The following is a 144,179-nucleotide window of genomic DNA, read 5'->3' as shown; positions in this document are numbered from 1 at the left end:
GTGTCCCTTTGTGTTTATTAGTGTGTTCACACGTCTACTTTAACTTCACTCTGTAATGAAAGGATTCAAATCACTGATAAATACATACATGCTGACTCTGAGTCTCAGTGAAGGAGGAAAGGATGGATGAAGGCAGCCTAGTGTGGGTCATGTGTGTCCAGCAGTCATCCAGGGCCTGGATCCATCTGTAACAGGAAGACAAAGTCCAGCCTGTAATCATCCTATCAGGCACAGCGTTTCCATCCAGCATCCTGACTACGCTAACAACCCGTCAAACGTCTCCTCTGGTCCACAGAAGTCACACTTCCTGTGTCATGTTTACCTTTTTAAGTGTGCTATTCAAGCCTGTGTGACCAACTCTGACTCTCCAGATTCCATCCTGGTCTCTGCTGCAGCTTCTTCTACACGACTGTTTTCTGTATAATTATATCTGCCTTTCCCGTCTCTGTCCCAGTGTGCCTGCCACTCGTCCTTCATCTTTACCTTCATTATACTCTTCACCTCACTTTCACTGTATTTTATAGTCAAACCTGCACGACTTCTTCTTGCTGCACCTTTTTAAACTTATCGTCCTGTTCATTGCATCAACACCGATATTCACAGGGAGCCATAAGAAATCCACTTCTATCCCTCTGTGTTTGATTCTATACAGTAAATGAAGTATATCAAAAACAATATGTTGCCTAGAGTCTGAAGACATATCACCTGTGCTCACTAGCACGCTGCTAGAGTCCCAGCAAACCACATACCTGCATATTAGTGCGTCCTCCACCCAGTTCAAGCCAGTAACATCACTACCAGCTCCCAGTATAAACTGCCACATCATCTGTAATTCTTTTACTCATCACCAAACTTATTTGTGGGAGAACAAATGCAGCAGCCGTTCTTTTATCTGACAGTGTTGACGCATCAGTAAATATCCTCACATGACCTGAGGACTTTCCCACTATATGAACCTGCTTTTAGTCGCCCCTCCTCCCTCGCCACAAGCTTCCTTTACAACATAACTTATAAAAAACAACTTTATTGACAATCAGCAATAACAATTACAGACAGTCTAGAAGAAGAATCACATGATCAAGGAGCAGAAGTTTATGGTTTTAATAGCTTTTACATTTTGGGAAAGTTTTAAAAACATTGTTTGGTTTTCTTTCTAAAGCGTTGAAAGGACGGCTTTGCATCAGAACAGTAAGATCAGCAAATGAATCCATTAAAGTTCTTTTGCCTTGTTTGCAAAAGAAGCCAAACAACATTTGTGTCACAAAGAGAGACTTCAGAACAGATCAAAGATCACAAACATCAGGCACTGATGGAAACAGCCAAACACAGAAACAGAGGCACCAGCAGGTGAAGGAGGCCTGTTGTAGAAATGACTCTGAGTGCTCAGGTAGAAACGCATGAAGAACCAGTGCGTCTAATATTTGGAAACCAATCTGTGTTTGAGCGTCCTGGATGAAACACAGATCATGTTGCAGAGCGAGGACGTCGTCTTTCCTCCCGAGTGTGTAACTACAGGACGTGTGCAGCAGGTTTAATCGTCCTCCTGACAGTTACTGATGAACGAGTCCTTCAGGGAGGCTCCAGGATCACTGTGGCTTTTACCAGCTGCTGCTAAACTGAGAGGTGTTGCTGCTTCATGTGTGAAGATGTCTGCATGGCTTTAACAGTGCAGACGTTCCTCATGTGCACCCATTTCATATGTTTTATTGTGATGTTTAGTAACATCTGCTTTCCTCCTTCAGGCAGACGATAAAGTGAGCTCAGCCTTAAACATGTGGAGAGAACGTTTGACCGACAGTCCTGGGACGACTGCAGAACAATGGTTTGTTTTTAATGATAAAGTTTCATAATGGAAATAAATGCTGAGCCTGTTTCATGATGTTGGCCCTGCAGCATCAGGCAGGATTAATACTGTAACAAACGTGTGTCACAGTTATAATGACTTTAAATGAAGACTTGGGTTGGATGGAGATGTCAGCTGGATTTGTGCTGACTGTCACTTTAAATGTTTTCAGTTCAGCTTCTAAATCTACTTTTGTATAATGTTTGCTGAGTTTTGCACTTCATGACGCTTTTAAGAAGAGCCAATAAATCCTGACTTTACACAAAAATAAAGGTTTAATGTGTTTAGTGTGACAGTGGAGGAGAGCGCACATAATAAGAGTCATTAACAGAATGGTGACAATTATAATCTGTCTCATTTTAGGAGCAGCTCACAGGCACAACAGACTACAGAGCAATCAAAGCACCAGTTAAACGTCCATGTGACCGGCTTACAGCCAATGAACAATCAGTCCCCACTGTCCCCACCAACATCACTGTACTGGAAAGACTGTGCTGCCATGGTCAGAGATGAACTGGTTCTAAAATGTAAGGCAGCTGATGTGTGTGGCCTTAGCAGCACAAATGCATCACGGCTGCAACGCTGCAGTGTGTTTAAACATTTGAACATTTCTGTGGCTTCAAACCAGCAGCTCCTCTGTACTCAGTCGTGTTTGTGTGTCTGTCAAAGTGATTGTTGTCTTTAAAAAGCCTTTTGTGTTTGAGTTTTGTGAGCAGTGCCGAGCTTCTCTGTAGTCTAAGCTGAGTCGATATATTTGATTCCATGTTTGGTGTGATTTTCAAAGTCAGCAGCAGCAAACGCTGAACAAGCAAAGTTTGGGCCCATCAGAGACAGCAGTGGACCTGCTGACCTGTAGGTGTTGGAGGTGTTTGTGTGCAGCTGTGGGTCAGTCAGCTTTATTTCACTTATCCATGACAGAGCGCTGTTAGCTGTGAGTTAGCATCCACTGAGCTGTTTCATCTACTCTGTCACTGCCAGCAAGCAGAGCCCAGGGTTGGCTTCATCAGCTGGACGTGGCCTTGCTCAAGGGCACTTTAGCAGCACGTTCCCAGCAGTAACAGAGGGATTCAAACTGGTGACCCTGGAGTAGGAATCACCCAGAAAAGTCACCTTATGCCAGAAGTTTTAGTGAGACGGGAACAACATTACAGCTCTGATGTCATTGACCTGTGCAGTGAGGACATATTGAACTGTGAGGACACAGCTTATAGGTTCAACACTGACCCTGGGTCAGCATGTGCAGGTGACATGGTGTTGGTGTCACCACTACAGACAGCTCAGGTTCAACTGGTTCTTCTTTGATTTGCTTCTATAGCACAAAGGTTGACACCAGTCTGGTCCAGTTAGCATCTGAATCCATAAACGTGTGAGCTCGTCCCACCAGAGGACGTCAGCATCATGGGGATAATGTCTGCAGCAGGAAAACACAGGGACAGTTGGGTTTGCTGCACATCTGGAACACACAGTTAGCTCAGATATGTTCATGTCGCTAACACCAATACAGTGACTGAGTGCTCTATAGCAGCTAATGCTAACAACTGTAACACTGCTGTTTGTCATGGTTTTCAGACCAAATGATAACAAAACGTTGGGAAAAGTGAAATATTGGAACATGAAATCATAAATTATTACATTTAAACAACAATAATACAGCTAAATTTCCCCTGTTGGCTCATAAGCTGCTCACCTGGATGCTACATCAGTGCAGTCCTCTCTGAACATTAGATAATCAACACACACACACTTATTGTTGAGAGGCTGACTTCACTAAACTCACAGAAACTCTTAAGAAGCTCCTCAAATGATGACTTTGGAGTTTTGTGTTACTGTCAGTGTATAAAAGCTAGAAAAGGAAGAAAAGCAGGAGAAATGATCAAAGTGCTGCTGTGTGCAGGAAGAACTACAACATGTTAGTGAGAAACACAAACAGGGTGTGAAACACACTCCAGAGGAAACGCTGTGTGCAGGCTGTCTGTGACTTCCTGTATCTCTGCCACAGACTGGGACAGACACCAGTGAAACCAGTCACTGTGGTCATGTGCTTGTAGCCAGCAGCCTGTGATGTGAGGCTGCTTGAGTCAGTCGTCTGCTTCCACCATGTAAACCTTGGTGTCTCCTACATGCACAGATGTTTCCTGCAGACTGTGCTGCTCCAGCTGTCACACAGATGTTGAATCAGCAACATCTGCTATCACGTGCTCCCTGGTCCCACAGATAACAGGCTGCATACAATAGGCTCACCTCTGCTACCTGCTGCTCCACTCCCCATCGCTGTTTTGGCCACGCCTCCCGTTGGTCAGCAGGTAAAGGTGAAGCCTGGGACATGGAAGCCTTCACAGCAGAGCTTCATGGGCCTGTCCAGCAGCAGGCTGAGGAGAGAAAGGTGACAGAGTTCGCTGTTACAAACAGTTTCTCAGCTTTGATCTAAAAGAGCTTCTTTCCTGTTAAAGCAGCTGAGAGTGAGCACATGTTCTCCCCCTGAGGTTCTCATGACAGAGGAAGAACTCACAGCTGAGGAGGACCAGGATCTCCATCCACTCACAGTCCCTGCAAACAAAACCACCATTTGAACTTTAACATCTGTTGTAAGTTCTTGTGTCACTCAGCACATCTCAGCTGTTCCTGAGTTTCTTCTGAAAGTCTTCCTGTGATTGGCTGTTCACAGACACATGACTACATGAATCAGCTCCACATGTTCTCAGCAGCAACATCTGGGCAGCTGTGACAGGTTAAAGACAACATGTTTCTAAGTGCAATTAGAAGAAGAAGCCAGTAAAGACGCGTCTGTGATGCAAAGCAACAGAAGAGCAACGTGAGCCACAGTAAGTGATGGAGGATGAACTGGTCCTGTCTCTGTTGGTGGGCTCGTATACTGGCAGGAAGGAAGCTTCTCTGGGATTTCTCCCTCAGCACCAGTGAAGCCTCTGTTTCTGTCACTATTGTCTCTTTGAACTGTGATTATTTTGTGCTTTCACAGCATTTTCCTGTTTCATGGTGTTTTAGAAGCAGCAGTGTGTGTGAGCTCTCAGGGCCACCGTCCATCCTGTGTACTTGTTGTTTGTAGTGTCACCAGTGCAGTGATGACCACAGGGTGGCGCTGTGCTGCATCACAGGCAGCCTGAGCTGGGCCTGTTCCATATAACATATATATCAGATGATGATATGAAACATCGTTTGTTTCATGGTGTAAAATATGTTACATGGTTGTGATGCTCACTGTAGTGTCTGTATTAAAGTTCTCTCTTTCTCTTATATTTAATATAACCACACTACGGACGCTCGTTAGCAACAACGCCGGTAAAACCATCGCGTGGCTCCGCCGTCCGCTTCTTTATTTTCCACATAAACCTTTCACAATAAAGCTCAAGATCCTATTGAGACTTTTCAAAATAAAACGAATCACATGAAAGAGCATGCAGAGAGTTTAGGGATGAAAAGCCAAAAAGAGCCGTCAGGGGCTAAAACATGAATGTTACAACAGGCTTTTCCCCGCAGCACGCCGTGTGATAAATACTCACAAAGACTCACAAACGTGTCGTTTCATGCGTCGGTCAAACACTCGACGCCCAGCTGGAAACACTTCAGGGAAGTTCATCTGCCCGAGATTCAGAAAATCGCCATAAACGTTCCATATTCACCTTTACATGGAATATAAAGGGAAAAGAAGAAACACAGTGCTGTGTCAGCGTTGGACATATAGATATATCCTTGCTTTTAATACATTTGAAGGTGGGTGGGAGAGGTGCTTCTCCGCGTAGTCTACGGTCTCTTTGGGATCGCTAAAGCTTTTCCTCACATCACCATGGGTCACTAACAGCTTTGCAGGGTATAGCAGTCTGTACCTGACGCCGGTCATCCCACGTAGTCTTCCTCTCATATTTGCAAATGCGGCTCTGCGTTTCCAACAGAGGGAGGGAAATCTGGGAGGATGTTTATTTTAAAAACCCTTATACATCAGGTTCTTGTTCTCTGCAGCTTTCAGCAGAATTTCCTCACCAATGTGGTAGTAGTGCAATCTCAAGATGATGGGCCGAGGAAGATGACTTTGTTTGGGACGCTGGCGATTCACTCTATGTGCTCGATCGATGAGTGGCTTCTCCTCGAGAGATAGCGCCTCCGCCAACAGGTGTGAACCAACTCAGTCATCTTGGGTCCCTCTGTGCCTTCTGGTATTCCTGCAGTTCTTAAATGATTCCTCCTGGAGTGCCTCAAGAGCTCCACATCTCTCATCTAACTTCTTTACCTCTGCAGACAAACGCTCCACAGTGGCCTGGAGAGTGGCGATGGTGTCAGAGTGGTTCGAGGCACAGTCCTGCAGTTCAGTCAAAGTGTTATCATGCCTGGCCACGTCGCTTTTTATGTCCGAAATTGAGGGCTGGATGCTCTGGTTCAAGGATGATATCTCGCCTCCTATGGTGGTAGAAATCTCTAATATGCAAGTGTCCAGTGCTAGTTAGTTAGTTCTAGTTCTAGTGGTTAGTGGGGCTTTATTTGATGATTCTAGTGTGTGTTACATTGTTGTCATATTGTTGAGTCGCAGAGCTGCACAGTGTTACAGTTTCTGTAGAGTCTGGTATAAGGAACTCAGATCCCTCTGTGAATAATGTTCACTGAAACTGATCTGTAGTTAATGAACTAGTCAGGATTTACACTAGAGAATGTTTCTGCCATTACATGGCCTGTATTTGTAGAGCGCTTTACTCGTCCCTGAGGACCCCAAAGTGCTTTTTTGCCCAAGGACACAACGACCGAGACTGTCCAAGCCGGGGCTCGAACCGGCAACCTTCCGATTACAAGACGAGCTGCCGACTCTTGAGCCACGATCGGCCCACATATTGTTGTCTTTTGTTGCAGACACCAAGTGTTGAGATCCTGTCTCAACCTCCTACATTCTTCCAGCAGGTTACACATTATTTTTTGTATTTGGAATCAAATATATGTGTCAGTTGGGCCTAGTGCAGGGGTCAGCAACCTTTAACACCCAAAGAGCCTTTTGGACCCGGTTTCCACGCAAAGGGTCAGGGTTCGGGAAAACACTGGGAGCCGCAAATACTTTGTGACATCTAAAATGAAGATAACACTGTGTATATTGTTTTTACCTTTATGCTTTGTGTGAACAACTACAGTGTGTTGCTTATGAAATCCATGAAGTGCTACAGAGAAAATTACATTTGATTTATGTAATGAACACATTTTGAGCTCTTAAAGAAATATAACAAAGGAAAGCTGAACTACAATGATCCATGTAGCAAACACAAACTGTTATATCGCCTTTGGGCTTTTGGAGCCTTGACCTGACTTTTAAAAAAAGCGCGTTCATGCAAACATCGTCGGGTCTGCCGTGATATGTTTACAACGGGACTTCTGCTCCTGAACCTCTGCGCACAGCGTCTGCAGGTCGGGGCTGTACGAAGTCACTTTATCTCTACAGGACTGTAAGCTGTCGTCTGTGAGGCGTGAGCGTGTTTGTTTGAACACAGTTCACGGTGGAGAACAGCTGCTGACATAATGTGGATCCCAAGATCCATAACTGGCCTACCTGGGGCTGAAAGTCTCCATAAATGCAGGCGTTTCGGCGGCTACACCGGCTTCCACGAGTGTGACGCTTATTTTGAGAAAATAATAGAATATAAATGTATTTTTATATTCCAATATCACAATAATCTTCCAATGTAGAACTACAAGTTAAAAAAGAAGTAACATAAATCAAATCCACTTCAGCTAAATACTTCTCATTTATTTCCATCTTACATGTTGTGACTGCAGCCATTCCCACATCTCTGTGAATGGGACTCATGGACATGGATCAGTGGTTGTTGATCAATGGTCCTGAGAATCTGCATAATTAAGATGAAGGAACGGAGCTCCCAGCCCATCGTTCCTGCAGCTGCTTTCAGTCTTTATGCAAATGTCCTGTTTGTAAGACTGAAACCTGCAGCTGAGACTGAAGACGTCACCTGATGATGACGACACGTTTCTCCCACAAAACGCTGCGTCCAGATGAACAGAAGCAACAGACTCACTTTCCTGGATGATTGAGATGCATCAAGACTTCATTGTGTGTTACTTCTCATTCAGCACAGACACATTATTCCTGTTAGGTCATGTCAGCTGTCACTCAGTACAAGCACAACTGTGAACAACACAAACTTCTCTTCAATGTGTCACAGAAACACTAAGTGTGAGAGCCTGTATGACACACAGGACAGACTGTAAGCTCTGCTGGCTGCACAGCACTTTGTAGCAGTTTTCCAACATGTCCTCCACCCGTGATGTCAGTGGTGGGACCCCAGTCACAGCACTCAGCACCACCTCCTTTAAATGGATTTTATAGCAGTTCCTCCCGTTACTCGGTGCAACGCTTCTTAAATGTGTTTTTGCAGGATAAAACACAGCAGGTGGTGTAGAGAGGACGTCAGCTGACGGAGCAGAGGGAGGCAGACTGTGGATAAATGACAGAGTGAGAGGAGAGCAACCATGACAGAAGCACAGGTGTGGCAGATAGAAGTGGCTTTATAGACACTTATTGTCAGTCCTCGTGCATGCTGTGGAAATAAGTGTCTGTGTCATGAGGTGACATGTGAGCTTATCTTTGGTCAATAAAGCTGAACGACCAGTTTTCACTTTGCTTGTTACGCTTGTTTAGTGACGTCTGGGTTTCTGTGGAGCCCGAATTTTGATGAGTTCTGGTGAAATCATCTGAGATCATCTGAGCATCGGTGAAGAGTCAGCAGAGAAAGTGTGGGACAGAAGTTTGCTTTGGACACATGGACTGAAATCAAAAAGTAACAAACAGGATTTCCAATGGACAGTATGGAGAAGTGAAAGTACACAAAGGCTGTGCTGGAACACGTGTGTTACACTTTTTGACAGCTGAGAACAAAACACAATATTTTGCATCATCTCTGCAGTGTCTCTTCTTTCCTCTGCTGTTGTGCTTTTAGCTCCAAACTGTTTCAAATGGTTTGTCAGCAAGCTGACCTCTGACCTCTGCAGTACTAACTCCTGACCCGTACAAAGAGCGGGCCTTTCTGACCTTTGACCTGCAGCTGTATGTCTCTCAGTCTCAGTTCTTCTCTCCGTCACTGATGGAGCAGGTGTAGTTGCTGCTGACAGTCAGTCGTTTGTTTTCTCAGAGTGAGGCTGAAGTCTGAACTGTTCAGAGCATCAGGTCTCATCAACGTGCGCTGCTGTAACGCCGCTTTGTCCTCTGAGATCACCAGGTATGAAACCTGAGTGCTGACAGAGCAGCATGTTCCCCCTCATTCACCTCCACCACCACAGCCAAGGCATGCTGGGAAACTGAGGACACACAGACGGAGAACTGAAGTGTCTGCTGTGTGTTCATCTCAGAGTCCTCACAGGTGACACATTAGCTCCAGAACACCAAGCCAGGTGTTTGAAGCCTGACAGGGATTCTTCCCATCCAGAGGGAGGATTTAGCTGCACAACAATGAACATTAGTGTGTAGTTTAGAAACACAGACTGTGCCTGCACTGCATCTAGTGAAGAAAAGTGTTACTGCCAGAGAACCAGGCTCCTTTAAAGCAGCTGATATTAAGGTTGAAAAATCAACAATAAGCTGATGTAATCAACGTTTCACAAAATGGTCAGCAGCTAAAATCTGGAGCCGTTCTTTGGTGGTAATTAACAGTTTGTTCTTGTTAGCTAATTATGTCATTAAAGGTAGCAGCAGAAGCCTTGTGTTGAAAGCCCATTCACTCACACATTCACACAGTATGTGTGTGTCTGTGTTACACTGTGGACATCCCTTCTGTTGGAGCGCCATCTTGTGGCAGGTTTAAGAAATGTTCTTCTTGTAAATCCAAACTGATGCACCTCCATAGCAGACTGTGGAGGCTTTCAGTGACATGAAGACTTGATTTATACTGTCATATTCTCCTGTTACACAAAGCACAGCACGCTGAACATGGATGAACTGAAACTCCCAGCATCTGACTGAGGAAAAGCACAAATCATTCTCACACTGACTCCTGCTTGATTTTAGATTTGCTTTCAAATCCTCACACTTTCATATGAAGCACTAAATGGGCTCCAGACTGTTTATCTCAGCTTCCTGTCAAACACACTGCTGCTCACACCGAGGCTCAGTTTACTCCTCCAGCCTGGCTTAACCTGCTGTCTGTTAAAAACAGTCCCACACTCCTCTGTTTAATCCTTCTGATCAGACTCTTTGATTTTGTATTGTTTTTACCTGAAGTTGTGTTTTTGACATGGTTCTGTCTGTGAAATAAAGCTCACACACACACTGCTACAGTCCTTCATACACTTAGAAACGAAGCTGCTCCTTTCCTCAGTGCTGACACATAAAGAAGAGTTGCTTTTATATCCAACACGTCTCTGTTCCAGAAAACAGCTTCAGCAGCCTCTGAGTCTGAACTTGGAGTTGGTTATAAGCCACAGGCCTGTGTGCACAGCAATGAGGAAATATAATGCAGTAAGTGAAACATGGATGTGTGGAACAGATTATCCCAAAGGTTGATTCTGTTCATCTGGACGTTCTCAGTGAAACATTTGGTCTCTCGGTCAGGTGACTCCTTTAGTCTCAGCTGACTGCAGGTTTCCAAACCTTTGTCACTGGATCACTCACTTCATCTCCAACGTGTCCCTGACACAGACAGCTGGAGCCGTTACAGCAAAATCATTGATCATCGTTTTTAGAACATTAGCTGGTGTTGGTGGGCAGGCTAGCAGTGCTAATTGTTAGCACTAGTTCTGCTGCTCTCCCTTTGTCTCTGTTATTGTTGGTCTTTAGTGAACAATAGAAAGTGTCTTCATGAGACTGTTGCCTAATGTTCAAATGTAGATAACACCACCTGCACCAACCTGTTACACAGCACAACCCTCTGGTGTAGCTTTGCCCATACGGTAAAAAAATATATTTTAAAATACATTTTGAAATATATTTATATATTTAAAATGTATTTTAGCACATATATTTTTTGGCCATTTTTTGTATATTTTGAAATATATTAATAAAATATATTTCAAAATACAATTTAAATGTATTTAAAATCATTCAAAAAAATATAAATTTAACCCTTCATATATTTCTAAGAAAACACATTCACATGTAACATCTGAAAGAAATCTTTATTTGATGTTTAAAACATACATATAGCATATCAATCAAGCAAGGAATATTCATTTTATAAGTTTATTCTCATTACATACTTAAACATTCTAAAAGAAACACACACACATATACATATATGTGTGTATATATATATATATATATATATATATATATATATATATATATATATATATATATATATATATATATATATATATATATATATATATATACACACACAGTCTCAGTTCCCCCAGCTTTCACTGCAATCCTCAAAGCCCTTCTGGACACGCTGGGAAACCCCTTCCTTACCCCCACTGTAACAAACAAAAGTCCCAGTTCTATTACTTTTATCAGAGTTAAAATAAAAATGTGATTTATGTTAGCTGGCTTCATTTAGCAAACAGATATTTCTGTTTATATAGATACAGATATTAATACAGATATATTTTACGCATAATTTTACCTCTTTTTTTTCCTAGATGGGAAGTCTATCCAGTTCACATTACAGTAATGCTAACACCCCTTTTGGTCGTCTCTCCTTACCTTCCAGCATTCATAAATCTGTTGACCTTCTTTGTCTGAGACCAACCACTACAATGCATCATCACCTATTTGTATTGGTAACTTACTTTACAACCTATTTTAATGGTTGCAAAGTAAGTTACTTGTGGTGTATGCAATTTTAGATACACAGAAAGTCTTCACATACTATATATGGCTGTCATAGTGTCCTTATCAAGGGCAGTTCTTCACTCTGCGCCGATGTCCGTTTTGCTCTGTCCTCCTATAAAAAGCATGAACATTTGAGTGTTTGACTAGTTTTAGATTTCCAAAAATTTGATATTTGTACAACTAAACATTTGAACTACAATATATGCTATTGAGCGATACTTTTATGGGTAATTTTTGGTAAAGAAACTGGTGACAGAGTTGTAGGCTTTTTAAAGTACTATTAGCTAACCATTTGAACTGACTTTCAAAGCTGATTACCTTTTAAATTGCTGTGGATCAAAACCTCCAGTGGGAAGGCGGCCATTAGAAGAACACGCACCATTGAACCTGAAAATAACAAAAACAAACAAAAAACAGAACAATATATAAGAGTCCGGTAGGGTAATAAATCTCTTCTGAAGCAATATAGTTATTTTGGGTGAAAAACAAAACATTCCTCTAAAATATATATACTGACATCAGCAATCAACATCATGATTGTAATTATTTCCTTTTTAGTACATCTACTGCTGTTTGCATGTGTCAAGCACTACGACTGTATCTATGCATATAAATTCACCATATATATCCAGCAAAAATGTTTTGTTATAGGAAAACAAACAAAGGCATTCAATCAGAGGTGAGAAATTAATTGGGAATATGAATTATAGGTGAACTATTCTTTACCTACTAGCAATCAAGCTTCCTTAACCAAGAAGCTTGAAATATTTGAATGTAAAATAAAATAAATAAATAAATAATAATAAAAATAACATGATGTAATTAAAATGCACAACTTACATTAAGGAAATCTGCATTTGTATCCACAGGCTAAAAGTAAAACAGTAAATGTGTTAGTGATAGTACAGGTATTTGTAAAAAAAAAAAAAAAGAGGCAGTAACTGTGACGCTTCTAGTGGGATGCTAAATGCAGAGATTTATATTTACAGTATAATACTGCATGTACGGGTAACTGTGTTGTGAACTGTAACTGAATATTAGAGAATCTCAGAGAAATTAAATGTATTTATTTTTTTAATTTATCAATCATAAAACCGTCTGTTTTGAAGGCCTGTTACGATAACGACTTTTTGTTGGTCGGTATATTGCCCCATAAACAATTGCGACAAGTTATGTCATTGTCATTTTAAGACCATTTTATGTCTTTGAATGTATAATCATAATATAACACCATAATAATGCAAGATCTACACACTTTCAATTGACAAACCAACATCTAATTCTTAAAGTATTTAGATCATTGAAATTAGGAATCAAAATATTAGATACCTTAAAAACTTGAATAAATAGTAAGTTTTCTAACAAATAGAAAACAATGATATTTAATGTTATTGTTTTGTTATCATTATATTTTATTTTTGTAAATATAATGGCACATAAATTACATCATCAACAATTATTGAGGTCATGTACATGTACTGTGTGTTAAGTCGATATATCGATTATTGTGATAGGCCTACTGTTTTGGTATCATAACGAGCTTGTCAAACATGCATGACCACTAAACAATGTCTAAGCAGTAGTACTGGTCTGAATGACAACAAACATAACTAGTGTTTTGGAAAATCTGTTAGAAAACAGTTATTTCAATAATTATGATTAGCATGTGACACAGACACCGCATAAAAAACCACAACAACAAATACTTACTTTAGGAGGATGGGGGAGGGCAGCATGAGGTTGAGACTTTGACATCTGTAAGAAACAAATTCATGTATTACAAACAAGTCACTTAAAAATACATTAATGTGGCAGACTGTTCCCTGTTCAGATGCAGTGTATAAGTACAATCAGGGCTGTCACAACAATGGGGTGGGGCCAAGTGGCTGCAACCCTAGGTACAATGTGCAGGTATATATAATTACATATAATATATGTGAATAAAGCAAGAATCTGTTTAGGTTAGTCACTGTGCTGACTGATGTTTGCTAGGTTTATATGATTGCAAACTGCACAAAAACAACAACAGCAACAACATTAATGACAATGACAAACAAAATTACTTACATTTATGTAAATCTCACATTAGGAAGATCTGCATTCGATTTCATGGGCTGAAATAAATAGGCAGAAACATTACTGCTAAAAAAATTAAAAACAAAAACTCTAAAAAGCCTAAAAATGACTTAAAAAGCAAGGAAATGTGGAACATTGTAATTAGCGAACATTAATAAAGCATAACTGTTCTTTGTTTCTAACCTTGGTAAGTACTCTGTAGCCAGAAGGAGAGGTAGGATTTCTGTGAAAGCCAAATTAAATGTGAATAGGCTTTGATAGTTATTGAGAAGGCAGAATAATAAGAAAAGGCAAAAGTACGTCACAATATAATTAATTAAGTTACATATTTTGATTACCAAATTATGGAAGCGTGGAGCTGCCACCCAGGCAAAAGAAAAATAGAGCTGTATCACGTTATGACGTGAAATGTTTATTGTTCTAACATTATGCTTTTCATGTTTGTATAATACAGTGGTTCTTAACCTTGTTGGAGGTACCGAACCCCACCAGTTTCATATGCGCATTCATTGAACCCCTCTTTAGTGAAAAATAAAGTGTTTTTTTTTTTTCAAATTAGACGTAGATATGTTTTTTACTGGTGCACAAAATGAGCCGTGCACGTCACAGCGGAGGCTCTGCCGAACCCCTGAGACCAACTCACCGAACCCCTAGGGTTCGATCGAACCCAGGTTAAGAACCACTGGTATAATATAATATCACGTTATTATAATATACATAATTGTCACGTTCGCACAATATTGTACGGACGTGATAATTATGTACATTTTTCGTACAATGTTGTTCAAACATGATAGTATATTGTTAGAACGATAAACTTTTCACGTTATAACGTGATATACTTATATTTCTCTTTTGCCTGGGTGGCAGCTCTACGCTTCCGTTCCAAATACACGAGAATAAAGTAATATTATATGGGAAAAGGCACCTGCTAGCTTGATGATGGAGGCGTCTTAGACTGGCCACCCGCCTTGGCTTCTTGTCGCCACTCCACGAAATAAAGGTCCGTTTCCTCCATGCCGGCTAATTATTCATCCTCATTAAAATCTCGTATATGTTCAGTTGGCAGAATTGAGAATTTTACATCTTCCAACCACTTAATTAACGCGAACATAATCGGCTTGTTTCTTCCCGTCTCCTGTATCCGGCCGTTCCTCTCGCTGTCAGATTTCGCGCCTCAGAGACGTCGTTATTTTTCAAAAAAAAAAAAAAAGAAGAAAGAAAGAAACAGTAACAACTACTAAAGAGAGTTTTTGCACGTTCATTGCACATTTGTGGGAATGTTTAAATATTTTATTTTTATTAATTACTTTTCATTATATCTTTATTTTTTAAACCACTGTGGCAATGCGCATGCGCGTACACTCCTGCACGCAAAGGGCTTTGGAGTTGACGTAATGTCGCAATGCATTGTGGGAGCGCAGCACCATCTTGGCAGGTCACGAATCAAAACAAGATTGCTACGAACCATTCTGAAACGTAGCTCAAAAGAAAATGACGGTATAGAGACAGATTCTGTCCAGATGCAAAGAGACGGTACTTGATTGTTGAAATGTGGACCCGTATGAAATATAGCCGTGGAGTAGAAACCCTGAAGACCAAACCGCTATTGACTTAGCATGATCTACTCTCATACCTTGTCTGTGGAGTCAGAGCATACACGGCGCACCAATTTCGCAATTATAAATCTCTGGAGGCGCACATCCAATTCACCAAGGACTGGGTACAAGATTTGGCTATTTTTAAGCCTCCACGTTGTGAGTACGCCGTCATTCAAGCAAAGGTAAGTCAGCTTGAGTACTGCGAGTAAAATGCGTTTGATTCCCCCCAACATTCAAATTAGTGCTAGCAAAAATTCATTCGTGAGGGGGAAATTACAGTGAGAACATGTAGAGGCTCTGTTAGAGGGATAACATAGTGAGTTCAGTGCATTGATGTGACATTGTCCTGAAGGATTTAGTTATTCTTTATGGTTAAAGAAATTGCCCTAATTAATTCATATTTATTATAAATAATCCTAATTACACATCTTGCTTCCTTGTTTGTGTCCTGTGTCACTAAAAATACATTCTGTTTTAGTTTTATACATTGATTAATGACCTGCAGAATCTGCTTGTCATATTAGGTGTCCATAATTGTCACTTAAAGTTGAACTTTATGTTTTCTCCCTCTTGAAAGTGATTACATCCTTGCATTACATACTTTAGGTTCATTTTTTGCTGATAGGTTTCTAAAAAGAAACATGCAGATTTAGAATATAACATGCAGCGTTCTATAGATGGATACATAAAAACACTTTATTTGTTACATTTATGATAAATGGATTTGAAAGTAAATAAAACACATTTGTGTCGGCCTTGGCTCATAGTTCTTGTCTTTAAATGAACTTTGTCTGTGTGTGCTTCAGGTCCTGCACTCTTAAAGACTGAATTGCAGCATTGCAGCCACAGGTCATTGTGAGCATCACAGGGAAGGTTGAAGCCGCCCACTGCAGCTGTATGGCTAGAGTCGTGGAGACTTGCAGCCATGTCACTGCTCTTCTGTTTAATGTAGAAGCAACAGTGAGGATCTGTGGCACAAGGACTGTTACAGATGAACCTGCATACTGGGTTTTGCTGGGTAATATGACCAAGATACAGCCAGAGGTTGGCCATAAGATAGACTTCTCCTCTTCAGCTGCCCAAAAAAAAGGTTCTTGATCAAAACATAAACAGACCATTCGTTGTGACAGGTAAAAGAAGCCATCCTCAAAAAAGAAAAGTTCCACCTGCTACTGTGGAGGAGTTGGATCAACTGATGGGACAATATTTTTCCAAGCATAGTTCTGTTCTGAATAACCCATAATGTTTTAATTTAAGGGGCCATGTAAATACTTTGCATTTACTGAATATGTACTTACTAAATACCACTGTTCAAAAGTTGAATAAAGAAACAAAGAAATGTTTGCCTATTTTTAATTAAAAGCACTTTGTCGAACATCACATCAGTTACAATGTAGAAAAAATGTTATGTATAGTTTACAAATGACAAAATGTTCACATAAAATCATGACAGCATTTGTATAATATCACCCACTACTAGCATTCTGTAATTTACTGTCTCTTTTGAAAACTTATCACTACATAAACAGCACAAGACTTAAGAGTATTTAACAAGAGCATTTTCCCCTGGTTTTACTACCACACTGGGGCACATGTTCACCAAAACGCAGCAAACCTTTGCCATCTTATCCAGGAAGGTCACCTTTTTACCCACACATGGAAGAAGTAATCTGATTGGCATGGTGGTATGTAGCATGTAGTTTGAAGCAGGGATTTCGTAGTGCCCCATGTGTAGTGTTGGAACCCAGTCAGGATTTGTTTCATTCATTTCATAGGCTGGTTTGTTGCAATAATGCCAAATAATTAGCAACTCTATAAATAGAAGGTAGTTCTGCATGTTTGTTCTAAGTTTGTGCTATTGAAAATAAAATTAACAGGCTATAAATAATAATATGAACTTATTTAGAACTTACCTGAATGAAAATACTGGAGCACACCAACAGATATCTGTGGCTGGTAGAGAACTGAATATCAGCTCGTCTCGCAGCTGCTATCCAGGCTAGACGCCTTCTTTTGGTAACATCCAACACATAAGCTCCCTCATGATGTTTCCAGGTGAGGAAACAATGAAAAGAGAGCCTGTTTTCAAGCTTATTCCTTTGTCGGTAGTGCAATCTAACATTACAACCGACCACACAGCAAGCATTTGTTTGGCCTGCTAATATGGCGCCTTGACCAAAAATCCTGGCTACGCCCCATCCCGTAAGATCACGCTCCAGAGCCCTATTAACGTACGGATCTAGAAAGAAGACGCTGCATTTTTAACTCTGAGGGAGGTGGAGAATGAGCCTATTTCCAAAACAGTGGAGTGTGTTCATTTAAGTACTAAATTGTATATATTGTCAAAAACTAAAGTGTACATAGCAGTTGTTGTATCTTGTTTACTGTATCACTGACAGATAATTTCAAAGTCAATGAACGCTACATTATAGTGAGATATTGTGTAATGTGAAATACTGTAAGCAAATGAATAAACAACCTAATTCGTGATAGACCTTTGACTCTGTTTTGTTTGAATCCAACTGTTTTTTGCAGATGTGCATAAAACATGTTACTTTTAGTATTGTTATCATTATCATCATTATTGCACTAAATATATTTTAAATAAAGGATACTTTGATATACATTCTACTGTAAGGTTGGAAATGTATTTTCTTCACCCTAAAATATGTTTTGAAATGTATTTTGGTTTGAAAGAAATATATTTTCAATTTCAAAAATATATTTTTTTGGAGCATCACAAATACAAAATATATTTACCATATATTTGAAATATATTTTGGCCAGAAAAATGTATTTTTTTACCGTATGGGCCCTCTTTCCCCCACTTAGCCGTCTTTGGATTACGGACATATTTCCCCATTTGTATGAAGCTGGACTCTAAGGAGGAATACCTTAAAAGTGAACTTTAAAAAGAAGAGGACCAAAAAGGACTTTTGCACAGAAAGATCACAGCATTGATTTATTATTTAATTGTGGGCATTTATGTTGTGTGTTGTGTTAATTATTTTGTTCCATTTCCCCTTTCCTCCATTTATTCAATATATTTTTGGTACAAGATATTGCAGTCTTTGGTCTCATCATTCACACCATCTAGGCTCCATAAAGAACTATTTCTTCTGCGCGTCAGTCAGTAAACTCATCCATTGAAATAAACTAGTCCTTAAATAACTTTGAGTTACACAGTGGCAAATGTAATAGAGAAAGACACAGGGCCACCTGAAATCTGTCGTCCTATCTGATTCAAAACCAACATGTAGGAGAATCTGGAATCTTTGATTTTGAGTTAAAAATAAAATATGGGTAAAATGCAGAAATGTTTTTACTAACATGTACTAACAGAGACTTGGAGGAGAGAGACCTAATGTTTAATAATCCACATTTCACTGTTTTACTCTTTGGTTCAGATGTGGATACTGTATTGTTCTTTCTTTGTGACTGTTTATGTTTAAGTTGTTTGTTGCTGGTTTTTAGTTTGTTTTTTTCTGTTTGGGAGCTGACACAGTCTCTATGGAGATGGGTTTTTGGGGGGTAGCAGGAGGAGAGAAGCTGCAGAGAGGCGTGTAAGACTGCAACTCTGCTTCCTGGTCCCAACTCTGGATAGTCATATTTTGGGGGGTTTAATAAACTACTACTGCATGATGTAAAGCTGAAGTATGACACAGCTTTATGAACCTCCTGTTATCCTGGTAGACGAGTACAGCAATAAATCTTTTACTTGAACATCTTCTGGCTCCAATAAGCTTTGAAATGTGACCATGAAGTTAGAGACACACTGACTGAAACCCACAGCTGTGACTGTGGATCACATCCACACACAGTGTAGCTGCTGTCTCTGTGTGAGGTCTGTGTATATATGTATATATTTATGCTTATATTCATATTCTCTTATTCCCCTTTATTTGATATCCTAATTCTGTGCTGTGTAAAAGTTTGTCGGTGTTCTGCTGCTACAAACTGGATTTCCTGGAGGATAAACATGAGGGATTCATAAAGTTCTATCTCTCTGTTAAAATCCCCCAAAATAAATGAAATGTGAATTTCAGGCAGACGTGTTTTTAAAAGAGTCTCTTTAATGGAAAAATGTGTTTTTAAAACCAGCCAATAGGAGCGTCTGTGGATATCAGCTGAGGCTGAACTCAGGAACACCATCACATATAAATACACAGAATTAAATCACTAGATAAAAGACATCATTAAATAAGGATCAAATCAACATGTCAGAGGTCAAAGGTCAGTCAGAAGAGGTGTGGTTAAACACTGGCAGTGCAGCGACCTAATGCAGTTTGGTTACCGCCACGGGAAAAGCCCCGCCCCCTCTGAGCCTCCGCTGTGTCCTCAGCACATCCAGGAGCAGCAGGTCAGAGGGGGCGGGGCCATGTCAGGACTTATTTTAAGTAAAATTTAAAGTGGAGCGACGGCAAGAGTCACACAGCAGTAACCAGCTCTGTCTGCCAGGGTCAAAGGTCAAACAAGTCCTGCAGCTGACCCACACACAGACTTACACTGATCCACAGAGAGTGATGAATCCACACATCACTCGGCTGGAGGAAGCTGGGTTTCCACACCGTCCAATCAGAAACCAGTGTTGATGCTGAGACCCGTCTCTGTAACAGGAAGTCCATGAACAGGCAGACCCTCTGCAGCAGGCTGACCTGTGACCTCTGAGATAGAGGGAGGAGTTTGTGTCAGCAGGGGGCGCTGCAGCATCGCCTGAGAGCTTTAAGAACAACAGCAATAAACAGGAAGTGAAAGTCACACTTCTGTTGTTGTGCGTTATCAGCAGACCTTCACCCTCTGCAGGAAGCTGAGATAAGAAGCAGCCAATCACAGAGCAGAGAGCATGTGACTTCCTGTTCCTGCTGTTACTGTGACAACAGCTCCTGGCACAGAGAGCAGCTTTCTAAAGAGGAAAGATGCTGCTGTCACCCCCGGGTGTCATGTGACCCGCCTGATGTACCGATTTAAGACTGTAAGAACTGTTAAGGTTCAAAAATATTGGGGATGGACACCAGAGGAAAAACCCACAATAACAACACTGGTCCGGTCGGGTTGAGTCAAACGATGATTTAATGATCACACACGTGGGAGATGGACACTGATGCAGACAGCCTCAGATCTCATCTCAAAAAACACATCACCATAGTTTTATGAAATCAGGGTATTAGAACGCCCCCTCATGCGTAGTGACAGGTGTAATACAATCAATGTTGACAATTTTATTTAACACAAAGAATAACATTGACTCCTTCCCGAGGGCAGACGCTGACTGCCCCCGTCTCCTGGAACTGTCTGCTAAGACACAACATGGCAGCTACAAGGACTCTTTCATTTGTTAAGACCATCAGTGTGTATTGCTCTAAATCAAGTCTATAATATTAAATGAATATTGCTGGATCAGCTACTTCTACTTAAAACATATTAAAACATGACTAAGCACAAAATCACCAAGAATAACATCTTATAAGTGCTGTGTAAGCGCGTGCGGCCTTCCAAGCTCAAAGCCTTTGCCCTCCATAGATCAGCCAGACTCGCGCTGGCTGTAGCTTTTAACCTTTAATTACCTTGAGCACAACTCTAGAATAAGCAACAAACTGCAATGTGTATGGAATGATCATGGTTACATCTGCAATGGAAAATCATGTTATTATTCTGGTACCTGTAAGAAAAGATCAAACTAAAGTTATCACCATCACTGTAATGCAAAGAATAATGTAAGATCAAAAACTTCAATTCATGCTTAATGCAAAGCTGGTTATATACTTCTAATGAACTAATAATGGCATATTAAAATATTAAATGATAATGAGAAAAACATCCCCTCCTTATTCTACAGAACAATAATAACAACATGTTTTAGTCAGGTGATCCATGCAGAGCAGATCCATGTGACCAAACACAGCTGGATCACATGTTTCCTCTCCTGGAAACAGAAAGCCTTCATGTATAAAGGCTCATGTACCCACTGAGCCCTGCTCTCAGATCTGTGAGGCTTTAACAAACAACAGTTTAAAGTCATGTTTAGCATCTTCTGTCAGTGTGGAAGGTCACACACTTTCCTGAGTGTTGAACCCTGAACTACTAGCTGTTCATGTCAGCCTGGACATAAATACAGACCTGCCCGCTGTCATAGACCCCAGCACTCACATGTTACTTATAAGTGACTCATATGTATGCATGTATATATTGTGTATATTGTGCTATTTCTTACTTAGTGTGTTGTGTCTTTGTTGCTGTTTGTGCTGCAGCACTGTAACCTAAATAATTTCCCCTGGGGATCAAAAAAGTATTCTGATTGTGATTAAATGAAAGCAGTCAGAGCAGAGGACGGTGATGTAAGGAATGGGATTTTAATCAGCCAGTCTCCTTTAACTCTCAGCATCACAAAGTAATGTGGTAACATCTGGACTGATGTGTTTACTGTCAGCTAGTTTAAATGCTGTAGGCTGCAGCCGCTGCTCTAACACTATAACTGTAACAGGGCTCAGTGCTGCTTCTAACAGTCTGAGCTGCTTCAGGCTTTATTTGTGAGGAGCACAGCAGCTTACAAACACGTGGCTGGGCCTGGACCCAAAGGAGTGTTTGTTAAAGCCTGCAGTGAATCCAGCAGCAGAATGATGGAAATGCAACACAGCAATGATGAAGAGGAGCAGCATTAAAGCCAAAGTCCAGTTCATACAGTTAGGTCCATAAATCAAATAAGGGAAAATAAAATGTTGTTGGATGCACCTGTCTGCAGCCTTAATGCTCTCTGGTCGCTATGGTAACGCGTAAACATTTCTTTCAAAATAAGACACACGACTACAACACGGGAAAAGACCCAGGGAAACGAAGTTAACGATAAAAACCCTGAAAACCATTGTTGGATTTATATTTTATCATTGTCATTGTTATTGGGGAATATCTAACCATATATGCTTAGAGGTGTAGAACCAATTGTGTAATGATAGTAGTCTTTAAAGACTTTGTGTGACTCCAGAGTGCTCTGGCATTCACACCCACGTCCTGGGATCATGGGAGAGGTGCTACCTTCTTATTGTTCTGTGGTAGGATGTCTGTTTTAGTCTAAGTGCCTTTTGTTTAGATGAACTGCTGGACTTCCAGACCAGCAGGTTTAGGGAAGTCGTTTATGGGGTCACACACACACACACACACACACACACACACACACACACACCTACATAACATACAGACTGGTACCTTTGTTCACGTGTATGTTAATGAACCTATGTATATTCATGTAACCTCAATAAAAGAACAGTGTTACGAGGGAATGGACGAGAGCGACTGTGGTCAAGCGAAGGAACGGCATTGGTCCAGGTCTCTCCCGTGCACGAGAAACATAAAGAACTACTCGTGTCTTGCTTTGCTGTGTAGCTGGATTGAACGATCCAGCGAACAGGTTTATGCTACAAACCTATCAACCATCAATTTCACACCGAGCCTCAACTCTCACGGCCAAACGACTCACGGACCGGTCCGTGACCCGGGGGTTGGAACCGCTGAGTTAACGCATGAGTAGTTCAGGGCTGCACGTCATTTTCATTGTTAATATCTTTGTGAAAAGCACATTGATGTGAAAATCTTCATGAGAGTCAGAGGCCCTACAACACGATTAAAGATTCATTCAAAAGAAAATCACAAGTTATTATCATCTTCAGAACATTTCATTAAACATTAGAGACAGACTGCTGAGTACATCTCATCTCTATCCAAACAACCTACAGTCCACAAACACATCATGAACCAGTGCTCTGGGCTGTGGTCTGTCCCCAGTTACATGGATCAGCTGGTTCCCTGGAGGTGACTGCTGCTGTGGTTTGGAGCGGATGAATAAACCTGAACTGAATCAGGTGTCCAGTTACTTTTGGTCCCTTTAAACCAGCATGTGAAACTCCTCCTCCTCCGTGAAAACGGGTGTGGGTCTCAATCAGCCAAGGTTTTGGGTGAACCCATTGTGAGATCTAGCCCCACGCTATCATGTGATTTCCTGTGATCAAATGTCCCAGGATGTGAGTGGGCGTTAAGACGTCCATGTCCCTCTTCAAGCAACTTAAAGAAGTCCAGACGCTTTTCTTTCCAAGCTCCTTCAACAACATCATTCATAGAACAGCTTCCAACTTCTTTTGCTCGGCTACAGTTTGGATGGATTTGCATTTAAAGATGCAACAAGACTAAAATGGTTAGGGTCAGGAGGTCAAAGGTCAGGGCTCCTGTGGGTCTGAGGGCGGCCTCACGCTGGAGAAGGATGAAGGAGTCTGACCTGAGCCAGTGTTTGACATGAACACATCAGCACTGCTGTCAGTGAGCCTAACGACAGCCGTTAGCATCATTTCAGTGTTTCAGTCATAAAAACACTTCCTGTCACTGTGGTGGTTACAGTGACATCATGCAGTTTGTGCTTTGACCTCCAGAGGGCGACAAATCAGCACAGACAGAGAGCTCCATTCAAACTTTGCTGCCATCAGGAATAATTCTTCAAATATAATCATCAGTGTTTGAGCAGTTATGATATCAGGGACAATCTAGACATGTGTGACAATACTGAACATGTCACATGACACACCTCAAACATCATGTGATCCACTCTCAGTCTGCACTTTCATTCATGACTTCAACAGGTTGAAATGAGCTTTGAAGAAACATCAGTTCAGTGCTGAAATATTTAAACGCTGCAGGAAGAAGAACAACAACAAAGTGATGACGGATGTTTGTGCTTCAAACAGGAAAACCAGCAGAAATAAATCACAGCCTGCCAGAGGTTTGGAGTTTCTGAGGTGCAATTGAACGCAGCACAGTGTTCCAATGCTCCTTATTGTCCTCAAACGTCTCTTTGGGTGTTTCCTTCCTGCTCAAAGTTTACTTTCACTTCCTGAACTTCGTGGAGTGGAGCTTGTTGTTGGTGTGTGAAGAAACTGTAAGTTTGCTTTGTTTCCTCCTTTAACAGTTTGTCTTTAGGAACTTTACTGTTTGTTCGGCTCGTGTTTGATTTCTTCACACAACAAACTGTGTGTGTTTGTATTTCCGGTCTCTCCATTAAAGTCAGTGTGTAATGTTTCCTGGCTAACATCAGCTGTGTGCAGCTTAGTTCAGCACAAATCTGCCGCTCCATAGTTCACGGTAACGGACTCACAGCTGGACCAACGAGGCCGAGTGTGTCCGCCACTCTGAGCTACGTTCGTGTTTGTGTACTTGTAGTTTGTACTGTGAGTTCACTCAGAGCCCACAGAGGACGCAGCGTACGTGATGACGTCACAGCCCTTTACCTCCTTTACTGTCACTGTGATTAATATTTACACACGAGACACCTGCAGAGCTCTGACGCTGAGCTAGCACACAGCATGCTAACGCTAAGCTAACACTAAGCTAGCCAAGAACCCAGAGTGAGTTAAAGCTGAGTAAACACTGACCCCAGACCAGCACCGTGATAAAGTGAGCTGCTGCTGCTGAACTTGAACAGGTAACAAAGTGATGAGCAGTCAGGCTGCAGGTTTCTACCTGTTCATGTTTCTACAGTAGAATCACTTTGAAGTGTCTTTGTGCTGTTTCATCTTTGATTTGTGTTCATAAACACTCAGAGAAACATCACGTGACCTCATCAGGATCTGTGTTGGTGTGTGGGGCTGTACCTCAGCTTTATGTTGTTACATGCTCATTTGTTCATTTTAACATCAAAGTAATGTTATGAGGAGTAATGAAGTAACGTACTCCATTACTTTTAATTAAAGTGTTCTGTGTAATATGTGTAATAATGACTGTTTTGAGTAATGACCAACACTGATCACAACAAAGAGGAAATGCCTCCAACATGCACAAACATTTGAGCCACAACATGCAGTTAATGTGCACAAATGTCTTTGATATGCTGCTCAGTGATGGTGGTGACTGTCAGAGCAGAGCTACTGAGAATCAATAAGTAATATCAATGATGGGATCAGAATCACTAAATTCTTCTCATCCCTGTCAGTATCATACATGTGCTGTATAATGTGATAAATGTAGAGGTGCTGGCTGTTCTCTCACTCTGCTGTTTAGCTGTAAAGGACGCCTCCCTGCCTTTGTCTCATTCATGACCTTTAATAGTCTCTTCTAACATGCAGAGATCTGTATGATCTGTTTCATAGAGTCTAACCAGCCTGTACAGGTAACAACAACAGTCACTGCATCACTGACACACAAACGTCATCTCTGTCAATAACAACATTCATACATGGAATAAAAACACATCAGTGGATCATTGCTGGAGCTGATGTTTGTGCTCCTGGTGCAAAGGCTCTCAGTTTCCTCCTTGAAATAACATCAGTGGTGGGTCAGCGACATGCTTTCTTTCCCTCTCAGGTTTAAATATCTGGGACTCTCCACCGTTTGGTTTTACAGCTGAAGAAGCTTCTCGGATGAAACGTCTTCCAGAAACTTAAAGACGTCTCTTTTCTCTCCAAGCTCCTTAGATCACATGACCTGGATGACTGAACCTACAGACACATTGACCTGGTTTCATGGTCACATGACGGGTCAGAGGTCAGCGACTGTAACTCAGTTCCTCCTGTTAATGTGAACTCACTGAGTGTTTGTGGTTTACCTCTCAGACTGACTGAAGATGATGATGGAGGAAGAGGAGGACAGAGCAGAGTCTGCAGGGTCCAGCTGTCCGTCTGTGAGGAGTGACCGGTCCAAAGATAGCAATCCAAACTTCAGTGGTGACCCTGGAGCAACGAGGTCAGAGAGCTGTGATGACTCCTTTACATGTTTGTGTTTCCTGGATAAATATGACCTGAAACATCCTCAGATTGTTACAAAGATTCATTAAAAAGAAAACAATGAAAGAGAAAAGATCCAAATGTTCGACTTGGTCATTTGCTGTTTGAGGACAGTGATGCTCATATCTGTGGGGAAAGTGTGACCTGAGTGGGTTCATGTTTGTCTTTAAAGAACAGAGCTGCTCTGATTCTCTTTGTGTCTGATCTGTTAAACAGTCTGAGAGGTCACACAGAGACCCAGCAGCTAAAGCCTGGATCATACTGGCTGCTGTTACTCCATCAGGACAACACTGAACCACAGTGGTGTGGATGTAGTGGATAAATCCCACCATACTGATGCTCAGAGTTAACCACAGGGAACAAAACCAGATGTTACCTTCAGATTGTGACCTTTGGAGTGGACGATGCAGATTTCAATAGAGAATAAATGTTGTTGTTTTTCAGCTATGAAGAAAGAATCTAATTTTCTGAACTTAAGAATTTATGATGCTGGAAACAACATGGAGACTATAACACAACATTTCCACTGTGTTCATAGAATGAATGTAAAACTGTCAGACATTCATTAAATATGCAAAATGTCTACAGAAGCATCAGAGGGTCAGACGTGAAGCACTCAGTGATTTTGATCAAATGACTCATCAGTTATTGATCTGTACTACACTGATCTACCACGTTAGTAAAGCTGGTGTTCTGGTGGTGGAGGGAGACTCGGATCATGTTCTGGTTTTGGAGCAGTGATCTGCTGATGGTTCAGTTTGATGAGCTTCTTCAAAATCATCCCTGACATCACCACTGAAAGGACGTCCATGAAAACAGACTGAAAATTACTGATATGTTCACAATCTGAGAGTTTAAAACTTGACAGACTTGATTCAGATGAAGTTATTTGAGCAGAAACTCCTGGATCTTTATCCTGTGTTGATCTAATCCTTCATGGTTCCTCCACAGAGTGGACCAGCAGAGCTCAGAGGGTCCCAGTGGTCAGTCTGCCCAGCAGCATCAAACACAGCTGGACTCCATATTTATGGTCTGTACATGTACAACAACTACTGTTACATCTGTTCTGTTCACAGTCATCTCCATGCTGCTCTTTGTAGACCAGTGGATCGTCAGTGTGTCCAACATGGATCTGATGTTTGGCTCCATGATTTCAGTCTGATTGGCTCATTCATAAATATTCTGTTCCAGCTGCTGGAGGACAACATCATCACTTTTGTGAAGAACGAGCTGAAGAAGATCCAGAAGGCTCTGAATCCAAATAAGCCCCAGTGCTTGGAGTTTCAGAGGGAGGATGATGAGCAGAGGAGAAACAGCAGAGAGGCATTTGTGAAGATCACAGTGGACTTCCTGAGGAGAATGAAGCAGGAGGAGCTGGCTGACCGTCTGCAGAGCAGTAAGAGGATTTATCTAAAGGTTTAAGCTGCTGGATAAATGAGAGACTTGTGACACCAGTGTGTTCGGTCATTTCTCAGTGGGTCAGAAATTGTCATCAGCATTTTGTAAAATATGATTGTTAAAGTTGTATTTTTATTATTATTATTCAGAACTTCAAGCTGCAGTTTGTCATCGTAACCTTAAGTCTAAGCTGAAGAAGAAGTTCCAGTGTGTGTTTGAGGGCATCGCTAAAGCAGGAAACCCAACCCTCCTGAATCAGATCTACACAGAGCTCTACATCACAGAGGGAGGGACTGCAGAGGTCAATGATGAACATGAGGTCAGACAGATTGAAACAGCATCCAGGAAACCAGACAGACCAGAAACAACCATCAGACAAGAAGACATCTTTAAAGCCTCACCTGGAAGAGATGAACCAATCAGAACAGTGCTGACAAAGGGAGTGGCTGGCATTGGGAAAACAGTCTTAACACAGAAATACAGCCTGGACTGGGCTGAAGACAAAGCCAACCAGGACATCCAGTTCATATTTCCATTCACTTTCAGAGAGCTGAATGTGCTGAAAGAGGAAAAGTTCAGCTTGGTGGGACTTGTTCATCACTTCTTTACTGAAACCAAAGAAGCAGGAATCTGCAGCTTTGAAGACTTCCAGGTTGTGTTCATCTTTGATGGTCTGGATGAGTGTCGACTTCCTCTGGACTTCCACAAAACTACAATCCTAACTGACCCTAGAAAGTCCACCTCAGTGGATGTGCTGCTGATAAACCTCATCAGGGGGAAACTGCTTCCCTCTGCTCTCCTCTGGATAACCACACGACCTGCAGCAGCCAATCAGATCCCTCCTGACTGTGTTGGCATGGTGACAGAGGTCAGAGGGTTCACTGACCCACAGAAGGAGGAGTACTTCAGGAAGAGATTCAGAGATGAGGAGCAGGCCAGCAGGATCATCTCCCACATCAAGACATCACGAAGCCTCCACATCATGTGCCACATCCCAGTCTTCTGCTGGATCACTGCTACAGTTCTGGAGGATGTGCTGGAAACCAGAGAGGGAGGACAGCTGCCCAACACCCTGACTGAGATGTACATCCACTTCCTGGTGGTTCAGGCCAAAGTGAAGAAGGTCAAGTATGATGGAGGAGCTGAGACAGATCCACACTGGAGTCCAGAGAGCAGGAAGATGATGGAGTCTCTGGGAAAACTGGCTTTTGATCAGCTGCAGAAAGGAAACCTGATCTTCTATGAATCAGACCTGACAGAGTGTGGCATCGATATCAGAGCAGCCTCAGTGTACTCAGGAGTGTTCACACAGATCTTTAAAGAGGAGAGAGGACTGTACCAGGACAAGGTGTTCTGCTTCATCCATCTGAGTGTTCAGGAGTTTCTGGCTGCTCTTCATGTCCATCTGACCTTCATCAACTCTGGACTCAATCTGCTGGAACAACAACAAACAACATCCAAGCGGTCTAGTTTTTTTAGAAAAAAACAGTCTCTCCACCAGAGTGCTGTGAACAAGGCCTTACAGAGTCCAAATGGACACCTGGACTTGTTCCTCCGCTTCCTCCTGGGTCTTTCACTGCAGACCAATCAGAGTCTCCTACGAGGTCTGCTGACACAGACAGGAAGCAGCTCACTGACCAATAAGAAAACAGTCCAGAACATCAAGAAGAAGCTCAGTGAGAATCTGTCTGCAGAGAAAAGCATCAATCTGATCCACTGTCTGAATGAACTGAATGATCGTTCTCTAGTGGAGGAGATCCAACAGTCCCTGAGATCAGGACGTCTCTCCACAGGTGAACTGTCTCCTGCTCAGTGGTCAGCTCTGGTCTTCATCTTACTGTCATCAGAAGAAGATCTGGATGTGTTTGACCTGAAGAAATATTCTGCTTCAGAGGAGGCTCTTCTGAGGCTGCTGCCAGTGGTCAAAGCCTCCAACAAAGCTCTGTAAGTACATATGTGATCATAGCTTTAGCTTTTAAATGTTTATTCTAGTTAACACAGATCAGGTGGAACAACTCAAATAAAATATCAAAAATATTAAGTGGTCATCGGTACTCAGTTTGTTCAATACTGAATACAATGGAGCACAAATTGTCCACGTTTCTGAAATATTTCTGGGTGTAACTGTCACCAAAGTGCAATTTAGACCTGGCCTGTGGTTGTTATCTAAGTGATAATCATCAATTCTACTAAAACAAATACAAAATAAAGAAGTTTGACACATTCTGTTGATATCAAAAGCACACTGAACAATTCAGTGTTGTTTTACTGCTGTTCTCTCTTCACTTCTTCTCCTCTGATTCTCTCCACATGTTGCTCTGCATCAGTGCTCAGTTTCCTGACAAAACAAGATGAAATATTGCTAAATATAATAGTATCTCATTACGCTTCAACATAAGTGTTTTATTTTTGTAATTGTTTATCTGTTATTTTTCAGACTGAGTCACTGTGACCTGTCAGAGAGAAGCTGTGAAGCTCTGGCCTCAGGTCTCAGCTCTCAGACCTCTAATCTGAGACAGCTGGACCTGAGTAACATCAACCTGAAGGATTCAGGCGTGAAGCTTCTGTCTGAAGGACTGAAGAGTCCACGCTGTACACTGGAAACTCTCAGGTGAGATCAAGCATTTTTCTTTCATCAACTGACAGAATTAGCAGATTAATAATAAGGCAGTCCTCTAATAAGAGGAGAAGTGGAGGTGTTTTGAAGGGCAACGTACTCTTATGTTAACAAGACAGGAAGTAGTTCCTGGGAACTGCTTCCTTTGTTATTGTCTAAGTAGAAACATGATGGTGAAACAGTGATGAGTTTGCAGAGGTGAATCCACAGCACACAACACAACAATGCTGTTGCGAGCTGAAAGCAGACTTCTCACAGATTCTGAGGCTGCAGGTTTCATCACTGTCCAACCAAAATTCACTGAACCAGCAGTAAATGAACGTCCAAAACGACGCTTCATGTTTAAAAAACAGATCATCAGGGGGATTTGTGTTTACATCTTTTTTGTGTGATCTGTTCACCTGCTGTTTTAGCTGTTTGGTGGTTGTTGAGATGGTTTTGTGAACTTTTAGCTGAGATTCTGACGTTTCTGTAGATACCACACATGTCTAATTACTTTGTACAGCATGAATGGCCATAACGAGGTTTTTAACAGTAAGAAAAGTTGTAAAACTTCAGAAAATATAGTTAAAAGTCCAAAACCTTCTACGTCTGGTGGCTTGTGGTAAGGAGCAGATCAAACGAGTAAAGAATTACGTTATAATTATAAATGGCTTCAACAGCACATTCAGGTCTGTGAGACTCATTCAGACACTGAGCCGTGGCTCTGTGCTACATGCACATATTTCTGCATCTCTGCCATTCAGACACACTTTATATATAGTTTATTTTATGTAGTATTCAATACTGAACTGTACATTTAGTCTTTTTAAAGGCAGCAAGTTGTATTCAGTGTTTTCATAAAAGCCTTATTTCTTTTTTTTTTTTTTTTTTTTTTTTTTTAAATGACATCAGAAACAGCAGTATGCGACATTACGTGATGGCAGAGCTTCAGTTCATCCTTTGTCTTTTTTTTTTTTTTTTTTTTTATAAATAGGACAGGGGGAATGAATGAGAGAAAGAAAGAAAACCAAAGGGGAGAAGAGACGGTGAGAGGGGGGGGGGGAAGAGAGAAAAAAAAAAGAACTCCTGGGTCACCTGTATGGAGAAAAAAAAACAAAAAAACAAAAAAAACAAACAGAGGAGACAGCAAACAACAAAGAGCAACATAATAATAGAGAAAACAAAGCACCATCACAATAAACTAGCTAGTCATAGATATCAATATTTACTAAATAATAAACGATATTGTGCAGCACGCAAGATAGACAGCGCACAGTGTGCTTTGAGGCACCAAGCCTTATTTCTATCCATTTACTGCTATTAGGAAGAACACGTGAGGCTTAAGACCTGGACCAGTTTGAAACCTTTTGTCCTCCACAGTGGAAAATGGGTGGAAATAAAAATGGGTCTCACTTTAGCCAGCTCCTAATTTTATCAGTTCTACTCTCAGCGTCTCCTGTATATCTCCTGTATAAATGTTGCACTCAGCTTTGTGGTCTCCAATATCACTGAAATGCAGCCAGATGCTGCTCATTTTGCCTTTTCACTCTTTCCTGACACGCTTGCATTTCAGTACAGCTCCCATTTCTCTGTGTACTGGTCTCTACCACTACCCTTGCTGTCTATGGGACATGTCCTCTTTCACATAATGGTATGATCCCAGTCTGTCTCTTAAAGTGATTGGCCACATGGTTTGCTCATCAGAATAAAATCTCAGCCGTGCTCACATTGATTATCAGCAAGCCTGAAAATTCATCAATATTTGACATATGAAATTATCTCATGGGCTGGATTTGGCCCACGGGCCATATGTTTGACACCCCTGGTTTACACAGTTTGGTATTCAATGTACAAGTGAGCTAGCTCTCAGCTAACTAGCAGACAAGCTAACTGCTGGGACTGCGTCTTTCTAACAAGAGCGTCAGACACTCAGACTGGTTTCCTTTGTGGATGATGATGTGTTCTCACACTGGTCCTTCATGCTGATGCTGCCATCCACCCACTGCTCCTGGATTCCTCATCATCATCTCCATCAGCCCTCACAATACTCCACCTTCTTCAGCTTCATGTTCAGCAGCCTGGATGGACAGTAATTCTTTCCATGGGTTATGGTGGGACATTGAGAGCTGAAGTCAAACAGCAGTGAGAATGAAAGACTGATTCATTTCTATTTAGTCTTGTGATGTGCAGCTTTGTTCAGAGCATTAAGGCCCAGCAAAGATTACTGAGGTCATAGAGTCCTGATGAAACCTGTGTGCTTATAGAAACTGAGACCAGATGAACCAGAATAGAAGGACATTAAAATGAAGTGTCAGCTACACAAAGGCAAAGCTATTCAGTTGTTGCTGTGAGTTATTTAAATGGAGGATGGAGTCAGACTTTAAGCTGCTGGACTCAGTCACTATATCCTGTTGTCCTCATAGAACCTGGACACACAGACTCACCTGTGACACAGTGACACACAGTGTGGGCTACACACACATTAGAAAGTGGATCAGTCACACTTGTGCAATCATTTGTTGTGCTGGGAAACCATGAACACTTTGAATCACATTAATGGCTTTGTTACAGCAACATTCAATCATGAGTTCAAAAGTAGTGCATTGTGTACTTATTGTAATAGTACTGCAGTATGAGAAGTGCAACATTCAGTGTGCAGAAACAGATCAGGTGCTTTCTAACAGCAGTGTTCCCTTTAACACAGCAGCAGTTCAAATATTTCTGTCAGTCTGAGCTGAAACATGAATCTAATCAAATATCAAATCAAAGTTCTTTGCCTCTGCCAGGACGTTAACATTTGATCTAGTTTTTTACAAAGTTCCCTCAGCGTCCAGAGCCACCAACATACCTTTGATCAACAGCAAGTGAACATTTATAAATGTGTGTTTGCAGAACAGGAAGCAGCAGAACTATTGTTCTGTTATCAGGCAGCAGCACAAACGCTCATCAGCTCATTTACTGTGCAGGACTTTGAGTGTGTGAAGTGTGTGTTTGTGCTGGATTTCCTTTGGAGAATCTCAGTCAGAAACCAGACAAAGAAAAACTCTTTCAACAGTCCAGGTTGAGTTGACAACATGAACTGCATTTATCTTCCTCTGACTGACATGTTCTTCCTCCTCTGCACCGAGCCAGCTGCTAAGACTCACAAGCTCATTGACATTTTCTGATGATAAAGAAACTCTCTTCTTCTGCACAATATGAGCAGCAACAGAGAAGAAGCTTTCACAGGTACAGATGTTGCAGCTGTGGCCAAGTACATGTGCTGCATGTTTGGAGCAGCACTCTAATGGACAGGCCTCTGTACTGATGGTGGGCTCTGCTCTGTATCCACCACACTGTTCTCAGCTGAGTCTTCCTCCTGTTCACACTCTGATGAAGCACCAACAGGGCCAACTTCTTCTCTGGTGGCTCGGATGTTGTTGCTTCCACAGGTTTCCCTCCAACAACCCTCTGTTCCTGCAGTAAGTTCAGTAAGATCTGGGTAAACACTTGAGCTCCTTGAATCTGGCTCCAGCAGCAGTTTTCACATATACAATGTTGGCATTTTGCTTGCGTGTCTCCAGGTCTGTTCTGAATGTAGACTTGAATTTGACCACGTAGGCGGGGTCATCATCTGAGCTCTCCATCACCTGAGAGAGATGACAAAACACAGAATCACAGAGCATGAAACCAACGTTTCTCCTCCCAGAAGTTCAGTCACAGACCTGCAACAGAAACAAGAAGATTCAAATGACGCAGAGCTTTCATTTACTTATATCCACAAACATGTCCTCTACATATTCATGCTGTATTTACACACACATACAGAGGCTGTTTGTCTCTCACACACAGACAGGACACTGAGAAATACATCATGTTAAATATACCTGCAGGCTTCCAGCTGTGCGCTTTGTCCCTGTCAGCTGTGATCGCCATGGCAACCTTGGTGTTGTGCGCGATGCAGCGACGTGTTCAAAGGCAGACGTCTGGCAGCAGCATCATATTTGATGCACTATCTGTACTGAGTGTGCTGACTTTATTTCAAATGTCCCACTGCTGTGCAACATGAATCACATGTTCTGCACGTTTCTGTAACTCCCAGGTAACCATGGTTACCCAGCCACGCCCAGTAGTCTCCAGAGAGACCAACAGCTGGTTCACGTTGTAACGCCGTGGCTTTCGTAGTCTCTCCTTTTTCTACAGCTCATGTGTTCTTCTTGTGATGCTGCGTCTTGAGGCTCATACATGCCGTCATTTGTTGATCCTAAGAACGTTCCTCAGACCGACGTCTTCAACAACAGATAACTTTAGTTGTATCAACACTGCCTCCTGGAACAGTTTAAAATGAACATGTCAAAGATCTGTACCTGTCTCCATGTTTCTGTCCCCGCCCCTTTCTTTCTGTCCTGGGTCATGTGAGCGCTGCAGTAGTATTAGGCCCACCCTCAATGCTCCCATTGGCTGAGATGCATAATGACGCCCATTTCAAGCCAGCACTGATCAACATCCCTCCTGTGACCCATGGCTGTTATATTCAGAGCCAGTGAGCACTTTCACAATAATCATGATTTTAAAAACTGTGATTAAAATAATTGCTGACGTTAATCAGTTAATGAGTTAACGAGATAATAACAGGTTAAGTTGCCCTAATAATTAGACTTTGATGACAAACTGATGTGATCTCCATGTTTCCTTTGTTGGACTGTGGGCGAGTGTCAGAACTGAATGTACTGAGTAACATGTAGAGTTTAAATATGTGTCAGTTCCAGTTTTAGAGCTCTAAAGTGCAGCTATCATGTTAGGATTATGTTAGGAATAGACAGGAACACTGAGCACACTGAGGTCAAATCTTTATTTTACCACTCGCTGCATTCTTGATGTTCATGAATTCAGCAGGTTCATGATTGTCTGCAGCATTAATCTCATATTTCCATTAAAGTGTTGAATTTGACTGTTTGATGTTCTTTATGATCTCTGGCACCAGTTCATCTGTAGGCTGAGCTCAGTCCATCCATTTAGTGAAATGATGTTTAAAGGTCTCCTTGTTCTGTGAGCGTGCACAGATCCTGAAGCAGAAAGCCTGGGTTACAGAGAAATGATCATCACTGTGATGATGCTCATCATCTCTGACTGGGATTTGAGGTTTTGTCAAAGCAGCAAAGAAAGCCTGGCTATGTTGGACTGGGTGTGGAAGCAGCTCCCAGTTTGAGTTCAGGAGACAGACACCCTCTCTACTTTGAAGATCAGCTTCAAACTTTCCTTTTTGATAAAGCTTATAGTTCGAGCTGGATCAGGTGACCCTGAAGCATCCCTTAGTTATGCTGCTATAGGCTCAGGCTGTTGGTGGACTTCCCATGATGCTCTGCTTTCTTCTCCCCTCTTTTCACTCCTGATGCTTTTATATGTCACTACTGCATGTCCTTAACTTTTGACTCTCTGTTTAGTTCTTGTCTCTCTGAGCTCATCTCTTCTCTTTCCCCTCACCCTGCAACCAGTCATGGTAGATGCTCCTCCTGGAGCCTGTTTTCACTGGGAGGATCTTTGTGTCAAAGGGAGTTCTTCTTCCCACCATCACCAAGTGCTGCTCACAGTGGAGGCGGTTACCTTACACTGTTAAACAGCTTCAGATGACTGTTGTTGTCTGTTGGGTATTGTCACTTATAAATAAAGTTACAATGGATGGATGTAAATGGATAGATGTTATTGTGACAAAGAGAAAACAACTGTTGACAGATAGATTGTTGTTTTGTGTGTCTGCAGTCTGTCAGGCTGTCTGATCACAGAGGAAGGCTGTACTTCTCTGGCCTCAGCTCTGAGCTCCAACCCCTCCCATCTGAGAGAGCTGGACCTGAGCTACAATCATCCAGGTCCCTCAGGAATGAAGCTGCTGTCGGCTGGACTGAAGGATCCAGGCTGGAGACTGGACACTCTCAGGTATGGAGAGAAAATCTGATAGAGGAGGAAGAGCTGGAAACATTTCCTGTGTCTTTCACTCACTTCCTGTTTGTTTCGGGCAGATGACACATGAACAATCACACATGCAGGAATATTTTCAGGGACAGACACACTAGTCTAGCTGGATAGTTCATGGATATTTATGTAGGGGTCTCCAAGGAGTCTGTTTGCAGGAACATTTAGGTCACAGGTGTACCTGATATAGATACCAGTGTACCTAATAAAGTGTCAGCTAACATTTGGAAATGGAAGCTTAAATAATGACAAACTGTACATTCACAGCTGAATTCACAATAAATTTGTTCTCAAGTGCACATTTTTCTGTTATTGTTCTCAAACAACAGAATGAGAATGAAATATTGATTCTAACAGGGCCCATAAACAGCATTAGCTTAGCAGCATTAGCTTATCAGAGTTTCCATCATGGTCACACAAATCCTTAGCAGAGAAAAGTGGCCTTCTTAGCAATAGCTGCTCAAGTTGTATAAAGAAAGGGAAAACAGTATTAGCATTAGCTGCTAATGGCAGCTTACTTAGCATAAACTCTTTACATCTTTATAATGCAAGGGAAAGGAGTCACTCATGGAAGCCTATTTAGCATTAACGTCTCACATCATTATAACACAAGAGAAAAGGGTATTAGCACAAGCTACTAATGCTTATTCACCTCAAATTAGCTTTAGCTGCTAATGGTAGCCTACTTAACATTAACTCCTCACTAATATAATGCTAATTCACATCAAATTAGCATTAGCTGCTCATATTGTTATAAGGAAAGGTTTTCCACAATAAAGGCATGGTTAAAAAAGGGAGGAAGGAAGCAGTTGCGACCCTCAGTATGTCTTGAAGATGATCATCCGTAAGTCTGGACCTGTACTTGGACTTATTGAAGTTCAAAGTGGAGAAGAGCTTTTGGCACAAGTATGTGCTACCAAAAAGGCACATGGTCCGCTTGAACATTCGGGAAAGCCGAGGGAAACTAGGGCTCAAGTCTCTCAAAAATTGTCCAAGCTTCTCTGCTTTTCCACTCACCTCCCTGAACTTTGCTTTGAGTTCAGAGTTGCACTGCAGCTCAATGAGCTCCATTTGAAGCACAGAAGGGGCATCTTGCACATCAAAGGAGACGGGGGTCCGCAAAAATGTGAAAGGTGGCTCTGTGTGTCTTGAAGTCAGCAAATCTGTGATCAAATTCCTCCTGTAGCCTCAAAATGACATCAACATACTCGTCAGCACTGAATGGTGTGCCTGCATCCACGAGTGCTTTGCATGCTGGGAAATGGCAAAGGTTTGTCTGAGAGAGCTGAGCTTTCCAGAGCGCCAGTTTTGTGGAGAATGCTCTCACGTTGTCATAGGCAGCACTGACAAGTTGCCCCTGGCCTTGTAACGTCTTGTTCAGTACATTAAGCTCATGTGTCATATCAACAAGAAAAGCTGAGTCCATGAGCCATTTGGGATCAGTTAGCACAGGAACACTAACTCCATCCTTCTCCATGAAGGCTTCACTTCTGCTCTCAACTCAAAAAGTCTCTTTAATACATTTCCCCTGCTGAGCCAACGTACCTCAGTGAAGTCGAGCACATCCCCATATTCTGACTCCATTTCCTCTAAAAAAGCACAGAACCTTCGGTGCTTTAAGCCCCTGGATCTGATTTGGTTGATGCATTTCACAACAATAGACATCACATTGTCAAACTTCAGGCATTTGCTGCAAAGGACCTGCTGATGGATGATGCAGTGCAGAGCAATGGCCTCCTCCACGCCTTCCTCTTCCAGTTTGTTTTGTGCCACCAGTCCATGTTTCCTCCCTGTCATTGATGGCGCTCCATCTGTTGTTATTCCAACAAACCTCTTCCATGGCAAACCAACATTCTCAATGGCATCACACAGCTTGTAAATATCTGCTGAGCGGTGGTCTGGCCATGCATTGGAATTACTGTGAGCAGCTCCTCCATCACTTCAAAACTGTCATCAACACCACGGACATACATTGGGAGCTGGGCAGTGTCGGTGATGTCTGTGGTCTCATCAAGAGCGACTGAGTATACACTGAAACATTTGGCTTTCTCACACAGTTGGTCATAAATGTCACTTGACAGGTCAGAAATGCGATCTGCTGCGGTGTTGGCAGAAAGGCTGATGTTGCTAAACTGACCTTTCTTTCCCGGACAGACTATATTTGCAGCCTGCAATATGCACTTTTAGACAAATGCACCTTCTGTGAATGGCTTCCCTGCTTTAGCAATCATCTCACTAACCACGTGGCTCCGACTGCTGCATTATTCTCTTTGGTTGCTTTCTTGGAGAAATCTTGCTGCCTCAGTAGATCTGTTTTAAGACTGGCAACCCGGTTCGCTCTCTCGTCTCCCTGGTATTTTGCATCCAGCTCAGCATGTCTAGTTGTGTAATGACGTTTCAAATTGTATTCCTTGTGCAGCGCAACTTTCTCTGTGCAAATAAGACAGGTCGGGGTGCCCCTGTGCTCAACAAAGAAATATTGCATTTCCCACTTTTCCTGAAATTGTCGGTGCTCATCAGCAACCTTTCTCTTCACCGCAGGCTTTGAAAAAGACATGTTTGGGGCTATGTGACATTTATAATTCTACTTGGTGTCACTGTCGCATTGAAGTTTCAATCAAGCGTTTAGCCGACGGACGGGGAACGTCTCAACGCGTAGAGAACGTCATTTCTGCTTCTTTTTCTTGCAACCGTAGCACAGCGATCAGCAGATAAAAAGCCGGTAGCAGTCTCCTTTGTTTTTACGCTCGATGTTCATGTCTTTCATGACGACACGAACACCGTGGCGTTTGCAGATGGTAGAAAGTGCAGGGATAGCGAGCGCAAAAAAGGCGACTGCTCACGGCGCCGGGCTGTTGTTACAGGAGAAAGAAGCGGAAATGACACCGTGACATATAACAAATAACATCAGCTGTTTCTGATGTTAGTTGTTTTGACTGCTTTTACATTATATTGAAATATATGTAATGTTCATGTTTGCTGCAATGCAAACGCAGTGATGCAAATAAAAACATGGAGCCACAAATTACGGTGCGACCCTATAATTAGTCCGGGTTACCGGGGACTGTTGTTGCCGATGAACAGGTGTCGCTATGTGACTGCAGACTAAATTGGGCTGCATTGAGTTCATGACTTTTCTTTTATCCCGCCGCCTACGCATCACTGTGAGAGTTAATATGAGATCTCTCTCTGTGGAAAAATAACTTTAAATCCCACTGACGTGTGTATAAATCTATATACGTATAATGTCCCGCTGGGCAGCAACTTAAAAAAACAACTTTTTTTGAAGTGTTGTGAACGCAGCGCGCTGGGGCGAATGTCGGCGTTTGCCCAATAGAAAGGAGGAAGCCAGCCAGGCACAGAAAGAAAGAAACACTCCAGGGCAACGCTGCTGGAACTTTGACTCATTGAGAAATGTTTCCCTGCTTGCATCAAGCCCGGCTGGTGTCCCCTGAGATCCATATCCCACCCTGATTGGTGGGTTAATTCAGCTCCGCCCACAACACTGTAAAGTGTCATACATTATCAAACTAACATTACATTTTCATATTAAGGTGGGGCCAAAAACTATCGTCCTGCGGGCCGCAATTGGCCCGCGGGCCACGAGTTTGAGACCCCTGGTGTAGGAGGACACCTACTCTGTGTCTGGTTAAGTATAAGAGCCCTTTGTTAGGGGGACCGCTGGACTCTTAGCACCAGCTTTGGGGTCACAGGGTCACATCTGGAACACACACACAGACACACACAGACACACACACAGACACACAGACACACACATGCACACACGCACACACACGCACACACGCACACATGCACACACGCACACACACACAGACACACACAGACACGCACACACACACACACAGACACAGACACACACACACACACACACACACACATACAGACACACACACACACACACACACACACACACACACACACACACACACACACACACACACACACACACACACACAGACACACACACGCACACACACACACTATGCACAGACTGGTACTCTTTGTTCATACCTGTGTAAGACGTCATAATGAACTTGTGCATATTCATGTAAGCTCAATAAAGAGCAGTGTTACGAGGGAGCAGACGAGAGCGACTGAGGTCAAGTGAAGGAACGGCACTGTCACAGTTCTCTCCCTCATCAATTGTCTGGTTCCAGCGGTGGGTCTGTGCTAGACGACCCATCACCAGCTTTTTCCACTGGTTACCAGTACGTGGTAGAATCCACTTCCAGATCTGGTTGTCTTTAAATCTGTGAATGGATTGGCTCCATCTTATCTCTCTTTAACAAAAGAATCCAAGTGGAGCCCTCAGGTCTGCAGATAAGCAGCTTCTGACCAGAACTAGACGTAAAAACAGAGGTGAGCTTTATCGATGGCTGCAGCCAAACTCTGGAACAGTCGCCCTTCACATCAGGTCGTCACCAACACTGGACATTTTTAAAAGCCGGTTGGAAACACATTTGTACTCTGTAGCTTTCAATCCTGACCAGTCTTTATAGTCATTACTGTGTATGTTTCCTATTTTCTCTCTACTCTGTGCAGCACTTTGGCTCAAGCTGTTTTTAAATGTGCTGATAAATAAATGTAGATTTCTTTGAATAAAACAGTGGAGCCGAGCTTTGAGCTCAGTGTGTAACAGTGTGTGTGTGAGAGCCATGTAATGTCCATGTGTGCATGCTGACTGTGCTGCTCTGACCCCCCTCCTCCTTTCAGGGTGGAGCCTGCTGGAGTCCGATGGTTGAGACCAGGTCTGAGGAAGTGTAAGTGTGTTTTTAATGGGATTCATGAAAACAAAGCAGCACACATTCAACCATCTTCATCATGTCAGGAGTCATCATCAAAGTGTCAATCAATGAACAGATGATGGATCAATAACTGCAGCTGGATTGTGTTTGTTCTCTCCATCAGATTCCTGTCAACTCACAATCGACACAAACACAGTGAACACAAAGCTCCAACTGTCTGACAACAACAGGAAGGTGACACGTGTGGAGGAGGTTCAGTCATATCCTGATCATCCAGACAGATTTGATTATGTTTATCAGCTGCTGTGTAGAAATGGTCTGACTGGTCGCTGTTACTGGGAGGTCGAGTGGAGAGGAGACGTTTGTATATCAGTGAGTTACAGAAGCATCAGAAGGAAAGGAGGCAGTGCTGACTGTTGGTTTGGAGACAATGATCAGTCCTGGAGTCTGAGCTGCTATGATGATGGTCCTCGTTCTGTCAGGCACAATAACAGAGTAACATCCATCTCCTCCTCCTCCTCCTCCTCCTCCTCTGTCTCTAACAGAGCAGCAGTGTATGTGGACTGTCCTGCTGGCACTCTGTCCTTCTACAGAGTCTCCTCTGACACTCTGATCCACCTCCACACCTTCAACACCACATTCACTCAAACTCTTTATCCTGGGTTTCTGTTTCTCTGGCCTCCTGGTTCCTCAGTGTCCCTGTGCTGAGTGGAGTGTAAAGAGTGTCTCCTGTTACAGAAACACTCTGACTGTTGAACAGATAGTTCAGTCTGTACATGTCTGTCTCTTTCACTCACAAACACGTTTTCAGATTCATGGATTCAATCAGTTGATGTTTGAAACTCTTCTAAATGATTCCTTGTAAACTTCTTCCTCTTCAGTCACAAACAAACAGGAAGTGATGTCACATGTGTTCCTGTCCACACAGCAGAATGAGTCTATTGCTGACAGTGATGTACAAACAGAGTGAGCATTTCTGAGGCCCAAAATAAACTGAGTAGTTCACTGAATGAACAATGGACTGTGAGCTCAGTTCCTTCATCATTAGTATGGATTATATATGTATATGTATTATATTAGTATCATATATATCAGGTGCTGCTGCTTTCAGTCATTGTGCAAATGTGCTGTTTGTAAGCTTGTAAAGCTGCAGTCAGCTGAGACTGAAGAAGTCACCTGATCAGTGAGCAAACGTTTCTGAAAACGTCCAGATGAACAGAATCAACCTTTTGGGATCAGCCAGCAATGCAGCATCATTGTTGTTCAGCTTCAGAGGTTTGCAGGAATGAACTGATGACCAGAAACAGCTGCAAAGTCCAAGAAAATACCAGCTGGAGTTCAGCTGCATTTGAAGAAGTCAAAGAAAAGTAAGGATGGCAAAGGGCGACGTTTTCTTCCAAAGAGCTGCAAACATGGTCGACGCCTCATTAGAAGAATCATCTGGACATTTGTGAGGAACTCTAACCAAGAAAGCAACGTCACACAGATCCAACAGACAGTTTCCATGACTGCAAGTGTTGAGTGGAAAAATGCTACATTGCATTATTGCATCCTCTCACCACAGGAGGCGCTGTTGGCACCACTGATTGCTGATCAGCTGTTCTCTGATGATCTGATTGATACTGTGAATAACGGGACTCACTGAACTCTGTGACACAGTGAAGATTACAGAGTTGAACTTCAACATCTGACTGACGTCACACAGACAGAAGGATGAACCAGTGAGGCACAGAACACAGTTACTGGAGATACTGGATCAGCTCCATGTGAACCTCTGATGGAGAAGCTGCTGAGCCAGAGAAACATCAGGACATGACAGCAGCTGCACTTATCTAACAACATGTAGCAGAGCTGATCTATGTTAGAGGATCTATCACAGCAGCTGAAGCCAAAGTCCAACACTGGATACCAGCTGAGCCTGTGCTGAGTGTAGTGTTACAGGAAAAGGGCAGAAACACTGGTAGCTCCCAGTGATGCTGACTGGGGCACAGAGCTGAATGATGCAGCATCAGGACACTGTTTCAGTCTGACTGACAGAGAAACCTGTAGCTGTATCTACATGTGAGGCAGAGGCCACACAAGCAGCTTTCTATGTTTCACAGTGACTGAGATCTTCAGTGGGGGTGGACATGCTCCTGTACAGACCTCTGAGGAGAACCAAGGTGCAGTCAAAGAGTCCAGTCTGTCCTCACAGATGTGAACATGTGCTTTCATCAGGTCTGCTGTCAGCTAGCAGGCTCACATCAGAATCACTGTTCCTGAAAAACACAGTCTGTGTGACATCATCAGTCAGCTGATGGTCCCAGATCTGAATGGTTTCTGTCTCTACTGAGGAAGTCAGAGAATATCACTGAGGTGTGGATCAGGTCTGAGTGAGCTGTGGAGGGACAGCTTTAAACAGTCCACAGGTCTCACGTCCTGCTCAGTCTGGTAGCAGATACCTCGTATTGTTCCAGATGTGCTGACATCAGCAGCAGCACAGCTGTGTGATACCATGAATCTCAGTTATTGATCCAACACACAGTAAATACAAAGATGAGGATTTCTGAGAGTAATCATTATGAGTCTGAACACATGATCACTGAATGTTAGTCTCCACAATAATAAGCTAACACAAGCAAACACAGCTTTCAGCTCTTATTTTGAAACTGGCTTATTTAGAGAGCTGTGATGTGAGCGTGCCTGGCTCTGAGGCACTTGGGTCAGCCTCTGTTGTTTAGAAGTGTTACAGACTGTGAATGACACAGACCTGTCAGTTTCCATGTTTGTCTGTAACACAGCTCAGGGCTCAATGCTGAACGCATCCATCCAGTGTTATTGATCCAGGACTGATACCAGCATTGGGATCAATACTACAACACACAATCACATGTGTCCACGTGATGTGTTTGACCAGCTTTATTCATTAATGATCAATCAGCTTATTTACTGCATCTGAGTCCAGCTTCATTTAAATGATCCAACCATGAAAATGACATCAGTCCTATAGAAGCACTTCATGCTAACAGGAAGTCATTTATTAAGGTGGAATAACACAGAGACACAACCACTCACAGCTAACCTGACCCCACTAACTGCATGTGTTTGGACTGTGGGAGGAAGCCGGAGTACCGGAGAGGACGCACACAAACACGGGAGAACATGAAGCACTGAAACAAAGATGGTGGATTTGACCTCAGGACCAGGCGGGGTTACGGGGGCCATGACCCCCAATAATAGATCCAGCTACACTGAAACTGTCAATTTCATTTACTTTTCCTGTTTTAAAGCTATCAGGCTGCTTTGTGGCTCACTCAATACTAAACTAAGATACTTTCAGTGTGAATCATTTGCAGGAACACAGGCAGGATTTAAAGTGCAGAACTTTACAGTCTCTGTCTCAAAGTTGGTCTAAACATGCTAACAGCTCTTTGTTTTTTTCAGTTTTCACTGGTTTGATGTAATGAAAGAAATTTTAAAGAAGCAGACGATTGTTGTTATTTTAGTTCTATAGTTTCATAAATCGTGGTGTGGATCTAAGTCAACATTCAGAATAAATAAGATAATACAGCACTTTGATGGTTGCCTTTGTATTTTCCCAGCAGTGCTCAGGTTGGTTCTCGGCTACATTTACATACAGATGTTAATGTGTTCAGCAGCTGGACTCATCTGAGGAAGGAACATTGGAAAGGTGCTCAGTGCACAACTGCATCACTAATTTTATGTAAGACCCTGTGTTTTATTGTATTTATATATTTGTAACATTTGACTCAAACACTTTTGGGAAGGATGAAAATGTTTTCAGGAGGAAGTTTTTCCTTCTGTCCGACTGCAGTACACACAACACTGCGTCTCCCCCCATTATCACACTTCCTCAGGCTGGTGATGAGCGCCCCCTGGTGTCAGTGTTGATGACGTCATGCACAGTGAAACATAAACAGTGTCTGTTAATAAAAAATCATGTGTCCATTTTCATGTTTGCATCATGTTTCTGTAAAATCATCAGCTGTTTCTGAACCTTCTTCATTGTTTGACTCATTCCAACAGCTGTGAGCTGTGATGGAGTCAGAGCAGCTTCATCACTGATGTTCAGGTGAAGCTGAACTTAATAAACTGTAGAAATGATCAGGATTCAGGTTGGATGTGTAAAACACTTCTGTGTGAGGTCGCAGTGCTTCATATGTGTGTGTGGGCTGAAGCACACACGTGTGAGTCCTCAGAGGTTTCACACACATCACTGCACACACTTATAATCCTAGTTTAAGCTTGTGGATCATATCGGACACATCAGCAGCTCTTTGGAGACAAAGATTTGAGATTTAAGATGAGTCGTAGTCTTTCTATCCATGGTAGCTTCCACTGCTGAGGCTCGGGAAACATGAAGAGGATAATTAAGAGCAAGCATCAGCTCTGTCTCATCTAACTACACAGTATTATGATCATGCACTTATGTCTCAAACTAAGACACAATGAGACAAAATGAGTTCTGTGAGTCTTTAGATTATCAGTAAATTCTGGTGACAGTTTGACGCTCAGTGGAGCCATTTTTGGTTTGTGATGAGTGTTTTGTGAGCTTCTGTTTTGTGAATCGTTCTTTGTAATTTAGAAGATCGTGCAGAAATGTGCGCGCCCTTATCTGAGAGGACACGGAGAGAGTGTCGCAGACTCGAGGTGAGGAGATAAACCTCGGAGCAGGACGGCCTGCACGTTACCCATGTGCATCTTTTCAGTGACATCAAGTGAACCCATAATAAGCATTTCTATGTCTTAGACATCATGTCCATTTCTAATGAGAGATTATTTTTAAATGAGGGAAACCTGGTCTAACAACACGCTTACAACAGAGCTAAAGGTTCACCACAGTGAGACGGTGGGACTCTGATAAGAACTGAAACACTGTGTATGAACAGCTGAGACAAAACTATATATAAACACTCATTTATTCCAGTTTAGTTTACAATGATTTTAAAGTAATGTGGAACGATTCATGTTCATGAGCTGTTACAAACACAACTATTGATTTGTCTATATATGGTCGGACTACAAGGCTCGTGTTGAGGCTCTTGGAATAATGTGTGAATTACAGCAAGAAATGATGGTTTCCCATTTTACCAAAGTGGAATAAAATCACCACAGCAAAGAAATCATGTTATTGTCTGCAGCTAAAATATATGGTGAACATGGTTTTATAATAATGTGCAAACACAACCTCACTCTGCTCTATACGAGGAGCCAACCACAGCTGTCCGGGTCTTCATCCACCACCTCCACCATCTTTGCTCATCATCATTCACTTAATTGCTGATTGGTTTAAATCAAACTCCATTACAGGTTCAACTCCATTATATAACAGCATGTTGACTTTGGATCTGGTGTGCAGTGCCACCTTAAAAGATGAGGAAACTAAGAGATTACAAAAAAAGAAGTGGAGGAGTTAAAGAGCTGCAGCAGATTAACAGTTTCTGACAGTCATGTGTTAGAAACAGGACGATTAGATGAGCTGAGGGATCCATCTACTGCTCAGTGAAGCCTCATCAGAAACAGTCTCAGTGGAAGGATGGCTCTATTGTTAAGGAAGGACACAGGCAGAAAGACTGGCGTCTGTCACACAGGAACTGGACTGAAAATCAGCTGCACATATTCATCAGTATGTGCAAACATATTATAGGTGTGGAATTCAGGACAGTACCATCAGAAGTTGATCCACTGTGCAAATGTCTGATTGGCAGTGGCTTCATTTTTCACTATGAACAAACTGCTAATGCAGCATCACAGGACGTCAGCCATGGATTGGCCTCCCCAGACCTCAACATTACTGAAACATCTTAACAGAGGATGGAAACAAAGGGAACCAACATCCAAGAAAAGAGCTGCTGCTGAAAACTTCCTCACAGAAAACACAAACAAGCTTGACTAAGAGACTCCAGGCTGTGCTGAATTATAAAGGTGGACTGACCTCCAGGGTCCTTAGTATCATATAAGCTCAGTTTGTGTCTTATATACTTTCCATTTATATAACAAAATATATAGAAAGGAGGGTGGTTTAAGATGTGTGTAGAGTTTTATTCATTATCTTTAGACAAACAAAGAAAGCACCATCCATTCGTCTCCAGTCTGTATGAAAAACAGGGGAAAGGTCAAATTAAACCTTTGAAATTCCTTTCACAATAAATCCATAAATAAACAAAATAAAACATAGAAAAGTGTTTAAACCCACTTTTCCATAAAGCTGTCAATAGGAAATGTTCCAGTAAACATGTCTGTGTTTCTGCTGTTTTCCTTTCATGCGTCCACAGCTGACAGGTAACCCTATTGGAGTCGCCATAGTGACGGGTGGCGTCTCAGCTTCAGCGTGTTGATGGGCACAGCCATGGTTACCACAGCTGGAGTTGGTGTACGGCGAGCTGTGAGAGGACAGAGATGGAGAACGCACATTTAACTCTTTAACAGGAGATACGTTACGACTAACAGACGACTGCTGTCTACATGATGTCTTTGCAGCCCTTATGCTACATGTTACACAACTTTTCTTCATGCCAACAAGACTGAGGTGCCACATAGTCGACACATACAGCTGATTATGATGCATGTTTTACTATTGCTATGTTCACATCATCTGCTTGGCTTTATTACTGAAAGCCTGGAGATCGTCTGACGTGTGCATGGCTGATGTGAAGTATGATTAGTCCTACATGACATCAACAACAGAGGCAGTGAAAGCTTTGTTGTTAACAGGTTGTAGGTAAAGTCAAATGTCTACTTCTACACTTGTGTTGGGTAAAGTTCTTCTCACTGCAGCAGATTTATATCTGTGCTTTCACAGGGCGTGATGTGGAGCTCAGCGCTGAGGTGCAGGTCTCCTTGGAGACGGCATCCTGGCTGAAATATTATCATGCTTCCAAAACATTTCAGCTTTTATTTTGAAAGAAACAAGACTTGAAAACGAATCCCCTTCTTCCTCTTTGTCTTTGTTCTTCAGAGGAGTGTCACCTGGACAAACTCAGGGCTGTTCTAGAGCCTTTGTTATTATTTGACTCCATAGAAATAAAACTGAATGGAATCAAACAAAAACTCCCAAACAGCTAAAACACTTTGCTTTATTCTCTTTCTTAACAAATACGTTGAAGTCCATCCACAACAACACAGCTGAGATCTCCTTTGTAATCAAGTGTTTACATCCTTTGTACAGATCTGCATACAAAACAATCATTTACGTCCCACAGAAGTCTAGTTACACGTAACTCTACAAGAACTGGTGAATGACAGAAACATGAGACACATGATCACAGGTGATAACAAAAAGAGAAAGAATTCATGTGTTAGTGATGTTTTTCAGCCCTGATGGCTCATGTTGGAGAAACAAGCTGAGGTACGTGGAAAGTTCACACACACAAGTGGGCGTGAGCGCACACATAGAGAGAAACACAACTGAAGCATCTGTTTACTGTTTCTGCTTTCATCATCTCTGCTGCTGTGTCAGGCTGGGGTCTCTCAGTGACGTGGTTGAGGTGAAGTATGACGAGTATCCCTGATTCAGTCCATCGAGACAAAGGGCAAAGAAAGCTGTTGTTAACAAACTCTATGGTGATGTGGCATTTAGCTCTGACTCTACGCTCTGCTGAATCCTTTGAACCTGCTGATCAGTAAAGCTCTACGTGCTGCAGCAGATTGACCTCATCTGTGTTCACAGGTGTGGACCTCAGCGCTGAGGTGCAGGAGACTTTCATTCAGTTCTCCCTGCAAACAGCATCCAGCCTGGAAATACTGTCATCTTTCCCACAAATGCTGCTCTTATCTCAGAGAAGAAGTCTGATGTAAATAACTGCAATCAACAGTGATGTTCTGCACAGATCACTTTTCCATTTTGCTCTCTAGATGAGTCCCAGCTGCCTGACCTTGTGTCCAGGTGATCGTCTCACTGAGGAGCTTTTGTTCTGAAAATCTCACGTCCATCACCTGTTTCCTTTTTACTATCTCTGCTCTTTCTTTATTCACAATGCTCATAATATCACACAATTATATTCATCACCTGCATGTTTTTATCCAGCTGCTGTTAGAACCAAACAAATAAAAAGGATGAAAAGCCTGAAATCCTTTGATTTATTACATTTGAAACAAATATGAGAGCATCCCTAACAGCACAGCTGAGACCTTTGTTTTAATCAAGCCTTTGTATCGACACACTTGTAAAGATTCATATACAAAACATAATAGAATAAATCAATATAAAATACACATAATCACAAAAATGCAGCCATGTTGTGAGTTTGCATCTAAAACATGCATGTTTCCCTTTGTACAGGCAGATTTACAGCAGACAAAGCAACACGCTGATCGACTTTGACCGCTGCAAAAACAAAATACCCACCAAGTCTGAAGTCGATCAGAGGAACTGTTGACAGACTGACAGACAAACAGATGCTTGATTCATTAGTGCGATTAAATGTTCTTCTTTAGCAGCATCACTTCATGTGTTTGTGTTCCAGGAATAAAGGTCTGTTTAAACTGGACGTCTCCTCAGCATCACTCGTGCTGTCATGGTTTCAAAGCTGTGCAGAAAGAATCTGAGGGATGATACAGAGGTGACCAAAGTTACAAACATCCAGCTGTGCTGCAAATGTTTGCAGAGCTCCAAACTCTTTGGCTTTCTGCAGAGCAAGTATGGAAGAAGCACCTGAGCTAACTTCAGTTTAGACGATATGAGGAAAAATGCTGCTTCCCAAAGTTTCCTACAAGTATCCAGTTTATATTTAGAGAAGCGAAGGCTCTTTATCCTGACAACTACTCCCTGGTGGATCCCTGTCCTGTGACAGCAGCAAAGACTGTGTATCAGTATCATCAAAGCCACTTCAATAACCAGTGTTTAAAGCTCTCTAGCAGATGGACTTCAGTGACAGCAGCCTCTGTCTGCTGTGTACAGAAGGTTCTCTGATGAAGCACACAGCAGATGCTGCACTACAACAGCAGCAGCAGCTCAGCTTCAGTTTGCTTCGACGCCCTTTTTGACCTGTGAAACAGCAGAAAATGAAACATTTCAACACCCGTTTGTTAGCGTGAGCTATTCTGCTGTTTTTCATCATTTCACAGGTGAAATAAAATCACATTTACTTCCTGTAGGAGTGATCGTGTCCAGCCTGACTGAGACCATGTGCTCCATCCTGCACAGATAATAAACCTCTGACATGAAGGGCTGTCAAGTAGTTTTTAGACAAATGGGGGTAAAAGAGACGTTAAAAGCTTAAAGAGAAACTACATTTTCTAAGAACTGTCTGACGTTCACCTCTCACACAGTGGATACGATTCTGCCGCTGCACGAATAATCTTTGTGCTTATGAAACTGTCCATGTGTTTGCAGAAAATGTCACATGTTCAAAGCCATCCCAGCACCTGGGGTTTGTATAAGTGCAGCTGCTGGTGGGGAGATAGTCTCACTCTTCTATATAAAGAGTCAGCAGGCAGCAGATCTTCATCTGTGATCTCCTCCATCATCACGTCTTCACTCTTCAGCAGCTATGGCTTCACTTCGTGCCCTTCTGGGAGTGGTGCTGTGCTCCTCATGGTTTCTGCTTCTGCCTCAGGCCGACTTTGATTTACAGAGTCATCCATAATATTTTTTATTTTTTATTTTACTGCCCATCTATGTTCATACAAATGTCTCCGTCTTATGGAAAAGGGGTGGAGCTTATCCAATGAGGACAGGCAGGGCCCCCCCAGACAGTTTAGCAGTCTATACAGGAGGCTGACCTTTGCAACATGTACTTCTATAATGACTTCACCATTTAGGTTATTTGGTTATGTTTCACCCTGGATTTTGTGTGATAATATTTATTTTGTCCACTGATTTAAAAACAACAAACTATATGAATATAAAACAGAGTGAACAACAAAACATCAGCTTTGGAAACTTTGATGTAAAATTCTGCAGTTGTTTTCTCAGATATAGCATAAATCAAACTAACATACATCAGTGTGTTATTAATGTGCACACACACACACACACACACACACACACACACACACACACGTGTTACAATAAACAGCTCTTATGCTTCTGTATGATTCTCAGTGCTTTCCATTTGCGTGTCCACAGGTTGCTGTAAGTGGTGCTTGACTGCAGTTTGCTCTCATTTCAAGTGGTTTGCTGTCACAAAGCCAACAGGAAGTCCGGCCATGGTTGAGCCAACTGAAGATGGGTTGAAGGTGGCGTCCTCGTTTCCTCTGTGAGTGCGAGAGGACAGACAAAGCAAACACCGTTTGGACAGCATTAAAATATTTACACTGATGATTAATGTTGTGTCTTTGCACCTGTAGCGATACATGTTGGAAAATGGAGACTTTAGCCACCAAGACTGACGTGCCTGGAAACTTCCCTGTGAGTACGCCCACAAAGACAGGAAACAGTTTAGCCACCGCGGTTAATCCTCCATCATCATCATCCAGTATTTTTCACATCTTTTCTTCTGCTGTTTCCCTTGTTGTCAGTGACTGAAATGCGTGTGGTCGACGGGAAGCCTGACGAGTACGGCCTGAATCATTCCATCAACACCGGACGGAGTGAAACCTTTGTTGAAAACAGATTATATGGTAACGTTGCATTTAGCTTCAGTAAACTGTGAAGTTACAGCAGCAGATTTACATCACGTGGCTTCACAGGAAGTAGTCTGGACCTCAGCGCTGAGGTTCAAGCAGCTCTGCTTGCAGACGGCATCCTTCCTGAAAATGTTCTTCATCTTCCTAAAACCAGAACTTTTACATTGGTGCTGAAGTTCTATATAAAAACAGCCTGAAATACAAAGTGATGTTGTGCACTGATTACCTCACACTTTCCATGTTTCCTTCTACAGAGGAGTGTCCGCCTGAGTGTTTTGTCTGATCTGTTGTTGATCGTCTCATTGACACTGCATGCAGATCTGACACCAGGGCTGGACTGGGACAAAAAATGGTCCCGGGCATTTTGACTGGAGACCGGCCCCCCAGGTATTAAAGGAAAAACCATGAAGCCTTTGAATGAAAACAAACGCTGTTGTCACAGTGATGGACGCTGTCTTGTTGGTATACATGCATCAGTCTAATAAACTTAAACCTGCACCATCCTCCCTGTCCTGGTATTCTAAACAGGAAGTAGACTGTTGGTCGAGTTAACCTCCTGAACATCTACAACACACGGTGGAAACCTGACATTAAGACAGAGACTAGAGGTGAGACATGATCATTGCTGATTACTGATGACAGATTTAGATATGTTTTCATAAACCTTTCATTTGCCACATCAATAAACAGCACGGCAGGGCAAAATATGTTTTCTAACATGGCAACCTTTAAAAAGTGAAAGGAGACAGAAAGACAGCTGAGAAAGAATCAAACTGACTTTTTGATGCATTTTACACACAGCACTGGTGCAGAATCTAGAAAATGTGGGAAACACTGGCATCATATGCAGTACTTACTTCTGAAGAAATTATGATGGGACCCTAAAAAATGACTATGTACAATAATGGATTTCTATACATTTTACATCAGATGAAAACATTTGTTGTAAGATTCAGATAATTATTTATTAAAAGTGAGACATTTTAAATGAGAATAAGAAAGAAAAGTATGCCCCCCTCTCCCTGTTAATGCCCTACCTGCCCCCCTGGCAACACTTTGCTAGACCCGCCCCTGCACAGTTACCAGCTGTCAGCTACACAAAAAAGGATCCTGGTGTTATTTGTCTCTCAGAAACAGTTCATAACTTCAACTCATTTTTGTTTTGTCATGTTTTGTTCTTTACATTGTCTTTCTTCTATATAATTGTTAAACATTTAATAAATATGTCTACAAAAAGATTTTAAAAATCAGACATTTCACACAGACACCCAAATGATTTCTGACTGATGAAGGGGGCTGAAGGTGCCCTGCTCTTGCCCAGCTTCTGCTGCTCTCTCCCTGCTCACTGTCAGCAGCTGGCAGCCTCAGTCCTGCCTGAGACTCTTCATCTATCAGTGCCAAAGAATATGGGAAATAGCAACGCACAACATGCACATTACAAAACAAGCACATGAATCAGCATTACATTCATTAGTGAAGTGCTGACGTTCGTTCCTAAACTTTGGGCCTTAATTAACATCACTGTGAACTAATGTTTGCTTTGCTTCTTAACCAGTGAAGCAGCGAGGGGCTTTCTGAGGTTCCTGCTCGTAAATGCCCAAAATGAGTCGAGTATTTCTGCAACTACAAACTCTGCTTTCATCAGAGGTGTAAATATTACAGCACTGTGTCAGAGTCACTGAGGCTGGAACACAGAAAAAGGAAGTAGATGTATTTATTTTTAGACTTTATTGCCTGGAACCACTTTAAAAATACGCTTTGGGTCACAATTAACTGCAGAAAACCAGGAATCCACATATGAACATTATCTGTGCAGAGATTTATGCTTCTGAAGGTAAACAGTGAAAACCTGCAGCACTAAATGCACAGATAGCCAGGCGTTTCACATTTTGGGACCATCTGCCAGTTTTCATTTCTTAGGTATTGAAGAGCAGAAATGATTGAATTTTATTTACATGCTTAAAAATGTTTGCTTTTGAATATTATTTGAAGAATTACCCACACACTCAGGCACTGTGGGCCTGTTTCCCTTTGCACAACCGAGTGTTGGAAACGGGCCTTTTCTCTTTAAACTCTGAGGGGCTGTAACTTTGGCTTCTATTGGCAGATTTGCATGATTGACCCTCTTTTTAAAATAGTTTTAGCCAAGAGAATCAAGCTAACATCACTGTTTTTACGTCAGCTCACGTCACACGAGCTGTTTCAAGAAAAGTCCTCCTGTCACACAGCAATGGCTACATGAATCACACCACTCTGCTTAAATAATAATAATAATGTTTAGTGAAGCAGGTGAAGCAAAGGGCTGCTTTTAATAGGCTGGGAGACCCAGGTGTGCTGCTTTAGCTGCTGAGCCTCTCATGCTAGCCTCCATCTATAAGCTGGGATCACAGGAGCACTGCAGTCCTGACTAGATCAAGGATTGTTATTCATGCAGGTGACAAAAGTTTACATTCACAGAGTCATAGGATTGAGCCTGGTTTGAAAAGCAGCTGTTTAATGCAGCTGCTTAGAGTTCACACACAGTAGAAGAATCAGACTTGAGTCACATTTCAAACACTGGAAAAATACTCAGCAAGTAACAATGAAAACAGCACAGACTCAATATATCCTGTTCAGTCCTGTGTTTGATATGAATGTGCTGTTCAGAGAGGATCTCATGTCCTCTTTTACAAAGCCTTTGTTTCATGATGTTTGTGTATAAATGAATGTAGGTGTGTTTCTAAGTGTGAAGGAGCCCTGGGAGAAAAGACTGAAGCTTGTGCCAAAGAGCAAACAGGAAAGAAAGATCAGCATTAATGAAGACGAGCACAGAAGCACGTGTTGCTTTTTCAGATTTCTCTAAAAGTGTGTGTTCATTTGTTCCATCCTTCACAACAAACAACAGCTGACAGACACACATGCACTCTGTGTCACTTCACAGGGGCTGATGAAAGTGGACACAGTAAAGGGAGAGCTGGACCTGCTCTACACATCCTGCACTCTGTTAACAGACTTTATTCTGCAGCATCAACAGATAAAAATATATGAAGATATAGAAACGTTTAACATTGTGACTGTTCACGTTAGTGAAGCTGTTACTTTGCTGCCAGGTGGGAAAAGAAGCCTAAAGCTGAGTCTGATTAAACATCTGCTGCACCAGAGAGTTTCATGGCCCTGCTTTATCCTGTGCTTGCTGACCACCTCGTCCTGAAACCTCTTCATCATCCTCACAGTTGTGTGAAGAAAGAGGGAAGCAGGTGGAAACCATCTGTGCTGCTGTGTTCACTTGTGTGTGTGCGTCTATGGTCATATCTAATGTGTACCTACAGACAAACACAAACACCTGGCATTGCACAAGAGTCTCTATGGAGCAACCTGCAGATGTCAGAGATGTGATTAGAGGGTAAAGTGGACTAGTGAGAGCATCTATGTTGTTGTTGTCTGCTGGGGGACAGCATCAGCTCCAGAGATGCATCAGGATCAGCAAACTAATCTGCAAGGCTGCAAGTGTCACTGAAGGAGTTTGAGTCAGTGAGGGACTCAAACTCACACAGCTGGTCAAGAAGGCTCAGCAGCTGCTGTATTTCCTGAGGAGGCTGAGGAAATTTGGTATGTTGGCCAAGATCCTCAGCAGGTTCTACAGCTGCACTGTGGAGAGCAGCCTGACCAGCTGCATCACTGCATGGTACGGCAGCACTACTGCAAACCGCAAACGCCTGCAGAGAGTGATAACAACTGTGGAGAAGATCATCAGGACCCCGCTGCCCTCTCTGCAGAGCAGCTACCATCACAGAGTCCAGAGGAGAGACACACCTCTGCCCTCGAGACGAAGGTTCAGAAGTGTGAAATGTAGAACATCCAGACTCAACAACTCCATCTTCCCCACTGCTATCAGACTCCTGAACAGCTGACCGACCTCAAACTGCAGTTTGCACATCAGGTCACTTTGCACACTAAGTTCATTTTGCACATTAAACTCCATGTACATCCATGTACATCGACATCTGCAGACCACACGTGTCTTCAGTTACTTATTTGTACTTATTTGCAGTTATTTATCTTTTTATTTTATTTTTTTAAGTTATTTCTTATCCTTATTTTATCTTTTTATTTATTCTTATCTTGTTCTTTTAACCATTATCTAACTTGGCATTGTGCACGGTGTGTTTAAATTCAGTTTAAATTCAGGGACACGGAGCCCCTGTTGATCCTCTACCTAATCACACGAGCCACGGTGTGAGAACGGGTGTGGGTCTCAATCAGCCAAGGTTTTGGGTGAACCCATTGTGAGATCTAGCCCCACCCTATCATGTGATTTCCTGTGATCAAATGTCCCAGGATGTGAGTGGGCGTTAAGACGTCCATGTCCCTCTTCAAGCAACTTAAAGAAGTCCAGATGCTTTTCTTTCCAAGCTCCTTCAACAACATCATTCATAGAACAGCTTCCAGCTTCTTTTGCTCGGCTACAGTTTGGATGGATTTGCAGATGCAACAAGACTAAAATGGTTAGGGTCAGGAGGTCAAAGGTCAGAGCTCCTGTGGGTCTGAGGGCGGCCTCACGCTGGAGAAGGATGAAGGAGTCTGACCTGAGCCAGTGTTTGACATGAACACATCAGCACTGCTGTCAGTGAGCCTAACGACAGCCGTTAGCATCATTTCAGTGTTTCAGTCATAAAAACACTTCCTGTCTCTGTGGTGGTTACAGTGACATCATGCAGTTTGTGCTTTGACCTCCAGAGGGCGACAAATCAGCACAGACAGAGAGCTCCATTCAAACTTTGCTGCCATCAGGAATAATTCTTCAAATATAATCATCAGTGTTTGAGCAGTTATGATATCAGGGACAATCTAGACATGTGTGACAATACTGAACATGTCACATGACACACCTCAAACATCATGTGATCCACTCTCAGTCTGCACTTTCATTCATGACTTCAACAGGTTGAAATGAGCTTTGAAGAAACATTCAGTGAAATAAATCTTTCATGGATTCATGTGAGCAGCAGATGAACTTTGTACCAACAACATCTTCAATAACAGAGTCTGAATGAAGCTCAGGTGTTGATGCTGCTCACTGATTGGACGCTTGCTTTCAGCTCTGCTCTCAGTCTTTACTGCACAGGTGAAGGTAGAAAGTGTGACTGGATCTATAGACTGGAAACAGAGAAACATGCTGAACATTTGAAGCTTTGCAGCAGAAATGTTCATGTTACAAATACAGCAGAGCTGATCTGGGATCAGTGTGTTCACACCTGCAGCTACAACAAGGTTTCATGTCTCCACACGTCAGCATGTGAACTTTACTCTGACTCAGTCTGAGCAGTCAGACGGCATATTTTTAAAGTTAACACATCAGCACACACAGAGCTGAGCCCCTCCCACCTGTGCTGAGTTTCAGGTGGAGCCCCGCCTCCTTCCAGGAAGCAGCTCACCTGTGTGTCCGTGTTTAGTGTCCAGGTGTGGAGTGGAGCTTGTTGTTGGTGTGTGAAGAAACTGTAAGTTTGCTTTGTTTCCTCCTTTAACAGTTTGTCTTTAGGAACTTTACTGTTTGTTCAGCTCGTGTTTGATTTCTTCACACAACAAACTGTGTGTGTTTGTATTTCCGGTCTCTCCATTAAAGTCAGTGTGTAATGTTTCCTGGCTAACATCAGCTGTGTGCAGCTTAGTTCAGCACAAATCTGCCGCTCCATAGTTCACGGTAACGGACTCACAGCTGGACCAACGAGGCCGAGTGTGTCCGCCACTCTGAGCTACGTTCGTGTTTGTGTACTTGTAGTTTGTACTTTGAGTTCACTCAGAGCCCACAGAGGACGCAGCGTACGTGATGACGTCACAGCCCTTTACCTCCTTTACTGTCACTGTGATTAATATTTACACAGGATACACCTGCAGAGCTCTGACGCTGAGCTAGCACACAGCATGCTAACACTAAGCTAACACTAAGCTAACACTAAGAGTTCTTACAGACACGAGTTAAAAAGCTGTTTTTAGTGTGTGATCAGAGTCCAGGACTGAGAGCAGCAGCAGAGCTGATGGATGATGAATTACTGGATGGAAGAAGCTTCTCATTAGCAGTGAATCAGTGTGTGTGCAGTTCTCTGCAAACTCAGCAGCAAGAATTAGTGTGAAGCTTTAACTCTGCTGATCCTCTTTGAATCCTGGATCAGCTGAAAGGTTTAAAATGTTGTTCACACGTGTTGGACTGACTGAAGCTTCCAGTCACAGTGAATCAGTGTGTGTCAGTGAATGCATCGTGTGTGCTTCAGGCTCCATCTAGTGGACTGATAGGAGAGCAGCTGATGGCAGCTTCCTCTGCCTCACACTGCTGTCTGACTGCATCCAGCTGACACTGAGATGAAGCAGGAAAGAAGCAGCTGATATTTGGACAGCACACATGATGAAAGGAGGATTTCAGCTGATGTGCACATGAATGATTTGTGTTTCCTCTGCAGGTAGAAAGTGTGTGTGAGCTGATGTGAATTGAGCAGCATGGATCAGTGTGAGGACAGAGAGGAGGGAGTCCCTCCCTCTAAAAGCACTCTGTGTGGGGAACATGAGAGCCAGACCAAAGCTCAGAGGTGAGATGACCATCTCTAACTGTCCATGACTCTTCTCCATGTCACAGCTCAGCACTCACATCACTGCTCCATCATTATTCACAGGAACCAGCCTGGACCTCCACCCAGCTCTGTGTCCTTACAGAGTGACCGGTCTAAAGGTCGTCTCATTGATTTTAAATCCCAGCCTGTGTCTGCTGCAGAGAGGTGAGCTGTTAGCAACATGAGCTCTTTGATTTAACTGCTTGATGTTGTTGGATATAAACTACAAACACGTCGTTCCCTCAGTCCCATTTAAACTGTCTTTTAAAACAAGCCTTTGGTTTCTAAACAACTGAAAACCCACTTCAGCAAACAGGAAGTGATCAGAGCGTCCGTCCACTTCCTGTCAGGCCCTGCAAACATTTCATATTGAAGAAAAGTCGTTGATATCTCACATTTTTACTCCACCACATTCAACCATTGTGACATTTTACAGCATGAAACTCTTGTCACATGACTCCTGTTATGTTATAGAGTCATGTGACCACCAGGGAGGGATTTGTATGGATGAAACACATTCAAATCAATCTGATTCATCAATGGAAACATTTTTGGTGTAAATGCAGCAACACTGAAAACGCTGAAGATAAAAACACAACAGATGAAATATGAACAAATCGAGGCTTTGAATACACGTGTGTGTGTTTGAGACACAGAGATAAATGGATTGTGTGTCTGTCCTATTGCTGCGTGAGGATTTTATTGTAGATTTTGTGCGTGTACACTTTTGACCACGAAGGTGTTGAAAGGGCGTAAAACAGTTGGAGGCACCAGAGTGAACACTAGTGCTGTCAGTAGATTAAAACATGACTAATTAATGACACAATCTTCTGTCATTAATCCTGATTAATCACAATTACTTGATCAATAGCTGCAGTTACATTTTTCCAACTTTATATTTAAGCCTGTAACAGACGTTTACACCATATAATGAAGTCAATGCAGAATAAACACAAAGAATGTTAAACGCTTCAATTCAAAGAGACTTTGAATAGTTTTCAGTCTTTAACTCAGCTTCTCTGCTGTAAATACAACTTTGTAACAAACATATATACTAAAAGCTAAGTGTGCACTAATATATAATCATATATAATCTATATTACTGCTGTTAATGAAAATGTTTAATCAGACTCATCACAGGGTTACTGTGGATTCATTTGGATTAATCACCATTAAACATCATTTTTAATGTAAACGAATCAAAGTTCATTTCATGAGCAAACAGACTCGAGAGAAAAGGGCAAATTTACACACTTAACATGTTTATTGAACATGTAAACATTGATTAAGCTCCTGAATGAGCCGACCCCCCCAGGGACAGTCCTGCATGCTAATGATGGGCTCTGCTCTGTACCTGCAGGATTCTGTCAGCCACAAACTCCTCAGCTGATCCTGAATCTGAGCCCATCTGTCAAACAATCATTTTCTTCACAGGTCTGTGGAGGTGGCACTGATCCTGCAGCAGTCTAACACTCTCTGTCACTCTTCTTCAAGTCTTTGACATGAGGAACCAAAACTATGTTATTAACAACACTAACAGGTCTGCAGTTTGTCCACTTGGCAGTTGTGTCATCAGTGCTTTGCATCGTTGTGATATTTTAAGCTGGAAGTGCTTCGGTGAAAAGAAAATTCCTTCTGTCACGATGTGCAGAATCCTTCATGTTGGTCGGCTGGTCCGTCTTGTTATTTTTTTAATGCTCAAACTTTCCATCGAGAGGTCAGTGTGTGTTTGTCATCTTCCATATTGAGCTGATTGGTTCAGCTGCCGTCACTAACAGATGTGCTGCACATCTGCACGTGTACAAAGGTAACTCTACTTGGACAAACTGCCCGAAGTGCGTTGATAGAAACATTTCAGGGATTTTGAGTCGTTCTGCTCTCCAGATGTGTCGTGTTAAAGGTTTTTATCATGTTAATCATGATAACAGATGAACCCCTAACCCTACATGTTAATTTTGACAGCACTGGTAAATCCTTTTTAATGTTCTTCTGTCAGATCATCGATTAGACTCGACTCCAAATACGAGACTCAGAAAACTCAAATGAAAACTCAAATCAAAGCAATGAGAAAAGGACTTCTTATGTTAGAATGAAAACATATGGAAGTGGTCAGGTTTCAAACACTCGATGAATCTACTGCACAGTTACATTCAGGGACCTGTGGCCTCCTGAGAGCATTAGTTGATGGTTCATCACAGTTTTACCTTCCAGTGAGTGAATTTATCAGTTTGATGAAGTCTCAAAGTTTCCTCTGAGCTTCTGCAGCATCATCACTTCCATCACTGATGAAAGAAAGTTCATAGAAAACAGAAAATATATCTTCAGAATCTGAGAGTCTAAAACTTGACAGACTTGATTCAGATGAAGTTATTTGAGCAGAAACTCCTGGATCTTTATCCTGTGTTGATCTAATCCTTCATGGTTCCTCCACAGAGTGGAGCAGCAGAGCTCAGAGGTTCCCAGTGGTCAGTCTGCCCAGCAGCATCAAACACAGCTGGACTCCATATTTATGGTCTGTACATGTACAACAACTACTTTATTATTAATATTAATGCATTTATTTATAGGTCCCTTTCAGAACACCAAGGACTCTGTGGACTAAATGACCAAAAGAAACAAACTTTGAAATCAGACGGTGCAAATGTGATCACAGGGAAACGTTTTAAACATCGAGGCTTTAAACAGAAACCAAAGTGAAACAGTTTGTAGTCGAGATCAGTGGGAATGAAGCTGAATAACTGTTTCTTCAATAACTTTGAGCTCTTAAAAAAGAAAAACTAGCTGAAAGTCTGGCTGCTCTTATGAAAAGTACAGAGAAATTATGGGTCGCTCAACACTTGTGCACAATATAAGAGTTGAAATAAATCTAAAGAATAACTCAAAGTCCTACAATCATACTGATAAAGTCATCTACAGCTAACTATCCAAGTGGATTTGTTTAAGACAGCTCCATCTGCTGGTGGCCCTCTGCAGGTGCATGAAAGGGGCGTGTTTATAGTGAAAGTAGTAGAGAAAGTAAACCCCACGGGAAGGAGGAGGACTCTCAGCAGCTTCCAGCTCATATTCAGACATTTGACTTCTCACTGAAAGCAGCAAGTTTGAGTGTCTGTACCTTAGTTAGAAGAGATAACATGGTCATAGTAATTAGAGTTGATTGAGCAATGCTGTCCTTGTAATGTAGTTTATGATTTTTATGGACAAGTCCAGTTTTTCTGTAGAGCCTCTCAAGTTGGTGACAGCAGCAGTGGAAGTTCACGTGTAAACCAGAGCAGCAAATCAGGTCCAAATGTGTTGTTCACAGTGAGTGGGATCATCATTGGCTGCTATGTTAACCTCCTGCAGCAGGATGTCTTTGGTCAGAGAATGGATAGATCACTAAGTCATTGTTGAGTTTAGGGAGACAGTAGACAGTTGGAGGAGGTTCAGCCAGTTGACACACAGTAGATAAAATAACTGAAGGCAGGAGCAGACACCTGTATGACTTTCCACCTCTCACATAGATTATTGTCCCTGGGCAGCGCCACAGGGCTGGTAGATGTAAACAAAGCTGGAGGAGAGGATTTATTCATCTGAGAAAAGTCACAGAGTTGTGTCTTGATGCTCAATCATCCAGGTACGTAAATCCCAAAAAGCTTGATTCTGTTCATCTGGATGTTTTCAGTGGGAGAAACGTTTCATCATCATCAGGTGACTTCTTCAGTCTCAGCTGACTGCAGGTTTCAATCTCATAAACAGGACATTTGTATGACTGAAACCAGCCCACTGAAGGAACAATGGGCTGGGAGGTCAGTTCATTGATCATTGGTACGCATATTGTCAGGACCATTGATCAATGGTTGTTGATCAATGGTCATGAGTCCAGTTCACAGAGAGCTGGGGAATGGCTGCAATCACAGCATGTAAGATGGTGACAAATGTACCCTTAGGCCCCTCCTCCATTCAGAGATGGTCTTTCCTTTTCACATAAATGGCCTCCTTGACTCCGCCCTCAAACCAGCGTTCACATTTACTCAGGACCTTCTTGATGTGAAGTTCTTCTGCTTCGCTGGCTGCTGTGTCTGTGGGGATGGTGTTTGTTCTGTGTTGTTGTGTCCTGATGACGCCCAGTTTGTGCCCCAGTGGATGATGAGAGTCAAACCTTAAATACTGATCTGTATGTGTAAACAGAGTGAACCTTTAAGACCAGTTGTCTGTACGATCAACTCAGTCACCTGAAACATCTCCAAGTTTCTGGCTTTGATCATCAACCTGTTGGTAGTTCAGCTCTGAACACCAGTGAAATGTTTCTCCCACTGAAATCGCTGCATTCATATGAACAGCATCAACGCTTTGGGATCATGGAGTTGTGGACAAAGTCTCAGTTAATCAGATAAAGTCAAACCTATAATTGGTAAAGAGTTCGTGGATGATATGCCCCTTGATGGTAAAGAAGTGGATGTTGTGTGGACTAAAGTTCAGAGTGGTGGGTCATTCATAAAGTATTCTGTTCCAGCTGCTGGAGGACAACATCATCACTTTTGTGAAGAACGAGCTGAAGAAGATCCAGAAGGCTCTGAATCCAAATAAGCCCCAGTGCTTGGAGTTTCAGAGGGAGGATGATGAGCAGAGGAGAAACAGCAGAGAGGCATTTGTGAAGATCACAGTGGACTTCCTGAGGAGAATGAAGCAGGAGGAGCTGGCTGACCGTCTGCAGAGACGTAAGAGGATTTATCTAAAGATTTAAGCTGCTGGATAAATGAGACACTTGTGACACCATTGTGTTCAGTCATTTCTCAGTGGGTCAGAAATTGTCATCAGCATTTTGTAAAATGTGATTGTTAAAGTTGTATTTTTATTATTATTATTCAGAACTTCCAGCTGCTGTTTGTCATCGTAACCTTAAATCCACCCTGAAGAAGAAGTTCCAGTGTGTGTTTGAGGGCATCGCTAAAGCAGGAAACCCAACCCTCCTGAATCAGATCTACACAGAGCTCTACATCACAGAGGGAGGGACTGCAGAGGTCAATGATGAACATGAGGTCAGACAGATTGAAACAGCATCCAGGAAACCAGACAGACCAGAAACAACAATCAGACAAGAAGACATCTTTAAAGCCTCACCTGGAAGAGACGAACCAATCAGAACAGTGCTGACAAAGGGAGTGGCTGGCATTGGGAAAACGGTCTTAACACAGAAATACAGCCTGGACTGGGCTGAAGACAAAGCCAACCAGGACATCCAGTTCATATTTCCATTCACTTTCAGAGAGCTGAATGTGCTGAAAGAGGAAAAGTTCAGCTTGGTGGGACTTGTTCATCACTTCTTTACTGAAACCAAAGAAGCAGGAATCTGCAGCTTTGAAGACTTCCAGGTTGTGTTCATCTTTGATGGTCTGGATGAGTGTCGAGGTCCTCTGGACTTCAACAACACTAAGAGTGTGACTGATATTACGATGCCCACCACAGTTGATGTACTTCTCACAAGCCTGATCAGGGGGACGCTTCTTCCCTATGCTCACGTCTGGATAACCACACGACCTGCAGCAGCAGACCAGATCCCCCCTGAGTATGTTCACAGGGTGACAGAGGTCAGGGGGTTCACTGACCCACAGAAGGAGGAGTACTTCAGGAACCGATTCAGAGATGAGGAGCAGGCCAGCAGGATCATCTCCCACATCAAGAAAGCTCGAAGCCTCCACATCATGTGCCACATCCCAGTCTTCTGCTGGATCACTGCTACAGTTCTGGAGGATGTGCTGGAAACCAGAGAGGGAGGACAGCTGCCCAACACCCTGACTGAGATGTACATCCACTTCCTGGTGGTTCAGGCCAAAGTGAAGAAGGTCAAGTATGATGGAGGAGCTGAGACAGATCCACACTGGAGTCCAGAGAGCAGGACGATGATGGAGTCTCTGGGAAAACTGGCTTTTGATCAGCTGCAGAAAGGAAACCTGATCTTCTATGAATCAGACCTGACAGAGTGTGGCATCGATATCAGAGCAGCCTCAGTGTACTCAGGAGTGTTCACACAGATCTTTAAAGAGGAGAGAGGACTGTACCAGGACAAGGTGTTCTGCTTCATCCATCTGAGTGTTCAGGAGTTTCTGGCTGCTCTTCATGTCCATCTGACCTTCAGCAACTCTGGACTCAATCTGCTGGAACAACAACAAACAACCTCCCAGAAGTCTGAAACAGGAGAATCTGCAGAGAAACACTTCTACCAGAGTGCTGTGGACAAGGCCTTACAGAGTCCAAATGGACACCTGGACTTGTTCCTCCGCTTCCTCCTGGGTCTTTCACTGCAGACCAGTCAGGCTCTCCTACGAGGTCTACTGACACAGACAGGAAGTAGCTCACAGACCAATAAGAAAACAGTCCAGTACATCAAGGAGAAGCTCAGTAAGAATCTGTCTGCAGAGAAAAGCATCAATCTGTTCCACTGTCTGAATGAACTGAATGATCGTTCTCTAGTGGAGGAGATCCAACAGTCCCTGAGATCAGGACGTCTCTCCACAGATAAACTGTCTCCTGCTCAGTGGTCAGCTCTGGTCTTCATCTTACTGTCATCAGAAGAAGATCTGGATGTGTTTGACCTGAAGAAATACTCTGCTTCAGAGAAGGCTCTTCTGAGGCTGCTGCCAGTGGTCAAAGCCTCCAACAAAGCTCTGTGAGTAAACATGAACTCATCGCTTCATTCTTAAAATCATGGGAAATAAATCAGAGGTGCTCAGTTCAAAGAACACTACCACTTTAGAAAAATTAAAAAATAGTCACTAAAATAGTCATGATACTTTAAATATTTCTCTCCAGCAGGACATGTCAGCATTTCTGAAATATTTTTGTCTTCAACTCGAATCAAAGCACAATCCAGATCCAGCCTATAAGAACATGAGCTCTGATCCTTCAGCCCCTCTGACAGGTTTATTATCCTCAAGTTGTTCACTTGTCTCCAACAACCAGGAGTCTAGCTCTGTTTTTTAAAGCAAATACTTGAGCTACCAGACTGCACCTACATCGTTTTCAGATGTTCTTATTTTAAGGTCTGGTTTGTGTCTCATCTTTATTGCAATCCCCCATGTCTCTCTGTTTTTCAAATATAAATCTGTTACCTCGGTGTGGCCAGAACAACATGGTGAACCCAAAATACAGACAAAGGTGAAGGAACTGAATATTACTAGACGTGAAGGCTTTATTTACACACAGGAACTTGACACTTGGAATTTTTTAACATGAACTGTGAACTATGGCGGAAGTCAAGCACTTGAAGCTGTGAGCATGAAGTGGGCTCTGTGGTAGGTTTCCGGAAATGGGTCTTGGTTGATGGTAATCTGAGTCACTGTAACAGAGGTAGAGCAGCATCAGAAAGATCACTGGTGGAGGTTACAGTAAGTGAACGAGGTTATCTTCAATGTCTTATTTGGGGTTTCTGTAGCTCAGGAGGTAAAGCTGGTCTGATCTGACCTACTGATCAGAAGGTTGGTGGTTCGATCCCTGGCTCCTCCAGTCTGCATGTCAAGTATCCTTGGGCAAGATACTAACCCCAACTTGCTCTCCGATGCATCCATCAGAGTATGAATGTGCGTGAATGTACTTAGAAAGCACTAAGTTCAGATAAAGTGTTTGTGAGAATGGGTGTGATTGGGTGGATGTGGCATGTTGTATAGAGCGCTTTGAGTACTCCGGGAGAGTAGAAAAACGCTATATAAGAATCAGTCCATTTACCATTTACTTGTCAGCAGTCGGAAAGCAACTTGGGGAAGGCAGGTGGTGAGGTCTGGGTGAGTACTTGTTAGCTTTGAATCCAGGCAAAGTGGTCCAGTAAGTCTAAGAGACGAAAGGCATTAATGTGGCTGTGAGTGAATCAAGAAGACCAGCATCCAGGAAAACGTGACTGAACTGCAAGGGTGAGTAGATGATCCGAGGATTAGGAGGTTAGCAGAGTTATTGGGAGTGCTGATGTTATATTCAGCCTAGTAGATTACTGTCAGGTGTGGACAATGGACAGGCTGACCAGGCTTCACCCAAAGGCAGAAACCAGAGTCTAGTGGGAAACCACCGCCGCTCACACAGACCATGACAGCAGCATGACCCCCCCCCCAAAGCATTCTCTTTCACTTGGCATCATTTACCTCTCCCTGCTCCAATTTCTGATGTGTCCACCTTTGCAATGATAACTGTGATCAGGGTGAACCAAAAAGGTGCCGTGGTGAACAGATACTTAAGTTTGGTGAATGCAGTTTCAGCTTTGGGGGACCAGATGCATGCTGAGACTTGAGTGGTGCAGCTACCTGACTATAGTTGAAAATGAACAGTCTATAAAAATTTGCTATTCCCAAAACCCATTGGAGATGCTTCTTGAATCTACAATGGGTACAAGGGGTAGGCCACTCTGTTAAAGCTTTCACATTTGCCAGATCCGTCTTCACCTGCCCCCGTGCCAAAATGTAACTGAAAAAAGTTATTGATGAGGAATGGAATTCACACTTTTTTGCTTTGACATAAGGTTTATTCTCCAGCAAACGTTGGAAAAATAGCATGGACATGAGACTGATGTTCCTCGCAGGTTTTGGGAAAAATGAGGATATCATCCAGATACACCAATACGAACCTGTCAAGGAATTCCCGGAGGACATCGTTAACTAATCTTGAAACATTGCGGGAGCATTAGTTAACCCAGGCGGCATGACCAAATACTCGTAGTCCCCCAATGGCATGTTTAAAACGGTCTTCCACTTGTCTCCCTGATTGATCTGGAAAAAGTGGTAAGCGTTGCGGATGTGGGGTTTTGTAAACCCAGTGGCGCTGTGAAATGGCCTGAAAGCAGAGCTAATGAGGTAATAGGTACTTATTCTTGATGGTAATATCACTGAGGCCCCTGAAGTAAATGCATGGCCAGAGAGAGCCATCCTTTTTCCCCACAAAAAAGAAGTTCCAACTTGAGATGACAATCGTTGGATTATGCCTGCACCGAGGGATTCCTTAATGTACTTTTCCATAGCCGCACACTCAGGTCTAAGCAGGTTATACAGCCAGCTAGAAGGCCGGGTGGAGCCAGAGAGTAGTTCTATGGTGCTGTCCTGTGGTTTGTGAGGTGGCAGTGAAAGCGCTTTACTTTTGCTAAATACTTCCTGAAGATCATGACATTTGGTGGGGACAGAGGAGAGATCTAAAACAGTCTCAGTGTTGGTTGATGGTTCCACAGGTTCCGGTGGACGGGCAGAAACAAGGCAATTTGAATGACAGAACAGACTCTAACTGATTACCCTCTGACCTGACCAGTCTAAGTGGGGGTTATGTAATTCTAGCCAAGGAAACCCGAGTATGAGTGGTTTGTGAGGTGCATGAAAAGAAAAAAAGGTAAGTGTTTTCTTGTGATTGCCAGGGGTGACAGGCTCTGTGCGCTGAGTTATGTGAGGGGACACTCGGTTATTTAATGACTTAGTGGGAATGGGCGGATTAAGATAAGATAAGATAAGATAAGATAACCTTTATTAGTCCCACACGTGGGAAATTTGTTTTGTCACAGCAGGAAGTGGACAGTGCAAAAGTTATGACGCAAAAATTAGAATACAATAAGAATAAATACAGTACACACAGCTGTATAGAATAAAATAATATACTATATACAGTAGAATAAAATAGAATAAAAATATACAATAAGATAAAAATAGAATACGAATGCTATATACAACTGAGTAAAAATACAACAATGCCAGAAAAGATTATTGCATTTAGTGTTAAGGGGGCATAGAGGGATGTTTAACTGTCTCGCTAACTCAGACTCCATGAGGTTCTAATTGAACAAGAGCCTGAAAGGTCTGGTTAACTAGAACAGAGAGTTGGAGTTGCAATCTGGGTTTTTATGTTTGTGTGAGTATCCTCCACCCTTATCCCTGAACTTTCCAGTGGGCAGACCCTGGTGTGGAATCGAAAACAGACAGGTTCATCACGAGAAGCAAGCTGATCTTTCATGGTTTGATTTAATGACTGAAAAACATACAGCGGACAGTGGTTAGCACTGTTGCCGCACAGCAAGAAGGTCCTGAGCAAAAGTCTTTACAAACTCAACCAGGAAATCATCATGCGAGCAGAAAGAAAGAGGATGAGCAGATAGGTAAGCAAGAGAAACCTGCCAGCGTCCCAGGTTTCCAGAGAAGGTTCAGGTTCCAGGTACCTGAAATGGGATGTAATTCAATTCAATTCAATTTTATTTATATAGCGCCAAATCACAACAGTCACCTCAATGCGCTTTATATTGTACAGTAGATCGTACAGTAATAGATACAGAGAAAAACCCAACAATCATATGACCCCCTATGAGCAAACACTTTGGCGACAGTGGGAAGGAAAAACTCCCTTTTAACAGGAAGAAATGTTTGGTGTCAAAGCACAGATCCACCCAGTCTCTGTATTTCAGCTTATTTCCTTTATACACACATTTAACAGGAACAGTTTCAGACAGCTAGTGTTTACCTGACATTACCTGCGTACCTCACAGTTTGCAGGTAATGGGCATAATAATTACTGAACAGAGACATCCTGCTGTGAACTTTGTTGCTGTGGATCTAAAATGTAAAAATACATCTGAGAAGATTTCTAATCATGGTTTTATGAGCCCCCAAAGTTTGATTCTGTTCATCTGGACGTAGCGCTCTCAGCGGGAGAAACATTTTGTCACTCATCAAGATGACTTCTTCAGGCTCAGCTGACTGCAGCTTTCCCCAATCTTATAAAGAGTACATCTGCATAATGACTCAAACCTAATGGTCAAGGAACTGACCTCCCAGCCTTATTGTTCCTTCAGTGGGCTGGTTTCAGTCATTATGCAAATGTACTTTTTATAGGGTTGGAAACCAGAAGTCAGCTGAGACTGACGAAGTCACCTGGATGAGTGACGAAATGTTTCTCCCACTGAAAGCGCTACGTCCAGATGAACAGAATCAACTTTTGGGATTTACTAACCTGGATGATTGAGCATGGATCAAGACGGGTTTTTATGAGGTATACAGTTTCTTATGATTTCTAAACCAGAAGGTTGAGGAGATGGAGCTCATGATAACTGGCTACTGCCTTTCAGCGTGCTTTATGAAATCATCCAATCAAAATAAAGTTGGCCTTTAGGGAGAGCTGGGCTTTAAAGGGGAATGAGCCAAAGCAGCTTTTAGACAGAAAATGAAATGAGAGTCCAGGATGTGATACATTATTTATAACTACATTTACAGTAATCACACATATTAGAATTAATAAAGTGACCAGCAGTACTGTAGTAAGTCTAATACTGCAGTACTCACAGGCCTGTGCCAGCAGACACTGAACTACTGTCACTAAATCAACCTGGTCTTCACTGGTTTCCATTTACATACATTGGAATAATTGTGTTTAATTTGAAATATTTTTCTTCTGTTACACTTAAATTCTTGAACATTTTTTATTTAATTGTGCATTGTAGTGTACTCATTTGTACACATTTGATTACTTAGATTCAACATATAAAGAGATTTTATTTGATAATAAATATTATTGTTTTGTTGTTCTTGTTATTTTTTTCAGGCTGAGCAGCTGTAACCTGTCAGAGAAAGTCTGTACAGATTTGTTGTCAGTGGTCAGCTCCCAGTCCTGTAGTCTGAGAGAGCTGGACTTGAGTACCGACAGCCTGAAGGCTTCAGCAGTAAAGCTTCTGTCTGCTGCAGTGGAGAGTCCACACGCCAAACTGAATATTCTGAGGTCTGACCGATTTGTATTCTTTTTTCTTTTGTTTGTTTGTTTTGTTTTGTTTTTAACTGAGAAAATAAATCCAGCAATTTAAACAGTAGAGGTAAACTTGATCAATTTACTGTTGTTTCGTACCACATCTGCTCAGCATAAAACAACAAGGATTCTTAAAATATAAGATTAGTTATTGCACCCTGATTACACTTTAACATCAGTCTTTGTTCATGCTTTCATTTTCAGACTCAACGTCTGTGAACTTCTAGCGGAAAACTGTGAAGCTGTGTCCTCAATGCTCAGCTCTCAGTCCTCTACTCTGACAGAGCTGGACCTGAGTATCAAAAATGTGCAGGATTCAGGAGTGAAGATTCTGTCTGCTGGACTACAAAGTTTAAACTGTAAACTAAATACTCTGAGGTCAGATCAATTGACATTTTGTTTTTTTTAAATGAACCAATTAAACATTTTATTCAAGGCTTCCGGTTCCGGCGCTCGTGGGGATGGACACCTAGTACGAGAGCTCTCGACTGAAACTTATTAAAACTGCCCCAAGTAAATTAATACACTATCTAAGTGCAACAGGCCCCCCTCCTTGCAGCTACCACGAGCTCCTTCTATGGGCATGCACACTTCCTGTCACACACACACAGCCCCAACCTTTTTTCCTCCAACACAGAGAGTTTCTCTACTCTTCTCTTTTTTAAAAAAATATAAAACCACACACTCTTTACCCAATCGTCACACACTCATTGCATTAAATCATTTTCACAAACACACGCTTTATTTAATCGGCGCTTTACACAGCCGTTTAAATAATTTCACAGTTTATTTATATACACAGGCCTGTATCTCTCATGACAAACACAAGACACCAGATGCCAGAACTAGTTATTTAACGGTTCCTTAACACTTCAATGGAACCCTTTTGTACCGGTACACCTAGATTTTCGACTAATTTAAAAGCCCTATAGCCCAGGCCACGCCTTGCTGATCAATTAAACGCTACGGGAACGCCCTCCCGAGAGTCGCTCAGATTTCTAGAGACTAAATTAATTTAAAACCGCTTCCCGCAGCTGAGAGAGGAGCTCCACATCTGGCGCTAGTGTCAAACCCACGCCTTTTGCTTTACTTAAAGCTCACAAGCCAGCCACGTTGAATGGTCACGGCCGGGTCTCACCCTCCACCCAAACAGCACAGTAAAAAGTGATGCTTGACCACTTAGTCTTTTCGGGTGCCTGAATTCCCTGCGGAGACCATCCGGGCTACTGGAACGCCGCCAGAAGTAACAGTGCGTCCACTGATTACCCGTCGCTGCCACACGAAGGCGCCTGCGCTCTTCGGAGCCACACGCTCCGGAACTTTTAGTTTATATTTAAAAGCGTCCCTGGGGACCTTCAGTCCCTCAGTTTTTAATTACCTGACGCCCGAAACCTCGTTTCTCCCACCCAAAATATCCGAATTTACCTAACCTTAACCCTGCTTGGCATCTTAACTCCACAAAACACATAAAGCACACAAACCAAGCCAAACTACCACAATGCAACACAGAAAAACAGAAAAAACCCCCAAATAAACAGCAATAACTTTTGTGAGAATTTTATCAAACTGTTACTCCTAATTATCCTAATTAAATAAAATCACTCTGGACAGAACTCAGCAGGAGGCCCCCTGAGTGAACATTCAATTCAATTTTGTTTTACTTCCAATTTAGTACCTTTGGATGAAAAATTCAACAGGTGGTACTGACCTTTTTATGCCGCGGTTCTGTCACTCAGTGGCTCTCCTGTCTGGGTTCCCCCTCCTGGGGCTCAGCTCACTGCGCGTCCTTCTTTCCCTCCAAACCGGGTTTCGAGCACCAAAAATGTAGAAGTTCTTTTTATTTGGAAGGAAAAATAAGCACAGACCAGAGTCCCAGAAGTGTCCGAAAAGTGATTTATTACACACAAGATTGTACAGGTGTGGGAAGAAGCTCTTCCTCGTTTGCACAAAAGACAGAACGTTTTATAGCCATGTATGACGTCAGAAGACCACAGAAGAATTCCCCTATCTTCCCTTTATCTCCTTCTATGGCTAAGAACAACAACATTTTCCAGATGTTTCCACTCCTGCTTTCTGGGAATTTAACCAATAGTGTGTTCATGAGTGTGTATTTTGTGAGATTCCGGCCAACAAACGGTCAGTGTCCTTATCTGACTCTGCTAGGGCCGTCTGGATCCACAGCTAAGCTGGTGGTTTTACTAACTAATAGAGTATTGTATCTAGACTTCTGTTATAGCAGATTTACTAAATGATAAATGATACATGCTAATATGGATGATAAACTGATGCAGACTAATGAAGTAATAATGAAATAATGACCGTGCTTTATGAATGACATCACAGTGAAAATAAAATAACATGTTTTTCTTGACAACATAAAGAGGAAAAAGGGGTTTAAATGATGTCCAGAAAGAACAAAATAGCTAAGAAGTTAACGTTTGAAAACGTGGAAGATGGCAATGTGCAGCTAACAGAAGGGGCTAATGTTAGCCCCTATGGGGCTAGCCGAGGCCACTCTCCCACTCCTAGCCGCGAGGATTCTGGGACAGAAGATGAGGTTGACCCAGCAAGTTTGACGCTGATACTGAAAGAACTGAGAGGCTTTGGGAAAGAGGTGAAAGAATTTCGAAAAGACACGAAAGCGCAACTGCTGGAAATAAGGGGTGAGTTGGATAAAGCCAATGCGCGGCTTAATGATGTGGAAACCAGGGTTGCAGAACACAAAGATAAGCTCCAGAACACAGACGAGATTTTGTCTGAGATACTAACAATGCAATTCAATGTTATTTATATAGCGCCAAATCACAACAAAAGTCACCTCAAGGCACTTCATAAATACAGAGAAAAACCCAACAATCACATGACCCCCTATGAACAAGCACTTTGGCGACAGTGGGAAGGAAAAACTCCCTTTTAACAGGAAGAAACCTCTGGCAGAACCAGGCTCAGGGAGGGGCGGGGCCATTTGCTGTGATTGGTTGGAGTGAGAGAAGGAAGACAGGATAAAAGACATGCTGTGGAAGAGAGACAGAGGTTAATAACACATATGATTCAATGCAGAGAGGTCTGTTAACACATAGTGAGTGACAAAGGTGACTGGAAAGGAAAAACTCAATGCATCATGGGAATCCCCGGCAGCCTACGTCTATTGCAGCATAACTAAGGGAGGATTCAGGGTCACCTGGTCCAGCCCTAACTATATGCTTTAGCAAAAAGGAAAGTTTGAAGCTGATCTTCAAAGTAGAGAGGGCGTCTGTCTCCTGAACTCAAACTGGGAGCTGCTTCCACACCCAGTCCAACATAGCCAGGCTTTCTTTGCTGCTTTGACAAAACCTCAAATCCCAGTCAGAGATGATGAGCATCATCACAGTGATGATCATTTCTCTGTAACCCAGGCTTTCTGCTTCAGGATCTGTGCACGCTCAGAGAACAAGGAGACCTTTAAACATAATTTCACTAAATGGATGGATTGAGCTCAGCCTACAGATGAACTGGTGCCAGAGATCATAAAGAACATCAAACAAATTCAACACTTTTAATGGAAATATGAGATTAATCTTAAAAGTAGAGATAGTGTCTGTCTCCTGAATCCAAACTGGAAGCTGGTTCCACAGAAGAGGGGCCTGAAAACTGAAGGCTCTGCCTCCCATTCTACTTTTAAATACTCTAGGAACAACAAGTAGGCCTGCAGTGTGAGAGCGAAGTGCTCTAATGGGGTGATATGGTACTACAAGGTCATTAAGATAAGATGGGGCCTGATTATTTAAGATCTTGTATGTGAGGAGCAGGATTTTGAATTCAATTCTGGATTTAACAGGAAGCCAATGAAGGGAAGCCAATACAGGAGAAATCTGCTCTCTCTTTCTAGTCCCTGTCAGGACTCTTGCTGCAGCATTTTGGATTAACTGAAGGCTTTTCAGGGAGTTTTTTGGACATCCTGATAATAACGAATTACAATAGTCCAGCCTGGAAGTAATAAATGCATGAACTAGTTTTTCAGTGTCACTCTGAGACAGGATATTTCTAACTTTAGAGATGTTGCGCAAATGGAAGAAAGCATGCAGGAAAAGTTTCAAACAAAACTAACATCACTGGAGGCTTACTCGAGGAGGGAGTCGCTCAGACTGTACAGGGTGCCGGAGGGAGAAGAATCGGGAGCTCCATCTATGGCCCACTTTGTGGAGAAGCTACTCTGGGAGAATCTCGCCATCCCACCATCAACACCGTTACAAATTCAGAGAGCACACAGAGCGTTATCATTACTCCCTCCGGACGGCTCCCAACCCAGATCGATCCTGGTAAAATTCCTGTGCTTCACGGTTAAAGAAGAAGTGCTGAGGCTCGCTTGGCAAAAGAAAGGTTTTATGTTGAATTCCAGCAAGAAATCAACCTCGACCACGATTACCCCCCTGAGATCATGGCTTTGAGGAAGGAGTATGCAGAGGCACGAAAGGTCCTAAAAGAGAAGAATGTACGGTTTAGGACCCTCTACTCAGCGCGCCTTAAGGTTTTTTTCAAAGAAGGAGCGAAAACCTACAACACGGTGGAGGAGGCAATGGCTGACCTGGCGAGTCGGGGCCTGCCGGTAAAGGTGATTACACCACTGGCAACCCCCAGAGAAAAATTACAAAGATGCCCGCTGTGGCGGGGAGTTGGTGGTCGGCGTCCGCGTCAGATCCGAGGAGCTGCGGGATATAGAGAGAAGCTGCAAGTATACAGACGTGAAGAGAACGAATTTAATGTTATGTATTAGCTATGGACAACATGGTGAAATATGGTTACTGTCGAGCTAAAATGGGTGGGGCTTCTCGTGCTGTGAGTGACGTCGCAGTGGAAAGCCCCCTAACTCAGGGAGTAATAAGGGGTTTCCCTTCAAGTTGTGAGGGTGTCAGTGGAAGTGCTCCACTGTCAGAAGCCAGCTTAGGAGCTTTCAAGCTCCAGTTATGTTCAAATGTTTTCAGTTCATTCCTAACTTTTTTCACTTGTTACTGTTTTAAGAGGGGGTTGCCTGCTGCTATTGAGTTTATGCGCTGTGGTAACTTAATATACCTTTATGGGAAGTGAGTCAGTGAAAGTAATCTCTTTTAATGTTAACGGGGTTCTGAACGTGATTAAGATGAATAAGATACTGTCCAAACTAAGGAAGGAGAAGGCCCAGATTGCATTACTTCAGGAGACACACATGAACCAAGTAGATCACTTGAGATTGAAAAGAAAGGGTTTTAAATATGTATTCTCCTCTTCCGTTAAGTCCAAACACAAGAGGGGTGTGGCTACACTTATCTCTGGTACTCTTAACTATGAACATATCTAAGAACTCTGTGACGAGGAAGGCAGATTGGTTAGAATAACAGGAAGAATAGAGGGGTCTGAAATCACAATTTTAAATGTTTATGCTCCCCCTGGGAGCGATTGGCTATTCTATAGGAATAGGTTTGATTTATTGGTGGATTCTCAGGGGATAGTTGTCTGTGGAGGGGATTTTAACTTTAGACTTGACCCTAAACTAGACTCCTCCTCCCCGACCAACCAGGTAACAGCACTTACTAGAAAAGTCAATTCCTATATGGTAGAGATGGGGATAATAGATGTATGGAGGGACCGCTACGCATCTACCAGAAATTTCACTCATTACTCTGGTTCCTTTAAAGTGTATGCAAGGCTGGACTACTTTTTTATGTTTAAAGTTGATAGGTTTAGGGTCAAAGACTGTGACATATTAACAAGAGATCTATCTGACCACAGTCCTATCTCTCTATCTTTGCAGGTGGCTAGGAAAAAATGTACCACACTGTGGAAATTGTTATCGCACCTTAATGATCCTGCCATAGTTTCCAAATTAAAGGTAGACATTAAAGAATTTCTAGATGTTAATGACACAGGAGAGGTATCTCCAGCTATTCTTTGGGATACGCTCAAAGCGGTAATGAGAGGTACATTAATTTCTATCGCCTCCCACTTAAAGAGAATCAAAGGGCAAAAATTAGCAGAACTACAGGCAAATTTAAAGTTGAAAGAATAGGAAGACATAAACACCGCAAATCCTACTCTGAAGCAGGATATCATGAAAATACAGGATGAAATTAATGATATTTACACCCAGGAGGCCCAAAATAACTTAATTTTTTTGAGGCAAAAATACTATGAGACAGGAGGGAAATCTGCAAAATATCTGGCAAATAAATTACGCAAACAACTAGAGGAAAGTACGATATACCAAATCAAGGACCCCAAGACTAATATTCTGGAATCAAAATTAGAAGACATTCAGAAATGTTTTGAGACCTTCTTTAGGGAGCTGTACTCACAGCCCAATGCTACGGAGGAGAATTGTACTGATGCCTTTCTTAGCTCTCTAGAATTACCTTCACTCCCGTCTCTCAAAAATGAGCTTCTAACACATCCCATTTTAGTGGAAGAAATTAATGCAGCTCTTTCCAGATTAAAACCAGGTAAGGTAGTTGGGCCGGACGGGTTCAGTTCTCAGTGGTATCGCACCCTGAGGGCAGATCTAGTCCCCACATTGCTGAAGTCATTTAACTACATCCTACAGGAGGGAGAAATCCCACCCTCCTGGAGGGAGGCAACTATTTCAATTATCCCAAAAGAGGGGAAAGATAAACGAGAATGTGGAAACTATCGACCAATCAGTGTCCTTAACTTGGATGACAAACTATTTACTTCTATTCTTGCTCGTAGACTGGAGAAGTTTTTACCTGACCTCATCGATTTAGATCAGACTGGTTTCATTCACTATAGACAAACAACTGACAACATTAGGAGAATATTACACATCTCTGCTCAAATACAAAAGAACAAAACTCAATCAATGATAGGAAGCTTGGACACTGAGAAAGCCTTCGACTCCATCAGATGGGTATTTCTGTATAAGGTTCTGGGGAAGTTTGGCTTTCACGACAAGTTTATTAGAGTAATCCAAGGTCTGTTTGCTCGACCCTCAGCCCGTATTAAGGTGAATGGTGATCTCTCCAAGCCCTTTGCTCTGGAACGTGGCTGTAGGCAGGGTTGTGCAATCTCGCCACTTCTCTGATTTATTCATAGAAACATTTGGCCAAACGATTAGACAAAATCATAACATTAGGGGTGTTGCATTGTCAGGAGTTGAACATAAAGTGGTAATGTTCGCCGATGATGTACTGGTCTGCCTGGAGGAGCCAGAGAGGTCTTTTAGTGAGTTGATGTCTACTTTAAGTGATTTGGGGAAGTTATCTGGTTATAAGGTCAATATTTCAAAAACACAGGTGATGACTTTAAATTATACAGCTTCTGTAGCTTTACGTAGGGATAACGAGAAAAATAAGTACCTGGGAATATATTTGACTGCGGACCTCTCGGGGCTCTTTCAGGCAAACTACGAGCCAATATCTGCAAGTATAAAAGCTGATCTGCACAGATGGAATCTGGTCCCCTTCATGAGTCTCAGCTCCCAGGTAACTTTTAAAGCATGGATATCCTATGGCCTTACGACATTCCTCTCTCTTACTCATAGAAATATTGTGCTCAGATTTGAGACCTTACAGGACAACCTGACAAAATACAACTTTCATAGAAACTTACAGCTGAGATCATATATTGATCATGAATGCCAACTTCAATGATGCTGAGTCGCATTTTTTCCTCATCCTGAAAAATGCCACAACCATGACCCCTACTAAATCTATTTCTAAACTATACAAAGCCCTCTCTAGTGCCAGCAAGGATAATACTTTATACACTAAGGATAAATGGGAAAGGGAATCAGGGATTGCTATTTCTGTGGGGGAGTGGGAAAATGTTTTGTACTGCCAGTGGTCCATGTACAGTTCTATGAGCTGGAAGGAACATGGCTGGAAGAATATTATTAGGTACTTCAAGACTCCATATCAGGAGAGGTACAAAGGGGCTTATATGCAATGCTGGAGACAATGCAGCTCGACTGTTACTAACCATTTTCATGTCTTTTGGGACTGTCCCAAGTTAAAAAACGTTCAGGTCTCCTTAAGTGCAGTCTTTAACGTTCAAATACCTTTAGATTTTAAGGTTTTATACATGGGTTTGGTCCCCTTTCTGGAATGTAGGAGTGAGATTAAGTTGGTGCAATTACTCTTGGTGGCAAGTAAAAAAACAATTACTAGAAGATGGTTAAGCCCAGCCCAGCCTACCCTAGACGACTGGTTTGGGATCATTTTAGAGATATTTAGGATGGAAAAACTTACATATCTGTTAAGAAATCAAAAAGCCAAAATCTACCAAAGTTGGAACAATTGGATCCAATTCATTACCCCCACGAGGGCTGACTTCACTTGATCTCACTATTACTTGGTTGTTTTTTGTTTGATTTTTTTTACATTTACTTCTATTACTATTGCTTGTTTATTTACTTATTTGTTCACAATGATTGCAGCATGGGCACCCCTCCCAGTTTGTGTTTATAGTTCCATGTAATGTGTTCTATATATCTCCTTTGGGAGAGCATGCGAGCAACTGTCCTAGTAATAGCTAGTGGAGGTTAATATGCACCCGCTGATCACTTTGTTTATCATTTGCTCTCCTGGACTTAATCTAAAACCTGGAAGGACTTTGTTCCCATGTTATTCATATACTGCTATGCAGATGGTTTTTTCTTGTCCAATCCAAATAAAGATATAATTAAAAAAAAAACATTTTATTCAAGTTCATCCATATGATGTTGTATCTTAGTATGTTAAGGTTTCATCAAAAATAAAAAGATGGCATGTAATATAATAACAAACTTTACATAAGTATTATAGATTATCTTTTGTTTTTCAGACTGGGTGGCTGTAACCTGTCAGAGAGAAGCTGTGAAGCTCTGTCCTCAGTCCTCAGCTCCCAGTCCTCCAGTCTGAGAGAGCTGGACCTGAGTAACTCTGACCTGCAGGATTCAGGAGTGAAGCTTCTGTCTGCTGGACTAAAGAGTTCACAGTGTGCAGTGGAAACTCTCAGGTCAGGATTCAAACGTTAACACATATGATCATTTAAAATGTGAATTATATTATTGATTGACTTATCTATAGAGCTTTTAGCTAAACTTATATTTATATTTGAGTGGATTATTAGACTGAATTACTGTGTAAAATTTGTCACAGTCATACGATTTTGTTTATTTTTTATTTTTAATTCATGTACTGGCCATTTTACATAAATTTGGCTAATCTTCTACAATATATACATTTGATTTCGTTAGGAACAAAATGTTCAAATTACATATTTTGCTGGATATTGGGTATTAATGAAATTATTATGTCTTTAATGACACCACATTTCCATATGTAGGAGGTTACTGGTGGTATTGTTTCAGTGTCTGAGTTTTCCTTGCAAAGAAACATCTGGAATTTAACAATACATATTTTAAAGCTGTTTTCTCCAAAGGGATTTGTATTAGTGATGGTAAATTTGATTCTTTTTACCGAATCGAGTTTAAATGAGTCACTCACCAAAATGAATCGGGTTTTTTAAGTCATTTGAGTCTCTGAGTCAGTTGCCCAGAGAGTGCCAAAAATGTACTTTTTCTCTCAAACTTAATTTGTTTTTATTTTCATGTAAATCCTACTGCTACGATGAGTGACTGAAAAATAAAAACAACTATTTTATAGAGCAAAAAAGAATAAGATTTCTAAATTGGACATTTATTTTTGTTTATGTTATTAGTATTTCCTCTTTATCATCTTTGCACAAAAACAAAGTGTAGACTGAATGTTATATTGCATCAGTCAGACTATCAGGCTTCATCTCAGATGAAGGAGTGACTCTTCCGTGGTAACAAACTGTGAGTTTCAGCAGCTGAGAGGCAGGAGGGAAGGGTGAGTGAGTGGTCTTGATGCATTCTCAGTCTAGACTAGACTAGAAAGAGGGGCGCTGCTCTTGTGGCGACCAGCAGGTTGTCTCTCTCTGTCAGTGTCAGTGTTTTAACTTATTTTATTTCATTCTTTTATTCCTTTATATATATATTTTTTTGCCTGAGGAAATTCTATAGCATCGGCTTGTGCTTTGTGGAACTTCTTTTAACGAAGATGGGTTTTTTATTTCGCATGATTTTATTGGCAATCCTGACGGTTGTTTGGAGTCATTCCTTTACCATCAATAATCCTGGCTAATGTGCAGTCTCTGAGGAGTAAATTGGATGAACTGCATTTGAATGTCGCACACTTGCGTGGCTACAGGGATACATGTCTAATGGCATTCACAGAGACTTGGCTCAAGGACTCTGACCCTGATTGTTCTCTGGAACTAAATGGCTTCGGGTTTCCCATACGTTTGGATCGAGACCCCGGAGCTACCCAGAAATCTCAAGGAGGAGTGTGTTTGTATATAAATCAGAAATGGTGTAAAAATGTGACCGTTCGTAGACAAGTGTGTCTGCCTGACATTGAGCTCCTCTCTGTGTCTTTGAGGCCGTTTTATCTGCCGAGGGAATTCCCACAGATCAACGTCACCATTGTTTACATCCACCCTAAAGCGAATCCTAAGAATGCGACTGACACCATCTCCATTTTTTTCCTAATAACAAACCATGGTCTTCAAAAGGTCTTATGAGGCTGATTCATGAAAGGAAAAAAGCTTTTATTGAAGGGAATATCTTGAAAGTCAGAGAAATTAGGAAGGAGATCAGATCAGAAATTAAAAAAGCCAAAGTAAAATACAAGGATAAGGTAGAGGCGGAGATGGGTAGCAATAACTTAAGGGTGGCCTGGGCAGGCATGAAACACATGACTGGTCACTGTTACAGTGACTGTAATAAGATAAGTCTTCCTGGTTTTAGTTCAGACTCTCAGTTAGCAAGTAGAGAAGCTTATAGACCCTCTACAATTTGCATACAGGCCTCGTAGACGTGTTGATGATGCAGTGGTCACTCTGTTGAACTTCCTTTATCGCCATCTTGATGGCGCCAAAGCTCATGCTCAGCTCTTATTTATTGATTTTTCTTCAGCTTTTAATACTATCCAGCCACATCTTTTAGCTGATAAACTTCTTAACCAGTTTACACTTGATCTTAATCTCGTTGGTTGGGTTTTAAACTTTTTAACTGACAGATCTCAGTGTGTGAGAGTGAACGGCTGTTTTTCCAAACAGCTGAACTCTTCCACTGGCTCACCGCAAGGTTGTTGTCTCTCTCCTCTACTGTATATTTTGTACACTAATGACTGTCGCAGTACACAGGCCAACAGGCATTTCATTAAATACGCAGATGACACAGTCATTGTAAGCCTCCTTCATGGTGAAGAGGATTCCCATGGGCCTGTTGTGGATGAGTTTGTTTCGTGGTGTGATCAGTCCTTCTTAATGATCAGCACCTTGAAAACCAAGGACATGGTTATTGACTTCAGGGAGACATCCCCTCATCCTGCGCTAACAGTGGTAAATGTGCAGCCATTGAACTGGTGGACAGTTATAAGTATTTGGGGGTTGTTCTTGATAAAGCTCTGTGCTTTGAGTCACATCTTGCTGCTACAGTGAAAAAGGTTCAACAAAGACTTTTTAAGGAGGTTGAGAGGTTTCAATGTTTCATCTGCAATGATGACTCGTTTTTTATAAAAGTTTTATTGAATCTGTTTTAACTTTCTGTATCATTGCTTGGTACGGTAATATGTCTCTGAATAATAAGACCAGACTTAACAACCTGGTTAAAGTGGCTGGTAAGATTTCAGGGAGGTCTCAGGTCCAGCTTGTGGACTTTTATAACAGGCAGGTGCTGAGGAAGGCGACCTCTGTCATGTTGTGTTCAGATCATCCTCTCTTTAATGATTTTCAACTGCTTCCATCAGGTCGTCGTTATAAAGTGCCTGCAGTGAAGACAAAGAGACATAGATTGTCTTTTGTACCTACTGCTATTATCATAGTTAATAACACTGAACCATAAGTGTTGTTGCCATTGCACATTGTACTTTTTTGATGAAAAATCTAGGTTGTTTTCTCAGGCTTATATTATATTATATTATTTTGGAGTGTGTATGTGATGTGTTGGTTGCCTGTTTGTTTGTTTGTACGGACATCTACAACTATATGTAAAAATACAAAACAAAACAATTTTCAATTTGTTCTAGTTTATTGCACTTTTTGCTGTATATGTATATATGTATATGTAGTTACTATGGACTGAATGCATACATATTATTAAAATTTGGGCTATAACGGTTGTATTGATGTATAGCAACTTGAACTGCTCCCCAAAATGGCACTACAGCAGTGGTTCCCAAACTTTTTTTGCTGGGCCCCCCTTTGTTTTACACGAAAAACGTTCGCCTCCCCCCCGGCGCGTGAACAGCACGCACACGCACTAACACATCCTCCAACCACACACGCCCATATTTTGCTCCATTGCGGTTTATTTCACACCTCAAACATTTAGTAAACAATTAAGCAAATACAAGTAATCTGCAATAAATTACAGGTAGTAAGAAAATAAACTACTAAATCTTTTACGCTACGTCCGCACCTACACTGGTATTTTTGAAAACGCAGCTGTTTCATCCAAACAGCGTTTCAAATCACCAAAAACTGAGATTTTTTTAAAACTCCTTTTTTGCGGACGAGGAATACAGAGTTCATCTGGCAACGTCAAAGGTTGCGCCTTTTTTCACGTCACGTTATTGTTTATGTGAGATGAATTGCAGAATGGCAGACAGAGACAAAATACTGTTACTCTGAGTATCTGCAGGTTTCACACGCAGTTACTGTCCCTCCATTTACAAAGGCGTCACGGGTAGTTGTTTTTTCTTCTTCTGTAATACTAATCAACATTGCTGTCAATACATTTTCAAAAAATGCCTCTCTGTGCAAAATGGGTTCAAAAACATAAACAGCTGTGGGATCCTGTTTGTCTGTGATTTGAATCGAGGGAACAAATCGTGGCAGGATCAGCCTGATGTTATTTGTATCCCGCTGTAACTTTACTCTATAAAGAGCAAACATCTCCAAAATGTCAGGAGTAGTTAGTCACTACAACAAGTGTTTGTGAACTAAAAATTAAGAATGTGGGATCCTGTTTGTCCATGATTGGAAGAGCCCAGCGCTGCTCCCGACGCAGGGACCTACCTCAGCACCTGTGCAGGTGAAGCCAAAGGGCAGATTTGCTTCACCATATTTTCTAGTCTTTGGCTTAGAATGAAGTTGGTTTGGAAACATATTCAGCGATGCTTCATCTCCTGCTTTGCGTTTCTGTGGGCGCCGTGCTAGCAGTGTTCAAGCGTCTTAAAGGGTTTAACATCAAAGATTCAGTGGAGAGCTACTGTAACAGCTGAACAGAAAAACTCTTCCTCCCCTGGTGTGCTACTCTTCACAACCCGCAGGACTTTCACCCTCAAGAGATGGAAAAGGGGAACGAGGGCCGACGTCCAGGTGAAACTGAGAAGCTACCAGAGGCTAGCTTCTTGGCTGTGGGGAGAATCCTGGTGCCTGCGTCCACTTCCTCTCCTGACATTTAGTTAATATGTTACGCCGGTGACTGGGACCTGGGCTCTGTGGCTCAGAAGCAGTTTTTCTCACGGTGTGTCCGTCAAACGTTCACTGTTTTTATTGATAACAGCTATGTCTGCTCATCGATCATTGCTTCCCCCAGCTCTGGAGTCGCTGCCCTGCCCAGCAGGTCCACAGGTCTGCATTGTCTTTATTTCAAGTGCCGCTGCAGTCAGCTGTTGATTTTGCAGATCGACCGTCATCAACTCGGTTGGCCCCGCTTAACGTTCGCTCCATAACAAACAAATCATTTATTCTAAGCGATCTCTTTATTAAAGAGTCTCTAGATTTCATGTGTCTGACTGAGACGTGGCAGCAAAATAAGAATTATGTCCAATGTTCCCTCTAATGTTTCATGTGTCTGAGCGAACACACAAACTCCCTGAGCGGTCCCTTGGATCACTGGATCACGTTGTCATTAATGTGGCTTCACTCTACATCAACCAAAACACCGGTGTCGGCACATGAGGACGCTGTCATAGCCCGTCAGCGACGTTGATTAGCTGCGTATATACGAATGTGAATCATTGGCTGGACTATGGGATAAGGCGGCATCGTTCTAAATACTGGAGCAGCCAGTCACTGACTAACACTGCAAAGCAGAATTGTTAACGTATTTATTTTAATTTCAATTCAGGTTAGTATTTAGTATTTAGTATTTATTTATTTATTGTCATTGTCAAGAACAATGAAATTGCGTTTGGGGCTTCCATACAACCCAAAAAAAAAGAAGAAAATAATAAATACCCCTTAAAACCCAAGTGTACATATTTAACCCAGTGTGACTCCAATGCAATAAGACAATCCTTAGCAACAACATGAGAACATGACAAGTAATGTTCGTAGAAAATCAGACAAAGACCTGAGAAACATGACAAAGTACAACAATGCAACCCATTCAATATTATTGTACTGTGAGATATGATATCAGATATGATAGTTATCTATTTAAGAAGGAGGGGGGGGGGGCAGGAGGGGGAAGAGAATAAAGATATGATGCACCAATGCAGACCAGTTCATTGCTATTAAGAAGTTGGATATGGTTATTGTCCGTGAGAGGGGGGCAGAGAGTTCAGGAGCCTCACAGCCTGTTAGATATCTTTTTGTGCGCAATGCAGATACTCTGTGTGCAGAGAGCGTGTCAGCGGATTGCGCCCGTGCGCAGCTTAGAGGGAACATTGATTATGTCCACTTGAATGAAATCTGCCCGGCTGGCTGCTCCATCATCTGAACTCCGCGTCTTTTAGGACGTGGTGGAGGACTCGCTGTTGTTTACCAGGACAGATTCACATGCAGTCTGATGACCTCGGACTCCTTTTCTGCATTTGAGTCACAGATGATGGTCAGTTCTCTAAAAACCAGTTATTGTATTTTATTCTACCTGATGGGGTCTTTCTAACTGAATTTAATGACCTTCTGACATCCATCATTTCATTGGAGAAGGTTGGGAGATTTGAGCCGTCATATTGATGAAGCATCCTGTAACACTGCTGCTGAGCTCATCACTGTCACTGAGTCTTTTAACTTTAGGCAGCATGTTTCTGGCCCCACACATACAAAGGGTCACACACTGGATCTTGTTTTCTCCCTGGGTTTAAATATACATGATGTAAGTGTGGAGGATGTCCATGTGAGTGACCATAGCTGCATATTTTTTAACTTGTTATTTTACTTGGATCCTTCATCTCCTAAACTGATGATCCAAAGGCAGATTATAAACCAAGATGCTGCTGGAAGGTTCTCTGCCATGTTTGACCCTCGCATGGCTCGTAGTGACCTCGACTCACGTATTTTATCCTTTAATGATCAATGCAAGTTGTTGGAAAGCCCACTGATAACATGTTTACATGGCTAAAATGTTATGGCTCATTCATTGATAGTATTTTCGCCATAGAAATTGTTATGTCCTATATTGTTGAACCCACCATGTCTATGCTGATGCTCTTTGAACGCACCACATACGTACTCGAGGCCATGCAGTGGCTGCTAGTCTGTGTTCTCAGTATTTTTATGTGTCAGTTCCAGTTTTAGAGCTCTAAAGTGCAGCTATCGTGTTAGGAATATGTTAGGAATAGACAGGAACACTGAGCACACTGAGGTCAAATCTTTATTTAGGGCGACCGTGGCTCAGGGGGTTGGGAATCGCATCTGTAACTGGAAGGTCACCGGTTCGATCCCTGGGCTCTCTGTCCTGGTCGTTGTGTCCTTGGGCTTTACCCTACTTGCCTACTGGTGTTGGCCAGAGGGGCCGATGGCGCGATATGGCAGCCTCGCTTCTGTCAGTCTGCCCCAGGGCAGCTGTGGCTACAACCGTAGCTGCCTCCACCAGTGTATGAATGTGAGAGTGACTGAATAGTGGCATTGTAAAGCGCTTTGGGTGCCTTGAAAAGCGCTATATAAATCCAATCCATTATTATTATTATTATTTTACCACTCGCTGCATTCTTGATGTTCATGTTCTTCTCTTTCCCCTCACCCTGCAACCAGTCATGGTAGATGCTCCTCCTGGAGCCTGTTTTCACTGGGAGGATCTTTGTGTCAAAGGGAGTTCTTCTTCCCACCATCACCAAGTGCTGCTCACAGTGGAGGCGGTTACCTTACACTGTTAAACAGCTTCAGATGACTGTTGTTGTCTGTTGGGTATTGTCACTTATAAATAAAGTTACATTGAATGGATGTATGGATGGATAGATGTTATTGTGACGAAGAGAAAACGATTGTTGACAGATTGATTGTTGTTTTGTGTGTCTGCAGTCTGTCAGGCTGTCTGATCACAGAGGAAGGCTGTACTTCTCTGGCCTCAGCTCTGACCTCCAACCCCTCCCATCTGAGACAGCTGGACCTGAGCTACAATCATCCAGGTGATTCAGGAATTAAGCTGCTGTCGGCTGGACTGAAGGATCCAGGCTGGAGACTGGACACTCTCAGGTATGGAGAGAATGTCTGATAGAGGAGGAAGAGCTGGAAACATTTCCTGTGTCCTTCACTCACTTCCTGTTTGTTTCCTGCAGATGAGACATGAACAATCACACATGCAGGAATATTTTCAGGGACAGACACACTAGTCTAGCTGGATAGTTCATGGATATTTATGTAGGGGTCTCCAAGGAGTCTGGTTGCAGGAACATTTAGGTCACAGGTGTACCTGAGATAGATACCAGTGTACCTAATAAAGTGTCAGCCATGTGTATGTTTCCCATGCTGTATGTCCACAGTGACAGAAGGATGAAACAAGGCTGTGAATCATTTCAGTCTGTGTTTGTGACAAAGAGGCAGACAGGAGCAGCTAACATTTGGAAATGGAAGCTTAAATAATGACAAACTCTACATTCACAGCTGAATTAACAATAAATTTGTTCTCAAGTGCACATTTAGCAGCTAATGCTATTACTGTTTTCCCTTGCTTTCTACAACTTGAGCAGCTATTGCTAAGTAGGCCACTTTGCTCTGCTAAGGATTTATGTGACCATGATGAAAACTCTGATAAGCTAATGCTGCTAAGCTAATACTGTTTATGGGCCCTGTTAGAATCAATATTTCATGCTCATTCTGTTGTTTGAGAACAATATTAACGTTTCACATCATTATAACACAAGAGAAAAGGGTATTAGCGTTAGCTACTAATGCTTATTCACCTCAAATTAGCTTTAGCTGCTAATGGTAGCCTACTTAGCAATAACTGCTCACTAATATAATGCTAATTCACATCAAATTAGCATTAGCTGCTCAAGTTGTTATAAGGAAAGAGAAAACGGTATTAGCATTAGCTGCTAATAATTGTTCACCCCTAATTAGAGTTAGCCCCTAATGGCAGCCTACTTAGCATTAACTCCTGACGTCGTTGTAATGCAGGGGAAAAGAGTTACCATTATCGGATAATGCTAATTCACATCAAATTAACATTAGTTAACAACGGTAGACTTCGTATCATTAGCTGCTGTCATTCTTACAAAGCAAACAGTATGAGCATTAGCTGTTAATGCTTTCTCATCTAACATTAGAATTGGCCACTAATGGCGTATTGTTAAAAAGTAAAAAAACACATTGTTAGCATAAGCGGATGATGCTAATTCACCTAAATTAGCATTAGCTAATGATGGCTACATACCTAGCATTAGCTACTGATATTGATATAAATCAAGAAAATATGGTATTAGCATTAGCTTTTAATGCTTTTTTATCTAAAATTAGAATTAGCCACTAATGGCGTGCTATTTAGCATTACCTCTTCACATCGCAGGGGAAAAGTTAAAATTAAATTTAAAAAAATGTTCAGATTAGCTACTCATATTGTTAAAAAGTAAGAAAAAACATTGTTAGCATAAGCGGATAATGCTAATTCACCTCAAATTAGTATTAGCTAATAACGGCAACCTACTTAGCATTAGCTGGTCATATTGTTATAATGCAAGAAAATATGGTATTAGCATTAGCTGCCAATTCCTAAATACCTAAAATTAGCATTACCTGTAATGGAAGTCTACTTAGCATTAACTCCTCACTAATGTAATGCTAATTCACATCAAATTAGCTTTAGCTTTAGTATTAGCTGCTAGCACCAGCCTACCCAGCACTAGCTGCTCACATTGTTAAAAGGGAAGAGAAAACGATATTAGCATTAGCTGGTAATAATTATTCACCCCTAATTAGAATTAGCTGCTAATGGCAGCATACTTAGCATTAACTCCTCACATCGTTATAATGCAAATGAGGCTAACTTACATTAAATTAGACTGCTGTTATTAGCTAATGCTATTTAGCAGTAGCTGCTCACATTGTTATAAAGCAAAGGAAAACGATATGAGCATTAGGTTCTAATGCGTATTTGCCTTTAATTAGACGTAGGTGCTAATGGCGACCTACTCAGCATTAGCAGCTCAGATGTTGTATTGCTAGGGAAAAGAGTGTTAGCATTAGCCGTTCACATTGTTATAAAGTTAAGGGAAATAGTGTTAGCATTAGCTACTCACATTGTTAAAAAGTAAGTGTTAGCATTAGTGCATAATGCTAATTCACATCCAATTAGCATTAGTTAATAACGGCAGCCTATTTAGCATTAGCAGATAATGTTGAATTTGGCCCACTGGAAAAGTTAAGAACTCAAGATTTAGGAGTGTTTCTCGATAGCTCTTTCTCATTTGAGAAACAAATAAATGTTGTTATTAAAACCAGCTGTAAGCTTTATATTGTTGATTGTCATTTCCCATATGGAAAAGATATATAAATCTTATAAAGTTTGTATCTGTCTTGTGTGAAACTTGTATGAAAAGCATACAAGAGTGAAAACAGATATAAGATCCCTTGAAAAATTATATAATGAAACTTGTATGTTTTCGATACTTACTAAAACAATATATGAAAGTAATGAGAAAGTGGCCACTTTCGTGAGTATGACTTTCATCATATAAGTTTTTAGTCTTTTCCATATGGGATATGCTTAAAAATATTTACTCATACATGCTTAGTTTTATAATCGATTGGATGATGATAGAGGTTCGATCCTTAGTAGTCTGTAAAGACTCTGTGTGCCTTCCAGAGTGCTCTGGCATGCACACACCACTTGGGGCCATGAGAGAGGTCGTACCCTCTCTTACTGATTTATGGTGTAGGACAGGGGTCTCAAACTCAATTTAGCTGGGGGCCGCTGCAGGCAGAGTCTGGGTGAGGCTGGGCCGCATTAGGTTTTCCACAAGAAAGGCATGGTTAAAAAATTCCAATCTTCTCAAATCTCTTTATTTTTATTTTTTAACACAAAATATGAAAAATAAATAAACAAATTAAGAATTAATAAGAAAATAAATCAATCTGTAATACATAAATAAAATAATAATAAGATATTTTTAGTCAGTGAACTTGTGTGTATCTTTCAGTCTTCTATATCTGCTGTGTTTAGATTGAAATGTCTGTATTAACAGTTCTATAACCTTCTTCTGAACATGAATGGAACACTGTAGAAAATGAACTGTTCTTCTGAACATGGCTTCTCTTGCCTACTCCTTGCTGCTAGAGACCTGGCAGCGTTTCCTCTCGCATAGCCGAGCCAGATTTGGCCTGAGGGAGGAAGCAGTTGCGACCCTCAGTATGTCTTGAAGATGATCATCCGTAAGTCTGGACCTGTACTTGGACTTATTGAAGTTCAAAGTGGAGAAGAGCTTTTGGCACAAGTATGTGCTACCAAAAAGGCACATGGTCCGCTTGAACATTCGGGAAAGCCGAGGGAAACTAGGGCTCAAGTCTCTCAAAAATTGTCCAAGCTTGTCTGCTTTTCCACTCACCTCCCTGAACTTTGCTTTGAGTTCAGAGTTGCACTGCAGCTCAATGAGCTCCATTTGAAGCACAGAAGGGGCATCTTGCACATCAAAGGAGAAGGGGTCCGCAAAAATGTGAAAGGTGGCTCTGTGTGTCTTGAAGTCAGCAAATCTGTGATCAAATTCCTCCTGTAGCCTCAAAATGACATCAACATACTCGTCAGCACTGAATGGTGTGCCTGCATCCACGAGAGCCTTGCATGCTGGGAAATGGCAAAGGTTTGTCTGAGAGAGCTGAGCTTTCCAGAGCGCCAGTTTTGTGGAGAATGCTCTCACGTTGTCATAGGCAGCACTGACAAGTTGCCCCTGGCCTTGTAACGTCTTGTTCAGTACATTAAGCTCATGTGTCATATCAACAAGAAAAGCTGAGTCCATGAGCCATTTGGGATCAGTTAGCACAGGAACACTAACTCCATCCTTCTCCATGAAGGCTTCACTTCTGCTCTCAACTCAAAAAGTCTCTTTAATACATTTCCCCTGCTGAGCCAACGTACCTCAGTGAAGTCGAGCACATCCCCATATTCTGACTCCATTTCCTCTAAAAAAGCACAGAACCTTCGGTGCTTTAAGCCCCTGGATCTGATTTGGTTGATGCATTTCACAACAATAGACATCACATTGTCAAACTTCAGGCATTTGCTGCAAAGGACCTGCTGATGGATGATGCAGTGCAGAGCAATGGCCTCCTCCACGCCTTCCTCTTCCAGTTTGTTTTGTGCCACCAGTCCATGTTTCCTCCCTGTCATTGATGGCGCTCCATCTGTTGTTATTCCAACAAACCTCTTCCATGGCAAACCAACATTCTCAATGGCATCACACAGCTTGTAAATATCTGCTGAGCGGTGGTCTGGCCATGCATTGGAATTACTGTGAGCAGCTCCTCCATCACTTCAAAACTGTCATCAACACCACGGACATACATTGGGAGCTGGGCAGTGTCGGTGATGTCTGTGGTCTCATCAAGAGCGACTGAGTATACACTGAAACATTTGGCTTTCTCACACAGTTGGTCATAAATGTCACTTGACAGGTCAGAAATGCGATCTGCTGCGGTGTTGGCAGAAAGGCTGATGTTGCTAAACTGACCTTTCTTTCCCGGACAGACTATATTTGCAGCCTGCAATATGCACTTTTAGACAAATGCACCTTCTGTGAATGGCTTCCCTGCTTTAGCAATCATCTCACTAACCACGTGGCTCCGACTGCTGCATTATTCTCTTTGGTTGCTTTCTTGGAGAAATCTTGCTGCCTCAGTAGATCTGTTTTAAGACTGGCAACCCGGTTCGCTCTCTCGTCTCCCTGGTATTTTGCATCCAGCTCAGCATGTCTAGTTGTGTAATGACGTTTCAAATTGTATTCCTTGTGCAGCGCAACTTTCTCTGTGCAAATAAGACAGGTCGGGGTGCCCCTGTGCTCAACAAAGAAATATTGCATTTCCCACTTTTCCTGAAATTGTCGGTGCTCATCACCAACCTTTCTCTTCACCGCAGGCTTTGAAAAAGACATGTTTGGGGCTATGTGACATTTATAATTCTACTTGGTGTCACTGTCGCATTGAAGTTTCAATCAAGCGTTTAGCCGACAGACGGGGAACGTCTCAACGCGTAGAGAACGTCATTTCTGCTTCTTTTTCTTGCAACCGTAGCACGGCGATCGGCAGATAAAAAGCCGGTAGCAGTCTCCTTTGTTTTTACGCTCGATGTTCATGTCTTTCATGACGACACGAACACCGTGGCGTTTGCAGATGGTAGAAAGTGCAGGGATAGCGAGCGCAAAAAAGGCGACTGCTCACGGCGCCGGGCTGTTGTTACAGGAGAAAGAAGCGGAAATGACACCGTGACATATAACAAATAACATCAGCTGTTTCTGATGTTAGTTGTTTTGACTGCTTTTACATTATATTGAAATATATGTAATGTTCATGTTTGCTGCAATGCAAACGCAGTGATGCAAATAAAAACATGGAGCCACAAATTACGGTGCGACCCTATAATTAGTCCGGGTTACCGGGGACTGTTGTTGCCGATGAACAGGTGTCGCTATGTGACTGCAGACTAAATTGGGCTGCATTGAGTTCATGACTTTTCTTTTATCCCGCCGCCTACGCATCACTGTGAGAGTTAATATGAGATCTCTCTCTGTGGAAAAATAACTTTAAATCCCACTGACGTGTGTATAAATCTATATACGTATAATGTCCCGCTGGGCAGCAACTTAAAAAAACAACTTTTTTTGAAGTGTTGTGAACGCAGCGCGCTGGGGCGAATGTCGGCGTTTGCCCAATAGAAAGGAGGAAGCCAGCCAGGCACAGGAAAGAAAGAAACACTCCAGGGCAACGCTGCTGGAACTTTGACTCATTGAGAAATGTTTCCCTGCTTGCATCAAGCCCGGCTGGTGTCCCCTGAGATCCATATCCCACCCTGATTGGTGGGTTAATTCAGCTCCGCCCACAACACTGTAAAGTGTCATACATTATCAAACTAACATTACATTTTCATATTAAGGTGGGGCCAAAAACTATCGTCCTGCGGGCCGCAATTGGCCCGCGGGCCGCGAGTTTGAGACCCCTGGTGTAGGAGGACACCTACTCTGTGTCTGGTTAAGTATAAGAGCCCTTTGTTAGGGGGACCGCTGGACTCTTAGCACCAGCTTTGGGGTCACAGGGTCACATCTGGAACACACACACACACACACACACACACACAGACACAGACACACAGACACAGACACACACAGACACACACACACAGACACACACACACACAGACACACACACACACGCACACACACACGCACACACGCACACACAGACACACACAGACACACACACACAGACACACACAGACACACACACACACACAGACACACACACAGACACACACAGACACACACACACACACAGACACACACACAGACACACACAGACACACACACAGACACACACAGACGCACACAGACACACACACAGACACACACACAGACACAGACACACACAGACACAGACACACACAGACACACACACAGACACACACACACACAGACACACACACAGACACAGACACACACAGACACACACACACACACACACAGACGCACACACACACACACACAGACACACACACAGACACACACAGACACACACACAGACACACACACAGAGATGAAGTCATCAGCAGACATTTGTTCTGACTGTGTGATGAATGTCAGAACGTCAGGGCTCTGCTTTAGTCACTGCTTGATGATCATTGGCTCATTGTTGAATCCAGGGGCCCAGTCTGACCTCTGACCTTTGCTGCAGGTCTTCTGTGTTATCTCCACTTTCATGTCTGATCTTCTGCTGTATCGTCCAAAATAAACATCTGGATCATTTCCAACACTTCAGCAGATCTTTAGTTTGGGCAGTGCAGCACAGAATAACACATATTGTACTATACTGCCCACTTCCTGATCTTATTGGATCTGTGTGTGAGGTTGGTGAAGGAAACACATGTTTACTGAGTGAGTCGCTGCCATTAGGAACTAGTTTTTATATCACAGCCTGGAAATCACACAGGACCATTTCTGCAAGTGAAAAGTCGTCATTGGAGGAAAATGATTGTGTAGTTTGTGCGACTGAAGAATTGTCCCAACTACATGTGCTGCTGACCTTTGTGAGATTATTCGGTTATCATATGTTACCTTATATATGTAATCAAAGTAGTTGATACTGCTGTAGATCATATTATACCCTGTCTTATTTAATGAATCATTTCAATGTAAGCAGCTATCTCCTGGAAGTTTTCAGTCTTTTGAATATGTGGCTTTACAGCTGAAGGCCCCATCCAAAGTTGTGTTTCTTAATGTTTACAGGCCTCCCAAATACTGCACAGACTTTTTTAATGACCTCAGTGAACTGCTGTCTGTGACCTGTGTTGATTTTGACTGTGTAATTATTGCTGGGGATTTTAACATTCATGTGGACAACCCTCAGGACAAAGGGACTAAAGACCTGAGTAACACTCTGGGCAACTTTGGGCTGACTCAGCATGTAACAGAGGCCACACATAATAGAGGACACACTCTCGACCTACTGATCTCCAAAGGCCTGAGCATTTCAAAGGTTACTGTGTCTGATGTGGGCGTGTCTGATCATTACTGTGTTTTCTTTGAAAGTAAAATCTCAGCCCACACAAATATATCAACAACAGTGATCACAAAACGGTGTATAACTGAACACAGTAGTGCAATTTTTAACCAGGTCTTCCCATTAACACCTGACCTGTCCAGAGGGTCAGTCAATGAGCTCGTCAATAGCTTCAATGCTAACATGTTAAATGTAATGGACACTATTGCTCCCATTAAGGTGAAGGTTATCTCTGGAAGGAAAAAGTCTCCATGGAGAAACTCCACACTGGTGAAAAATGAAAAAAGAGAGTGTAGGAAAGCTGAGCGCAGATGGAGAAAAACAAACCTCCAGGTTCATTATGACATTTATAAAGAGAAACTTCACAATTTTAATTTACAACTGAGGAGTGCAAGGAGGTCCTACTTCTCTGACATCATCACTAAAAACAGCCATAATGCTCGGGTCTTATTTTCTACAGTTGACAGGCTAACAAACCCTCCTGTGCCAGTGGCAGCTGAACTTCATTCGACCATGGCCTGCAATGACTTTGCCAAATTCTTCACAGAAAAAATCCAAAAAATTAGACAAGCAATTGGTACATCAACAGCAGATCCAGGATATGTACTGTGTCCACCAAAAAACTGTTTAAACACCATGAAACAGTTTCATCCGATTAACAGCAAAGACCTGGAGGACATCTTAGGTCAACTGAACTCCTCCTCCTGCTGTTTAGATGTCCTGCCAACAAGTTTTTTCAAAAAGGTCTCAAAGACTTTAGAGTCAGACCTGTTACAGATCGTCAACTTTTCTTTATTATCAGGTGTGTTTCCAGAACCACTAAAAACTGCTGTAATTAAACCTATACTGAAAAAGGACAATCTTGACAAGACACAAATGAACAACTACAGGCCGATCTCAAATCTCCCATTTTTAAGTAAGATCATTGAAAAAACAGTTTCTCAACAGCTCAATTACTTCTTAAAACAGAATAATTGCTACGATGCCTTCCAGTCAGGTTTTAGACAGAACCACAGCACTGAAACCGCTCTGACCAAAGTGTTTAATGACATATGTCTGAATACAGACAGTGGAAAAATGTCAGTCTTAGTTTTACTGGATCTCAGTGCAGCATTTGATACAGTTGACCACAACATATTACTCAAACGACTGGAGAACTGGGCAGGTCTTTCAGGAACTGTACTAAACTGGTTCAAAACATACGTAGAAAACAGGAAATACTTTGTATCAATAGGTAACTTCACATCTGAGCAGACAAGTATCACATGTGGAGTTCCCCAAGGTTCCATCTTGGGACCCCTTCTGTTTAACATTTACATGCTCCCACTGGCACAGATTATAAACAACAACAAAATAAACTATCACAGCTATGCAGATGACACACAAATATATATCACAATGTCACCAGGAGACCGAGGCCCTGTACAGGCTCTTGGTAAATGCATTGAGGAAATCAATGACTGGTTGTGCCACAATTTTCTCCAGCTAAACAAAAACAAAACTGAGGTAATAGTCTTTGGCGCCAAAGAAAAACGATTACAGGTCACCAGAGAACTTCAATCTATACATCTAAAAACCACAAACCAGGCGAGAAATTTGGGTGTAGTGATGGATGCAGACCTAAACTTAGAAAAACACATTAAGACAATAACAAAGTCAGCTTACTATCACCTCAAGAATATTTCAAGGATAAAAGATCTGATGTCTCAACAGGACCTGGAAAAACTAGTCCATGCATTCATCTTTAGTAGGCTTGATTACTGTAACAGCATCTTTACAGGTCTACCTAAAACATCAGTCAGACAACTACAGCTCATTCAGAACTCTGCTGCTCGAGTCCTCACTAAGACCAAAAAAGTGGACCACATCAGTCCAGCTCTGAGGTCCTTACACTGGCTGCCTGTCCGTCAGAGGATAGACTTCAAAGTTCTGATGCTGGCCTATAAAGCTCTGAATGGTTTAGGACCAAAATACATCAGTGACCTCCTGACCCAGTATGAACCTTCCAGATCACTCAGGTCATCTGAATCCGGTCTTTTATCAGTTCCCAGAGTCAGAACCAGACACGGAGAAGCTGCATTCAGCTTTTATGCTCCTTATATCTGGAACAAACTCCCAGAAAGCCTCAGATCAGCTGAAACACTCAGTTTATTTAAATCCAGGTTGAAGACTCACCTGTTCTCAGCTGCATTTGAATAAAGCACCAAATCCACACTTTTAAGCTTAAATTTCAAAACTTACATTTAACTACTGATTTTATCTACTGTTCTGATTTTATCTGTTTTGATTTTATATACTGTTTTGTTTGTTTGTTTGTTAATTAGTTAGTTAGTTTGTTTGCTTGTTTTAATCAATTTTAAATCATGCTTTTTATTTGTTTTTGTTTCTAATGTCTCTGTAAAGCACTTTGAATCACCTTGTTGTTGAATTGTGCTATACAAATAAACTTGCCTTGCCTTGCCTTTAATATAGAGTGTGTGATCAGTATGTAGTTTTAGTTTGCATTATACTTCTGACTTAAAAGAGTGTGAAAATCATTAGATCTATTGGATTGACCTGTATTACTCGACACTGTTGAATGTGTTACACTGTTTCTTGACATGTCATACTGCTGAATCATGAAGAGAATGTTGTGTGCAGAGGACCTTGTGCCGATAATAGAAGAGACAGACCACATTCCATACCCCCACCTTACAGAGAGCAGAAAGACAAGGAGCCGAGGTCATAACTTAGGCGCCGTAAGAGAGAAAGAATGTGAATGTTTAGGCTTTTACGACTAGGTGGGGGCCGCTAGAAGCTATAAGAGGCTGTGTAACCCGTCACCACTTTGAGACTTGCTGTGACCCTCTGCAGGCAGGTCTCCCCATCATGATGGTTCTTATGCTCTTAAGTGTTGAATTATATGGAAATAAATGATTGTTGATTGAGCATTTATACACCGAGTACTGTCCTTCCTTCAGCCCAAAGATTCAAAGAATTGGGAGATTTTCAACACCTTTGACCTTTTCTTTAGGTGCACAGAGGAGTCTGTGGAAACATCCAGAACTGAGGCAGTGCTACAGATGTCTTCAAATAAAGTTTTGTATTTAACCTGTTATTGTGCAGCATACAACCCACACAAAGTTAACGAGTGGCATTGACATGTAAACAGTAAACAGTACTCCATGTAATCAGAATCAGAATACTTTATTGATCCCTGGGGGAAATTATTTTTTGTTACAGTGCTCCATTTTAAACCAACATTAAGACAAGACAGACAATACGCTAACTAAGAATAGTACAATATATACATATATATTCATACATACATACATAAGTCACTCATAAATAAATAGTTGGAAAAGAAACATGTGTAGTTGTAGCAGTAAACAGTGTGTTAGGTGGATGCGTTGTACAGGGAGCCACAGGCAGGAATGATTTCCTGTGTCGTTCAGTGGTGCTTTTCGGTAATCTCAGTCTCTCACTGAACGAGCTCCTGTGACTGACCAGCATGTCATGGAGTGGGTGGGAGGTGTTATCCAACATTGTCTTTATCTTGGACAGCATCCGCCTCTCCGACACCACCTTGAGGGAGTCCAGCTCCATCCCCACAACATTGCTGGCCTTACGGATCAGTTTATTAAGTCTGTTGGCATCTGCGACCCTCAGCCTGCTCCCCCAGCATGCAACAGCATAGAGGATCGCACTGGCCACCACAGACTCATAGAAAATCCTCAGCATTTTCTGGCAGATGTTGAAGGACCTCAGTCGCCTCAAAAAATAGAGACGACTCTGGCCCTTCCTGTAAAGTGCTGTGGTGTTTTTAGCCCAGTCCAGTTTATTGTCAATGTGTACTCCAAGGTATTTATAGTCCTCCACAATGTCAACACTGACCCCCTGGATTGAAACAGGGGTCAAGTGTTTCCTGGTCTTCCTGAAGTCCACGATCAGTTCCTTGGTCTTTGCCACGTTGAGCTGCAGATGATTCTGCTCACACCACGTGACAAAGGAGTCGACCACAGCCCGGTACTCTGTCTCATCATCCCTGCTGATGCATCCAACCACCGCAGAGTCATCAGAAAACTTCTGAAGATGGAGGTCTCTGTGCAGTGGCTGAAGTCTGTGGTGTAGAGGGTGAAGAGGAAGGGGGAGAGGACAGTCCCCTGTGGCTGGATGGCAGTAGCGTGACTCCCCAGTCAGCCTTTGACCAGTCCAGTGTTTCTGTTTCAGTCATTTAAACATTGTGATATCCAGATAAGTGAAATACCCTCCACAGAACAGCAGCATGACTACATGATCTCCCTAATCCGGCGATACAGGAACAGCCGACTGTCTCCACTACTCCACTTTCTCTTAGCATTAGCCATGCTAAGTGTTTAGCCTGATTAGCGTTCTGGCTCGGCTCTACAGGTGCTTTAAGAAAAATAAAGTCGTCTTGTTTGTTGAGCAGTACTTTATCAATGTTGTTGCTGTGCAGGTAATTATACGCCTCGGTGCTCTTATAATTACACAATTCCTCGCCAACAACGCCTTCGGAAAATACAAGTCATTAATAATGTGGATGTAGCTAACATCGGGCCATAGTTTAAAGTCATCTACCGTGAGAAGTGACGAGCGAGGCACTGCTACTGAACTGTTAAGATTTTTAAAACATCTCTACTGTCTATACACCTTTAATGTGTTGCCATTTACACCAGGTAAAAACACCTGATTCATTCCAGTTTCTCTGCTTTCACTTTGATTCATGTCAACACGAAGCCTGAACGTCTGTGATGAACACACTATCAGCATCACTGACATATTTCATCATTTAAAAACACTTCCTGTCACTGTGGTGGTTACAGTGACATCATGCAGTTTATGCTTTGACCTCCAGAGGGCGACAAATCAGCACAGACAGAGAGCTCCATTCAAACTTTGCTGCCATCAGGAATAATTCTTCAAATATAATCATCAGTGTTTGAGCAGTTATGATATCAGGGACAATCTAGACATGTGTGACAATACTGGACATGTCACATGACACACCTCAAACATCATGTGATCCACTCTCAGTCTGCACTTTCATTCATGACTTCAACAGGTTGAAATGAGCTTTGAAGAAACATTCAGTGAAATAAATCTTTCATGGATTCATGTGAGCAGCAGATGAACTTTACAAAGAATCAGTGGATTCATCTTCTGTTTTAGATCAACTTTGATCACTTCGAGCCATCTTAAGTCCGTTTGTTCTTCTCACTCACTAACGTCTCATATGATTTCAGATCCCTGCTGTTCCCCAGCTGCCCTGTAGGTGGCCTCAGTGTGTCTCACACCATTTACAGATGATTACAGGTCGTTTACAGTTCAAACAGGTCCAACATAAGAAATATGTAGAAAATATCCTGGCTATAGCACTTTGGGTCAAAGTGCAGATGTTCCAGATGTTCTGAGTCTGTCTGTGTTTCATGTTAACATGTAGATGTTGGACCAAAGTGAAGCTTTTTGATGTGACAGCAGGAATGTGAAGTGTAACTCTGAGCTGTAGGAAATGAAACTAAACGCACTTTTTCTCCTTTATTTATAGGAAAGTGTAGGAGAGCAACAGATGAACAAGCGTTACTGTAACAGGAAACATCAGAGGACCTTTATGTTCATCATCATCACTGTTTCCTTGTTCTGTCACAAACACACAACACTTCCTGCTCTCTCTCTGATGGATCTGATTGGCTGTTTCATTCACAGGAGGTCAGGGCGTCACACAAACAGCTTTAACTGCACAACGACACACTTTAAATCATCTACAGACAAACCTGTGTGTTTGATTTATGAAGAAATAATAAAGACGTGTGTACAGCTGTCCATGAAGCAGCTTCTCACACAAACTCTGACACTTCAGCCACTTTAATTCCTGCAAAGCTGCGTAACAAAGAGCTGTGACTGCTATGAGCTGCTGATGATGACTGCATGAAGCTCTCAGCTGAAGCTTCTTTCATTTATTTTAATGTTAATGTCGCCCTTTTAAACAAAATAATATTTTCCAGTTACAGAAATCATAAAGTCCAAACTAAAGTGCTACTGTTGCTATATGCATTTTATATAAATCATGGATGATGGTCCTGACATGAAGGAAGAGAAAGTTACAGGTTGCATCCTTTGACTTTGTCTCCGTGCCTTTGGGCCATTTTCAGAAGGACAGATGTTTCTGTTCAATTCTTAAATCAATTTTTTCAAACACAAACACTATTTTAAAGCTTCTAGAGAGTAAAATATTCATGATAATTATAATAACAATAATAAAAACAAAAGCTCTCAGATCCATCAAACCAAGCAGCAGAAAGAACAATAACTGAAGAGAAAACTTTAACCTTGTAGACTTCATTATGTTCCAGCTGCTCTACAGACGCTGTGACCTCGAACTTAAGCAGGTCGTAAAGTATGTGCAGCTCAATAACTTCATAATCAGACCCTGTGGTATTTAGGCAGCAGAACAACTAAGAATAACAACTACAAATAATGTTTTTAGGTTTCTGTTGTACTGCAAGGTTCTGTACAGGAGAACCAAACCAAGAGCAAATATTACGTCTCATTTACACCTGAGCACGAAGAGCCATCAACATTTAGCAAATTGAATCATCTTTGTTTAGATGCAAGAAGAATCATATAGAAATGAAAAAGTAGAAATAGAAATCCAGAGCAAAGATATCCTCTAATTCAGCGTAGCACATGTGCAGCTGCTGCGATTCACGTAAGCATTCGGCTCGTCGCTGTTGCAGATTTTTCTCTCGCTGTTCTGGCTCACAGCGCTGCAAACACAAAGATAAATATCCCCAAAGGTGTGAAAGGGAGCTAATTAGTAAGAGTATTGTTACTCTCCGCAGGAGTAGTCCAGCAGTAGAAATCAGTCCAATAACAAGGTGTGTAACATCTAGCAGGGTGACAGAAAAACCCAGGGTAACTTCTAAGGACCTCAACGTCTCTCTCACATTGTGTTTTTAAACATGCTTCCATTTGTCACTTCAGTCTTTACTCTGAAATACAGGAAGAGAAATCATGGCTGAAACAATTTCTCATGAAACCAGGGGTGTGGTCCAACAGTCAGTTTGGTGAGGAAGGTTCCTAACTGAGAGAAGTGACCCAGAAGTATCTGTGTAGCAGCCACAATGAATCCAGATCATGAGCTTTATTAACTGATCAAAGTCTCTTCTTTCATCTTCTGTATCATTCAGTTTGCATTGGTAATGCCCATTATTGTAATGCTTTTTTAAGACGAGCAAAACTTTATTTCACTTTGGGTTAGCTGGGATAAGTGATGGATGGAGGGAATTTTACTTCAGCCACAGAAATCCTAAACAGGAAGGAGGAGCAGAGTTACAGTGGATCACTATCCAGCAGGGAAACAAGGTTTATTTCAATTTCTTGGCCATGAGTGAGATTTACTGAGTGGGCAAATTAGGGAGACGACACCATCAGATCCCGAGCCCTCCATGTGTTAATCAAGAGACGGCTGCTGTGCTACATCCATAAATAATGAATAAATTAGGAGCTAAAGCTGAAAGGACAGTTTATTTGTACCATCTTCACGTGAACACATTCAAGAACATCACAGATGAAGAAACATTAAAAACTTCCACACTACATAAAGCAAGAAAAATAGTTTTTCTTTCAGGTGGTTTCAGAAAAACAGAAACATCAAACATCTCCAAGACTCTCTTTGAAAGAACTAAAAACCTTTGTTCTCATGGTCCAATCATGAGTGAACTCCCCGATGAAGCCTTGTGTGCTAAAACATGTCAGAGTTTTAAAGGTTAAACATGAGTTTCCAAAACGTTTTGCTGGAGAACAATGAACTATTTGACTGAGTTTCAATCATTTACAGACGAGCAAAACCAGGACAGAGAAAAAAGGACAAAACTGACTCAGTAAAACAACAGAAAAGAAGATCCCATGTAGATCTGTATTATGTAGAAGTTCAGCCCAGCAACCAGTTCAGTTCAACACAAGTTTAAATGATTCTATCTGAACTCTGTGGAGCCTGATCTCAAGCTTTTTGAGTCTGACACAGAAACCAGAGGATCTTTCTGTGTCTTCAGATTCACTGTGATCCAGTGATGGGAGTGATTTCAGCCCTGAGTGATCGCGCTGATGTTTGCACAGAGCAGACAATGAGGTGAATGTTTGGGCACATTGGTAACAGTGAAACAGTTTATTAGTAACGTGGGATCGTTTGTGTGCAGAGTATGATCTGAGCTTCCTGAAGCTCTTGTCACACTGGTCACAGCTGTAGTTTCCTTCCATGTGTCCACGTTCATGCCTGTTACGATTACCTGACCGTGAGAACCTTCTCTCACAGTGTCTGCACTTGTGTGGTTTCTCTCCTGTGTGGACTCGTTTGTGTGTTTTAAGCTTCCATGCAGTGGTGAAGGATGACCCACACTGATCACAGAGGTGCTTTTTAACCCCACTGTGAATCAGTTCATGTTGTTTTAAATCACTTGGTGTGGTGAAGCTTCTCCCACATTCTTTGCAGTATTTCAGTTTGTCTCCAGTGTGTCTACGTTGATGTCTTTTTAGGGTCTTTTGCCGACTGAAAGTTTTTCCACAGAGGTCACAATGAAAGTCTTTCCCACCACCACAGTGATGACAGGGTTGAGAACTGGATCCATCTGTGTCGCTCTGCTTCTAAACAAAGACACAAAGACAGTGTAAGTCAGTCCTTCAACATTTGTATCCTGAACGTCGCCTGAAATAAAGAGCATCTCTGCAGACGTCCAACTACATTTGACTGTTTCAGTTAACACACTCAGTTTACTGGGCTGCAATAACTACAATACTACCACCATAATACTACAGTAATACTAAAATCATAACTGAAAGGAAAATCTGAATAATCACTCAGAGCTGCTTTTCCATGCAGTAGAATTGCTAACATGCTAACACAGTTTAATGAGCAGAGTTGTTCCAAACAGTCAGGCTAAAATGACAAGATAACAATATAAATACATACCTCACAGTAGCTGCACTTGTAGACTCTCTTTCTGGTGTGGATCTGTTGGTGTTGTCTCAGGTAATGTGGAGATTTAAAAGTCTTCTCACACAGGTCACATTGATAAGGTCTCTCCTCAGTGTGGGTAAACATGTGTTGTTGTAAGTGTGCGTCTGTTGTAAACTGTTTGCCACACTGTTCACAGCAGTACACATCATGTCTGGTGTGAATGCGTAGGTGTGTATTTCGGCTCCCTCTCCGGCTGAAAGTTTTTCCACAGATGTCACAGCTGTATGCCTTAATTCCAGAGTGGGTAACTAGATGCTTCTGTAAGCTGCTACTTTGAGTAAAAGCTCTGCCACACTGATCACAGCTGTACGCTTTAACTCCACTGTGGATGAGTTGGTGTTGTTTTAGGGAACGCTTCAAGGAAAAAGACTTTCCACACTCGTCACAGCTGAACGGTCTCTCTCCAGTGTGGATGACCTGATGCTGTTTTAGTGAAGCCTTCAGAGTAAACTCCATCCCACACTCGTCACAGCTGTATGCCTTAATTCCAGAGTGGGTAACTAGATGCCTCTGTAAGCTGCTACTGCAAGTAAAAGCTCTGCCACACTGATCACAGCTGTACGCTTTAACTCCACTGTGGATGAGTTGGTGTTTTTTTAGGGAATCCTTCAAGGAAAAAGACTTTCCACACAAGTCACAGCTGAACGGTCTCTCTCCAGTGTGGATGACCTGATGCCGTTTTAGTTTAGCCCTCACAGTAAAACCCTTCCCACACTCGTCACAGGTGTGTTTTTTCTCTCCCTTTCTTCTGTGAGGTTTGTCGGCCTCCTGAGAGCGCTGACTTCTGGCTCCATGTTGGTCCTGCAGTGACAGAGATACAAACAGAGGCAGTGAGTGAAATGCAGTCGTGGAACAAACTCAACCTTCAAACTCCATTAACACTAGTTTTAAACCTGAAGGTGGAGCGTGGCACCAAACACCTTAAAGGTCTCTTATCCCCACCTGCTGGTAGTTCTAACACATTACATCCAACCTGCTGTTAAAGATAATTCATGACTGTTCAAACACTAAAATCATGCCCATCCCTCCTGATTGTGTACACACACACACACACACACACACACACACACACACACACACACACACACACACACACTATTTTATAATTTAGATTATTTTGTTGTTTCCTATTACATATTTCTATAATTTGTATAGATTTATACAGAATTATTCAGTGATAATAAATCCTATGTTTGTTTATTCTAAAGGAACCCTGTTAGCTTCCACAACAGATGTTGCTCGTCTTCCGTCAAATACTCACATAAAATATTACACAATAAAGTGGATTCAAGATATCCACATAATTTCACTCTTACATCCACAGTGAGGTTTCACAATTGTTCAAATATAAGCAATCAATAATAATAATAATAATATCAATAACATTGAGGCACATTACACAAATTTCAAAAACAAATCATGTCTTACAATATTTACAACAACTAAAAGCTCTGTAAATCGGCTTTTAAGTGTTCATTGAAGTTTTGAATAATTCTCTAATTTTTTAAGGCAACTTATTCCACTTAAAAGTTGCTCTAAATGTAACAGTTTTACAAAACGTTACTTTTAACTCGAGCATTTACTAAATTGCAGCTTGTTGAAAACTGTGTAATATGATGATGTATTTCATCTGGATACTGCAGCTGAGCAGAATAAATGTGGTGTGTTTAACAGAATTGCTTTCTTTAGAACTACAAGTAAGCCATAGAATATTTTAGCCTGTACAGGAAGCCAAGAAAGGTTATTATGCATTTTATCAATATTAGTATAGTATGAACATCTTCACACTAATCTGGACGCCTTATTCTGGACTAACTGAAGTCTGTTAAGATCTGTCTTATTAGCTGCTGACCAAATGATTGAACAATACTCCAGATGAGACATTACTAGTGCATTAATGACATCTTTCATAATGAAGAAGTGATACACAAAGAGCATTTCATAGCCATAGCTATGCCTTGTCGGCAGAGTTATGTGACATTAGTGATGTTTGTACTTTCAGCGTTAACTTGGTTTTAAAGCCTTTAAAATATACGCCGTTCAATAGTCGACCTTAATCTGACAGAGAATGTGATGATTTTGTGGATAATTAAAGTCAGTCATATATCCACAAACACAACAAGCTGAAAGTCAGTGATGCTGCTCGGTTTGCAGTCCTGAACATCACGGCACAAGCAGGATTCACTGCACTGTTAATGTTAGCTGTGTTATATTGCTGCCTCTGTTCGGTGGTGTCGAGCCAAACGCACTTTAACGTGTGTTTGAACGAGCTGACGGTTCACTCGTTAAGCTGAAAGAAAGATGCTTTAATCACAGCAGTCACACATGTGTCCACTGTACCATCTGGAACTCTTCTTGTTTACACTCGTAATAACACAAACACTAAATCCTGCTTCTCTGGTGCTGTTGTGTAGCAGTGTGTACACCTGAGACTGTCACCCGTCTGTCTGTCCTGCACTCTCTCTCTGTTTCTTTCTCTCTGATTGTGGAATAAAAGTATTCATTCATTTCATTTCATTCATTTATTTGTTCATTTTCAGGCACAACAAATACCTATATTGAACATAAAATACACAAAACAAAAAACAAAAATTGCCTGAAAAAGGAGTGGGACGAAGAAAACTTATTAAATCCCACCCCTATACTCACTCATCAACAAAAAAAACAATAAACTTCCCGCAGCTACGCCCATCATTGCATACAGACCCATCAACAGCCCCGGGCACATACAAGCATCTAAGCGGCAGCTCGCAAACAACAATTAGAGTCTTCATAACTGAATACAGAATATATAAATTATAAATTGCATTACCACAGGTAACAGGCAGTAATAACTACAAGTAACAAACACACATACATATACATACATATATATCTACACACACAAGTACATATATGTACATACATACGCACACTTTTTTATTTTTTTTTATTTTGGAATCCATACCAGCAATGGTAAGAGAACAGACATTACAGAGCACACTAAAACCATCATTGAGTATACTGTGACCAGACCAACTGTTTGTAGAGAAATTTAAATCTATGAATATTTTTGCATTGTTTCAATTGTAAACTCAGACTGTTCCAGATTTTCACACCACATACAGACACACAAAAGCCTTTACGGGTTGTTCGAGTTCTGGGTAATTTGAATTCTCCAAAGCCTCTCACATTATAAACCTTTTCTCGAATTTCAAATCTAGTTTGTAAATTTGCCGGTAAAAGTTTAGTAAAAGCTTTATACAAAATTATGGATGTATTGTAATTAACCAGATCCTGGAATTTAAGTAACTTTGCCTGAAGAAAGAATTTGTGAGTATGATCTAGATAACCAGCCTTGTGAATAATACGCAGTGCTCGTTTCTGTACTGTGACTAATGGATTAGTTGTATTTTTATATGTATTTCCCCACACTTCCACACAATATGTAAGATATGGAAGAACCAGGGTACAGTACAGAGTACGACGTGCATTTTTATCAAGGAATTGTTTCACTTTGTTCAAAACTGCGAGGCTTCTAGAAATTTTGGTTTTTATGTGTCTGACGTGGGGTTTCCATGAAATTTTATTATCAATTACGACTCCCAAAAATTTGTTTTCACTCACATTATCAATTGGTACACCTTCAATGATAATTGGTAATTCTATATTATATTTTAAATTACCAAAAAACATTGCTTTAGTTTTATTTATATTTAATGATAATTTATTTATGTCCATCCATTTTTTTATTAATTGTAGCTCCCTGTTTACGGTCATTACAAGATCAGTATAATCATCGCTACTGAAAAATATGTTGGTGTCATCTGCGAACAGTATGAGTTTAAGTACTTGAGAAACATCAAAAATATCATTTATGTATACATTGAAAAGTTTTGGTCCCAACACTGACCCTTGGGGAACACCACATGTAATACCAAGTTTCTCTGAATGGTAATGCCCTATGCTAACATATTGTTCCCGACCTGTTAGGTAACTTTTTAACCAGTTACCAGCTTTCCCTCGAATACCATATCTTTCCAATTTATCCAGTAAAATTGAGTGATTGATTGTGTCGAAGGCCTTTTTGAGATCAACAAAAATACCAACTGCATATTTATTTTTATCCAGTGTATCAGTAATTTCTTCTACTGCCTCAATTATCGCCATTGAAGTGGTTCTTTGCGTTCTGAAACCATACTGACCAACATTTATTATTTGATGTTTTTCAAGGAATTTTTCTAATCTTGAATTAAAAAGTTTTTCTAGAATTTTTGAGAATTGAGGCAGTAGAGAAATAGGCCTATAATTGGTAAAACTGTGTTTGTCATTACTTTTATATAGTGGTATTACTTTCGCAATTTTCATTTTTTTTGGAAAACAACCGGACTGAAATGATAAATTACAGATATATGTTAAGGGACTAGCAATATTCAGAATAACCTGTTTAACTACAGACATATTTATGTCATGATAATCCATTGAAGACTTACTTTTACATTTTAATGTGATATTTATTACTTCTTGCTCATTTGTAGCTGAGAGGAACAGTGAAAAGGGATTTGATTTTATATTACTGATATTTTCATTTTTATGACACGGGATGTCCGCTGCTAGTTCCGGGCCAACATTTATGAAGAATTTATTGAACCCATCGACAATATTACTCATGTTGTGATTTTCACCATTTGCATCAGTAAAATATTCAGGATATGATGTTCCAGAAGATCCTTGTTTAATTAAGTTGTTTAACACATCCCAAGTTCCTTTTATATTGTTTTTATTTTTATATAATCTTCTTCTATAATAAAGTTGTTTGCTCGTTCTTATAATATCAGTCAATTTATTTCTATATGCTTTATATCTTTGTTCCACTTCTTTTGTTTTTACTTTGATAAACTGTTTATACAGATTGTTTTTCTTTTTGCAAGCATTAATAATTCCTTTTGTGAGCCAAGGACTTTTTATCTTTTTTTTCTTTGTCATGTGTTCGTTTACAGGACAATGTTTATTGTACCACATAGTAAAAATATCTAGAAAATTATCATAAGCCTTGTCCACATCTGACTCTTCATACACCGAACTCCAATCTTGTTGTGCTAAATCAAAATTGAAGGCATGAATTGCTTCTTCATTTATTGTTCGCTTTGCTATCATGATCTTGGTATCTATTTTTTTTAAATCACAGTCACACAAAGTAAAAACTGGTAAGTGGTCAGTTATATCACAGACAAGCAGGCCACTATTAGTTTGGAAATCCATGACATTAGTAAAAATGTTGTCAATAATAGTGGCGCTATGTGATGTTATTCTGCTTGGCTTTGTTATTGTTGGATATAGTGATAAGCTGTACATCGTGTCAGTAAAGTCATCAATGGCTTTTAACCTTGTTGGATTTAGCAAATCAATGTTAAAATCACCACAGATAAATAGTAATTTTTGGTTCACCGAAGCAAACGTTTTTTCTATCCATTCATTAAAAGTGTCAATACTTGAACTGGGTGTCCGATATATACAACTTATTATAACATTTCTCTTTTTTTCATTCATAATCTCAATAGTCAAACATTCCAAAATTCCATCAATAGCCATAGACATAGTTGTTACAACATTATATTTTATAGAATTATGAACATATATAGCAACCCCGCCGCCCGCCTTATTTAATCTATTCATGTATGTTAAATCATATCCATTCAAACAAAAATCTATTCCTTTATCGACATTGAACCAAGTTTCAGTGATGGCTATAACACTAAAGGGGCGAGAAAATTGTTGCAAATAGTCCTTAATGAAATCAAAATTAGAGTACATACTTCTGCTGTTAAAGTGAATTAATGAGAGCTTCCCGTCTAGGTTAATTTCTTTTTCATATTGTTCCTGAGTGAAATAATTACAATTTTTAACAAAAGAAGAGAGAAAGTTACTTTCAGAATCTATTTCTGGATCTATTATATTATGCTCCTTATATTCACAATCTAGATCAATTACTTTCTGTTGAAGAACTAATTTCAACGTGTCCATGTCATTTCCTGGTGTAATTGATACATTGGTGTCAGTTATACTTGTCCAGATCCTCCATGTTCCTCACTATCAGTACTTTTGCCTCTTCTGGTGTCCCGCTTAGCTTAATGAAAATCTTACAGTTTGTTACCCATGTATGTTGTATTTTACCGTTCTTCTTCAGTTGCCTTGCCTTCCTCGCGATGTCTGCGTTTTTTCGTGTCAGATGCTCATTAATGAAAACGTCCGTGCCTTTCAGTTTGCGTCCTTGTTTCAGCAGTGCGACCTTGTTCTTCCGATTGACAAATCTCATAATGATGGCCGGCAGTCTGTCACTCCTCCTGGGCAGTGAGTGACATGCTTCTATGTGCTCCAGGTCCATCTCTATCCCCTTGCTTTGGAGGAAGGACGCCACCTGTTGCTCCACCGAGTGGGTCTCCTCGTCGCTGGGCTCCCCGACGTTCCCGGCCACCGCGCGCGCGTACGAGCGCGGCTTGATTTTAATACCGCTGATGACCACGTCGTTCGTACGGGTGTACTGCTCCAGCTCATCCACCCGCCGCTCGAGATCCATGATCCGTCTGTCCTTCTCGGCATTTTGGAGGCGTAGCTGTTTTACCTCCTCCAGAAGCCCCAGAGGCAGCTCCTGCTGTGCCCTGACTGCGGCCACGTCTCCGCACAGCACTCCGAGGGAGGTTTTAATGTCCTCAACCTCCTCTGGTGTTGGGCCTTTCTTGGGTGGCATACTGAAGCGAGAGCACGAGGCGGCCACCACGAGGGACTCGGAAGCGGAATTTCTGATGATGGCGCCTGGCTAGGCCTGCTGGCTGATGGTGGAGCCTGGCTGTGGCCTGCTGGCTGGGCCTGCTGGCTGATGGTGGAGCCTGGCTGTGGCCTGCTGGCTGATGGTGGAGTCTGGCTGTGGCCTACTGGCTGATGGTGGAGCCTGGCTGTGGCCTGCAGGCTGATGGTGGAGCCTGGCTGGGCCTGCTGGCTGATGGAGGAGCGTGGCTGTGGCCTGCTGGCTGATGGTGGAGCCTGGCTGTGGCCTGCTGGCTGGGCCTGCTGGCTGATGGTGGAGCCTGGCTGGGCCTGCTGGCTGGGCCTGCTGGCTGATGGTGGAGCCTGGCTGTGGCCTGCTGGCGGATGGCCTTGATTCTTTTTAAGTTCAGGGCCTGGCTGCAGGGCTGGGGTCCACACTCTGCTTCATCATCACTCTGGGTTCTCTGCTAGGATGTGTTTATAAGTTACACTTGTGTTTGAATCCTGCAGCTTATCACACATTTGATTTCCATGTGTGACGACTGCAAGTGTCCAGAGTGAGGACAGACTGAGGGAGCCACTGCTGCACATCATCTGTGAGGCTTTGCAGCCCTGATGATCCACCAGGACAAACTCAGCAGTGTGTGAGGAAGAGGAGGAGGAAGAGCCAGCAGCAACTGACAGATGGAGAGAATAGACAGACTGTTCCCTGTTTGTGAAGGACTGCTAGGAAAGTTTAACATAACTGTCTGTGCTGAATCAGTCTTATTAGGTAATGTTCAAATAATGTGATCATCCCAGTGTTTTCAGTGTGGGAGAAAGTACTCAGGGCCTTCAAGTTACACACTATGAAAGGCAGCAACAAGTTTAATGTTCAGAAACCTAAAGTCTGTATCAGCAGCAGAATGGAGCTAAAAATAAATGTTGGTTTCAGTTCTATGAAGCTTTGAGTATTTTGGATCAGTAGCTGCTGTGTTTGTTGCATCATATTGCTGTAACTGTTTATATGCTTTATATATTCTGAGCTAAGTTGATCTATAGTGTTACATCATATTCTATAAGGATGTTATGTGTTTGTAGACTTTCTGCCCAGTTTGACCCATTTAGCAGACGTCAGCCTGTTTAAGGCTCTGATATCTATTCTGTGTGACTTAAAGCAGTTATGACATGGTCTGATTTTCTCACCCAATAAAGGAATATTTCCTATATCAGTCTACTCTTCATTCTATCAGACACAGTTATCACAGCTCCTACATTTGCTTTTACACATATATGTAAGCACTGAGCCACATTTAGTACCAACATATTAAACGAACAATATTTGTCTCTTATATATGATACATCTGTATACACACTGTCACAGATACTTGTCTGTGAGTGAAGTGATTAATATAATAACTATAATCCATCCATCCATCCATCCATCTTCATCCGCTTTATCCGAGGCCGGGTCGCGGGGGCAGCAGCCTAAGCAAAGGGAGGTCTGGGTCTAATAACTATAATATTGGCCATATTATATTTACATTGCCACAGTGAGATGACTTTAGTCTCATGAACAACATCAGCTAATTGTTATTTACAGCTAATCTTAAATGACTGTTCAGCACAGAAATGAAGCCCAACAATCATGTTTCACAGTCCTGTGGTCTCAGCCTCAGATACTCATCAAATCACACAGAGCTCATGTAGAAACAAATGAACTAAATATGTTCTCCTTCATTTCTGTCAAACAAAGCTGTATGAAACGTTTCCAGCTGTTAGTATCATGGTTGCTAGGCAACCTGGGCAGCGCGACGGAGGCTAGACGTCCCATTTCACGAGCCTACGAGCCTCGCACTTCGGCCTTAGCGGTCTTTGAGTACGCGGCCCTTGAGGACTTTAAAGCTGCAGAACCTGAATCGGGATACAGCCATGATGATCTCCAGCCTCGTGCTCGCCAACATTCTCACCTGAGTTAAGAAGACGATCACTGAAATGGTCTCAGCAGGTCCTTTGATGACAGCAATGAAATGCAGTGGTAAGGCTTTTTGGGGATTAAGTTCGTTTTCATGGCAAAGAAGGACGATGCAGTTCATCTGATCACTCCTCATAACATTCTGGAGTGCAGGCAAAATGCTATTATAAAAACTTAAGCAGCAACTTCTCCAGGTTCCAATATTTATGCAATTCTCAAACCTTTTGGCCACGACTGTATAACCTCTTCTGAAGTTTAGTGGATATTATACATGGTTATGCTCAGGATGTGTCGGCCAGTTTCCACTGGAAACGCCTTTTGGTTAAACTGTCAGCGAGGAATTTGCATTTGCACTGTTACATTTTTATATAACTTTAATGCACATAAACAACAGCTGCTTGTTTCAGTGAAAATACATTGATGGGTTTTTAATAAAGTTGTGCAGCTGTAAAGTATTTTGTCTGGTGTCAATTCTATCGTCAGCTACATCGTTATGGCAAATGTTCAGATGTATATGGTGATAAATATCTTTGGTCACATGGTCCTGCTCTGTCTGTCACCTTCTGTGTTGAGCTCATTGTTTCCTCTGTAGTGGCTGAGCTGAGTCCAAGTAGCTGAAAATGTTCCTCTGCTGCTCCGTCAGACTCTCCTCCTCCTGCTGATCAGCTGGGACACAAAACAGATCTTTGTTAGGCTCCACACTGCACTGAAGAGTCAAAGTGTCTCATATGTTCATCTGACAAGTAAAAGAACACATTTTTGTTTCCCGAGGTGGGCAACTTGTTGGAAACAAACACAAAAGCTTTGAGCACTGATACCTGCCATTGCTGGCATTGAAAGATGCAACGCCAGCAATGTACAACCAAGATGGCGCCGCGTATGGATGCCCTGGTGCTTCAGTGCGTTACTTTTGTCTTGTTTTTGTGCATTTCTTCTGTGTCTGGGCACTCCTCTGGATACTCTTACACCAGAGAAGAGCTCCTTAACTACAGGACTACAACGCCTGTGGATTTATTTCCAATATTTGTCGCATCTGCGGCAGATTTACTGCAGACTCTGATCAGGAAAGCGAGACGCCGAAAGAGAGGGAAGCGAGCCGGCGCACTCGTGCGTTTGAGGAGACGCGGACTGCGAACTGCTCTTCCTGGGATCTTCCTTTCCAATGTACGATCACTCAGGAATAAGACAGACGAACTGGCCCTGATGAGAAGCATGAACAGAGACTTTGCCTCCTCCTGTGTCTTTTGTTTTACGGAGTCGTGGCTCAGTGAGAACATCCCAGACTGCGCGCTCAAGCTGGAGGGCTTCCATCTGCTGCGCGCGGACCGGCAGGCCGCTCTCTCCGGTAAGTCCAAAGGTGGAGGTGTCTGCTTCTACATTAATAGTGGCTGGTGCACAGATGTGACAGTGATTGCTCAGCACTGCTCTCCCTCTCTGGAATATCTTTTTATTCACTGCAAACCGTTTTATTCTCCGCGGGAGTTTGCTTCATTCATCCTGGCCGCTGTTTACATCCCGCCAGACGCAGATGCGCAGGCAGCTCAGTGCGCACTCGCGGAGCAGATTCTCCACATGGAGCGGACATTCCCGGACTCTCTCATCATTGCTCTTGGGGACTTTAACAAAGCCAATCTGAGCCATGAGCTTCCGAAATATAAGCAGTATATTAAATGCCCGACCAGAGAGGAGAGGACATTAGACCACTGCTACAGCACGATCAGCGGGGCCTATCGCGCGGTGCCCCGCGCTTCACTCGGACTTTCTGACCACGTCATTATCCACCTAATCCCCGCGTACAGACAGAGGCTGAAGCTCTCCAAACCTGTCGTGAGGACCAAAAAACTGTGGAGCAACGAGGCTGTGGAGGAGCTTCGCACGTGTTTGGAGTCTACAGACTGGGTCACATTGAAGGCTGCTTCTAACAGCTTGGACGAGTTTACGGACACTGTCACCTCCTATATCCACTTCTGTGAGGACAGCATTGTGCCATCACGCACCAGGGTGAGTTATAACAATGACAAACCCTGGTTTACTCCTAAACTCAAAAAGCTGTGGCTGGAAAAGAGTAAGGCGTTCAGAAGCGGAGACAGGGACTGCTACAGAGAGGCCAAGTACAGGTTCACTAAAGAAGTGGACATTGCTAAACATCAGCACTCTGAGAAGATGCAGCAGCAGATCTCAGAGAATGACTCGGCCTCTGTGTGGAAAGGTTTTAGGAATATCACCAACTACAAGCCTAAAACCCCCCACTCCACTGACGACTTGCTCTTGGCCAACACCCTTAACGACTTCTACTGTCGTTTTGACGAGCCATCAGGCAGCCTTCACACCTCCAACGGCCCCAACAATAGAGACACTTTGGACACTCATTCCCCCACCTCTCCCCCCTCCATAGAGCCATCACCACCTTCAAACTGTTCACCTACAACACCCCCCTCCTCACCCCACACAAAAGAGGATTTCACACCACCTCCTCCGACCACAACTCTTCATATTCATGAAGCAGATGTGAGGAAGCAGTTTAAGAATCTGAATGCTCGGAAAGCTCCCGGCCCAGACGGTGTGTCTCCTGCCACCCTCAGACACTGTGCAAACGAGCTGGCCCCAGTGTTTTCTGGCATTTTCAACTCCTCACCGCAGGCATGTCATGTGCCTGCCTGCTTCAAGTCCTCTACCATAATCCCTGTCCCCAAGAAACCTAGGATCACTGGACTAAATGACTACAGACCCGTGGCTCTGACATCTGTGGTCATGAAGTCATTTGAGCGCCTGGTTCTCTCCCATCTCAAGACCCTCACGGCCCCCCTCCTGGACCCCCTGCAGTTTGCATATAGAGCCAACAGGTCTGTAGACGACGCCATCAACATGGCCCTACACTTCATCCTGCAGCATCTGGACTCCCCAGGAACCTACGCCAGGATCCTGTTTGTGGACTTCAGCTCTGCCTTCAACACCATCCTTCCAGACCATCTCCGAGGCAAGCTTTCCCAGATGAATGTGCCTGATCCCATCTGCCGGTGGATCACTGACTTCCTGACGGACAGGAAGCAGCATATGAGGCTGGGAAAGAATGTCTCGGACTCCCGGACCATCAGCACCGGCTCCCCTCAGGGCTGTGTTCTTTCTCCTCTGCTCTTCTCCCTGTACACCAACTGCTGCACCTCCACCCACCAGTCTGTCAAGCTAATCAAGTTTGCAGATGACACCACCGTTATTGGGCTCATCTCGGACGGGGATGAGTCTGCCTACAGGAGGGAGGTTGAACGTCTGGTGTCCTGGTGCAGCCACAACAACCTGGTGCTGAATGCCCAGAAGACAGTGGAGATTATTGTGGACTTCAGGAAGCACACAGCCCCACTCCCCCCCATCATCCTGACTGACACCCCCATCACCTCTGTGGACTCATTCCGCTTCCTGGGTACCACCATCACCCAGGACCTGAAGTGGGAGCCCACCATCACCTCCGTCATCAAGAAAGCCCAGCAGAGGATGTACTTCCTGAGGCAGCTGAAGAAATTCAACCTGCCAACACGGACGATGATGCAGTTCTACACTGCAATCATCGAGTCCATCCTCACCTCCTCCATCACCGTGTGGTACGCTGGAGCCACTATCAGGGACAAACAGAGACTGCAGCGTGTTGTGCGCTCTGCTGAGAAGGTGATTGGCTGCAGACTCCCATCTCTGCAGGACCTGTACACCTCCAGGACATTGCGGCGTGCAGCTCGGATCTCAGCTGACCCTTCTCACCCTGGACACAGTCTGTTTGACCTGCTCCCCTCAGGCAGGAGGCTCCGGTCCATTCGCACCAGAACCTCTCGCCATAAGAACAGTTTCTTCCCCTCTGCTGTTGGACACATGAACAATAACCGTATGACTGTCCCCGCCACTAACACATGACCCTACGCTGTGTCACTGCATCATTCCATGTTTGGCACTGATCACCACCTGCACTCATGTATATATCTTTCTACGTAGCACTCTTAATTCTTATTCTCATGTATATATCTCATGTATATCTCATGCCCATATCTTTCTACGTAGCACTTTTAATTCTTATTCTTACTTTTATTTTTTCATGTCTATTTAAGTGCTATTTATGACACTATGTTTGCACTGAAGCACCGCAGCAATTTCCTAATGTTGTAAACCTGCTCAACATTTGGCAATAAACCCCTTTCTGATTCTGATGTGGATTGTCAAGACTCAAACCAATCATCAAGCAAAGACAACAGGGATCAAATGTACCGCATTTTGATCCGGGACGTACTCTGCATGAAAACAAGCGCTCACTCTTCCTGCTCAACAAATGACAAGGGCGGAGCCTTATACCACGTGATACAGAAGCTGTGCCGTGTGATGCTAAAATTAGCAGGGAAAAAACAATGGAGAGCACGTCAGGGATGACGAGAAAGTGACAGGAGAAAATCCGTCCCGGTCAACCACCCAAACATCAATAACGGGAACCTTATACAGCGCTTCCCTATACACGTCGAACTCCCGCAGGCACAAAGACATTACGGAGGCTATCACTTATCACCTGACCAAAGATATGGCTCCATCAACACTGTGCAAAACGAGGGATTTAGGAAAACGATCAACACCCTAGACAAACGCTACACAGTGCCGTCCCGCAACTATTTTTCTATTGTTGCACTACCTGCTCTGTACACGCAGCGTCGAGCAACGGTGGAGACGGAATTTCAAGCAGGACAACATTTTGCTGCAACAACAAAACGTGAGACATTTGTTGTTTTATGTTTATTTATTGTTATGAGAGAATCATGATCTCAATTCTAAGCCAAAAAATCGTGATTCTCATTTTATGCAAAATCGTGCAGCCCTAACATTAACACAAAACTATTGTTTCACCAGAGAAACACACATGAAGAGAGAGAGAGAGACAATAACAGCTACCAAACAGTCATCATAATTCGTCACACAATGAGAAAAGGACAAATCAACAAGTAACAATGACTAATTAATATTAAAATCTGTAACATAATGTATTGTTTGGAGTTTAGTCTGATTGGTTCAGGATGACCTGCCATTATCCAATCACACGTCTGCTTACCTGCATCTTTTCTCTTTTTTCTAACCTGAGCACCTGATGGCTTTGAACTTTTGTTGTCCATCTTCCATTGGTTTGAATTTTGCGCTCCAGTACAAACACAAATCCCCCAACTCGAGGATCAGCACAATTAACCTAACAGCAGGCACGTGCAGAGGGGGGGGGGCTAGAGGGGCTTGAGCACCCGCCCCTTTCCTGATGGGTGCCCAAGGTGCCCTTTTGCTGAGGCAACTTTTTAAAAAAAATTCTTTTTGTTTTTAATGTGTGTGTGCGTGCGGAGTCCTGTCTGTGCCCCTCAACAATAATATTTAACTAGTAATCACAGTTTTGCTAAATAAAAGGATCTGGCTTGCATCAGTCACATGATCACATTTAACCAATGATCGCCCTTGACGGCAGAACGCGCTGGTTACGAGCCGGGAACGAGCTCACAAAGAGCACGTGCATTTTTTCCGGTCCGGAGCTGTAGGAGAAACACAAGTGAACTCAGAGACACAGACTGATGCGACAAAACCAGTAAGTAGGTGTACAGCGCACACTGTAGTGTGTAGCACCCAGGAGTATTAGCTTATTACGTACACGTTGGTAAGCTGTCTTGTTGCAACTGACGAACTGAAACAAACGAGCGTGCTGTGTGTGCAACAGCGCGACAAACATTACCTGTCCTTTTATTAACTGCACAGGTAGTGCTGGTCACAGCTGCTGGCTACCTGTGTAAGGCTGTCATGGGTCTGTAGCTCTGTCACCGTTTTAGGGAACATATTTAGTTTTAAAGTATTTAGAACATATTTAGTTTTAAAGTAAGTTTCCGGGCTTTTCCTGCCTTTCTGGAGGGATTATATTTCACTAAAAAACGATCTAATATGCATGTCCACATAATAATTATTATCATTATAATATATTAAAAACACACGCTGTATTTTAAAGAACATACATTAAGAAGCAGATTATATTAGATTTATATTTTAAATAAGACAAAATTTGGATTTTACAGCAGTAAAATGATTGTATCTCTACAGTTTAAACGTGTAATGTAATGAGTTTCTCCTCCCCTTTTGTGAGTGTGGACGCTTCATCTCTTTGCTCTTTAAATGCTTTGCTTCTTTTATTGATTTTTATTGATTTTTATGCTGATTTTTTCCCTTTTTTCCTTATGAGCTTACCTGCGATAGCTTCTGGACACTTATAGATCATTAGGACTAAAGTGTTCTTAACAGAAACAGCAACATTTTTATAGTTACCTTATCCTCAGCGCTCCGTGTGTCTGTGGCCTAGACACAGCTGAAGCCTGATTACAGCGTCTGGGCACCGAACAGCCTCAATAGCCTGGAAAGGGGCTAACCGCTAGGCTAACTAGCAACAAGATGCCTTCCCTCTCCACAGATGACTACCACAGCCTCCTGCAGAAGATTGCAGTACTGGAGACAAAAATTCATCGCTTAGAAGTAAACGTGGAGGTAAATGGACTGTGTGGAAATGAAACAACCTTGCCTTTGATTCAAAACAATGGCGATGAGCAAGCTAGTACACAGCTAAGGAGCACAGATAACATGACCAAGAAAGTAGACTCTGTGCATTATTATAAATCCTCAAGTGATAATCCCCCCTTGGACTGTCTTGGTGCAAAACCAAGACATAAATCATGTCTCCTGGAAGGGGGAGGACGTACCACAGGCAGGGCACAGCGAGCTGAAATCTCTGAAACCGACTGGCCTTCACTTCCTACGAGACAGAGAAGCTCTTCTACCCCTGTATACGAGAGGAAACAGGACTGGACAACAGTGAATAGGAAGGTTAACAACAAACCTCCAAAACAACTGAATGTGAAACTGCACAACAGATTTGCTCCACTATCAAAGGACCCTGGATCTATATCGGACAACCATCCATCTAAAAGCAGCGAAGTAAGGTCTGAAAATCTGTTGAAAAGTAAAAGACCACAGGGAAAGCTAAAGGCTAGGCCTGAAACTCTGATTGTGGGTGACTCTGCCGTAAAGGATGTACAAAGGATGTGCGGTAAGAACACTAAAGTCCTCTGCTTTCCTAACGATATGGTCAACAACCTGAAGGAGAGAATTCTTCAAATTGCAGATGAATATCCAACTGTGACAAACATTGTTCTGCATACAGGGTCAAACGATGTGTCCAAACAACAGTCGGAGGTTCTGAAACGGGACTTTACTGGATTATTAAATACTGTAAACTCTCTGAATGCAGCTGTATTCATCAGTGGACCTGTACCGCCGGTCAGAGGAGGAGACGAGAGATTCAGCAGGTTGTTTACACTGAATAAATGGATTATATCAGCATGTGCTGACCACTCAGTGCACTTTATCGACAACTTTAATATTTTTTGGGAACGCAGGCATCTGTTCAAAGCAAATGGATTTAATTTTAACAAGTCAGGGGTGAAACTGTTCACCTCCAACTTGTTTTATTCCATACGTCATCCATCTGTGCTTGGTGCCAAGGCTGAGATAAACGAGGAGTTATCTCATAAAGAGGAACAAACAGTACTCCAAGAACAGACAAAGCCCAGCAGAAACCTTGAGGAGGAGCTCCATTTGCCCCCACCCGGGAAGAGCCTCAGAAAGGAGAGACATCTGAGGCAAGAAGAGGGGTCCCTATTTGCCTCCAACTCTCTCAACAACACCAACGACCAGGACAAGGGACCACGACCTTCCCCAGTCCCCCAAACCCCTGACAGGCCATCACCCTCCTCCCCCTCCCTTTCTCCCTCCTCCCCACACCTGAAATTCACTGAGGAGATGATGGAGCGGGTCAATGCTGGGCTCAGATCTACCCCCTGTCCCAATCCCTTTTTGTCCCCCATAAACCCCCCACCAGAGCGGCCAAAGGTTCGCCATCGAGCCCCACCCTCATCAGAGCAATCGAAGTCACATTGCCCAGCCTCGCCCCCCTTAGTTCCTCTTCATGCCCTGTCTCCGCAGTCTGATGTGTGATGTGTGAAGGGTCCGGGCTGTGAGGATTATGGCAGTGGTGACTTTTCCCAGGAGAAGCTGGGACCCTGTTTACTAGAAGGTTTTAAAATTTCTGTACTTTTAGGTGACAGGAGACATGTGGCCTGGTCAAAACACAGAGAGCTGCACTCTAAAAGATCTTTAAACATAGTAAACATACCTTGTGTGCCACAGACTGCTCCCAAACACGAGGGGACAAGTAATACCTCTAAAACACTTAAGTTGGCTTTATTAAACGTTAGATCTTTAGCTGGGAAAACATTTTTAATTAATGATTTAATCACTGAGCACAGCCTTGATTTTATGTTTTTAACTGAAACTTGGTTGGACCAAAGTAACAGTGGAGCTCTTCTCATCGAGACGACCCCTCCTAACTACAGTTTTATCAGTGAGGTCAGGGCGAGCAGGAGAGGAGGAGGGGTTGCTGTCTTATTTAATGAATCATTTCAATGTAAGCAGCTATCTCCTGGAAGTTTTCAGTCTTTTGAATATGTGGCTTTACAGCTGAAGGCCCCATCCAAAGTTGTGTTTCTTAATGTTTACAGGCCTCCCAAATACTGCACAGACTTTTTTAATGACCTCAGTGAACTGCTGTCTGTGATCTGTGTTGATTTTGACTGTGTAATTATTGTTGGGGATTTTAACATTCATGTGGACAACCCTCAGGACAAAGGGACTAAAGACCTGAGTAACACTCTGGGCAACTTTGGGCTGACTCAGCATGTAACAGAGGCCACACATAATAGAGGACACACTCTTGACCTACTGATCTCCAAAGGCCTGAGCATTTCAAAGGTTACTGTGTCTGATGTGGGCGTGTCTGATCATTACTGTGTTTTCTTTGAAAGTAAAATCTCAGCCCACACAAATATATCAACAACAGTGATCACAAAACGGTGTATAACTGAACACAGTAGTGAGATCTTTAACCGGGTCTTCCCATTAACACCTGACCTGCCCAGAGGGTCAGTCAATGAGCTCGTCAATAGCTTCAATGCTAACATGTTAAATGTAATGGACACTATTGCTCCCATTAAGGTGAAGGTTATCTCTGGAAGGAAAAAGTCTCCATGGAGAAACTCCACACTGGTGAAAAATGAAAAAAGAGAGTGTAGGAAAGCTGAGCGCAGATGGAGAAAAACAAACCTCCAGGTTCATTATGACATTTATAAAGAGAAACTTCACAATTATAATTTACAACTGAGGAGTGCAAGGAGGTCCTACTTCTCTGACATCATCACTAAAAACAGCCATAATGCTCGGGTCTTATTTTCTACAGTTGACAGGCTAACGAACCCTCCTGTGTCAGTGGCAGCTGAACTTCATTCGACCATGGCCTGCAATGACTTTGCCAAATTCTTCACAGAAAAAATCCAAAAAATTAGACAAGCAATTGGTACATCAACAGCAGATCCAGGATATATATACTGTGTCCACCAAAAAACTGTTTAAACACCATGAAACAGTTTCAACCTATTAACAGCAAAGACCTGGAGGACATCCTAGGTCAACTGAACTCCTCCTCCTGCTGTTTAGATGTCCTGCCAACAAGTTTTTTCAAAAAGGTCTCAAAGACTTTAGAGTCAGACCTGTTACAGATCGTCAACTTTTCTTTATTATCAGGTGTGTTTCCAGAATCACTAAAAACTGCTGTAATCAAACCTATACTGAAAAAGGACAATCTTGACAAGACACAAATGAACAACTACAGGCCGATCTCAAATCTCCCATTTTTAAGTAAGATCATTGAAAAAGCAGTTTCTCAACAGCTCAATTACTTCTTAAAACAGAATAATTGCTACGATGCCTTCCAGTCAGGTTTTAGACAGAACCACAGCACTGAAACCGCTCTGACCAAAGTGTTTAATGACATATGTCTGAACACAGACAGTGGAAAAATGTCAGTCTTAGTTTTACTGGATCTCAGTGCAGCATTTGATACAGTTGACCACAACATATTACTCAAACGACTGGAGAACTGGACAGGTCTTTCAGGAACTGTACTAAACTGGTTCAAAACATACTTAGAAAACAGGAAATACTTTGTATCACTAGGTAACTTCACATCTGAGCAGACAAGTATCACATGTGGAGTTCCCCAAGGTTCCATTTTGGGACCCCTTCTGTTTAACATTTACATGCTCCCACTGGCACAGATTATAAAGAACAACAAAATAAACTATCACAGCTATGCAGATGACACACAAATATATATCACAATGTCACCAGGAGACCAAGGCCCTGTGCAGGCTCTTGGTAAATGCATTGAGGAAATCAATGACTGGTTGTGCCACAATTTTCTCCAGCTAAACAAAAACAAAACTGAGGTAATAGTCTTTGGCGCCAAAGAAAAACGATTACAGGTCACCAGAGAACTTCAATCTATACATCTAAAAACCACAAACCAAGCGAGAAATTTGGGTGTAGTGATGGATGCAGACCTAAACTTAGAAAAACACATTAAGACAATAACAAAGTCAGCTTACTATCACCTCAAGAATATTTCAAGGATAAAAGATCTGATGTCTCAACAGGACCTGGAAAAACTAGTCCATGCATTCATCTTTAGTAGGCTTGATTACTGTAACAGCATCTTTACAGGTCTACCTAAAAAATCAGTCAGACAACTACAGCTCATTCAGAACTCTGCTGCTCGAGTCCTCACTAAGACCAAAAAAGTGGACCACATCAGTCCAGCTCTGAGGTCTTTACACTGGCTGCCTGTCCGTCAGAGGATAGACTTTAAAGTTCTGATGCTGGTCTATAAAGCTCTGAATGGTTTAGGACCAAAATACATCAATGACCTCCTGACCCAGTATGAACCTTCCAGATCCCTCAGGTCATCTGGATCCGGTCTTTTATCAGTTCCCAGAGTCAGAACCAGACACGGAGAAGCTGCATTCAGCTTTTATGCTCCTTATATCTGGAACAAACTCCCAGAAAGCCTCAGATCAGCTGAAACACTCAGTTTATTTAAATCCAGGTTGAAGACTCACCTGTTCTCAGCTGCATTTGAATAAAGCACCAAATCCACACTTTTAAGCTTAAATTTCAAAACTTACATTTAACTACTGATTTTATCTACTGTTCTGATTTTATCTGTTTTGATTTTATATACTGTTTTGTTTGTTTGTTTGTTAATTAGTTAGTTTATTTGCTTGTTTTAATCAATTTTAAATCATGCTTTTTATTTGTTTTTGTTTCTAATGTCTCTGTAAAGCACTTTGAATCACCTTGCTGTTGAATTGTGCTATACAAATAAACTTGCCTTGCCTTGCCTAATAAGCTTTGCCCTGCACAGAGTCGATAGTGAAACACATGGAATCATCATAAATACATTATTTCATATTTATTACTTCCCCCTCCTCTTTGCTTTATTATTGTAGCTCTAGTAATGAATAATAATGTAAGGATTCTGGATCAGCACCATGATGCCCATAGTATATACAGTATTCTGAAGAAGGTCTGAAATGTCACTGTGTGTGTGTGCATGTGTGTGTTTTATTTAGATGGATTTTTTTTAAAAAATATTACTCATGATATAACATTGTCCAGACATGGCTGGTAAGGACATGAGGAGGAAACAGCAGGAGCTGTGTGAGGCTACTAAAGGCAGGGCTATAACATTTTTCTGTCATCATTTTATTATAGATTAAGTGTAAGAGTTGTTAGGTGTGGATAATTAGATTATAGTTTATTGCAATAGCAAGTTGTGCCTTGTTCTCACATAGACAGCAAGTGCAGAGTGATATATGAAATGATGGGATGGAAGGAAGAAGAGAAGCAAAGAGTGATTCACAGGCAGAGCCTAAATTATTTCTCACAGTTTTTTGTTGCCTTATGGTTCCAAGCGCTGTCACCAATCTTTGCATTTTGTTATTATCTCATGACACTTGTTTAATCAGCTACCATCTCTCCTGTGGACTTTTTAATGTCTACAGTCTCAGACCAACACAGCCCTGCCCTCATAGCTGGACTGGCCATCAGGCATACACTTGCCCGGTGGGCCGCTGGCGATTTTTTTTTTTTATGGGCCGACCGATTGGGAAGGGTATAAACAATGAAAGGCGTTGGATTGGCCAATTGGTCATGATCGACTCTGGGCTGGACCAATTACAGCCGAGGAGGTCGGATGCACCCTCCCCCTTGTTTAGCAATCTTATAGACGAACTAAAGAAAATGGAGAACAAAAAAAGGAAAGGTGGTGCCGAAAAAATTAGGGCCAAAAAGAAACAAGCCCTTCAGGCAGACGCTGCCAAATGTGTGAAAATTACTGAATTGTTTGGTGGTAGCTATGGCACAGCTTCCATAGATTTAGCAAGATCAGCAAGTGGTGGAGGCCAGCAGGTGGATGAAGGAAAGGGGAGGCAGGAGGAGGAGAGACGCGAGGCGGCCGCCGGTCATAGTGGCAGAGGAACTGAACTTCAGGCAAGAAGTTATGACCTGCTGTCTATCTGTGTCAGATAGAAACTAATTTTAGTTGTAGTTTGTTTTCGTTGTGGTGACTTTATACAGTCGCTTAGAATAACTCGTACAGCGTAACTAGCATGACGGAGTTTATATACTGCTGGGCGGGTGCTATGAAGTTACTGATAGTAAATTTTATTTTATGCTTAAGGTTAGTTTCTCAAACTTCTCAAAATCTTAACAAATTGTGCCAATCCATGTTGCACCAGCTGATTTATCATCAAAAGTGGAGAAGTCTGTGACAGAGGAGACAGAAGAGCAGCAGAGAGAGATGGAAGAGCAAGAGAGAGAGATGGAAGAGCAAGAGAGAGAGATGGAAGAGCAGGAGAGAGAGATGGAAGAGCAGGAGAGAGAGATGGAAGAGCAAGAGAGAGAGATGGAAGAGCAAGAGAGAGAGATGGAAGAGCAAGAGAGAGAGATGGAAGAGCAGGAGAGAGAGATGGAAGAGGAAGAGAGAGAGATGGAAGAGCAAGAGAGAGAGATGGAAGAGCAAGAGAGAGAGATGGAAGAGCAGGAGAGAGAGATGGAAGAGCAAGAGAGGGAGATGGAAGAGCAAGAGAGAGAGATGGAAGAGCAAGAGAGGGAGATGGAAGAGCAAGAGAGAGAGATGGAAGAGCAAGAGAGAGAGATGGAAGAGCAGGAGAGAGAGATGGAAGAGGAAGAGAGAGAGATGGAAGAGCAAGAGAGAGAGATGGAAGAGCAAGAGAGAGAGATGGAAGAGCAGGAGAGAGAGATGGAAGAGCAAGAGAGGGAGATGGAAGAGCAGGAGAGAGAGATGGAAGAGCAAGAGAGGGAGATGGAAGAGCAAGAGAGAGAGATGGAAGAGCAGGAGAGAGAGAGATGGAAGAGCAAGAGAGAGAGATGGAAGAGGAAGAGAGAGAGATGGAAGAGCAGGAGAGAGAGAGATGGAAGAGCAGGAGAGAGAGATGGAAGAGCAGGAGAGAGAGATGGAAGAGCAAGAGAGAGAGATGGAAGAGCAAGAGAGAGAGATGGAAGAGGAAGAGAGAGAGATGGAAGAGCAAGAGAGAGAGATGGAAGAGGAAGAGAGAGAGATGGAAGAGCAAGAGAGAGAGATGGAAGAGCAGGAGAGAGAGAGATGGAAGAGCAGGAGAGAGAGATGGAAGAGCAGGAGAGAGAGATGGAAGAGCAAGAGAGAGAGATGGAAGAGCAAGAGAGAGAGATGGAAGAGCAAGAGAGAGAGATGGAAGAGCAAGAGAGAGAGATGGAAGAGCAAGAGAGAGAGATGGAAGAGCAAGAGAGAGAGATGGAAGAGCAAGAGAGAGAGATGGAAGAGCAGGAGAGAGAGAGATGGAAGAGCAGGAGAGAGAGATGGAAGAGCAAGAGAGAGAGATGGAAGAGCAAGAGAGAGAGATGGAAGAGCAAGAGAGAGAGATGGAAGAGGAAGAGAGAGAGATGGAAGAGCAAGAGAGAGAGATGGAAGAGCAGGAGAGAGAGAGATGGAAGAGCAGGAGAGAGAGATGGAAGAGCAGGAGAGAGAGATGGAAGAGCAGGAGAGAGAGAGATGGAAGAGCAAGAGAGAGAGATGGAAGAGGAAGAGAGAGAGATGGAAGAGCAGGAGAGAGAGAGATGGAAGAGCAGGAGAGAGAGATGGAAGAGCAGGAGAGAGAGATGGAAGAGCAGGAGAGAGAGATGGAAGAGCAGGAGAGAGAGATGGAAGAGCAGGAGAGAGAGAGATGGAAGAGCAAGAGAGAGAGATGGAAGAGCAAGAGAGAGAGATGGAAGAGCAGGAGAGAGAGAGATGGAAGAGCAGGAGAGAGAGATGGAAGAGCAGGAGAGAGAGATGGAAGAGCAAGAGAGGGAGATGGAAGAGCAAGAGAGAGAGATGGAAGAGCAAGAGAGAGAGATGGAAGAGCAAGAGAGGGAGATGGAAGAGCAAGAGAGAGAGATGGAAGAGCAAGAGAGGGAGATGGAAGAGCAAGAGAGAGAGATGGAAGAGCAAGAGAGAGAGATGGAAGAGCAAGAGAGAGAGATGGAAGAGCAAGAGAGAGAGATGGAAGAGCAGGAGAGAGAGATGGAAGAGCAAGAGAGAGACATGGAAGAGCAAGAGAGAGAGATGGAAGAGCAAGAGAGAGAGATGGAAGAGCAGGAGAGAGAGATGGAAGAGCAAGAGAGAGAGATGGAAGAGCAGGAGAGAGAGATGGAAGAGCAGGAGAGAGAGATGGAAGAGCAAGAGAGAGAGATGGAAGAGCAGGAGAGAGAGATGGAGCAGCAGGAGAGAGAGATGGAGCAGCAGGAGAGAGAGATGGAAGAGCAGGAGAGAGAGATGGAAGAGCAGGAGAGAGAGATGGAAGAGCAAGAGAGAGAGATGGAAGAGCAGGAGAGAGAGATGGAGCAGCAGGAGAGAGAGATGGAAGAGCAAGAGAGAGAGATGGAAGAGCAAGAGAGAGAGATGGAAGAACAGGAGAGAGAGATGGAAGAGCAGGAGAGAGAGATGGAAGAGCAGGAGAGAGAGATGGAAGAGCAAGAGAGAGAGATGGAAGAGCAAGAGAGAGAGATGGAAGAGCAGGAGAGAGAGATGGAGCAGCAGGAGAGAGAGATGGAAGAGCAAGAGAGGGAGATGGAAGAGCAAGAGAGAGAGATGGAAGAGCAGGAGAGAGAGATGGAAGAGCAAGAGAGAGATGGAAGAGCAAGACAGAGATGGAAGAGCAAGAGAGAGAGATGGAAGAGCAAGAGAGAGAGATGGAAGAGCAAGAGAGAGAGATGGAAGAGCAAGAGAGAGAGATGGAGCAGCAGGAGAGAGAGATGGAAGAGCAAGAGAGGGAGATGGAAGAGCAGGAGAGAGAGATGGAAGAGCAAGAGAGAGACATGGAAGAGCAAGAGAGAGAGATGGAAGAGCAAGAGAGAGAGATGGAAGAGCAAGAGAGAGAGATGGAAGAGCAGGAGAGAGAGATGGAAGAGCAAGAGAGAGAGATGGAGCAGCAGGAGAGAGAGATGGAAGAGCAGGAGAGAGAGATGGAAGAGCAAGAGAGGGAGATGGAAGAGCAAGAGAGAGAGATGGAAGAGCAAGAGAGAGAGATGGAAGAGCAAGAGAGGGAGATGGAAGAGCAAGAGAGAGAGATGGAAGAGCAGGAGAGTGAGATGGAAGAGCAAGAGAGAGAGAGATGGAAGAGCAGGAGAGTGAGAGCCAGGGCATCGATTACTTTGCTCGCCCTGAACCTGCCATATTACAGGCCTTCTTAGATTACCACCCACAGCAGAACAGTAGCAGTGCAGTTGTGATGAGGGTGTTCAGCTGTAAAGATGGCACCAACAGGAAGTGGCTTACTTATTGCAAAGAACGCCATTTATTGTTCTGCTTTGTGTGTCTGGCATTTGCAAGGCTGACTGACACCAGCACATTTATAACAGGCATGAGTGACTGGCGACATATACATCTGCGCACAGAGGAGCATGAAAAGAGCAATACACACCAGACCTGTGCTGAAGCTTTTTTCTTAAGGTGCTCAAAAGGCAACATCAGGAGCTTGTTTGCTGGCAGTCAGTTGTCAGCTCACAGAGCACAAGTGAAAAAGAGACGGCAAGTTTTAGAGCGTATAGTGGATGTGATCAAAGTACTTGGGAAGAGGGGACTCAGCTATAGGCATGTGGAGAATGAGGCTGCATACATTTTAGGTGATAACACCATCGATCATGGTAACTTTCTGGAACTGATTGTGTTATTAGGCAAGTATGATATGTGCCTTGGAGAACATTTGAATGACTGCATTGAAAAAAGCAAGAAGTTGCATCAGACCAGTGGATCAAGAGGTAGAGGATCTCTCATCACCCTACTCTCCAAAACAACTGTCAACTCAGTGATTGATGCACTTGGCCATCTCCTTCAAGAGAGCATCGCCAGTGATGTCCAGAAAGCTGGGATGTTTTCTGTTCAGCTAGACACAACCCAAGACATCACAGGTTATGATCAGTGTTCAGTAATCATCAGGTATGTTACTGAGTCTGTGCAGGAGAGGCTTGTCTCCATAGTGAGGTGCGAAGCATCCACGGGGCAGTACTTTGTAAACTTGCTTTCCGGAGTTTTAGAGCATCTGAATCTAGACAAGGCCATGTGCATTGGGAATGCAACAGATGGTGCTTCAAATATGCAGGGCCAGTACAAAGGCTTTTCAGCACTTATGACTGCCCAGTCTCCAACTCATGTGCATGTGTGGTGCTATGCACACATACTTAATCTTGTGATTGCTGACACAACACAAAGTGTCATTGAAAGTGGATCACTCTTTAATTTACTTAATGACATAGCTGTGTTCATCAAGGAGTCCTATCACAGGGTTAATCTGTGGGAGAAACAAACCGAAAACACAAGACACAGACGCCTCAGTCCAATAGGTGAGACACGGTGGTGGGCCAAGCATGATGCCCTCCAGAAAATCTTTGGACATTTTGGAAAACCAGATGATGGCCTCTTCGTTGATGTAGTGCTGACGATGGAAGCCATTGAAAAGAGGGAAAAAGAAAAGCCAGCTGTTTGTGCCAAAGCACGAGGCTTTAAAGAGTGTCTCTTGAAGCATGAAACTGTGTTAACAGCACAGATATTTCTTAGAGTGTTTGAGCAACAACTCCTCTGTCAAAGTACCTCCAGTCAAAGGGGATGGACATTCTCTCTGCCCATCATATGGTGACTGCCACACAAGATGGCCTCAAAAGTATTGCCAGGGACTTTCCAACTGTGAAGACAGCTGCAGACACATTTGTGAAACAGACAAATCAAAAACTAGAGGAGAGGGAGAACAACACAGACATGGAAGTGGAGGCTGAACTACCTAAAAAGAGAGCCAAAAAGAGAAAAGGCATGGCCGGAGAGATGCCTGAAGATGAGTTGCAAATCAATGCTGAGAAATCATATGAGGTGAAAGTGCACAACATCATCCTGGACACAGTTATTGAAGCAATCCACAGACGATTTGTCATACATGGCCCTCTTCTTGCCGATTTGGCATGGTTGGACCCCAGGAAGTTTAGCCAGGTCAGAACAGTTTCTCTTCCAAGTAATGCATTTCAGAACCTCAGCGCCTGTCTACTTAAATTTGACAGCAGGGCTACAGTTAATAACCTTCAGTCAGAACTGAAACGTTTTGCTGAACAGTGGGAAAGGCTTAAGACATCACATGTAGATGAGTACACGACCAGAACAGCAAAGGACAGATCTGAAGAATGGGACGAAGAAAGTGAAATTGTGACCGAAAGCTGTGGTTCTTGCAAAAATTGCCCACTGTGCTGCTATCAAATACTCAGGCGGTTCAACATGCTGTCTGATGCCTATCGTCTCCTTGGGCTGGCATACAAGTACCTGCTGACCCTCTCCCTCACTCAGGTTGCCTGTGAAAGAACATTCTCTACACTCAAGTTCATTAAAAGCAGACTCCGAAGCAGCCTGTCTGCAAACAAGCTGGAGATGTTTATGCTGATGGCCACTGAAAAGGACATTCTCATGTCATTGGACTCTGACATGGTCATTGACAGGGTAGCTGAGAAGAGTGACCTGCTGAGAAAGCTCCTTTTGTAACCTGGTGAGGTGAAATAAAAATGAGCAAAACATTCCTAATTATCTATTGTTAATATTAGATTCAGCTTTATTGTTATTGCCTAAATGAATACATTTAGTATCTACCTTCACTTCAAACAAGTCAAGTGATTGGTAAATGCTTAGAATTTGTCCATCTTAATAGATAGAATAAATATGAGATTGGAGTATTAGGCATTTATAAACATATATTCTTACAGTCTTAATCTGTCATTGTTTCATTTCAGATGCTGTCAGTCATTTTAGGAGGACTGAAGTGTGTTCATTTTAAGTAAGTACTATATGGAATATGATTCAACCATTTTTCTAGAGTAAGCATACCAGTACTGTCATCGTCTGTAAAAATCTATTAAGTACAATTCTTTCTCAACCTTCACTGTCTGTCCTTTCACTTCATAAAGGTTTCCATGTCTTAAGATATGTTCAGTGTTGCTGCTGTGGAAGTGTTGTAGGTGACCTTTTATTGATGAGTGAATAGTCTTTGGTGATACAATTCAATCATAATCTGTCCTTTATAGATTTTAATATTCATCTAATCTTTATTCCTTTCTGTCCTGTTTGTCAGGGTCTGATCATACATTGTTTGTTTAAGAGGTTCGAGACCATTCAACTTTTTAAGTTCATCAACGTAAGTACTAGTGTATATGATTTCTCTAATTCCTTTCTGGAATAAAGATGCCAGTACTGTGATCATCTGAGCAAGTCCATCAATTGCCATTCACAGTTCTTTGTCCTTTCACTTGTGTCCTGTTTTTCAGGGTCCCATATAATTTCTTCAGAAGTAAGTACTGTATATGATGCCAGTATTTTCCCATATTTTCTAGATACTGTATTAGTACTGTGTGTAAAATGCCATCAAAAACTCAATTAAGTGTTATTCTTATTCTTCTTTCTCACCTTTCTTTCTCTGTCTCCTTTCATATTTAAAGGTTGCTGTGTTAACAAAATATATTGTGCTACCATGCTGTTTTCTATTGTTTTGGTAAATAAATACTTTATGAAAATATCCCTAAATCTGTCATTTATTAATTTTAATATTAATTAATGATCATGTCTCACCTCTAGTGTTCTTGGTCTTAATTTCAGGTTTCTACCATGTGTTGTAGATAGTTCAGGAGGTTAACTCTACCAAGCAGTCTTTTTGTTTCCGCTATGTACTGTTTAAAATCCCGAATAGGGAGAATGGTGTAGGTTTAACTTTATTAGATTGATACATATATACCAACAAGGCAGTGTACATCAAAGCAGTTGTTTTCATGCAAAGGCTTTATGGTTTTTCCTATAGCGATTGACAGACCACGTGACTTTGCGCATTGCATGCCGGGAACTCCTGGCAAAACAATCCAAGTACCGCATCAAATACAAGCATTTGCAATTGCAGCACCGCAAAACGTTCATTCTCCGGTTCCAATACCTTCTTGTTTTTTCTTTGCCGCACAAAAAAGGAATGTACAAAACGACGGAGAACAATGCCGGTCCGTACAAAGACAGACTCGACGAAAAGACAAAGAAAAGATACGAGGAAAAAATCAAAGGAGTGAAAGGGTCAGACCCTTACGAGCACACAGAGGGACAAAAGACGTTAGCGTGCTGCCCAACTTTCACCACGCTCAGATTTATAATTATACGGTTCTTGGAGTGAGTGCATACACTCATGAAGTTTAGTAACTTCAGGTCACTGCAACAAGCCCAGGTACAGTTTACCGACGGATGGGTGCAGGACCTTGAAATGCACCGAAAGACCATCGTACAAACAAACGTAAGTTTACCTTTGTTCGTCTCACAAATCGTCGTCATAAATACACATTCGTTAACCGTGTATTAATATAACCTTTGAGCTCAACGGTAATTAATTAGTAGTTGAAAAATAATTGTAATATTTGAGCCATTTCTGCTGTCCAACTACTTCTTACAAAATACATTTTTAATGTTAATTAGCTTCTTGCCATTTTTTGTGTTTCTTTTTATCGCTGTGTAACTGAGTTCAATTGAAAGCCTGTATGCGCTAGTACCGCTTGCCAAAAGTTCCCAGAATCCTTTGCGGTTTTATCCATGAATGACGTCACATTTTTGGTGGGCCGGTCTCCAGTCAAAATGCCCGGGCCGATTTTTTGTCCCAGTCCAGCCCTGCCTGCCCTCCAGCACTATCCACAGCAACCCCTCAACAGCAACATTGTACCCATCAGGTAAAGCATCAGCTACGTTTGCTTTGCCTTGTTGCCCATATTAGATTCTTGATGAAAGTGTGTTGTTGTTATTCAGCCTGGTTCAATGTGCCCCTTTTTAACTTTGAGCACCCGCCCCTTTAAACCTCTCTGCACGGCCCTGCCTAACAGACCTACACCTTAGTTCACAGATTCACTTTGTCTAAGGTTGATTTCTGGGATTTCACACAACCCAGGATTCAGATCGTGAATCCATGATGGGCTTGGATTTACATCATTATAAATGAAATGTGCTCTACTTGGAAGCAGCCGGCCCCGCCCCTTTTGACGGGTTGTGTGAGACTTTAAATCATCAAACTGTAAATTATAAATTTAAATTGTTATTGATCCTTTACCTCGAGTCCTAAAGTGTAGATTTATTTTCTTACTCTTCTTATATTTATTGTTTGTTTACTTGCACCGCTGTAACTGCAGCCTCGTCGTCTCGTCTCTCTATATGCTGGACTGTCTGTAGCGGAGATGACAATAAAGTTTACTTTGACTTCAGCAGCGCGCAGGCGCACCGAGGGCTCTCGCGCTCACTTTATAGAATTTAGAAAAAACATGGGTGCAGATTATAAGTCTGTATCATAATATCTGTTTGTTGTTTTTATTTTGTTTTGCGAGTTGGTTATTAGATGCCGCTCCAGCCAGCCAGAGACTCCCCGCCGCCCCGCCCTCTCCTCCCTGTGCCGCCAGCAGCAGGCGCACCTCGCAAACGGAGGGCGCCCTTACTCCCAGCAAATGGCTGATAGAAAACCGATCGGTGCCTACGAATTTCCCAATATGCGCTGGCATGACGTCGGGGAAGCATGGGTACGACCGATTATTTTATTTTTTTCTTGCCCGTGATGCCCCCCCCCCCCCCCCCCACCACCACGATGCATTCTATTGGTTTGCACACTTACACACACCCAGCTGTGGTTTCCTGCTTTGCTGGACTCTGGAGAGCCCCGCCTTTAACGCTCTTCTCTCACAGAGAGCAACAGAAAACTTGGAAAAACTCCAGATTGACTGAACTCAGTTCAAAGTTACCTTGACACCTTTAGATGTGAGACGTAGTGATGGTCCGCTTGAAGCTGACGCTCCGGTGCGTGTGTCAGAAAGATCAACGCGCTGCTTCAGAAGCACCGTGTCGAGGCTTGATTCGTTTGGCCAGAGTCACGTGATCAGTGACGTCTGAAGCTTCGTTTAGAACGTACCTCTTTTTAAATCGAACTTTATTGAAACACAATGAGTATACAACATACAAACAGATGAAGTTTACAAAAGAACAGAACATGAACATACAGAACCAGGAGTAAAAAAATGATGATATGAGTAGGCGAAAAAAATCAACATATAAATGTTGTTCTGAGAGGCTTTTTGTTGGTTGAGTCTGAAATTGATTGTATGTACAATTCATATCCTTATAAAAAGGCAGAAATATGGTGTTTTATTAATAAACTTACATTTATGGATATAAAATAGCTAAAAGTATTAACAAATATTTTATAAAAAAAACATTTATCATTCTTCCTGGGGAACTTAAAGAAACAGAATAAAACATTTTCCCATCGTAAAGAAAACTCCCTTAAAATATGGACAATAACAAAACTGCTAAATTCTTCCAGAATCTCTGTGTAGAGGAACCAAAAGAGATGTGCCACAGTTTCTGGATGATCCCCACAGAAAGTTCAATTAGTATTTATGTCTCTTTTAAATGTTACCATATAGTGACTGGCTGGGTAACATTTATGAAGAATTTTATATGAGATTTCCTTCACCTTGTTCACAATTAGATATTTATGGGATCATCCAGACTGTCTTCCAGGTGATATCTGGAACATGTCGGTTCCAGTAAGATATTCTATATATGGGAGAGACATGATATCTTCTTGGAATAAACTACGTATTCTCTTATTGCTGTTACCAAGTTCCTGTGAAAAGCAGATTTTTCCCACTGCTGACTCAGCTGGATCAGGGAGAGTGACTGAGGCAGATATTGAGCTGTCAGTGTTTTTATATAACATTAAAGTCCCTGAGGGTATGGCACCAAGCACCATTGAGAATTCCCCAACACTGACGGGAAAATTATATAGTGTAAGGAATTCATTGTAAGTAAGTAGTGCTCCCTCGTTAAATTTTAAAACTTAGTAGCGGCCGCCATTGTTGGCAGCTGAAATTTGGCTGGGCCGCGCTATGAATTCTGGGATATGGTGGGCCACGAAGGACACACCCGACCCATCCTTCAAACTCGGGGGAATGAAGGACGCATTTGAAGGAGTCGAGGAATCGGGACAGCCTTGGTCGCCTGGCTGTGACGTCATCGGCCTTCAAATGCGGCCTCCGGAGGATGCAGCCGACGTTTTGGGACACAGCTTGTGTGTCTTTGTTGGTCATGTGACCTCCCAGGGACTACACATGGAAACGAGCAGTTTAGCTCAAATCTGGCAGGTTTCCATCGTCTGTTTTTGTCCTGATGTCCATGAACATGAACACTGTCCCTGTCAAACACGTCCAGATAATCTGATCCAGTGTTGTTCTTCTTCTGTGGTGTTTGTGATGGAGCAGCAGCTGCTGATCCTGATGTCCTCCACCAAGGGGGCAGCAAATTCAGCTGACTGTCATCATTTATTAAAAAGATGTAACAATGTGACATAATGCAATATAATAGTGTCAGTTACACATTGTGGGTTGCACTGTGGCCAGAATGGACATTACCTCCTGCCTAATGGAAGCTGTCAGCCATCCTGCAACCATGAATTAGATAAGCAGAAGTGAAGGGATTGTTAACAACAATTTAATAATAAAATGTAATGTGATAGTTGCACTTTATTAGCTACCCACAATCGTATGAATAATAACCATGAATGCACTGCATGCTCATAGCAAGTTCTTTAGGTTTAAAGTGAGATCCTGCTTTAAAGGGCGCTTCATCTGCTGGGAATGACATGTTTCTTCTAGTATGTAAGGCTCAGCCCATCTTACTGGGACTTACTTTTGTAGATCCACATGCTCTAAACCTGCTGCTCCATGATTGGTGCAGAAGCTTTAAGCTACTATTAACAAATAATGACCATGGACTTAGTTGTTACTACAATAACTTATCATTGAGCAACTTTTAATTTTACTTGTAAAACTATGCAAGTAGAATTGAATGGGGCACAGTGAGCTGAGCACAGGCCCACTCTGTGACACTCAGAGGTTTGTGGATATCATACTGAGAGTATTGGACACAGTGCAGCCAGCTTGCAGCCACTTTCCCACCACTTTAGCACAATGTTTACATGAGACTCAGCCACACTAATGTTCCTGGGCAGACATGTGGTGCAGCATGGCTGATGGCACTGTACCTGCAGCTGTCATGGACAAGAACCACTCAATACCTCACCCAAGCCAAGCCTGTGCTGATGTTGTGATCTGAGACCGAGACACTAACCCAGGATCATGATATGATGTTGTGAGAGTTTCACTAAGAATTAGCTCTGATTACAAGATTTCAATCTATCGTAACTCTAATTTGTATTTACTTCAGTTTGTTCATCTTGGAGCTGTGTGCAGCTGAGGACAGTCTTATTATTACCAGGTGAGGATATGTAACAGCCACAGTCTGTAGAGATGATGTCACCATGGAGTGGTGATGTCACTGGAGCTGCCAATATGTGCTCCAGCCAAAGCTACACCAGAGGGTTGTGCTGTGTAACAGGTTGGTGCAGGTGGTGTTATCTACATTTGAACATTAGGCAACAGTCTCATGAAGACACTTTCTATTGTTCACTAAAGACCAACAATAACAGAGACAAAGGGAGAGCAGCAGAACTAGTGCTAACAATTAGCACTGCTAGCCTGCCCACCAACACCAGCTAATGTTCTAAAAACGATGATCAATGATTTTGCTGTAACGGCTCCAGCTGTCTGTGTCAGGGACACGTTGGAGATGAAGTGAGTGATCCAGTGACAAAGGTTTGGAAAGCTGCAGTCAGCTGAGACTAAAGGAGTCACCTGACCGAGAGACCAAATGTTTCACTGAGAACGTCCAGATGAACAGAATCAACCTTTGGGATAATCTGTTCCACACATCCATGTTTCACTTACTGCATTATATTTCCTCATTGCTGTGCACACAGGCCTGTGGCTTATAACCAACTCCAAGTTCAGACTCAGAGGCTGCTGAAGCTGTTTTCTGGAACAGAGACGTGTTGGATATAAAAGCAACTCTTCTTTATGTGTCAGCACTGAGGAAAGGAGCAGCTTCGTTTCTAAGTGTATGAAGGACTGTAGCAGTGTGTGTGTGAGCTTTATTTCACAGACAGAACCATGTCAAAAACACAACTTCAGGTAAAAACAATACAAAATCAAAGAGTCTGATCAGAAGGATTAAACAGAGGAGTGTGGGACTGTTTTTAACAGACAGCAGGTTAAATGAGTGAATGGGCTTTCAACACAAGGCTTCTGCTGCTACCTTTAATGACATAATTAGCTAACAAGAACAAACTGATAATTACCACCAAAGAACGGCTCCAGATTTTAGCTGCTGACCATTTTGTGAAACGTTGATTACATCAGCTTATTGTTGATTTTTCAACCTTAATATCAGCTGCTTTAAAGGAGCCTGGTTCTCTCGCAGTAACACTTTTCTTCACTAGATGCAGTGCAGGCACAGTCTGTGTTTCTAAACTACACACTAATGTTCATTGTTGTGCAGCTAAATCCTCCCTCTGGATGGGAAGAATCCCTGTCAGGCTTCAAACACCTGGCTTGGTGTTCTGGAGCTAATGTGTCACCTGTGAGGACTCTGAGATGAACACACAGCAGACACTTCAGTTCTCCGTCTGTGTGTCCTCAGTTTCCCAGCATGCCTTGGCTGTGGTGGTGGAGGTGAATGAGGGGGAACATGCTGCTCTGTCAGCACTCAGGTTTCATACCTGGTGATCTCAGAGGACAAAGCGGCGTTACAGCAGCGCACGTTGATGAGACCTGATGCTCTGAACAGTTCAGACTTCAGCCTCACTCTGAGAAAACAAACGACTGACTGTCAGCAGCAACTACACCTGCTCCATCAGTGACGGAGAGAAGAACTGAGACTGAGAGACATACAGCTGCAGGTCAAAGGTCAGAAACGCCCGCTCTTTGTACGGGTCAGGAGTTAGTACTGCAGAGGTCAGAGGTCAGCTTGCTGACAAACCATTTGAAACAGTTTGGAGCTAAAAGCACAACAGCAGAGGAAAGAAGAGACACTGCAGAGATGATGCAAAATATTGTGTTTTGTTCTCAGCTGTCAAAAAGTGTAACACACGTGTTCCAGCACAGCCTTTGTGTACTTTCACTTCTCCATACTGTCCATTGGAAATCCTGTTTGTTACTTTTTGATTTCAGTCCATGTGTCCAAAGCAAACTTCTGTCCCACACTTTCTCTGCTGACTCTTCACCGATGCTCAGATGATCTCAGATGATTTCACCAGAACTCATCACAATTCGGGCTCCACAGAAACCCAGACGTCACTAAACAAGCGTAACAAGCAAAGTGAAAACTGGTCGTTCAGCTTTATTGACCAAAGATAAGCTCACATGTCACCTCATGACACAGACACTTATTTCCACAGCATGCACGAGGACTGACAATAAGTGTCTATAAAGCCACTTCTATCTGCCACACCTGTGCTTCTGTCATGGTTGCTCTCCTCTCACTCTGTCATTTATCCACAGTCTGCCTCCCTCTGCTCCGTCAGCTGACGTCCTCTCTACACCACCTGCTGTGTTTTATCCTGCAAAAACACATTTAAGAAGCGTTGCACCGAGTAACGGGAGGAACTGCTATAAAATCCATTTAAAGGAGGTGGTGCTGAGTGCTGTGACTGGGGTCCCACCACTGACATCACGGGTGGAGGACATGTTGGAAAACTGCTACAAAGTGCTGTGCAGCCAGCAGAGCTTACAGTCTGTCCTGTGTGTCATACAGGCTCTCACACTTAGTGTTTCTGTGACACATTGAAGAGAAGTTTGTGTTGTTCACAGTTGTGCTTGTACTGAGTGACAGCTGACATGACCTAACAGGAATAATGTGTCTGTGCTGAATGAGAAGTAACACACAATGAAGTCTTGATGCATCTCAATCATCCAGGAAAGTGAGTCTGTTGCTTCTGTTCATCTGGACGCAGCGTTTTGTGGGAGAAACGTGTCGTCATCATCAGGTGACGTCTTCAGTCTCAGCTGCAGGTTTCAGTCTTACAAACAGGACATTTGCATAAAGACTGAAAGCAGCTGCAGGAACGATGGGCTGGGAGCTCCGTTCCTTCATCTTAATTATGCAGATTCTCAGGACCATTGATCAACAACCACTGATCCATGTCCATGAGTCCCATTCACAGAGATGTGGGAATGGCTGCAGTCACAGCATGTAAGATGGAAATAAATGAGAAGTATTTAGCTGAAGTGGATTTGATTTATGTTACTTCTTTTTTAACTTGTAGTTCTACATTGGAAGATTATTGTGATATTGGAATATAAAAATACATTTATATTCTATTATTTTCTCAAAATAAGCGTCACACTCGTGGAAGCCGGTGTAGCCGCCGAAACGCCTGCATTTATGGAGACTTTCAGCCCCAGGTAGGCCAGTTATGGATCTTGGATCCACATTATGTCAGCAGCTGTTCTCCACCGTGAACTGTGTTCAAACAAACACGCTCACGCCTCACAGACGACAGCTTACAGTCCTGTAGAGATAAAGTGACTTCGTACAGCCCCGTCTTCAGTCTTGTGGAGATGATCTCGATGCTTTGGTGGATGTTACTAGCTCCTATGCAGTATTTTGTAAAGACATGATTATACCCCGTAAGCGTGTTAAAATTTACGCTAACAATAATCCATGGCTCACTAAAAGTGTCAAATCCTGTTTAAGGAAAAAGAGACAGGCCTTTAAAGAGGGGCTGTTACTGATTTTCAGACAGCTACCAAGGAAATGAAAATCGAGATCTTGAAAGCAAAACAGACAAAAACCTTCTTGAAAGCAAATTTGCTGCAAAAACTTTTGGGTCTGCCTGGACTTGTATGAAAACCATAGCAGGGTTTCAAAATCCCCAGAGCAGCAGTCAGGTCATTTTAGATGTTTTAATTCAGACAGAGATTTTCAAATGCTTTAAACATGTTTTATGCTCGTTTTAGTTCTTCTGATTTCAGCGAGGATATTTGGGAACTGAAACAGAAACTGAGAGATACTCAGCACTTTATCATTGAACTCAGCGATGTTAAAAAGGCCTTTCATACAGTCAATGTGAACAAGAGCCAGGTCCTGATAATATTAGTGGCCGCCTAATTAAATCTTGTGCTGATGAACTCAGGCCTATATTTCAGGTTATTTTTAACAAATCCTTGCAAACACAACATGTGCCCTCTCTTTGCAAAGAAGCAGTCGTGGTTCCTGTCCCTAAATCTAAACAACTTCAGGCCTGTTGCCTCACTTCAGTTGTCATGAAAGTCTTTGAAAAAATCATCAGAAATGTGATTATGAAGAGACTGAAGGTCAGCTGGATCCAATGCAGTTTGCATACAGGCCCAACAGAGGAGTGGAGGACGCACTTTTGACTTTACTAAATCTGATTCTTAAACATGTAGAGAGTAAAGGGACTTTTGCAAGACTTCTTTTCATTGATTTTTCTTCGGCTTTTAATACAACACAGCCCCATATTTTAATTAAAAGACTTTTAGAACAGTTTGAAATCAGGAAAAACCTGGTGGGCTGGATTTTAGATTTTCTAACTGACAGGTCACAAAGAGTGAGAATAAATGGGGTTCTGTCTGACCCAGTGTTCTCCTCCACAGGTTCTCCTCAAGGCTGCGTCCTATCGCCCTTATTATTCACTCTCTATACAAACATGTGTCAGGGCAGACATGAAAACAGGGTCATTATTAAATATGCAGATGACTCTGTTATTGTCAGCTTACTGAAAGAGGGTGAAACTAACCACGGCCCAGTCATTGATGACTTTGTTCAGTGGTGGGAGGAGTCTTATCTCCAGCTGAACATATCTAAAACAAAAGACATGGTTGTTGATTTTAGGAAACAACAAAATGGGCACGCAGTCACTTTAATTAAAAGTCAGAAAATAGAGCAAGTACAATCATATAAATATCTTGGGACCATAATCAATGAAAAACTGAACTTTGATCAAAATTGCAAATCAGTTTGTAAAAAGGGTCACCAGCACCTTTATTGCCTTAGGAAACTTGTTCATTTCCACATTGACCAAAACATTTTAACTTTGTTTTATCGTTCTTTTATTGAGTCTGTTTTATCCTTTTGTTTGGTGGCATGGTTCGGTCAGACCTCTGTCACAGAGAAAAACTCTCTGAATCAGATAGTGAGATGGTCCAGTCGTCTGATAGGTGAGCCACAGTCTTGTTTAGCCTCCCTGTACTCTGAGCAGGTACAGAGGATGGCTTTATCAATCCTTAAAAATGGTTCCCCATCCTCTAAGGGGTGAATTTCAGCTTCTTCCCTCAGGACGGAGGTTTCTATTTCCGAGATGCAGGACAAAGCGTTATAAAAACAGCTTTGTCCCCGTTGCTGTCACTGAATTAAATAAGAACTGTTTTTGATTCGAAATATTAAAGTATGTGTCACAGTGAGCTTTATATATTTACTAGGTATGTGTGTTTTTAAAGGGATGTCAAATGCTGTCATTTTTCTGTAAAGCAAATTTACCTTGCCTTTGGGTATAAATAAAGTTACCTTACCTGCAGACGCTGTGCGCAGAGGTTCAGGAGCAGAAGTCCCGTTGTAAACATATCACGGCAGACCCGACGATGTTTGCATGAACGCGCTTTTTTTAAAAGTCAGGTCAAGGCTCCAAAAGCCCAAAGGCGATATAACAGTTTGTGTTTGCTACATGGATCCTTGTAGTTCAGCTTTCCTTTGTTATATTTCTTTAAGAGCTCAAAATGTGTTCATTACATAAATCAAATGTAATTTTCTCTGTAGCACTTCATGGATTTCATAAGCAACACACTGTAGTTGTTCACACAAAGCATAAAGGTAAAAACAATATACACAGTGTTATCTTCATTTTAGATGTCACAAAGTATTTGCGGCTCCCAGTGTTTTCCCGAACCCTGACCCTTTGCGTGGAAACCGGGTCCAAAAGGCTCTTTGGGTGTTAAAGGTTGCTGACCCCTGCACTAGGCCCAACTGACACATATATTTGATTCCAAATACAAAAAATAATGTGTAACCTGCTGGAAGAATGTAGGAGGTTGAGACAGGATCTCAACACTTGGTGTCTGCAACAAAAGACAACAATATGTGGGCCGATCGTGGCTCAAGAGTTGGCAGCTCGTCTTGTAATCGGAAGGTTGCCGGTTCGAGCCCCGGCTTGGACAGTCTCGGTCGTTGTGTCCTTGGGCAAAAAAGCACTTTGGGGTCCTTAGGGACGAGTAAAGCGCTCTACAAATACAGGCCATGTAATGGCAGAAACATTCTCTAGTGTAAATCCTGTAAATCCTGACTAGTTCATTAACTACAGATCAGTTTCAGTGAACATTATTCACAGAGGGATCTGAGTTCCTTATACCAGACTCTACAGAAACTGTAACACTGTACAGCTCTGCGACTCAACAATATGACAACAATGTAACACACACTAGAATCATCAAATAAAGCCCCACTAACCACTAGAACTAGAACTAACTAACTAGCACTGGACACTTGCATATTAGAGATTTCTACCACCATAGGAGGCGAGATATCATCCTTGAACCAGAGCATCCAGCCCTCAATTTCGGACATAAAAAGCGACGTGGCCAGGCATGATAACACTTTGACTGAACTGCAGGACTGTGGCTCGAACCACTCTGACACCATCGCCACTCTCCAGGCCACTGTGGAGCGTTTGTCTGCGGAGGTAAAGAAGTTAGATGAGAGATGTGGAGCTCTTGAGGCACTCCAGGAGGAATCATTTAAGAACTGCAGGAATACCAGAAGGCACAGAGGGACCCAAGATGACTGAGTTGGTTCACACCTGTTGGCGGAGGCGCTATCTCTCGAGGAGAAGCCACTCATCGATCGAGCACATAGAGTGAATCGCCAGCGTCCCAAACAAAGTCATCTTCCTCGGCCCATCATCTTGAGATTGCACTACTACCACATTGGTGAGGAAATTCTGCTGAAAGCTGCAGAGAACAAGAACCTGATGTATAAGGGTTTTTAAAATAAACATCCTCCCAGATTTCCCTCCCTCTGTTGGAAACGCAGAGCCGCATTTGCAAATATGAGAGGAAGACTACGTGGGATGACCGGCGTCAGGTACAGACTGCTATACCCTGCAAAGCTGTTAGTGACCCATGGTGATGTGAGGAAAAGCTTTAGCGATCCCAAAGAGACCGTAGACTACGCAGAGAAGCACCTCTCCCACCCACCTTCAAATGTATTAAAAGCAAGGATATATCTATATGTCTAACGCTGACACAGCACTGTGTTTCTTCTTTTCCCTTTATATTCCATGTAAAGGTGAATATGGAGCGTTTATGGAGCTCGTTTATTGACCAGCTGTCAGTTAGAAGGTAAGAGTTACTAGGTTAACAGAGGTTAGCAGTAACAGTACGGGGAAGTATATTGTGTTGTTCTTTTGTTGGTTTTTATTTTATCCTACTTTACTTTGTTATTTTGATTTTACCTGTTGTGAGTGCTTCCCGTAATTCTCCTTTTTCTTGCGCCGCTGCGGCCAGAGTTCACAACATTACATATTTTTGTATCTATAAACAGGAAGCTGACACTCTCCAGACTTTATCAAAGGTGTGAGCGTCACAGCAGAGGCCTTTGTGTCAACGTAGCTGAAGACAAAACACAGAAACACATGAAGGAGATTTTCCTGGCCTGGATTTTATACAAATATTCTGCAGTACATCAAAAATGAAAGAAAACCATTAGTCAACATATGAACATCACCTCTGAAGTTACAGAGCTTTGATTGGAGACACAGCTGAGCGTTTTGCATTTTGCATAATTAATTACATAATTAATTATGTAACCATAATTAAATGGTTACATCATCTTTAAAGTCCCCAGAGATCAGGAAAAGGGCCTGAGGGTGCTGTGTTTGGAGTCTGCTGGTTACAGTGTGCAGGACCTCACAGGCTGCTGCAGCGTTAGCAGAGGGCGGGACATACACAGCTATCATAATCACGTGTGTAAACTCTCGTGGTAGATAGTACGGTCTCATGCTAACCGCTAGCAGCTCAATGTCCTTACAGCATAGCGTCTCTTTGATAGAGAAATGCCCAGAGTTACACCATCTATCGTTCACAAACACAGCCAGACCCCCTCCTCCCTTCTTACCACTCTCCGCTGTTCTGTCATAAGAGGCTCAGCAGCTAAAGCAGCACACCTGGGTCTCCCAGCCTATTAAAAGCAGCCCTTTGCTTCACCTGCTTCACTAAACATTATTATTTTAAGCAGAGTGGTGTGATTTATGTAGGCATTGCTGTGTGACAGGATGACTTTTCTTGCACACCCACCAAATGAGGGCGCACATGCTTCCACGCCCACTGGTGACTGCACACATCCTTTCAAGGAAGCATTTCATTCATCCCTAACAAATGGAACAAAACACTGTGCAGCGTGTTCAGGTTTGAACGTGGCCCTGGCCTCTCTCTGCATCCACCTGGCACATGCAACACACATCCACTCCCTGCTGAGCTGCTTGTATTTGATGTGTTGAAGTTTTGGTAAAGTTTGAATAAATTCCACTTTATTTATAGGAACATTTCATCTGTGGACTCCTGCTTCCCCTCTTCTTGAGCCAGTTTGTGACGGGAACATGACATAAGAAAAGTAATTTATCCCTTTTTGATTCTGTGTATCTGGCGCTCATCCAGTGAGTTCACACTTGGCAGAAACAGACTGAATTTGTCTGGAGAACTTTGGCTTCAGCCAAGTTAGATAAACACACTGTGTCTCTGTCAAAACAGCAGTGTAGTTGTGGCACCCCTGTGAGGGAATGACCACATGAATATTATTTTGTGTAAAACACTCATGTAACGGGACATTTTTCATTGCTATATGTATTTATTTTCAGTTTCTTTAAGAGGATAGAAAATCCATGTAACAGGGATTCATTTTATGTTAGAAAGCAGTGAGGGCGGAACTTTGGTGCTTGCTCCGGGGTTTCGGGGAGCAGTAAGTGGAGCCCACCTTCCGCTGCTTCCTCAGACACGTTCTGGAGGAAAGCAGAGACGCATCGTGTCTTCCTTACTCTGCTCTTCACCTGCTTTTACAGGTCGGTACACGGTGCTCGCACCGAAAATGTTGTTTATTGTCACCATGGTTACCCACGTTAATGTGAATGGGAGAGTTAAGGCGGTCCGCCAAAGTTATTTATATGTAAACACGGGAGAAAACCAGAGGAGTGTCCCGCGCGACCGCACCGCGAGCCCGCTCGTTAGGTGGAGCGCTCGTGAAGCAGAGTCAGTGCGCTCCTATGCTCTGTGCAAACGTGTTGTAATGCTCCAATCAAATCAGTTCTGTGAGATGTGAATGTTAATAGTTCTGTTAAAGTGACTGAGTAGATTAGCTAGTGTAACACAAGCACTCTGAGCAACTCTGTGTAGCTAACAGAGGCATTCATGGGTTGATTAAACAAGCTGTGTTTCATGATGCACTAAATAGTGATTTTGCCAGTAA

General features: G+C 42.3%; 4 protein-coding genes and 4 long non-coding RNA genes across 14 annotated transcripts in view; 5 read left to right on the top strand and 3 right to left on the bottom strand.

Annotated features, from left to right (window-relative positions):
* LOC309702542 overlaps window positions 1–49,115 on the top strand; it is a 125,170-nt gene extending 76,055 nt beyond the window's left edge. Inside the window, exons 2-3 of the long non-coding RNA XR_014275607.1 lie at window positions 48,451–48,646; window positions 49,043–49,115. This is a non-coding gene — a long non-coding RNA (uncharacterized lncRNA). The remainder of the gene's footprint in view (window positions 1–48,450; window positions 48,647–49,042) is intronic.
* LOC309702491 lies at window positions 11,204–14,128 on the bottom strand. 2 transcript variants are annotated; one of them, XR_014275552.1, is made up of 7 exons: window positions 13,875–14,128; window positions 13,683–13,729; window positions 13,326–13,370; window positions 12,456–12,485; window positions 11,934–12,002; window positions 11,653–11,727; window positions 11,204–11,257 (listed from the first exon to the last, which is right to left on the bottom strand). It is a non-coding gene; the product is annotated as an uncharacterized lncRNA (long non-coding RNA). The 2 variants fall into 2 exon arrangements; XR_014275551.1 differs by having other exon boundaries at window positions 11,653–12,002.
* Window positions 15,033–16,323, top strand: LOC309702474. The gene is made up of 2 exons (XR_014275535.1): window positions 15,033–15,474; window positions 16,099–16,323. It is a non-coding gene; the product is annotated as an uncharacterized lncRNA (long non-coding RNA).
* LOC309702209 (protein NLRC3-like) lies at window positions 24,128–41,778 on the top strand. 3 transcript variants are annotated; one of them, XM_082526725.1, is made up of 10 exons: window positions 24,150–24,209; window positions 25,733–25,803; window positions 25,879–26,008; window positions 27,001–27,079; window positions 27,241–27,445; window positions 27,597–29,391; window positions 29,885–30,058; window positions 35,786–35,959; window positions 40,730–40,776; window positions 40,925–41,778. In XM_082526725.1, exons 3-10 carry the CDS (start codon window positions 25,890–25,892, stop codon window positions 41,467–41,469), a joined length of 3,138 nt encoding a protein of 1,045 aa, XP_082382851.1. In that variant the 5' UTR covers window positions 24,150–24,209; window positions 25,733–25,803; window positions 25,879–25,889; the 3' UTR covers window positions 41,470–41,778. The 3 variants fall into 3 exon arrangements, with proteins under 3 accessions (XP_082382850.1, XP_082382851.1, XP_082382852.1); XM_082526724.1 differs by lacking the exon at window positions 25,733–25,803 and having other exon boundaries at window positions 24,128–24,209; XM_082526726.1 differs by lacking the exons at window positions 24,150–24,209; window positions 25,733–25,803 and adding an exon at window positions 24,600–24,752.
* On the bottom strand, window positions 46,264–49,190 carry LOC309702540. The gene is made up of 3 exons (XR_014275605.1): window positions 49,109–49,190; window positions 46,958–47,144; window positions 46,264–46,854 (listed from the first exon to the last, which is right to left on the bottom strand). It is a non-coding gene; the product is annotated as an uncharacterized lncRNA (long non-coding RNA).
* A 7,489-nt stretch (window positions 49,191–56,679) lies between these two features.
* Window positions 56,680–86,659, top strand: LOC309702214 (NLR family CARD domain-containing protein 3-like). Of its 3 annotated transcripts, XM_082526734.1 has the most exons (11): window positions 56,680–56,807; window positions 57,765–57,890; window positions 57,975–58,076; window positions 60,345–60,423; window positions 62,404–62,608; window positions 62,760–64,557; window positions 69,441–69,614; window positions 69,843–70,016; window positions 78,429–78,602; window positions 85,866–86,039; window positions 86,123–86,659. In XM_082526734.1, exons 2-11 carry the CDS (start codon window positions 57,802–57,804, stop codon window positions 86,124–86,126), a joined length of 2,973 nt encoding a protein of 990 aa, XP_082382860.1. In that variant the 5' UTR covers window positions 56,680–56,807; window positions 57,765–57,801; the 3' UTR covers window positions 86,127–86,659. The 3 variants fall into 3 exon arrangements, with proteins under 3 accessions (XP_082382860.1, XP_082382859.1, XP_082382861.1); XM_082526733.1 differs by having other exon boundaries at window positions 85,866–86,659; XM_082526735.1 differs by lacking the exons at window positions 78,429–78,602; window positions 85,866–86,039; window positions 86,123–86,659 and adding an exon at window positions 75,406–78,422 and having other exon boundaries at window positions 56,681–56,807.
* A 14,099-nt stretch (window positions 86,660–100,758) lies between these two features.
* On the bottom strand, window positions 100,759–132,991 carry LOC309702290 (uncharacterized protein). Its single transcript, XM_082526901.1, has 4 exons — window positions 132,557–132,991; window positions 111,814–111,919; window positions 102,508–103,356; window positions 100,759–102,182 (listed from the first exon to the last, which is right to left on the bottom strand). The coding sequence occupies exons 2-4, from the start codon at window positions 111,829–111,831 to the stop codon at window positions 101,490–101,492; spliced, it is 1,560 nt and encodes a 519-aa protein (XP_082383027.1). The 5' UTR covers window positions 111,832–111,919; window positions 132,557–132,991; the 3' UTR covers window positions 100,759–101,489.
* LOC309702344 (uncharacterized protein) lies at window positions 126,838–131,021 on the top strand. 2 transcript variants are annotated; one of them, XM_082527035.1, is made up of 3 exons: window positions 126,838–129,303; window positions 129,545–129,588; window positions 129,883–131,021. In XM_082527035.1, exon 1 carries the CDS (start codon window positions 128,385–128,387, stop codon window positions 129,297–129,299), a length of 915 nt encoding a protein of 304 aa, XP_082383161.1. In that variant the 5' UTR covers window positions 126,838–128,384; the 3' UTR covers window positions 129,300–129,303; window positions 129,545–129,588; window positions 129,883–131,021. The 2 variants fall into 2 exon arrangements, with proteins under 2 accessions (XP_082383161.1, XP_082383160.1); XM_082527034.1 differs by having other exon boundaries at window positions 129,719–131,021.
* Window positions 132,992–144,179: the final 11,188 nt, after the last annotated feature.

This window comes from Aulonocara stuartgranti (assembly GCF_965226115.1).
Source record: "Aulonocara stuartgranti genome assembly, chromosome: 3".
In the NCBI taxonomy this organism is placed as follows: Eukaryota; Metazoa; Chordata; class Actinopteri; order Cichliformes; family Cichlidae; genus Aulonocara; species Aulonocara stuartgranti.
Note: the sequence above shows the minus strand (reverse complement) of the source record. Positions and strands in the feature narration are given on the sequence as shown.

Coding starts and splice junctions, on each gene's coding strand:
- LOC309702209 (XM_082526724.1), top strand. CDS start 25,890: ATGATGATGGAGGAAGAGGAGGACAGAGCAGAGTCTGCAGGGTCCAGC. Junction 29,392..29,884: donor AAAGCCTCCAACAAAGCTCT/GTAAGTACATAT, acceptor GTTATTTTTCAG/ACTGAGTCACTGTGACCTGT. Junction 30,059..35,785: donor TGTACACTGGAAACTCTCAG/GTGAGATCAAGC, acceptor GTGTGTCTGCAG/TCTGTCAGGCTGTCTGATCA.
- LOC309702214 (XM_082526733.1), top strand. CDS start 57,802: ATGGATCAGTGTGAGGACAGAGAGGAGGGAGTCCCTCCCTCTAAAAGC. Junction 62,609..62,759: donor GGCTGACCGTCTGCAGAGAC/GTAAGAGGATTT, acceptor ATTATTATTCAG/AACTTCCAGCTGCTGTTTGT. Junction 70,017..78,428: donor TGTAAACTAAATACTCTGAG/GTCAGATCAATT, acceptor TTTGTTTTTCAG/ACTGGGTGGCTGTAACCTGT.
- LOC309702290 (XM_082526901.1), bottom strand. Junction 102,183..102,507: donor ACAAGTGCAGCTACTGTGAG/GTATGTATTTAT, acceptor GTCTTTGTTTAG/AAGCAGAGCGACACAGATGG.
- LOC309702344 (XM_082527035.1), top strand. CDS start 128,385: ATGGACATTCTCTCTGCCCATCATATGGTGACTGCCACACAAGATGGC.